The 144,179-nt window shown below is 43.6% G+C and overlaps 1 protein-coding gene and 1 long non-coding RNA gene across 2 annotated transcripts; one reads left to right on the forward strand and one right to left on the reverse strand.

The window, feature by feature from the left end:
• The first annotated feature begins 655 nt into the window (after nucleotides 1-655).
• LOC140257041 (uncharacterized) lies at nucleotides 656-71,204 on the forward strand. The gene is made up of 3 exons (XR_011904930.1): nucleotides 656-758; nucleotides 1,516-1,681; nucleotides 71,110-71,204. It is a non-coding gene; the product is annotated as an uncharacterized lncRNA (long non-coding RNA).
• A 1,994-nt stretch (nucleotides 71,205-73,198) lies between these two features.
• On the reverse strand, nucleotides 73,199-82,215 carry ARRDC4 (arrestin domain containing 4). Its single transcript, XM_072345965.1, is given in 9 exon segments — nucleotides 73,199-75,864; nucleotides 76,034-76,188; nucleotides 76,720-76,882; nucleotides 77,439-77,695; nucleotides 78,275-78,377; nucleotides 80,074-80,221; nucleotides 80,504-80,570; nucleotides 81,746-82,091; nucleotides 82,093-82,215. Coding segments are annotated over 9 exon segments (1,419 nt in total). The 3' UTR covers nucleotides 73,199-75,807.
• Nucleotides 82,216-144,179: the final 61,964 nt, after the last annotated feature.

Genomic DNA, 144,179 nt, shown 5'->3' on the forward strand with positions numbered 1-144,179 from the left:
TGTTAAGGAGCTATTGATAGTATTTATTGTCCGGGAAGAGAAAGACTCCTTTAGGTTTGTCTTTGGATCCTAGTGGTGTTGCAGACTGAAGGCTCCCATGACCTATGGCTGACCCCTGAGTCTTTCATATCTTGTCTATTCTCGTTAGGCTTCACTGCAACACATGCAGGGCAGCACCCTCACACTGCAGAGGCCGCTACCCCTCCACCCTCAGGCAGTGGGTTTTACATACAAAGTCACCTTAAGGACTGCATTCAGATAATGACCCTGGCTGTGGATAGATCCAAGCAGAAAGGGCAGCCTCAGATTTGGCTTCTCAAAAGCACCTTGCAAATCAAGCTCAGTCATTTTTGTTGTTTCTACTGCTAATGGCAACTAATAGAGATTGTAGTTAAACTAGAGAAGCCTCGGGGTTAAGGATTCTTCAGCAAGGCTTGGCCATTCGTTATTAGGGTTCAATTTGCTGCTTCACTGATCACATCCCCATGCTTTCCCTCCCAAATACCTCTGGGACAAACAAGTTTTCCCTCAACCTGCCAGGAGAGCAGTGGGGAGTCATAGCACCGACAGCTGTGGCTGAAAGCAGAGATGCCAGCAGCTGTGGGCCATCAGGGAGGTCCTGCCCTGCTTTTCAGTGTAAGTGATCCCACCTGTGCTCAGCAAGTTTGAGGGCTCAGATCGTTGTAGTGAGTTCTGGTAGAAAGAGCTAAGGAAGTTAAGGTGTAAAAGCTTCTACAAGAAGAGGACAAGAGCCTAAGGTACTTTTCTCATTAAGGGGAATCTTTGGGAAGCTGAAGGCAAGTTAGTTCTGCTGAAAAGGTTTTGTGTTTTATCTGAAGTAATGCTTCCTTTATAAATGGTGTGGTTTGGAAACCTTTTGGCCTTCAAGAGAAAATGGTCTGTTTAGGAGCTGTAGCTTTTTGTGTAATTCAAAAACGTCTCATTTAATCACTGCTGAGGGCCTCGTTGGGCTGTGTCACAAATTCCTTTCTTTTTCTTTTTTTTTTAAAGTGCAGCACATATATAATTCATGTAGCTCTTCTCTCTGTAGATAAGGACTCATCTCAAATGTCAGGGTGGGAGAGGGGGAAAGGATACCTGACCTAGAGGGCAGGAATATTGAATGCACTGGTGTTGGACTTGACGTTTCCCTAGGATTCACTGAGATAACATCCATCTCAGGGAACCCTACTTATATAGCTACAGAGCTGTTGCATTTAATATATATTTCCAAAGGAATTTCGTAGTAATTGAGCATTAAATGATGTCGGCTTATCATAAAGCATTGCCATTTTCATTAAAAATTATACATGTGCTTCAACAGAACAGATATACCAGAATCATAGCACCATCTCTATTAGCCTTTATGCTGTACTTGTCATTGACTGCCTTTACTGTATTATTTCTAGACAGCGTTCATAATTTTCTCAGCTGAACAAATGAAGATTTGTGAGCAAAGGAAAGCACTGACTGGATTATGTAGTGCCATTGATTTTTATTCTCCTTGTTTCACAGGACATGCTTAAGAATCATGCTGTCCCTGTGATGGGCCTTTGTAGAGGCTGGAGGAGCTGGTGTGACTTGGATGGCAGCAGCATGTGTGTTCTGCAGTACAAGAAATCTGGTCTTGAGAGAAGGGGACATCAGAGCTGCATTTGACATGAAGCTGCTGGGTGTCCAGGTAGGAGCCGTGCTGTGTGTGTTTGGGGGTCTTTGTCCTGTTCAGGTTGGAGTAACCATACGAGTCAATTTCTGCAACAGTGAAAATCTGCATCTTTTCCCATAAAGCTTCCTTCTCAGAAAGATGATGGCAAATATTGATGTTTCCCTTCTATAGGTAAAGGCTATTGAAGCACCTTCCCACATAGCCTCTCTTTGCTGGGGCTTTCAGAGTTTTTTGAGCTTGAAGAGCAAAAACTTAGGTGAACAGTGGCTTTTCTTTCTCCTAGTTTGTGAGCAATGTTATATATTGAACTTTCCTGTAAGAGATTTGCTGTAAAATACTTCATAAAGGTGTATCTGATGATGCAAGTGAGTTCAGGCACCAAAGGAGCCATACTTTATTATTTGTGAATGCAGGCAATGCTCACACAACTCCTGCTTGTTCTGAAAGCAGTAACTGGCCTGTGTGTTCAGGTTTGTCTATGGAGGGACAGAAGTTACACACTTTCACTTCACGGACAAAACTTTTAACATAGCTGTGATGGAAGTGAGCTCCTGAGGACTTGCAGGATGCTACCTTTGCTCTGTGAGACTGCGTGATGGCAAAGCCAGCTATCAGCTGCTAATCCCAATGCATCGTACAAGACACTTTCTATCTCCTCCTGCAATGTTAATGCAGCTGGAATTCCATAAATCAAATCTCAGCAGTAAAAAGGTTAATAAGTTTACACTATCTAATTGAAAGCCATATTGGTGATTAAAAGGATTTTATATATCAGTTTTCTGGGTCACCAGCTAATTATTTTTGGTGGCCTGTAATAAAACATAGCACCATAGGCAGATAGAGGCTGTAATCACATAATATATGGTAAAATGCATTTACATTTATTTCAGATGAAGTTGCCTATGCCAGCTTGTTGAATAGTCTTTGTGGTCTTCCTTCCCTGGTTCAGGGGCAGTGGAAAAGCTGTGTGCTCCACATGCTTGGTTAAGTTTGTAAAGAGTTACTGGGTTGAGTTTTGGGGTCTGGTGCTTTTTCTCCAAAGCAACAAGGGAACCAGCTCTTACCTGTGATGACAAGTGAAGCAGTGGTTGAGATGTGATAAGCTAAAATGGTACTAGAGTGCAAGTCACCGTTGGACAATGCAGAGCCACCTGGGGAAGAGGACCTACTGTAGCAAATATATTTCTGTAATATATCTTACATAGATTGGCTGCATTTTTTTTTCATTGGCTAATTATTAATTCTTAGATGCCCTTTGCATGGAAATAGTGCCATGAAATTATATTGTAGCGAGTGAAGGTTTAAGGCATTTGTCACTAAGATTATTTACTTGTCATGTCTCTTGTATCTAAATAAGAGCTCGTCCATACCGAAAATAACATTTTTATTTAAGTACTTAAGTACTTCCTAGCAAGATAGCTAAGGGGATATTCAGTTTTAAACACAGGCTGGAGAGGTTAAAAGGAGAATGGCAGTTGTGTGAGTAATGGCGTGTGAGTCAGCTGCTGAACTTGACATTGCAACCTCGGTGTCACCGCCGAGTCAGGAGGCATTTGTGTGACAGTTTGAGGGTAAAGAAAGAAAAAAATAAACTGGCAGTGGAAGGGCGTATCTTACATTTCTGAACAAAGGCTGAGAAGGTGAAAAGTTAAGCAGTAATAGTGTAAATGAGGAAAGAGTGGGGCTGTGTGTTTCCTAGGTGGATGTGATGCATCAGGTGTGTTTGCCTGAAGCTCAAAGGAAGAGCAATGTGGCTGAGAGCCTGGCTGCTGGCAGGGCTGCAGGGCCCTTGCTGAGTGAGCCCCTCACCCAATGCTCCTTGTGGCTTCCCTTGGGTAGATTTATTTGAACAATTTGGGGCTAAGACAGAGCCAAATATCATCTGCTGTTGTTGCATTGTTCAGTCTCTCTGGAGAACTTTTTGTCACCTGATTGGTAATAAGGCAGTAGTTATTTTTTTTTGCACGTAGTCAGCAGCAGAAAGTGTGCAGTCTCATTACAACATCTAGATGCTTGAAGACAACTTTGTTAATGGATTGTTAACCGAGGGAAAAGGATCGTGAGGTGCTTCAGACAAGGCGTAGTGGTGAGAGAGTGCTTGGGAAGAAAGGGGTTGCACAGTGGGAAAGAATTTCTGCCCATCGTGCTGCTAACCAAGTTCTGCTGAACAATAGCATTATAGTGATATTTAAACAGAGGGAAATAATGTGTTCTCCATAAGGATCACTGTTCTATAGCACTGTTAGATATATCAGCAAAAAGAAACTCAAGCAGCTGCTGGGTACGGTTCATTCCTTGGAACATGTATTTAATGGTAGACTCTGGATAGAGCTCCTATCTTATGTGGTAGCATAGGCAAGACAGGGAAGGGTCCTGAGCACTGCTCTGATGTGCCCTAGAACCAGAGGTCAGGTCCATAGTGCAGCCTCCAGTGCTCCTTGTCCCTAAAATCCTTTCACTTCACGCCTTATTGCATAAGTTCAATACTCTTTCCAGCTGAAGCTCTCCTGAGCACTTAGCTCTTTAAACTCCCTACTCAGCAGGTGGCTTATTTAAATGTGGCTGTTGTGCTGGCTAGTGGCCAGGAGCGAGAGGCTGGGTGTGTGAACTGCAGTGTTTGGGTCTGGTTCTGCTCGTGTCTATGCCAGCAAAATCCTCCTGGCTCCAGCGGGGTTGTGCAGGGTACAAGTGAGTGCAGTGTAGGGCTGTCTGCTCAACTGTTTGTCAAATAAATCTATGGCCAATCATTTGCATTATGTCAGCTAGACACTTGCCTAGCACTCTAGCATGTGTTAGGCAACGAGGAATTCTGGATTGTTTGAAATGAAAACCATCGTTGTCAGCTCTCACTTAACCAAGAAGCGTTTCTTCCGTAGCTTGTAAATAACTTATTTTGAAACCCGAGGCCTTGAAGAGGAAATGTAAAGTTTCTCTAAACATTCAGTACAAATAAGGGAATTAGCTGCCTAACTGATTGCTCAAAATTCAGATCGTATGGCTGAGCAATGAGAAGGGGGGAAGGAAAGCACATGGATTAAATTAAATATATGGAAAATAACTGCTAATGAAAGAAATGTATTTTAAAAGTAAGCAAACCTGTTTTATCTGCCTCTCCATTAAGTGTGTCAGGAAAGGGCCTTTACAGCTAGGTGGTAATTAGAGAGGAAAAAGCAGTGCTGGCAGAACAGTCAATCTATCACATCCTGCAAAGCCTAAATGTTACTGCAATTAAACAAGTTAGTAGGGGAAAAACTTGACAAGCAAGTTTTATCACTGAATCATCTTGGTGGCAAAGCACACGGGGTGCTCTTGTTAGATTCCCTCGTGCAACACCGAAGATTTAAATTACAAACCCATGAAAGCACATTCAGACTGAACTGACTATTTTCTTTCCCAGACTACCCAGGCGAGTGGAAGATTAGAATGCTAAAAATAAAACAACCTTTCCCACCTCCCCCTTCCTCACCCCTCCAAAGTCAAATCTGTCCAGGTTGACTGCTCCATTAAATTCAAGAACAAAAAGTTATAAATTGAGCATACGGAGAGCAGTGCCTTTTCTTAAAGTGATGTTTCCTCGCCTTAATGGATTTAGCTATGGCAGGGAGTCAGAGAGAAGCTGTCTTAACTAAATCTTTGACTGATTATGCATTTTTTTTTTCTATTCATACAAGATAGATTCATCATTCCAATTTGTCAAGTTGGCGAAGTTCCAATTAATTACACCAGGAAAAGCTCAAGCTGCATTAGGCCTCTGTCAGGCCTAATCTAGTGCCTCATTTACTGGAGCCCCAAATGAAGAGATATCAGAGGTGTTGTTCCTCTTGGTACTTAATTTGATGAATGCCCTAGCAGCACGATTGGTGGCAGAGGTGTATATGTGTGTGTCTCTTCATCAGCCACCTCTGCTGAAGTCGTCATGCTTTCTCTACTAATTTGAGGGCTCATCTGTATACTGGATGTTTTTTTGGAAGGCCTATTCTTCATAGATATGCCAAAAGACTTTTTCTGTGTGTGCGTGTGTCTGGGTGGGTTTCCAGATATGCTGGGTCTGATTCTGAACTCTGTTAAGTGATGAGACTGGATTTGAGGCCCTAAATGGAAACGTAAAGGAGTACAAGTTAGGTTGGGTGTTATAAAGGAGCATACACATACATGCCGTACCAGCACACTATGCAGATACAGGTAGACTTCCTGACAACACACCAGTGGGTTACTATTTGAATATATACATCCAGGACTAATTCTTAAATATTTCATAGTAAAATCGCTGTGGACCAAGAACATATGTTTCTTTTCTGCAGCACTTTACGTAAGAATTATTCAGCATAAGGTGCCAGAATGCCAATATGTTTAGCTTACTTTTGGCTTTTAACCACTGCTGTGATTAAAGATGTAACTGCAGCAATTCTGTCACTTTGCACGTAGGTTTAGGTGTCTCAGAAAGGATGCAGCATCAGCCAAGAGTAAAGTAGCTGTGTACTTTGGCTGAGTGTAACGCTGAAAGCCTTCATTTGCCAGCAGTTACCATGCTGAGATTCTGAGTTTATTTTCTACTGACTGTATTTGAGGCACTGGTGTGTGCAATGATGATTTTTAATGGCAGCTATCAGACATGCATATGGTGCTCAGTAAGGGGCAGTACTCCAAACAGTGCAGGAAAAAATTGATGCTCTGATGGCTGGAGTATGACAAGTCCTCTGCAGACAGTTTGGACCATAACTGGTGCCCGTTTCGGGAAAGGAGGCTTCAGTCCTGAAAGTTTTTGTCTACTAATGCATCAAATTTTCATCCACAATTAGTGTGTCAAAATGCAATAAGACCACGTGGATATAGTTGTGTTGGAGCAGAGAAAGCAACCTAACTTCTTTCGTAGGTGCGATTTTGGAAGTGTGCCTCATTTGTTTCACAGAAAAATCAAGTGAAATTGAAATCACCATAGGACATTGGTGAAGATGGGGATAAACTACAGTTGTAATGCTGTCTTGTGACTCTTCACGAGAAGGCTAATGCTGGACATATACATTTGAGGTTGGTTCTTATATGTTCTGCTTAACCATATGTTTCTTTTCTGCAGTACCTTACATATGAATTATTTAGCATAAGGTGCCAGAATGCCAATATGTTTAGCTTATTTCTGTTTTTTAGCCTTATGTTTTATGTTAAACAGGTTGTTTGAGCTCACCTGTTGGACTTTAAGTAACTAAGAGCCTTCATATGGCCAGGAAAGGCAATTCTCAGAGGATTATGTAAGCTCTTATGGTTTTCAAGTCTCCAGTCTGGACATTTGGTTATTGCATTTGTACTGTTTCCATGGCTGTTTTTTCACCCAACAGTTCTTTTACATATGTTGGTATTTGTCTTTGGTTTGCAAGTTTGTTGGGGTGTTTTGTGAGTGTTTTCAGTGTATATTAATGCCAGTAGGCATCTGAGGCTGTCCTGAGCTTTGAATTGCATCACATCTCATGTAGGCAGAAACTATCTCAGCTGGTTATTTTTCACATGGACAGCCAATATGGTACTGGAGTGGTGCTCTATCCATTAGAGAAAAGAGAAGTGTGTATTTCTACTGAGGGAAGTGAGGTTGGAGGCCCAATGGACGTGTTCGTGGGCTCTCTTCTCATTGTGTATTGATTTACCTAGTGGCTTAGCAGGGATGTGTCCCTGGAGCTCTGGTCTGACCCACATCATTTCAAATGAAAACTAACTGGCCACAAAAAGGAATTTACACAACGTGCTACCAAGTGCACAAAGGTCTATGTTCATCTCTGTTCTGGGCACCAAAACAGGATCTATTCACTGCGTAAGTCCCACTTAACCTTTCAAAATAGAGCTTACACAGTGCAATGATCACACTCAGCAGCTTAAAGACTGACTCCTGCCTGAGTCTTTTAGACAAGACAGAAGTGATCTCTTATGGATGCAGAATCCAGCAGAAGCTTGTTTTTGTAAGGACGTGATCCTGACACTGGAAAAGTTCTTCCTTGTGTTCTTGGTGAGTTTTCATCTGCATCCAATTCAAACTCTGCAGTAGTTTAGGTCATCACACTAGCATCTATCTCTGGGGAATGGTTATAGATGATGAGTTATTACCTTTAAACAAAGGGTAATTAATGCTTCTCGCTCTGACTTTAATTAATGAAAGGTTTTCCTGATGGGGGGGGACAAGGAAGATATTGTATCAGTAATATCCCTTTGGGAATTATTGGCAGCAAGTCTACAGTTAATAATTTGGAGTAACAAATAAATGTGGGCATCTTGTAATGTAAGTGTAGAAAAAGAGGTGTCAGGTTATTCATTATGAATTATTCTGCCAGTTCTAATAATAACCCAGCTGTTGAGGACAGAAAGAAAGCTAGATCTGGCTGTACAGACAGACCCGTTTGCAATAATTCTGTCCCTTTCAAGTGAAAAAAATATAAACTTCCTCTGGGAACTGAAAATTGGATAAAACAAGAAGAATGGGATTTCTGCTCCAAGTCTTTTTTTTTTTTAAACATAATGTACACTAATGGATAATAAAACATGGTTGATTAACGAATGACTGGTGCACCAACTGGCCGAAAAAAACACATTTTTGGCAGTCAGCTCTTGCAGAATCCATAGGTTAAAGACATTCAACCTCTTTCACTGCTCCCAACGTAGTCAGATGCCCTCATCTGTGTAAAAGCCTTCTTATGAAGAAAGGAAGACTTTGGTGCATGTGTGGGGATATATTTACACAGACAGTGCAAGTGACATCTTTATGCAGATCTGGGGAGCTCTATCTAGGTGTAATACCTGAAGGAAATTGATTAAATGACAAAAACCATTTTGGGCAATGGGAGTGCAGGTATGGGACTTGAGAGAGGTCAGGCCTATTCCTGGAGCAACCACAAGTTGCCATCAGACTGCAGATGGGTTCTGGCTCTTCCCTTTAAGCTTTTTGTTCCCCCTTCCTCAAAGATGGGAGTGAAGCATTGTCCATTCATAGTTACAGGCTGCTTTCTTACCTTGTTGTTAATGACAAGCGTAGCTGCTGCTGTTTTCAAAAAGGGTGCTGTAATTAATCCCTATATATCAACCTCAGTGTCATTCGTGAAGAATGCCCTCCTGAGCTACCAAAGTAATGTGAAAACGGGATGCCTGTTAACTCTTCTGGATATGGGTCCTAAACTGTCTCAAGGCACCAAAGGGGATGTCACTCGGTGTTGCTGACTTTTAAGATACAGTTAACGCAGCTTGAGCCAAAGCAGTACCCTGTGAGTTGAGAGCAAATAATTAGAACGTTTCTGTAGGGCTTTGTCATGTTTCAGTGTATTGTCTTTAAATACACAGGAAAAAAAATCTGTCATGTGATGCTTGGTGGTTATGTTCAGCATTCTCACGTCAAAGGGTCTGACAATGCTAATGCTCCTTTACTGATGAACCCTCTTCTAAAATAATAATAAACTCACCTGGCAGCCCCTGATATCATCCCCATTCTCTGTCTTGCACACTGTGTTCTCACATTCTAATCAGATGTGCTGTCCAGGGCAGGACCCGTGCATTCAGTGCTGGTTTGCTTGCTGGTACTATTATAAATAATTAAGATAATTATCCAGTCTATTTATGACAACTGACTGCTTTGGGTTGGCTTCTCTGAGGACTCCTGTCATCAGTGAAAATTCTACAGATGGAGGGGTTTGCAGGCTCTGGTGCCGGAGATGGATTACCTAGAAGCTTTCAGAGCTATACAGTGCAGTTCCATTTGCCTCTTTGTATTGTATGGACTTAATAAGAAACTGTAATTTTATGGTGTGAGTAAATGGGTGAGAGACATCAGCAGCAGGAGTGAGAGAGAGGCATTGTCTTTTGTGATGCCAAATCCCAGAATATTAAGAGTTTGCCAAAGGCATTTCAGAGATAAGTTTCCTATCTTCATCAATAATTCAATACATTCCCAACTCTCCGAGTAGCTCAGAATAAGAGCTGAAGGCATGGATGTCAGAAGGCAGAGTGACTCCCAATTAGTCAGGTAGAGTGCTTTCTTGTTGACTCAGCCAGGGCAAGGGTATCTGTAAAACCTGGGCTTATGTCCTTATAGACTCCTTAATAATTCCCTCCCCCCCCCCCCCTTTTTTTTTTTTCCTTCTTTTTTCTTTAAATCTATGGTAATTTGTAAGAATGAGTGGGCAGTCCAGTGGGCAATCCACCGGGGTACTCATTAGTGCCACTGAAAAAACACATGGACGCAAGTGTAAGTTGGTGGATACAGATGCTAACAGGAAAAGGGTTGGAGAGTCAGGACCACACTATGTGTGAGTGAGACCCAGAAAAAGGTATCAGCTTTTAAAAGCTATTGGGAACAGTGACATGGCTTTGAGATGTTATCAGCCAAGGAGTGTTTGCGGTGATGCCTCCTAAATTGGTGCTGCTTTTTTGAGAGCATTGCCATGTATATGTGGCGATATGAGGAAGTGATGATATTTTGTTCCTTGATTAGAACATTTTGTTGTCGTGTAGAAAATTGCATGTAGGGCCCTAAAAGTGGGTCGCATGAATGAGCTACCCTGAGTCAGCCAATTTGCAGGAACTTGGACTTGCGCCTATCTAGATGTGTCATGGAGCTCTTCAGAGTGGTATCTATTTTTGAGCATAGTAAACATGTTTACTTACTGCACGGCTTATTGTGCATTAAACTCATCCTCGTGGCAGGCAGTTTTCTAGTGCTTAGGCCACTGTTTGACCCAGCTGCCATGGAGAAGGCTGTATTAAGACCAGCTGATCAGGACCGTCTCCACAGTGAAACAGGAAATTAGTCTTTATAGCTATATGACTCCGTCAGCTTTTCTAAACGTTTCTCACAGCTTTTTTCCTACCTATTTATTTATTTAATTAATTTATTTTTGTGGATAAGATTTTATTTTGCATTCCCTCGTGTGATATTCAGATCTTAAGCCCGACGCTAATTACGTAATACTTTTGTCCCTTTCTCCTGACACTCCTTACTGCACCTGTTTATGCATAGTGCTTTTAACTGCATGTGATTCCATCTCAAACATGCTGGTTCCTTCCACTAGGATTGTATTTTGGTGCACACTTCCACATTTTAATCACAGCTTTGCAGTGCTTGTCTGGCCCAGTGGTAGTGCTCAACTGTGAAGCGTTCTTCCTTTGAAAAAACCACCTGTTTCTCAGAGCTGATTTCTGTGTTGTTGAGAATAGATTGAAATCTGTGGTTGCTTAGAAAAAGCTGCAAGTCCTGTGAAGGTAGAAGAAGCTGTTGAGTTCAGAGGAACTCTGGAAGAACTGAGGATGGAGTGGATGGAATTGCAACGAAGTGGGATTTTCTTTCCCCCGTGTAGGCTTGTATTCCAGCGCTGACTTGTACCATCACATCTATGGAGCATCAGGAATCTCATTCGAAGATGAATGAATGGGTCTTCGGCTCTGCAACACAGATGTTCAAGGGACTTGACGTTCCTATTGGTGATGCAGGCTGTGATACAGTGTCTACACATGCCAAAGCCCTTCCATGCATGCCCCTAGCTCATGACAAATGAAAGGTGATTAATGAATCTCAGATTAAAGTTCCAGATCCTTGATGTTCCAGCACTTATCACTGTTTTGTTAATGTGACAGAATTTAGTCGTATCCAAAATAGGTTTTGACATTCAGTCCCTGTGTCCTGTGCCCTTAAACTCCTGTGAAACTGTGATTCCTGGCAGGACCAAATTCTCATCTGAACTGCACCAGTAAATCTAAAGCAACTCCGCTGTACTGTGAGGGCTTTGTCCTTTCCCTCCCCTGCTGTAAAGTGGCAGTTTGCCTGTGCTATGTGCCTTGGGTTTTACTGATCAGGTGGCTAGAGAGCTGGTAATGTGCCACTGGGCCAGTGGCTTAATGCAGGAATTACTGGAAGCAGCAATCTTGGAGTGCTTTTTATGAGGATAACAAGGCTTTTGCAGACATGAAAAAGCAGGAGAAATGCTTATTAGTTATGGGGAAGGTGAAAGGCTTAGAAAACTGATTAGTGTAGCAGTGTGGTCAGATTGAAATGAAAGCTCAGTGGCATAATCGTTAATTGGGTGCTTACTTACCTACTAATTTGAGCTTGGATGTCAGCAGTACTGCACTTCATCTCAAACCAGGGGTCAGGCTTTAATGCTACATCATAAATTACGTAAAGGCACAACACTAACAATTAGATAATTATGGAGACCCATGCTGTTGCAATTTAACTGGGCAAGTTCAGGGCAATCATGACAGGAATAGTGCTTAACCCTGAATCTGCTGCCTTTCTTTCAACCTGACAGCCAAATATATGTGGCCAAGGAGGTACCCAGCTGTCTGGCAGCCCACAGGTTAAAAGCATCTTCTCTTGCTAGTCAGATTCATCTGATGGCCTGGGCAAACTCTGAGGTAATATTATAAAAGCGTTAATTATGGTTCAGAAAGAAGAGCCTGTATTTCAGTCTACAGGAAATTCTGGCCAGAGCGCAACAGAACAATTTTGTGTTGTGGGTTTTTTTTATCTGTTTCTAAGCCAAGCCTGTGTATATGCTTATTTATTTTGCTTGAATAAACCACCAAGTCAAAATAGAGTTATCTGTAGAATCTCTTTGCGTGTGCCTGCAGTACACGTGACAGACTCACAATGCCTCATATTTCAAGTGCTGGAGTCATTCAGTTGCCCACAGCCTTGTTGTTGCACCTTCCAGCCAGCTGTGCTGCCTTCTGGGGCCAGCAGCAGCCCTGCAGACCAGAGACGAGTCCACCACAGTCCTGAGAGCTTTCAGTGCGGCTCCCTTTGATGCCCAGGATGGCTATAATGGAGAGTTTAGTCAGTGCTGGACACCTGAAAATTCAGTCCTCAGAAGAGAGATTGAAGATCAGGGTGGAAAATATCAGTCGGATGGATTGGAAAGTGATTGACAGTGGGATGAAATTAATAATGTGTGGATCTTGGGTTGTTTCAGACATAACCAACATCCTCTCACCTGGGAGTGTGTAATGAAGAGTGATTTCTGTGGGGTCTTAGAAGTCTGTAGGCCTTATTGGATTTGGGTCCAGGACTTTTTTTAGTGCTGTCCTCTTGTTTCTGGTTCTTTCAACAACCAGGTAAATTGCATGCACCATAATCATTTATTATTGCTGTTAGCATTGAGATTTTGCTTGTGGGTAGGGCTGAGTCCAGAAAAACCCAAGAATATTCCACCGGTGTTTTGGCACCATTTTCATTATGGAATATATTATACAAATCAAGAAGGAAAATGATCTTTAAAAGGAGGATCTCTAATCAATATAAATTGTCTTACAGTGTACTGTGCAGCATTGTTGTATGCTGAAGTTTTCATTCCTGGATTGAGGAAGGGTGTATGTGCATTGAGTTTAGCAATTGCTTGCTCTAGTTTTGGTAGATTAAGTTCCTTCAGGTACTAAGTTTGCTGTAATAGTGCAAGGAAGCTCTTTGCTTTGGCACACTGCTTTGAAAAATAATGTTATAACCTTTATATATATATGCTGTTATATAGTATAGTCAAGAAACGACACATCTGGTTACCTATTATTACAGGTTGAGCTATGATATACTTTTTTGTTTTAATTAGTCTGCAATAAACAAAAACTCGGGCTGTTCTGCTCTGGTAGTTCTCATTTTTCCTGCAGCCTTTCCTGCCCTTACAGGTTTATTAGTGTAGAAAAAGTAGCATGCTGTACTTGCATTGTGTAGACCAAATGGGAGGCTGTAGGCTTAGTCTGAACTGAATGTCTGCAATACATTGCTGGGGTGCTCTGATTTACACTGCATCTTATCTGGTAGCTACAGGCTATGGGGAATGGCCTAATGCTGTAGTAGTCTCACAGGCATGTTGGCAGCATCTGTGGGTATTTATTGCTACATATCATAGCATGAATCCTTTTCCAGGGGTACTGGTGTCTTCTGCAGTTTTGACTGTGACATAAAGAGACCAGCAGTTCCACTTGGCAGTCCCTGCTTGCAAAAAAGCATTTTATAAACAAACTGTACTCTTAGAGAGATTGGATGCAAAATGGTCCTTAAGGCAATGCAGACGTAAATGCCTTCTGCTGCAAGCCAGAAGGAGCTGTTGGTTCTGTCTGTGCAGGTCCTGCACAGATCCCATGTAGGCAGCTGCTCACAGCTTCAGTTCTGAGAAAAACACTGTCAGCCGTAGGAATTTTGCTGCAGTTTTTGGTCATTCTATTAATGATGCAGATACTGGAAGGAAGAGAAGGAACTAGAGTTGTGGCTTTTGTTTCAAAAAAGTACCAGTTTTTAGAGTTGAGAAAGATAGCTGAAAGACATAAAGCATCCTTGACTGTGGCACGTGCATTCAGTGGGCGAAGAGCAGAAGTTAGTACAGCAATTTACTCATCTGGGCACTAGCCCGGGCAATACTACAGTGAAACACTGTGCCTAGAGCCCATTGAATGTTTGCATTGTAGTATAGAGGCTGGTGGAGCACTCAAGAAGCTGATGTGCCACAGCACTGGTACCTGCTCATGATGTTGATTCTGTAGCAGTCATTAGAAATCCTGTCCAGGTTTTAACTACATCCCTTTGCACTCTCAGATTACCATGGGGGTTTATCACCTGGGGACTGAGTTGTGCTGAGGAGCAGCTGAACTATGCAACTAGTAAAGTAAGTTATGTAAATTCTGCAAGTTGGGAGCAAAGCTACAGGTCCAATTTTAGTAAATATCTGCAGAGACCTGAAAGCAGTGTCATCATGTTCCTTTCTAAGCCCTTCTGTCTCTGGGTTACACTTTGGCATCGGTAGCACAGGGGTCCACCAGTTCTCTGGAAGTCCAGAAGCCTCTGTGGGCAAAGAGAAGAGACAGATTGACTATTGTGCTGAGAAGATTTTAGATTGCATCAGTATTTCATTATTCACAGATACGGTGAGGTTCTGCTTCAAAATAAAGACCATTTAGGATCATTTTTCTAGTGAGAGGGCATATCCCACAGGCAGTGCAGCATTTCATGCCCTGTGCTTTGGCTCCTCTCTGCTCCTTATCAAATCCCATCTGTGTCCAGTCCTGAAGCTGAGAAATATACCCCAGGTGTGACCTGCATGGATCCTGATAGAAGGTACAGCACTCCTCACTGCAGCTGTGTGTTATGCTCCCTCCTGTGTTACAGGACTAATTCCTGGGACTCTGTAAAGCCCTGTGTGATATCTCAGAAGTGTGTTTAAAGTCAGTGTGCCAATCTAGCTTACTTATATGAAGTCTTGATACTTCAGAATGATTGCATCTTTGATGTAAAGTTCTGTTTGATCTGGATATTTTCTCTCTCTTTGGACATTTATTTACAATCAAATGTGAAACTTCAACTGCATTTGTCTTTGAAAAACTTTAAGTAATGTTTTCCTCAAGATGGGAGCAGCCAATTTAAACCAACTTTGGTGGCAGTCAGTGGTGCCCAGCTGCAGTGGTCTCCTGAAAGTTCAAGGTGTGTGTACTGGTGCTGCAGCTGCCTTGAATCAAGTAATCAAAAGCTCCTGACTCATCTGTCCAGGCTGGGGTTGAAAGTCCAGAAGTAGCACATGGGGCTTGATTTTACTTGTTGGTGAAAGAGACCCTAGGAATTCCTGTTGCATTCACTTTTTTTTTCTTCTTTCTTTTTTTTTTTTTTTTTTCCTTTTAAATCCAAATAGCAAAACAATTCAGCAATTGGAATCTTTACAGCTGAGAGATTGAGTAACAAGGGAAAGAAAATGTCAATGCAAGTTAAAGCAAATTTAATAAAGCAAATAAAAGCAATATACTGACACTGAAATATAATCTTAACGCTCTGACTGCAACTAACTGAAGCCAGGAAATTCTCAGCTAAGTGTTCCCTCAGCCCTCTTAAATCAACCCATTTTGCTTAGGCATTGTTGCACATAAGCGCCTTTATGAGATGGCCCCAAAACGCAGGATGGTAATATGAACACTAAGAAGATATTTATTTCGTCAGCTGTGTGTTTGGATATATCTGTGATGGATGTATTGGCCCTGATTCTGTGAGCCATTTAAAAATAAGCTAAACTTTAAGTATATGTTTACACAGTTTGCAGAATCAAGGTCACTGCGCTCCAGGAAAAATGCAATCCATAAGGTGGGACTGAAGACACAAACAGTATTACTGAAGTCCCTTTGTAGATCTCTAGCACAGCTTTTCACAGATACTAAAGAATCGATCGTCACAAAATCTATAAGTTAGGGAACCCTCATTTTCCAGATGAGAGACTGAAGTATTGAGAGATTAAGCAGTTTACCAACAGTCTCAGAAGGTGGTTGTGGCCGTGCAAAGACTTGAATTTGCACTTTCAGTTTATTCAGCATTTGATCTGTGAAATGTCCCCTTTGTGCACTGAAAAATATTAAAAGATTCAAAACTTGGGGAATTTGATCTGCCCTGCAGGTGTATTGTAATTTGATGAATTTTTAATAGATCTGCAAGTTGGTCCGCCATGCTGTGCTGTGGTTAGGAATTGGTTTGGGGAAATGAGGGCCTCCAGAGCTAGAATTGCTTGGAGTCCTGCTTGAAGTGGAGTTGGAGGGCTAGGTCAGCACGGAGCTGCTGCACAAAGCTGCTCTGAGGGGCTTTTGTGATGGATGATGGGCACTCCATGTAGCATGGTTTCCTCGGTAGCAATTTTTTCCCCTTAAAATGAAAGCTGAAGAAAATGTTGGCCTTGAAAAAGGATGCAAAGAGTGCATCTTGCATAGTTTTTTGTTTTTTCTTCTTCTCTTGGAAATCTAGTCCTTAAAACACACTTGGAGATCTGATTCTTTACCCACATGGGAAAAAGAAAGCACAACTTTCTCATGTAGTAACCCTGTGAAAGCCTGCAGAGTCTGCTTGAAGCTGTTGGATCTGGTTGTGTCAGTGAAATTCTATAAGCAATGTTTGTGCTTCTGCTTTTGTGTCACTTCTGAGCAGTTAGACCAACTGTATGGGGTCTGCTGAGACACAGCCTGAGCCTCTGATTGAACACCTGGGGAAAGGACTTGGTCAGCTCTGGTTGCACAGGTGAAGGCAATTCAGCTGTGTGATTGGAAGGGGTGGAGCCTGGCTGCACCTGTCTTAGACCTCATTGAAGGGCTGGCTGCTAGTGGGGAAGGATCTCTGGTTGCAGATCCCTTCCGTGTGGAGTCTTTCCTGCGAGCCAAGATCTTCAGAGATGGGTGAGCACCTTTCATTTTTCTTTGTAATACCGTTTCATTTGTGCTGGTCTCTTTGCTGTTATACTCCTGTACTGCCCTTCTACTGTGTTAATCTTTCTGATTGCAACACCAATCAAATCGAGCCTCTGGATACCATTTGTTGTTGAGTAAGGAAATGCTGATACCAGCCAAATCCATGCCTCAGTTGTTCTAACTGCTTATGTTCAGGAAAGGCACCTGCTAGTTTTCTTCCAGAGACACAGATAAAAAAAAAAAAAGTCTTGCCTAGTTTTGCTGTTCTGCTGGATTCCACCTCCCCTGACCCACTTCTGCCTCTCAAGTCCTCATTGCTAGTCCTGACTGTCTCTGTATTGAAGAGCCTTCACAGCCCATATCCATCCTGCTTATCACTCTTGCTCAGTATTGACAAATCTATGCCCACTTCTGACAGGCCACAGCTAATTGATTCTGTACCAGTGAAGTTTTCCAGCAATCACTTTTGCGGTCTCTGGCCTCTTGAGATCCCCATGGACTTGGGGAAAGGTAGTGAGTTTCTTCATAAACATCTATTTTTGTAATATTTAAACCATGCTTTCTCTCCTGCTTTCCCACTAAAAGCCTGCTGAAGACAGGGGAGCAGTGACTCAGTCCTGTCCAAGCTTTCCAATGCTTTTACTTTTTATTCTGTTTTTTGTGCTGCCATGTGCAGGTTGCTTCTGCATGGTGTTTCTCATTACTATGCTCAGGCCAACATCTTTGGGACTGGGGCTGTCATGCTTTACAGTCTCCAGAATACTGATCTTAATGTATGCGTAAGACTCCCAGAATTTGGAGTATTAAAGTCTCCTCTGCTTTTGTTCATGTGCAGGAAAATCCAGTGAACTCATTACAATATAGCTTATCCCTGTTTTAGTTTCTTGGTGGTGGCCTGCACTGTCTGTTGTTGTCTGCTTTGGAAAGGTTCTCAATGCTCCTTCTGCTGATCATTAACACCTGGTGCTGTAACAGGGATCTGGTCACCATGCTGAAAGAGTTTGATACAAAGGTAGATATCAGCACCTTTCCAGGTTAAAAGGCAGTCTTAGCTTCTTGTTGTAGTTTGAGGGTGGGAAGGCGTTTTCTTTCCTAAAATCCCATTTATTCGCTACAAAAAAAGCAGGGCTTGACTTCTCTTTGCTTTTACCTTTCTATGACTACAGGGCTGGGCCAAATCTCAGCAGAACCCAAACTGCCAGTCATTTTAATAACTATTATTAACCCCCCACTGATGCTTTTCCACATGAAAGCAAGAATCTCTTTGGCACTCTTCTTACTTTTCTTTAAAAGATGGAAGGTGGAATAATAAAGTTATTAATTAGCTGAGCTGGTGTTGGAAAGCTCAGTGTCAGATTTCCAGGTCAGTGTTTGATGAAGGAATGATAGGGAGAGGTGATGCATCGACATTGATTAAAGAGCAGTGATGAAGCAAGAAAGAATTGACATTTAATTCTTCCCAGCTAAGGTAGTGTGACTGACAATAGTTAAAGGTGAATGGTCTTCTTTCTTGAATCAACAATGCAACCTGTAAAAACATCCATCAGAGCAATCTTGTCTTAATTACTAACATCTAATTAGCCCCAAATCACTGTAGCACACTGATTAAAAGAAAAGATGCCTGCCACTCTTTCTATTTTGGGTGTATCTGAGAAGGGCAGAGGACACTAAATTAACTGGCACTTAAAATTGTTTCATCCAGGGACCTTGCAATGTGTCCTCGGCTTCTCTCTTTATTCTCTGCTGTTTATTCAGGCAGAATTGTAATTCCAGATGAGTGTTTTTTTTTCTTGGCTGCTGACCACGGACAGTTCTGGAAGTGCTGCGAACCCCCTAGAGGAGTGTGGGGACACTGCACAAAGCTAAGCTACTGCCTTTCCTGCTGCTGCTGATGGGCAACAATTAACATCTAGAGGGACTAAATTTGCTATTTCTTTGTTTTTAAACACAATGCATCCTTAAGCTTATTAAAAGTAGCAGTGCAGTGTTTCCTTGCTTTAGTCAAAGACCATCCCTGCCTCCTCACTTCTGGTTGGCAAAAGGCTTTTGATGATTGTTTCCCATCCCTTATCATTTTTTTTTCCCTTGGAAGAAACAAAGGAAATAACAAATAGAAATCCCCCAATAATTTATTTTCCACAAGGGTTCTGGAGTGCAGTTGATTACTCTGTGAATATGTTCGTATTGCAGGAAAGAGCATTCAGGTGATAACGCTTGAAGTAGCAGTTAATGCTCGCTTTTGAGCTCTGATTGAGTTGAAATATTGCTTATTGCACCAAGGTGACTAAGACGGCAGATTAGATTCCAGAGAAGTAGCATCCTTTTATCAGTAGATGGTAGTATAACAACATGGAAGGAGTGTGGCTGCAATAAAGTTGTCCCAAGATCCGGGCTGTTAGACTTGAATCCTAAGTGAAAAACAAGACAAAAAGAGGCAAAGAATAAGTTTAGACTCCTGCTATGTTTTACTTTTCACTGTGGTGGTTTATGGCGTAGTGAATTAATCTGTGTTTTTATCCATGATTTATTCATGGTTTATCTACAGCAGAATGAATAATTGATTGTTTTTGTTCTTTGGCAGTGCAAAAAAATTAAAATAAATATGGGTTTTTTGGAAGGAAAATAAAATAAAAGTTAGGAAATCAAACTGAAAAAGGAAGGAGCAGACTCCTTTGTGTCAAAATAAATGTTTTATTTCTCTCCAAAACAACTGTTTTGTTCCATCTATGCTTTGCTTTTAAAGATGGTTTGAATCGTTTAACATAAAAATTAAAGGAAATTGCCAAACAAAACAGTTGTAGTTCAGGTCTGGCTTGTGCATATCCAAATAATGAGTTTAAAACACTATTTCCTTTCCTGTCACAAAAACGAAGAGCTTGGTGAAACTGGGACAAGTTCCCCAAGAGATGGATGCTGCCAAAGCTGAAATCATCATGAGAATGTTTCATCTGAGGTCGTGCCCATCCCAGCTCTTGGTTTGGCCATGCTGTGTTTTTCTGGTGGAATGGATGTGTTCTGTGGGCTGTGCATGGATTTCCAGCTTTGGAAATACACATAAAGCAGAATGAAGATGCAGGGAGGCCTTATCCAGTTTAGTAAGGCTGTATTTGCAAAGCCCTTTATTTTATTTTTAATTAAAAGCAGACTTTTCCTGCATGTGAGCTTAAAGATCCCAGGGGCCGGATTCACAACACAAATGCACTCAGGCTAAAGAGATCTGTATTGATTTATATTAGTAAAGGATCTGGCCCAGCAGGAACAAATGCCACTTTTTGGTGTAGTACTGAGTTTGTGTGTTGAATTCTGTGCTTTTGAGTTAAAATCAAGGAATTGATAGCCAAAGAAATAAAAGGAAAGGAAGCATCTGTGGAGATGCTGACAGACAGTGTTTTCACTATGTCCTTAGCAGTGAAAGCAGTGTCGTAGGGATGATGATGATAAAGAGAAAGGGCTTTTTGGTTACAAGTAGATTCTGATCCAAACCTTACTTTATGTATTTGGTAAGGGTTGATAAGTGACAGCTTTCCTTTATGAAATTGGGATGTGAAGAAAAGAATTAATGGAAAAATTCAGGTTTCAAGCATTTTCTGACCAGGCCTGTGGCTCATTGAGGGGCAATGCTATTTTTCTTTACCAGCATGTTTTCTTCCTCTTTCTGTCCTTCAAATTCTTCACTGCTCAAAATATATTAGAAACACTGTTTTAAGGCCCACGCTAATAAATGCAGCTGTGAATTAAAATCAGTGATGGAATGTGAATGTATGAATGAGTAATAGAAAAGAACTGCTGACAGTGTATCCACAGTAAGGAAGGGTCCATCATCAGAAGGATGAGGTGTGAGCTCTTGTGTTGCTTTATTGCACGATTGTGCGCCTTTACAATTTAATACTAGGTTAAGATATTTTTGCCTGAAGTGTCATCTGAGTTCAGAGGTGACAAAAAAGGAGAGCAAAAAAATTCCATGTCTTGTACTGGTGAACTCATCCCTGCAACACAGCCAGTTTATGTATTTGCATGTCTCAGAAAGGAGCTCTACGAGGAAAGCTTTGTACAAGTTCTTGTTGCATTTATTCTGCTAAGTTGTGCCTTGTGCTCTCCTCTCACTCATTATGCCTTTCCAGGAGCTGTGCTGAGGGTTTGCTGCCAGGCACGTGATGAAATTGCAGAGCTGTGGAGAGCTGGAGGGAGGGAGGCAGGGGAGGTCCTTCCTCAGCAGCATACAGCCTGCATACCTGATGTCATACGCAATTACCATTTAGAAACAAGTCTACTCAACTCTGTGACTGAGCTAGCTCAGTAATTTAGGCTGTCTATGAGAAATTCTTTTTTAAGTGAAGATGCAGTTGGAGCATGTGGAAAGGGAGAAGGGCACATGAAGGTATTTCAGATGACAGAGCCATTGCGGTACTTTTGCAGAGATGCTCAGGCTGCTGTGCTAACATAGTAATTATGCAACTCATACTGCAAATTTGTTGTCTGTGAAAGCCTGTTACAGGAAACTCTGTGTTTCCATCGAAAGGCAAAGACATAGGCGAGAAGTTTGGCTGCCACATCTGAGCAAGTGTTCTGGTGTCAGTCAGGTTAATCATTTTCTAAATCAGTTGTCTTATGTTTCACATTTAAAACAAAATAATCTGGTAAAAGCTATGCTAATGGAAAAGAAAAAGCATGAAAAGCTTGCCCAGCTTGTTCTGGCTGGGTGTAAATTGATATCACTGTGTGTGCTTGGAGAAAAGAGAGATTACCCCCAGCCAAAGCCTCGTCTGGAAGATGTGCGTCGTACTTTGAGAACCCCAAGAGAAGGATGAGGTTTCTGTCTGTGGACTTTGTTGTATGGGTAGAGATGGAGCTTGTGGAGAAAGAAGGGTATATTTGGAGAAAAAGCCTCTCTAATTTTAGGTGGTGGTAATTCAGTTGAATCTGGTTCTACCATTACTGAGAGCTCATTGATATCAAGCCATAGAAGGCCCAACTAAAGGAAAACAGAGCATCTTGTGCAGATGGTTTAAATGCAGCGTGGAAGGAAACTGGCCATTCTTTTCTGAATGGAGGTACATGTGTGCACTACTGGGACTGGCACAGCCTGGTGAACCTGTCTGCAGCTGGGGCTTTGAAACCACAGCGCGGCACAGAGCTTGGTGGTTTATCTGCAGGAGCTCAGAGGAAGGAGTGCAATAGATTTTTCTTCTAATTCGGGTAGGGGAGCGTTTAGAAGATGAAATGGCTAAAACAACTCAGCTTCCCCTGTCTTTATGAAATTGAGGTGAACGTACAGTTCCTCAGGGAACTGCATGTGGGCTCTAGGTGTGCTGGCAGGTGAAGATGCTTTATGGTAATACAGGAGGGCTTGCAGTCCTTCAGGAAAGCCAGGCTTTGTGGAGGAGGAACGAGAGCATGAGCAGGGCAGAGCTCTGCTCTAAGTATATAAAATCCCATTGCCAATAGGGGGATGGGTGGGTTAAGAAGAGCCTTCTGAAACTCAGTGCACCTGTAGGCTTGTCTGCACAAGAGCAGGTTGAGAGCAGTGAGACCTCCTCAGCAGGTGTAAGGTTAGGTATGTAACTTGTTAATCCATCTTGTTGGTAAATGCAGCAGTGCAGGCTTCTACAGCAGAAAGGTGAGGGGGAAGAAAACCAATGAAAAAGGACAGTGTAGAGAAGGGAAAGGAAGAAATATAGACCCTCTGTAATATGTATGAAAGGAGAGGAGATTGCCCTGTTAACGGCAGTCTCACCTCAGGTCAAATTTTATTCAGTGATAGAAGAAAACACCCTAGGAAGAAAGAAGTCCAGAGACTGATGGTCTTTGTTGAGCATACTTTTTGTCCTTAACTGTGTAAGGAGGTGATATCTGTTTTGAGAGGCTCAGTTCTGAAGCCTGATGAGGTGGAACCCAGTTCTGGCAGCTTATTTGCTGAGGAAGGGAGGGTTTCTGGTTTTCATTTTGCTCAGCTGTGGACCAGAGCTCTTCCAGCAATACGGCTCTTCTTGAAAGGAGAGAGAGTGTTGAAACTCAATAGGAGATTCCATTTCTGTGGAAGGCTTTGCCACTGAGGGTTTGGCACGGCTCCTCTGTTGTACTGCTGCCTGCAGTAATAAATACAGATTGCCCAGGTGTATCCAAAGCCAAACTTCGATATCTTTGATACTAGGATCATTATTCACTTATACAGAGCTTAGACAAAGATGAGGATCAGTTCAAATCCAGGGCAAAATTCCTGTCATGCAGGTGGCTGCTGAAAAACAGGACTGACTTGTATGTATGCTGTGTTCAATAACAGAAAGGCTGAGATGAAAGCATTTCGCGGACTTCTATGCCTCACTGAAGGCTTGACTGAGGACATAAAATTCTGTGTGGACAGAAGTTATTCAGCATCACTTTTAGATACAGTCAAGTGAGTCATTTGCTTTGTAATTTTCCCAGCTGTTTACGTGCAAGTAACTTGTAGAGAACACTTTCCATGCTCTTGAAATCAGGATTTAAGTTACATTGCTGAACCAGTGAAATTAAGCTGTTTGCTTTTGCATCGTAGATTCTACCCAGTTATTGACTAGAACAGAAGAATATGGCATGCTTATGCAGTCTCTGATATTGGGTCAAGTTATTTACTATTCTTGAATCTTTAATGTTTTGGGTGGTATTCTAGATAGACTCTGCTCAGAAACCTGAATAATTATTGAGTTCTGTTAGTCAGTAAGCTGTAACTGATTCCATTAATAAGATCAGGTATCAGAAGACTTTCCTATTTTCTCCTTCTCCCTGTAGTCATAGCTTTTGCTTTAATGTGGGAACTCAGTCTGCTGTGATACTTAAGACCAGGGACAATATCTTGTCCTTTGGGGCAGGCTGCTGCTTCTTGTGGTCTTCTACAGCTTGGACGAGCAGTTATGGTCTTCAGAAAGGAAAAGACGTTTCTGAGATGTGATTAATCATATCTCAGAATACAGGTTTAAAGGAATGAGATGAATAACGTTATAGAAGTGCTTATTTTGGTTGCGCAGACTACCTTAGATGTAACATTCACAATCCCTGAATATAGATGTGATGGATTTGATCCTTGGCGCCGTTCTTTTAGATCTGATGTAAAGACTGTTGCAGTCAATGGGAGTACTCTCAAGTAGGTGTGGTTACATACTGCATTGATCTTACTCATGATATATTACTGTGCATTTTAATTTGAGCCAATATTGTCTTTTTTTTCAAGAGGTGGAGTGAAAACACACTCAATTACACCATGAAAGCCATGAAGCTCTTTTAGTGATCCAAACAGACTGGGAAGTTACATTTAAAACCATTCACCCATTCCATTAAAAAAAAAAACTAGGGAGCATGCATCCCTGTAAAATAATGATGGGCAGAATAAACTGCCTGAAAGTATCTCGCCTACTCCATACCATTTAATCAAGAAGCAGTGAGTGGAACTGGCCTAACATTTACAAAGGAAGAACTGACACAATGCATATTTGAACACCATGAGAAATAGCATCACCGGGGACAGAGAGTGAGTTTAGTTAATAATGAATGGCACATCCTATAAAATACCATTACACAGTGTTCAAGGCCCAAGAATGATGACATAATTATTAGGAGACTGGGAGATTAAGATATAATTTAAAAAAACATGACAGGGGAGGGTGTAATTGGGGAGACAAAATACACAGGAAGTTTGTAATTTACATGTCAAAATACCTTTTTCATGTTTTGATTGGATTGGACGCCGCCTTTCCACTTCATTTATCTTGGCTTCAATTAGAGGCAGGAGAAATGACATCTCATGTTCATATTCTTGACACACACTGCTCATAGACACTTTCTAATTCTAACAGACAGTGAGGGGAAAAGGGAAACTCGATTCTGCCTCCGTCATGGACTTCTTAGTTAACCCCTAATTTGTTTCTAAATGAGGCTGTCACTGTGGTTCAAATGAATATGCGCTTAGGAATCAGGGTGTGCGTTTGGGTATTAGCCTGTGTGCAAGGCTGGTTGTACCCAAAAGCTGCTTAGCTGGAGGGAAAAGTGGAAGGAAAAAGATAGGTAAGAGCATTTTACCCTCGAACAGAAGAACTTTCTCATATGAATGGTGTGGACTTTTTTTTTACTATTATCAGAACAGCCATATTCACAGTGCGCCTGTAATCAAACAGAGCCATCTCCAAAGCAGAAGATTTGAGTTGTGATTTTTCCCCTTTGGCAGAATTTTTGCTCTTTTTATTTTCTGCCTGTCTCTTTTATCTGGTGTCACCATGTGTTTCCCATCGAGCTCTGAAGTCTGCTTCCATTTTTACAGGAACTGTGCTGTTCTACACCATCCCCACCCAAACACATACACTAGAAACGTCAAAGGTGTGTTTGAGATAATGCTATGTGTTTCATCAGCACTGAAATATCTGCTCACCTGGAGGCATGTGTTGATGCCTTTCCCCCCTCTTGGCAACTATAATTACTATTCTACTTCCTCTTACGCTGCATCTAAAAAATCTGAGTTTTAGATTCATCTTAGAGGCTGTTCTTTTATTTGCAGAGAGAGGGGCTGCGCAGTTTGAGCTGCCTAAAAGAGGACAAAAGTTTGCCCTTCTATAGGACCTCTGACCTTTAAAGCTGTGCACTTTAAAGCACCCCAAACTGGCCAGATGCAAACAGAGATACTCAAAATCATCAGTCACTTTTGAAAACATAGGAGGCAAGTTTCAGGCTTATCAGTGACTCCATTCATTGGGCTTTTTTATAAAGCAAAATTGCTCCTGGAAATGCTAAGCAGGAAATAGAGAAATAACAGACCTTGAGTGATCTCCTCTGAGAGAAACTTTGACTCACCAGACAGAGAGAGAAATCAGGGCAGCTGTATGAGTTCTTTGCATACACTGTGTGCCCTGAACTCTATCAATACCCCAAAGGTGACATGAAGCTGGATGGAGTGGACAGTGCTGCTGTTAGTAATGCCATCGCATTTTCAATTTTTAAGCCATCTGCAGCCATGCTGGCATTGTTCACCATAAGGCTCCCTGTAATGCTAGTAGGTAGTCAGATGTGAATGTCTTACTTGAAAGTTACTTCAGCTGTAAGGTGGGGAGGAGGGATGAAAAAAGCTAAGAGATAAAATGACTTATATAAGAAATATAGTTTGAGTCAGACCACCCATCCAGGCTGGATGTCTTTGGCTGCCCCCAAAAGATGTTGTCTAGGAGGAGTATGTGACTCTTGCCACCTTCTGCAGCCCTTTCCACTCATGCTCCTCCAGCATCCATAATCATTGGATTAAAAATGTTAGAGGGTACATTCCTTTGGTAGACCTGTTGACCATGAATTTTTCTAATCCCTTAAAATCTGCTCACTCTGTCTGCCTCAACAGCTGCCTGTGGCAGCAAATTCCAGAAGTTAACTAACAGTGTTGCAAACAGCTTTTCAGCAAAGCAACCTAAAATGCATTGTAAAGTTTTCTATGAACAAATATAAGAAGTGATGCACAAGCAATTTCTCACCACCCCCTGATGTCTGGGTAGTCCTCCCAGCGAGTGGAAGAGCTGCAAATTAATCCTGGTCCCATCAGATCTCTTCTTCCTCATGATGTCGTATGATATGGAGTATCCCTTTGGCCAGTTTAAGTCAGCTCTCTGAATTCTGTTCCCTTCCAGGTCTGGGTCCTTTGCTGAGAATGACCTTGACTCTGTATAACACCACTTAGCAAAAACTATAAACATTGGAGTGTTGTCATCATTGTTTTTCTCCATGAATCAAAAATGTAGAATCATACCAGACACTTCTAAGAAAGCAGTTCCCTCCCAGCTGAAACTAAGACACTGACCGACACTTTGGTAGGTTGTGTATTTCCATAAGCATTCAGATAATTCAGTACTGGATGGACGCGTGCCTAGGTGAAAACTGAGGAAAAGAATACAGATCAAAGAAATGATTCATTGAGTTAGCCAAGGCACCAAATCCATTCTTAATTCTTGTTAGCTAAGTTGGGTGAAGTGTGAACAATGAAATCCAGTTACTTGGTTTGTACTTGAATGGAGAGACTCTGGATTTATGAAATTGAACATGTTAATTTTTAGCTGAAGGGTACTAGAAAGACTTTCTGTATGTATGGTGTTTCACAAGTGCTAACGTGCAATACTGAGAAGCACCAAAGTTAAAAACTGCTAGTCCACGATTCATTCCAATCCTGGTTCAGTCTGACACAACAAACCCTTTCAATGTATTCCCTCTGGCTGGTTTTTTTCTTTTTCTTTTCTTACATACTGTTTGATAATGCTTGAGAGACTCCCACAAACTTGTGTGGACTCTTCTAATAAGGATTACACTAAAGATAAATGTACACTGGCAATAGACCATCCTGAGGGACCCATCGTTTATTATGAAGATATACTTGTGGTAGCAGAAACTGTCTGCCTATGTATTGCATAGCCCACTTTGAGCAGGGATGGAAAACAACGCTTTTGAACATCTGAAAAAAAGCCTTAACTGGGGAACAAAGTGAAATGAAAATCTGTATGTCTTTATTTTGGTAGTCATCAGGAACAAGGACAAAATGGAGAATACAGACCAAGGGCCTTAACTGAAGGCTGCAGAGCTCCAAAGACTCGGCCTATTGCATACATTGCATACATCATTAAGCCACTGGCAACAACATACTGAAGCCCTGCCCAAATTTCAATTCTTACACTTCAGATAGTCTCAGCTCTCACCAGACAAATTAATATTTAATGCTCAAGTGCACGCTGTAATATTCCCAACTGTGCAATCTAATATTAACAGCTATTTCATAAACCAACAAGGCCCATTCAATTGGTGACCATTTAAACTATAACATGCCATTAAACTGCAAAAGTAGCTGTGAAAACATGATTAAGATACATGTTTGTCAGTCCACTGCTAAAAGAGGGAATGTAGCAAGGTCAGTACAAAAAGTCAGCTTCTAGTTCTAGAAAGGCTGTTGAGAGTTAAGGGGAGTTGAGAAGTAAGTTCCTTCTTGGTGTTGCAGTCTTAAGGCACAGCACATCCCATCTTCAAGGATGTATACTTTTTACTAACTTCAAATGAAGCCTTGAAAATATATGATACCATCTAGCTTTGTTTAGCTTGTGCTTCTCTACGTGTGCGTCTACATGCACCCCCATTTTTGTGCTAACTCTACAAGGGCTATGTGGTTCATGGAGATAGGAACAATCTACTGATGAATGGTTTGCAAGCGATGGGTTGTAGTCAGATGTAACCCAGGGCAGAAGTGACCACAAGCTGATGAGGTTTGATGTCTATTTGAGAAGAACTGTTTGTCTCACTGAAGGTGTGAAAAGTTGTTCAAATTGGAAAAAAAACAGTACTGCAGATGGTGCCAACTGTCACTCCTTGTTGGCAATCACATTAGGGAGGGCAAGAACTTGAGCAGAGCTTTCCAGACAGAGGACTGCAGCTGTCTGCTTGTCTGGTCTAAAAGGTAGATTTGTTTTGTGAGGAAAAAATAATAATCAAAAAGCTCAAAAGATACTGATTGCTTGCTAAAGAAAAAAGTTTGGAACACAAAGCATACATAGCATGCATCTTTCTGACCCATTTTCCATTCCAGTTTCTTCTCCCTCTATATTGGCCCATTTCGTTCTCTTTTTTTTTTTTTTTTTTTTTTTTCTTTTTTTTTTCTTTTTTTTTCCTTCTCTGATTTTTATTCTGAACTAAGGATTCAGAGACTAAAAGGAGGAAAAAGCCTTCCAGCTCACATGAAGTGAAACCAGGTGTCCTCTTATGGGCTTTATTGCTGGGCTAAAAGAGATCTTCTTTGCGTCATTAGAAATGATCTAAAAAGCCTTTTTATAGATGAAAGTTCTGTCCTTACTGGTCTGTTTCTCTACCCATGATCCTTCTGTAGGAAACCACCCAGGCAGGGGAGCGACCCTGGGGAGGTCTGCAGTTTTGTGCTGATTTCTGCAGAACGGGCCTGTGCTGTGTTGTAGTGTTTCTTGATGCTCTGAATTAATCTGTTATCTTCTGGATACTCCTTCTCAGAGGAATCCCATTGCCAGCTTTTTCACTCTTCAGTGAGTGCATACAATTGCCTTGGTGCATCTTGACATAAGCCAGTGAGAGAACTGAGGATCAGCTCATTGAAATCCAGCTGTTTTACCTGAAATCTGAAATGGTCTAGGAAGCACTGGATGGACAGCAATGGCATCCATTTCATTGAAAACACTGTGATTGTACTGCTTTTCATTCAGCTGCACACACAGTAAATAACAGTGATGCAGCTGAGAAAAATTTGTGTAGCTTGCTGTGTGTCCTTGCTAGGATGAAGAAACAGTATTTCTTTGCATGATCAGAGCTGTAATGCTGATACTGATAACCCTGGCTGGAAACGGAGCCTACATTTTCATTTTGCTATGACAAGTAGGAGAAGAGATGCCTCATGTAAAGCAAACAGTAAGTCAGAGGCCTCTTCAGATCACATGAGGCAGTTCAAGGGCTATTGTGTGAGCAACGTGGGGGGAGAAGAAGCCAAGAGCCAAGCTGTGGGGACCTGGATGTACTGCTGGGCACAGGGATGCTTTTGGCCTTCATGTGGGGTAAAACTGAGCTGTATGTTGGTGCCCCAGTCTTCCATCTCTACCTGCACTTTGCTTTTTACTGAATGAAAGAAATGTGGGTGCATGAATTGGAAGCTGTAAGACACTCTGGTCAGGTGCCCTATCTAGATGAGTGGGGACCAGTGCCCTACAGCTCTGTAGTATTGCTCACTGCTCAGTTCAGAGTTAATGGGAGACTCTGATCTGTTCTCCTTTTGCAGGTAGGTGATCACTGGCAATTCATGTCTCCTTGCTTTGATTTCCACGCCTCTAAAGAGCAGATTTTTTTCTTCTTCTAAACAAGCAAACCCCTAAAAACCTTCTTCCCAAAAGTGCGAAGTAAGAAGCAGGAATTGTTACTCAAAAGTATTTTCTGCTTCTGATTGGTTTTGCCTGGGTTAAATCTGAGCAATCGGTCCTTTTGCCTGGGAGATGATCTTTTGCAGACGTCATGATATTGCTGCAGGGAAAGTGCTATATTTTTGTACACTGTTATTATTTGCTTAGAAATAATCAACACAAAATGATTCCTCTAGGCTTTCTAGCAGGAATCCTAGATATTCTCTTCTGTTGCACTACACAAATACACAACATGCGATGCTACCTGGTGAGAGCGGACAGGAGATATATAAATAAGCACAAATGATGAACACAGGACACATTCTGTAGTGGTAAAGGATATGCTTGTAAAAGGATTAGTGTTGGTAGAAACGGATGGCTTTATTTTCAACTGCGTATGAGAGTGATTGGAATTTCTAAAATATCTAAGAAAAATAGGGACAGTCTGTAGGGAGTTGGTTAGCTTTAGAGGTCACGTGTGAAAACTTGGCTTTGAGTTTTAAAGCCTGCAGTTCTGGGGGACCGTTTCATGTGGGCTAAGGAAAATATTTCTTCCTCTTGGCAGCTGAAGTTTTTCACTGTTCTTTGGTTACATGGCCATGCTGAGATACAGACCCCCGTGTGCAGTCAATTATACGCTCATGCTGCTTTCAGATTCACTTCCCCAGCGATGATGACTGTCTGTGAGCAAAATCCATCAGAGAGTTATTATCTCCGAAGCAAAAGCCTCAAATGTTCAGGCATCTAATCTGCCCCTGAAAATCAGTACCTGTTCTTGAAAACACAAGACCTCAAATGACTTATTACTTTGTATGCTTGAAGGCTGGAAACACTTTTGAAATCCTGTCTGTAGCTGAACAATGCAGAGTTGTCTCAAGCCCACTGGCCAGTATTAGTGTAAGAGGCACGATGTATTTATTACCTGTGGTAAGAAAGGCCATCTGGGTCATGTTATAATTACGTGAGACTCTTCATTGTGTGCTGTGATACCCACAGTAGTGCCAGATAATGGTTTAGGTAGCATGCTAATTGGCTGTGTAAAATGAGTGGTTTAGGCAGTGAATCTCTTGCTATCCCACTATTTATGACATGCATGCAATTAGCAAATGTGCTTCTTTAGTTCATCTGTACTCACAATTCTAGCCACAATTTTAATTCTGGTATTGTATTTCCTTTTTCACTTTCAGGGCTTGGGGTATCCATGCTTAGGTTACTGCTCTGTGGTTCTTTCCCTCTTTGCCTTCAGCATGCTCTTGAATCACATCCTAGTTGAAAAGCAATTAAACCTAGTCATGACGATCCCTATTGCAGGAGTGTCCCATCTAAATATGTGGTATGGCTGCCATTGTGCATTGAGGGAAAAACTGGTACTTCAATGTTAACTCCTGTCTCAGTACACAGACTGAGGAAGTGTAACAGACTAAAAGCTCACAATGAAGTAATCAGTCCTAAGGCAGCATTTTTAACCATAAGAAGAGTTGATGAGAACAGGTATTCACTTGCTACCATTCCTGAGTCCCATGGTACTTGGAAAATTGTTGTCTTGCTGAGTTCAAGAGACTTGCCTGGATATCAACTTTGATCTAATTGTAATACTGCTGAGAGAGAGTGACCACAATCTGGAGGAGGAGTGTTTAGTTGTTTAGGATGGATCCTAATGGCTGAGGCCATTAAACTGATCTTAAGTAAGAAAGATGAATCCCATCCATCACAGAGAAAGGTTAACAGAACATCAGCATTTGTGTCCACACTCTTCAGGTTAGAATATACTTCCCAGTACTTAATACCAAGCAGCAAGGAGTTTCTCTCCTATGTGGCAAGTTCACTGGAAGGACTGAACTTTGTGTGTTTTGTGTTCCTGCAAAGTTGGGGAATTTTTCCAGGTACGTTGTCAGGTGATTCAAGAAGTGGATTGTGCCCATTTTTCATAAGTCAATAAACCCTCCACAGTACTTGCCAGCCTAAGCTGAGGGGAACATCTCTCATCTGCTTCACAAATACCCTTCTCTCGACAGAATTGCCAACAACCATACTCACCAATTTGATGACTGCTCTTTCATCGGTGATCTGCCAGAATAATTGCTGTTTTGTTTCTCTTTATGAAAAGACTGGAAAAAGGATTGTCATGGAATGTTCTATAGTTTCTCTGTCTGATTCTATTATGGTTTAAGCTTTTGGGTTCTGAAGTGAGAACGTTAGAGAAGATCCTACAGATCAGCGAGACTTACTGCATGGATAAGTTCAAGCAACAACAACAAAAAATATCTTAATGAAATGACTATTTATCTTCATCCTTAAAATGTTACTGACCTTTTGGTGCACCTTCCCGTGGTCATTTTAGCAAAGGGGTGTTTCATACCTACTCCATCATCATTGAACTGGTGCAAATGTGCATGCAAGCCCAGGGAAATGGAAATAGTGTTGTGAGAATGCCAAAGAAAGTCAAACTAAATCTGTAGCACTTTCCATCAGCTCTGGATTTCTTGCTGCTGGGCTGCTCCTGCTGACTGGTTGCATGTCCCCTTCCACACAGTAATGTTCTTTGAAGCACTCTTTGAAGTGTGACAGTCGGTACAGTGAGGAAGGCTCTGGTAGTCCTTCCATGCAGGACTCCAAAACACCTGCTGGGACTCTGCGACAGTCCTTTTAGAAATCAGGATGGGATGGCACAGAACAGGGACATCTGGCAGGTTCAACGGAATGGATCAACTGCAGATTCCCCTGTTGGCGAAGTTGGCCAGCAAGCTATTTCAGCAGATGTTTGTCCTTAGGCATTGAATGCTTTCTGGATGCATCTTTTCTCTGCCTCTCAGGAGCAAATGCCAGCACAATGGAAATTCGCATAAGCTCACTGACCAATGTTAGGAAGTGTTGACCTGACTGTGGGCTCCAGCACATAAACTGGGCTCCTTCAAAGAGCAGAAGCTGACATCTCCTCCAGAGAGTTACAGTGAAGAAATTGAGAGTGTAGGGAGCATTCATGTAGTATTTGTCAGTGGTTATTAGGTGCAGTCTTTTTTATTTTTGGAACAATTTCATCTTTCCCGACACCTTTGATTTGAATGCTGTATTGACTGTGCTGTGTATACTCTCAAGCAGGTATATTAAATATGCAAGAGGAACTGCATTTTCAATGGGGGTGGGGGAACGAAAGAAAATAATTATTGTTACACATTGGAGCATATTAATGAATACATTAATAATTGATCCACTGTTATGTTTTCCCCTAATAGTCATCAAAATCTGTATAAACCTGCACTACAATACATAACATCTCATTACAACGTTTGCTCAAAAAATCAATGCATATCTAAGTTATTTGTGTCAAAACTCATTTATTTCCACAATAACATGGACTGTCAAACCTTGACATCCTGTTAATAACATCCAGTACATTTGCATATTATTCAAATATTTCCTTTTATGAAATGGGGGACTTTTACTTACACCGTCCTACTTGCAGAGCTTCATATATTTGCACATTAGCTCAATTCACACAGTTATAGAAGGGTTACCTGTGGCAACTAATTATACTGCACTTGGTGCATATTAATGAGCCTTGTGAGCAGCCGTCCTCTGTTCTATGGTGAGATGAGGGGGGAAAAAATAACAGTGTAAGTGGGAGACCTATTACAGGCAAAATGTAAGCAAGTGGAAGATGGATATTTTATAATGTTTTCTCTTTGATGCCCGTAGCCTTTTAGAACAGACTAACCTGGGTGGGAAAAATGCCTCACAGCAGTCCCAGCAGCTTTGAGGTCAGATATGAAAAATATTACCTTTTTTATTTTTATTTTTTCTTCTTTATTTTGTGGTTTCTTTTCCTCCCTTTTCTTCTTTTCTTTTGCTCTCCTCTCTCTCTCTCCGCTGTTCCCTTTATTTTCTGGATCCTGTCTTTGCGAGGTTCTGGGTGCTGCCCTTGGCTCCTGTTGAGATCAGCACAGCACAAGATCAGGCTTTCAACGTGGAGCCTAAAGCCACCATTTGCCCTCTGATGAAGTCATCTTGCAAAAGGCCTTTTCACCTGCATAGATGAGAGTGACTTATTTTGTTCTGAAAGAGCATTTCAGCAGCACATGCTAGCAGGAGCAGAGAGCCAGCTGTAGGCTGTTCAAGCTATTCCTGTGACCAGGTGTCACAAGGACAATGAGAGAAAAGTCAAGCCATGAGAACGGGAAGGCTTGGCAGCCCCGCTGCAGTACAGAGAAGGGCCACATCCTGTGCATGCAAATGAATGCTCAGCAACAAAGCCTTCTTCCCCACTGCACTTTGGACAATCTGTCAGTCTGGAGGTCTTGCAAAGGGCAAAAACCATCTGAGAGGTTTGCCAGAGTGTTCTTGGAGGGCACACAGTGCCAAAGACTGAGCCGTGCTCCCTTGCTGGGATGCTGCTTGAGATTGTCTGCACCTGTTTTAAAAAAAGAGAAAAGCTCCTGCATTGACACGATGGAAGACAGAAAAGGAAGATTTGATTTTATGCAACAGCAGATGTCTCCTAAGCAATAATCACAGTGTCAGATAGAAAAACTAATCATATTTCAGTAGCTTGTTCAGATCTCTGATTAAAATTCAGTGATACCATTCCTGGATCCTAAAATGCAACAGTCATCAGAAACAAAAGAGAATGTATCATAATTAATGCAATTAAAAGAGCTCTTTCCTTTCTGTCTCTCTTTCTGGGTAAGCTGTGCTGACCTTAACAAAGATTAAAGCCACTCTCCTCAGAACCGAAATCCAACTCAGTATGGGAGTAAGAAACCCCAGCTCCTTACAGCCATCTCCAGGGTAAGAGTACATGGGGTCTTGTGCGCATAGGAAAATAAATAGGCTTGGTTGCTTACTCCCTTCCGAAGAGCAGAGAAGGCAGATGGAGCTGTGGATCCTGCCTCCCTTATTTTTTGCTACATACAGCAGTTCTATCAGTGATGTGATTATTTTTCTCTTAAAGCTTTAATCAACACCAGCAGTTAGCACCCAATCTACCCTTTTGAGGACAGGCCAAATCTCTATGTTCTGATTTTCTTTTTTCCCCCACCATCACTCCCTGGAACACCTGCAATACAAATCAGTCAGGAATTGCTGAATAAATCCTGACTAAAGCCAGAATGGGGTCCATAGTTGGAGTGTCATTGGGGTGCTCAGTCTGTGCAGTGCTGGAGAGATTAATACAGACATGGTGCTAGGGGACCACAGGACAATTCTCTTGCCATCAGCTGGCCTAGGCAGGGATGTGAATCAAGGCACAGACTGACGAGTGAAATCAGGCCGTGCTATTTCATGCTGATTGCAATTTCAGATCTCATAATCAGTAAGTTTTCACAGGGAAAATACACTTTGAGGGTTTATTTGGCTTTGGATACGGACTATTTTAAATCAGAACCAGAATGCAAATGATTTAAATGATGCACATTAAAAAGAAATACAAAATAGACACATACGTAATAGCTTATGCTAACTGAATATGGGAGAATATTTTTATTAGTAGATGAACCATCTCTGAGTTGTTTGGGTTTTTTGTTGTTTTTTTTTGGTGGAAGATTGTCAGAGAGGGTCCTGCAATAAAGTGTGTTTTATTCTCCTCTCCCAATTTATACGAGCTGGGATGGCAATGCCATCATTTAAAATGACTGTTATCAATTCCTTTTAGTTTACTGTGGCACTTGAAGGCTGTTGTGGACTCTGTGGGGTTTAATTCAGCATCCTGGATAGGCAGAAAGAAACTTTTGTTTGCTGTTTGAGAGCTTTACGCTAGGGAAGGTCTTCAGGGAGATCTCCCAAGTAATTATTTTGTGTTGTGTCCCATATGAACTCTGAGAAAAGGAGCGAAAGGCTACATAGGAGATATAAACACTTGTTTTACTCCAGAGCTTCTAAACTCTGAGTTGCTACTATTAGGTGTTAAAAAAGAAAAAAAAGCTCTGATGCTTCACAGGAGAGCTGACAACCTGCTGTCTTATTAACATAACTCTAACGTGTCTGAGAGATCCAACGCAGCAGATTGATTATGTTCATGTCTCAGCCACAGCACTGATGATGATACGCTAGTAAATATATCAATGCATCACAGGCTCTGAGCGCAGAAGTCTTTCTGTGACATTTTCTGAATGAGATATGAACATGAGAACGGTTTGTGCATCTACTGTGCTCAAGTAGCTCAGTCAAGAAGGCTGCGCCGTTAGGCAGGAGTGCGCCTGGCAGCGATGATTAACTGCGTGATCTTGGTAGTCTCTGCGTTGTAGAGATGTCACTCAATGCAATGGCTTCATCTGCAGATATAAGAATAAGAAAAAGTCAATTTACAAGGACTGTTTTCTTCCTTGAGGAACAATATGTGAATTGTGCATAAGCCATTCACCATTTCAAGTTCTCATCATACAAGATTGGCCTCACTGGTTCTGTTCTGTTTCTGGTTGAAGGGAGCATGATAGACCAGGAAAGGAACTGGATAATTATTGCCTTGGGGATGATTAATTAGCACAGGTAAGGAGCACGGCTACAGCCAGAAATATCTGTCTTCACTTCCTTTCTCTTGAAGATTTTCTATGGGACTAGACAAGCCATGTAGGTTGTTTGGGTTTTTGGTTTTTTGTTTGTTTGTTTGTTTTTAACCTAGATGTAAATTGGCAATAATAGAGCTTGCTTCTTCTGTCGTTTATCTGGCTATCCACGTTAGATGTAGCAAAACGTAAGTCTGAGCTCAGATGGTCTCTCAACGTGTTAAAACAATAAACTGAGATGTGCAGTCGTATGAGCAGTTTGGAAGCTCATGCACGGGTTATTGCTAAAAGATAATCTAAGAGTAAACCTTTTACTTGGCCAAGATTTGTGTCTGAATTGTGAGGTTTGAAGGGATTTTCTAACCAGGCTTTGGGTTTCATACAAGGAGATGCAGTCCTGGATTAGAGATCCCATTTCTTTTTGTTTGTGACAACAGCACTTTTCCACTAACACCATCTACTCTTTGGATTCCTGTGCTCAGCAAATTAATTGTGTGCATTCTTACAGGTCAACTTGAGGCACCTAATCATACACCCAGTTTGTAAGGCCAGGTTTTCTAGGGTTGTGATGTGATCAAAGTACAGAGCTCCCTCACAGCACCTAAAGATTCCTCTGGTTTGCCTTCAGGAATGGGTTTCCTGTCCAGTGGGAAGGGAGTGCAAAAGTATTATGGGGGAAACTGTTCTTACTTCACGTAAGTGGTATCAGATGTGAACTTCTACAGCTGTTGGGATGATGGGCATTTGGCCCCATAGCAAATTCTTGATGCAGATTCACCCAGGAAAGCAGGCAATGCAGTAACTGGGAAACTGGATCAGTGTAGGAGGGCAGAGCGCTGGCAAGGCCAAAGAATCATTTTAGCTTCTTTTGGCACAGAAGCTGGTGTATCTCTGTTAATGGAAGAGGAAATGATCTGTCTTCTTGCTGAGAAACATGGCAGCCAAGTCAGGAAATCAGACAGATTAGAAGCTTGTATAATTTAAGGAGTCCACGTGTGGTCTGGTCTGGCAACAGCTCACATGTATCAGAGGTTCCCTCCTGAGCTTCTCTGTTCAGCCCTGTATTGCCAGTGCCACATTGGTGCTGCAAACCTTATTGCAGCCTTGGCTTTAGAAGAACCAGAGCGCCTGCAAACAGCACCACTGAAATACTGACACTTAAGGGATTTTATTACCACCCTTGGCAGCAATTCTTTCTTAACCTAAAACTGAGCTACTGTATCTTACAGGAAAGGACCTAAACAATGATGTATTCAGGCTGATGGGACTGGATTAACCCATTAATAAATAGGAGGTGAAGAGAGCAATCTTGTTGAACGTAATGTATGCTAATGATGTGACCTGGCTAATGGAGCCCTTTTCTATATTCTGTCATTGTGCGCATCAATTATGCAGCCTCAATTATCATCCTGTTTTTGTATCGTGTGGTTGAGAAATGAGAGACTTAATAGAGATGTTTTACCCAGTAAAATGCCTGATTAGGTTATGAAAGCAGAAACTCAAGGAAGAGAAAAAAAAAACCCACAACTTTGTTACATTATATCCTGATTTAATTAGCCAAAAGATATTATTCTCAGTAAGGGCCTTTGAAGTTCTAGCAATATTGCTGTAGGCTCAGCAGCAAGGATGACTAACTGTCTTAATACCTACAGCAAATACACTGACATAGCACTCACAGACAGACAGATCTTAACTAAGCATTGCAAATCAGGCCAAGATCAGTGTTTGCTCCATGTGGATAAGGTTCTTGATTAAGGGGAGAGGAGTAGAGGGGCTCCTGTGAGTCAGAGCTGCATTTTCTTCTAGGAGAAAACCAACTGCAAACACGTTACTAGCGACACCTTTGGTATTTGCAGTCTTCTACACTCTTCCCGTTTTAATTTTGTTTCCTATTTTTCGTGTGTTACCTTGAATTTTACTGGCATTGAGATCCATTGTCTACTCCGTGACCTTGGTGATGGAGGCAGATCAGCATCATTGAAACATGTCAGTTTCACCCCTCGGTGTCTCAGGAAAGCTGCAGGCATTTCTTGTGTTTCTGACTTGGGTGGAAGTGGTAGTCAGCCCTGCAGGACCTCAGAGAAAATATGATGTGTGATGAGAGAGAAGCTACCAGAGGGAAAAAAAGCCACCTCTTCTGTTTTGCAGTAGCAGAACTATTCCTATAATGAGAGCTGTGACCCTGGATCCTCCTTGTGCTGGCTAGACAAAAACTTGGAGAAAGTTGGGAAGAAGCAGAATGGAGAAGGAATTAAATAGTGGGATGAAGATGGACTGAGCTGAGTCAGCTCTGCAGTCCTTAGGGCAGATCCAGACTCCGCTGTGCTCAGTGGTAGCTTTGCACCAGGGACAGATCTGTCCATTTCAAACCTGGTTTTATTCTACAGCAGCAGCATCACAGCTGTAAACTCTGTTTTGTTTTATTTCGGAAATAACCAGCCGGCTAAATCCTGGATAAAAATCATGGGGCTGATGCACAGTCTTTTAAACTGAGTTGCAGTGGCACAGAAAGCTGGTGTAAAGGAAGGGTGAATCAGGTCCCTGGCACGTTTCAAAGCTGCTGCTTCCTTCCTTCCCTTAGGGTCTTGCATGCCATGGTAAAGGAATGATGTCATCCTTTTGCAAGCATGATCAGAATGGCAAAACCCTCGGAGTGCTATATTTACTCACCCTAAACCATTCTTGGCCAGTCTATCTTCTGGTCTCAGTAAACAAAATGGAGAGAGTCAGGGAGAAATAAACAGCAGGGCCAAATAGTGCAGCTGCAGCTGTTGGGTTGGAGTGCCTCTGCTTTTGGGTGCCTGTCTGGAGAAGCGTGTTCATGGCCTGCTCTGAAGAGCTGAGTCTGCAGCTGAGGCCCCTCTTAACTGCAGATGTCTGTCGCTTCTAAAAATGCTTGGTATTGACCTGAGCTTTTAAATGCCTCCCTTTGCAACAGACAAATAGCAATAATGCTGTGGTTTGCTTACTCAGAGCGGCATGCTGTCACAAGCTGTATTTTTCATCAGTGCTGGCAGGCTACCTAACTCGGCTTTAAGTCTCCTTATTAACACGTACTTTGTGGACAGTTAACCCATCTGTGGATGCCTAGTGCATGCCATCTTAGTGCTATGCTTGTCATCTAATGTGCACGATCAGTAACTCCTAAGTGCAGGAGACCTGAAATTGGTTAGGTTGCTTGTGTCTTTCTAAGGGATGGTATTTAAATACAAAGAGCTACAGTGAAATTAATTTCACTGATTTTGTAACGAGCTGATATTGTGCAGAACAGAGCTGGCTGAAACTTAAGATGCTATAAGAATGTTCAGCTTGAAAACTAAAATAATAATTCAAAGGTGTTTGCACTGAGAAAGCTCCTGTTATTAGCAGTGAAGTGGATTAATTCTTCTACTAGTTTTTGAAGGGTGACATTTTAATGTTTGAGGATGATTTTGGATTTCTGCATCCCCCTTTTCTCACACATCCACACACCTCACAAGCTTTACTGCAAACTTCAGTTTTAATTCTTATGCCATTCTGGACAGTGTGCTTTTGAAGTATACTCTTCATTTCTGCCTTGCGTACTATCCTGTTAACTTCAGCTCAGTATCAAGCTTATCATTGCTTGATCCTTTGTGCATCTCAAATGCAATGCTGACTGTTAGGCTGCATGTGTTTCCTGACCTTCTTTTCATTTCTATACAGCATCCATATGATCTATCATAGCTTTGAAAATTGAACTGCAGGCTAGTGACTTCTTTGCCAGAATTGATCCTTCTCTTTTCCTTAGAAGCCATCAGATAAAGGAATACTTGTGACAAATAACCATGAGAAAGATCACCACAGTAAGAAATCTTTTGCTTTATGCTGTGCTAGCTGTGTGCAATTTGGATGGCTCCTCAGTTACTTGTCTTTCACCTTCAGGGTAATTATTTGCTTGCTAGTGATGAACATTCTTGATCCTTTTTTGACCTGCAGAACTTACGATAAGGAAAGATTTGCCTTCAGGCTTTGGCCAAAATAGCCTGATATTCATTTTTTTCCCACCACCATATTATATTAGTTGGAGAAACTGTAGGAGATGAGAAGCTCATTATAGCTTTAGGGTCATCACCGAATGACTTTGTCCAATTGCCTTCAAGCATTTTCACAGGGGTTTTCATATCATCCCTATTATAATAATCTTGTATACGTTGTTTTAAATTCTATATCCTTTTATTCTAGCAACCGAAGGGCGAATGTTTAACAGTTATTAATATATTTAGCCTTGGAAGTTTGTGAGTTAGAGGAAACTTCATTATACCCAGAGCAGGAGAGGGTGAATTGAAGAGCAGAGGAAGGAAAGGGGTTTGCTGATGATCCGGGATCCTAACTCACACCTCACTCTCTCCCTGTGTGACTCAGTGATGAACAAAATCACGGCTAATATGACTCTGAGCAGTTCTTTTGTAGGGTGTTTTGCTGCATTAGAATATAATTACTGTTTGTTCAAGTCAGACAGCGCCATGCCTCTTGGTTAGAAGAGGTTGTTTTTTTCAACCTGGACAATTCAAGAGTTTTCTGGTTGTTTTCTGTGTGGTTTGCACAAGAACAGTAATCGAGAGTTCAAACATCTTTGGACAGACTGTCTCACACATCACTCGTGGTACAGCATACAAGGCTGCTTTGTGTCACTGTAGGTTGGATGTTACCAGGGCGACTCTTCTGCCCTTGCTTAAAACGATCCGTAAAGCAAACTGGGATATCTAAATGCACCAGGCTGTTCTCAGATCCCACAGCAATTATTTCAGTGTTGGATGTGGAGATGTTTGCCTGAAGTGGAAAACAAGTTGCAAAAAAAAAACCAATCCATATAAAACCTGCTCTGTGCAAGAAGTGGCCAGTCCCAGGCCTCTCTCAATTGCTCAGGGGGAAGGGTGGGTGAAGCAAACCATCTCACTGCTAACCAGACTGAATAGTTAGAGCCAGAACATTAAGCACAGCCCATCAGGATTGTCCAGGCTGGAAATTAGACTGAAGGACAAAGCGGTTCTTTTTTCAGTCTCGCCATTTACTTATTCAGCCCTGGTCATCTGACATGACATGTTGTCATCCGACAGTGGAGATATGCCGAACCCTTCCTTCAGTGTGAAGACAGACTTACCTCTTTCTTCTTCATGAAAAACTGATCACATTTTCCCCAGTCTTTCTTCTTTAGCCCTCAAGCTGAAGTCAATGAAGAGTTTAGGGAGAGAAGGAAGCTGTGGCTCATGTCCGAGTCACGGGTTTCACATGATGGAGGGATGGTAACATGCTGAATATATGAAGGGCAATTCTGTCTGATAAAAGGACACAGGAAAGTGCCTGCGTGTGTCGGTGTGTGCTCTGATGGCACAGGAGTGCACTGGAGAAGTGTCCAGGGAGCTGAACTGTGAGTGGTGTGACCAAAAATGTCTCACCTAGTGTGCAGCAGAAGGGAATGGTGGCCTTTGGTGGAGCATTGGTGACTGTTTCTATGTTTTGGGCAGTGCTTCATGAGGAACTGCAAGGAACAGGGTGTATTTCTTGTATTTCAACCATTATTTAATTCACTGAGGATTTCTGGAATGCACAGCGGATTTTCTTTGTCTTCTGCCTTTCTTGCTCTTTTCTGGCATATGTCTTTTTTATTATTATTATTATTTTTCCCTAAGACTTCACTGTCACTACCTTATGATTCTTGGCTTAGACTGCTATCCAGCATCTTCTTTTTATATGAAGAAATCAACCCAATGACCAGCCTGCTTTCTGCAGGCTATGGTCAAAGAATTATTATTACACATGAGATGGGGGATTGGGGCCCTGTGAATGCTGAGACAGATGGATATGGCTGCCTAGAAATTGTGATCAGATGTATATTTATAGTACCTGTCTCTGCGTGAATGCATGTTTTTGTGCATATGTTGCACATGGAGATGGTTACTTGATGACTGCCCTGCTGTTGGGCACTGTGAGCAGTGTCTCTTCTATACCTGTTTCTGTACCCAATGCATCTGTACAAGTGTGTAGAGTGGATGCTCTGTGTGTCTGCGTATGGTGGCTGGGGTAGCTGGCTGAAATTGGGACCTGTGCTTTCCTGGGAAGCATTATCAGATCATTCTTTTGCTGAACTGGTTGATCTGATTAGAGGTGGCTTAAAAAAAAAAGAACAGGTGGCAGATATAAATACCCAGCTGTGCATCATTTCTGATTTTACTGCTATTTAATAGTGTTGTCCGTGGTTATTTTATGACAGTCTTCTCCATTGTGACATTGCTGTAAATCTCATTGTGAAACTGCCTTAATGTGCAGTGAATACTGTGAAGCAAAATGGAGACACTTTGAGAACTACGGTGAGGATGGAGAGAGAGAAACAGAGAGAGCTGCAGGCAGAGGAACAGAGGAAGGCTGTGGGGAAAGGACGAGGGGACTGATGGGCTCGTTATGTAACACGGGTAATTCTCTGCCTGTGATGCCAGAAAAGCATCTCAGGAGGAAGCAGTAGTTGGTTTCACCCACTAGATGGAGATGGAAAGAAACATTTTCCTGAGAGCTTCCTTCCTGAATGGCTTTTACTTACAGTATCTTAAGCCTGTCCTTAAAGCAATTACCAGATTTCTCCAGAGGGACATTTGGCATGTGTGGGCTATATCTCAGCTTCTAGCACTGGCTAATTTGCCTGGCCTGATTATTGTCATAAGTTCCCATTTATATTCATGGTCAGTAGCTATTGTAGTTACAGGCTTTTCCATACAAAAGGCACCTCATACTTTCCTTAATTTTATTGCAAATTTATACAGTTTCTAGTGTGTCAGCAGGTTGAGGCTACAAAATTGGAAATTCTCTCCCTCTGAAAATCATCATCTCTTGGTTCTTTCCATCATGATCTTTGCTTGTTCTTTAGTGTCCATAAAAGCTTATGGGGTTCAGGTCCTCTGGCTGGGACTGAGCGACAGAATTCCCACTGCTGAGAAGTTCATTGCTGGTGTGTACTCCAGCTCCAAAGCTTGGAAATGCAGTTTGTGAAAGATGTTAAAAAGTTTGAATTTCCACCCAGCACCCTCTTGGAATCCATGCCTGCAGTAGGGAACGTACTACTCCACAGGGCAATGTTCCAGCTCAGCTCTTCATGGTGTGTATTTCCGTGTACTGTTTGCACCTGGAAATGTTTACTCCGGTTTCTTGCAATCCCCAAAGGACTGGCAGCTCCAGAACAGCTCTTATTCTTTCACTGGTTGCTGCAGGTCTAGGGCTTTGCAGAGCAGTCCCTTGTACACTTATTAAGCTGTTTATTCAGTGTTGCTGTCACATTTCATTCGTTGAAGGAGTGAGATCAGAAACCACTTCAGCAGACTCTTCTCTTTGTATAACCAACTTCATGAATTACTTTTGAGCCTGCCAAATGTCAGCAGTGTAAATAAAACTTATAATACTTGGGGCTGCTTTTGCAGAAAAGCTTTGCCACACACAGGCTTTGGCTTCCACACAAGATTATGGGTGATTTTTAGCAGGTGGTGAGATACAGGATATTAGAGTAAATGCTGTAGCGGTCTGCTATAGGCTTCAGCTATATAAACTCCCAAAAGGAGAGAACTAGTGCAGGCATCGGACCTCTAACAGCAGCCACAGCTTATCAAGGGTGGAGAATTCATAGAATTGTAGAATTTCTTGAGTTGGACGGGACCTGTAAGGACCACAGAATTGTAGGAAGGGGTCTTTGGAAGTCACTTAGTCCAACTCCTCCTTCAGGTTCCCTAGACATCATCCAGGTGGTCCTGGTGCTGTCACCAGCACCCTCAGATCCCTTTCCGCAGGGCTGCTCGCTTGTCTCCCCAGTCTGTACTGATTCATCCTGCCCGTGATCAGGAAACCTCCATTAAAAGAAAACAAGGAGTAGTACTTAATTAGGTGGACTTGTCTGCAGGCTTGAGATGCTGCTGAGCAGTAGTTTGTGGCAGATACCATTCCTGTGTGACTGACACTTAGTGTGGTTTAGCAGCATTGTCATGTAAGCTACAGCTCTGGGTAGCTGCACTGGTTGCTTGTCCCTACAACTGCCTCGGGAGCCTTTCTGCCATTAGCAATCTGTTATAGTCCCTACGGAGATGATTTATCCTCATACCTGAGCTCTTGCAGCTGAGGTTGTGCTGGCCTTCATTTCAGAGCTGCCTGAGTGCTTGCTGTAACAGCTGCCTTGTTGGAGGTGAATTTTCAGCTCTGCCAGAAGAGGCTTGCAAGGAAGTTTATGTTGTACTTAGTCATGCTTCTTGGTTCCAGCCAGTGTTATTTGTCCCACAAGACCACAAATGCAAAAATCACTTACAAATGTATAAAAGCCCCCAAACCACCGAGCACCAGACAGGAACACTCTTTTACAAGCCACTGATTGCTCCAAGGGTCTCTCTGGCATTGAAAGCCCTCAATTTGTTGGCCTTTTGTAACCAAATACACAAACTGTGTCTCTCAGGTGGCTGGGGGAATTTGTTTCCAAATCAAAGTGCTGTTGCCAAGAGTATGTTAGAGCAATAGAAAATAAGTATTTGTTTAAAGAAGGATTACACTTTCCAACTCAGAAATGTGTAAGATTTTTCAAACTGATTGCAGTGCTCTTTCTCTGGAGAGGACGTGCTGTGTAGCTCTAAGCTGAACTGGAAGGAAATTGTAGCACCATTTATTTGATGATATTTGAACAGTATCTTTAGAAAGCCCTCAGCCAGATAGCAAACAGGTCATGGCAAAGGATGATTAGGGCTCTCAGGCTCTGCAGTATCTTTCTTCCTCTCTGGGAACCCAGCACTGCAGGGTGTGGGGGACAGGCCTTGCCAGGAGTATTTCAGAGCATCTCAGAGGCAGCTCAGCTGCATGGATGCTATAGGTGGAAAAGGATCAGTGCTCTTAGTGGTGCCTGTGGCTCACCTGGCATGTCATCTCTGACTTCTGTGGATGGTGTGCATTCTTAGAACAGTAGAAATTAAATTTATATGGAAAGAGCTTGAGCTAGCTGGTATTGCATGCACAAACAACTGAAATATGAGGAAGTAGGGTGGGAGCAATGCTTGGTACCAAAGGTGTGTCAGGCTGGCCTGGAGTAGATCTGGAGCAGATCTGGAGTAGTGAAGCTTGTATCCACTCTATCAAAGTGAAAGCATTTAAGACAGCAATCTGCAGGCCAGAATGTCTGACCTCCAGAAGCAGCACAAAGACATGGCAGTTTGGTACAGCTCATGTGACAGCTGGGGGCACATGGCAGTGTACACCTTTAGCATCCCAAGCTGTGAAAGGGACAGAGGTAATGTGTTTATCGAAGGATCTGCCTTTTGCATGCTTTATATTCATGTATCTATTTCAGGGTAGAGCAGCTTCATTTAAACTGCTTGGAAAGATTAAATTATATGATTCTTTTAACATGACAAGAGGGTGACAGCCTGGTTTCTCTGCACAATGGTACACAGCGAAGCGGAACTCGGAACATGTACTTGTTCCCTCCCAGGGAGGAGCATATTGATTGAAGAGCTGTGTAATGCATTAGAAGGACAAGAAAGCGTGGATTAATTTCAGCAATCTGATGTAAAACAAGAACATCCCATTCTTGAGCTCAGTTGCAGGGGGGGGTTCAAGGCCCGTCAGGTATCACAGTGCAGGCATAGCATGGGACTCTGCAGTGCTGAGGGGGATGGAGGATCAGCAGAGGAACAGCTTTAGGCTTTTGCAGCTTCGTTTTGTCATCAGCTTCTGACCTCACAGAAAATCAGTGCAACTTTGCATAGACAGATTCAAACAATCCATTCTGATTTGCAGGTGGGAGCTAGAACAGTCCCTTCCTGGGGACTAGTTGAGGGATGTAAAAGAAATTGATGTTCCAGGTTTTCTCTCTGCCTTCTGGTAGATATGAATAGGTAGACTTTGATTTTGATGGAAGCTGGGAACTGAAGATCACTTTTTCTTGTTTGCAAAACAGCATTTCTCTGCCTCCGTTGTGGGAATTCATGTCTTCAGGATGGTGGGATGCCCAGATATGGGGGTAAAGAGAATATTAGACTGCTTTGCAGCAAGGCTTAGAAAAGATGAGCCAGACACATTTGACTTTAAAGGCAGATAGGTGGAGGTTCAGTGGCTGATAATGTAAACATCAAAGCTCTGGTAGAAGAATGTATTTGGTTTGCAAATGTGTGTGTTTTGCTTAGTTTTGGCAGGACCCGTAGGAGCCAGAAATCCTTCATGTTTTTCTCTAATAACATGTTTAAGCGTCAGCAGTCCAGATTCTCACACGTGCCGTAGAAATCTTTATTGGACAAGGAAGAAACTGTGAAGTTGTGCTGATGGCTTAAGGTCCTGAAGGCATCCATGCAGGAGAAAGATCAGGCACTAAGTTAGCTCTGACAGTAAATTCTGTGTGTTCTCACGGCTCATATCAGAGATCCCATAGGCCTTCTTAGATCCTGCGATGATTAGGCTTGCAATTCTGCACATTACAGGGATGCTGATGGCTGGCTCGTACACAGTGACTTTGATGCTGGAATAGACTCTTGCTCAGTTCTGAGAGGAGCCGACTGCTCTGGGATGCTCTCTCACTAGTTGTGTGTTTGATTTGCTCTCAGGAGGAGGGAGGGGAGATTTGTCAGGAGGGAAGATGACATTGCTTATTCTTTCACACCCAGCTTTAAACACATTCTTGGGAATGCCAGACCTTTGTAAGCCTTCTCCCAGGTGAAAACATCAAGGTCTGGCTGTTCCGCACAGTAATCATAAACCTTCAGAGTCTGGAGCATGAAGCATTTAGGAATAATGAGACCTCTTTTTGTATTTCCTTGCATGGGCCACATCATGACATCAGGGGAATTCTGTTTAAAACCTGGCATCACAAGACCGCAGAGTGACTACTGACTTGACTAAGTAACTACCATCAGTACACGTGAAAGCAAGTTTGTTTCAGAAGGTTGACTTCCTAAATACTCAAATCATACACACAACTGCTTACACAAGGCATTAGTTATGCTTAGTTCACTAACGAGATTTGTGTGCGCCGTGCTAGAGGCAGGGACACCATACTGTGCAACAAATGCTCGTCTCTGACAATGGTGACTCGTGCTTTAGGTTAGATGCTGGTAATTTATCACAGAGGCTGACAAGTTTAACAGTGCATCAGGTAGATTTACTCTCACTTTGAGCTTAATGTTCCTCATTCTCTTACATTCTAGAAATGATCGTTCAGTGAGGTCCGGAGGCTGGGAAGCTGGCTTAGAGGTGTAATGGGACTCGCTCATGGCTATCATCAAATTTAAAACTGTTCCTTTGAATATTGTCTGCAGCCTTTAAGATGCAGACTGTGAGACTTTAATGCCACCAAAGGGTTTTTCGTGGTACAGGAAAATCTCCCTCTTGATATTCAGCAGTTTCTTTATGGGATTGTTTGGTCTCGAGACGTGAGAAAATCCTGGCAATTTTGATCATTTGAAGAGAATGAGTAACGCGTAGTGCTTCGTACAGTGTGTCACTCTTCAAATCCCTGATTATGCTTTATTTTCTATTATGTTGAATGGAGTGATTCTATTATGGACTATCATTTTCTCTTTTTACTGTGGTTTATTTCAAGGATTCCTGCTGGAGCCCTATCTACGGAACATTTCTAGATTACAATTGACTATCTCAGACTGTTTCAGGAATACGTAATGGGCCAACTCAAATTAGCCAATCTAAGAAGAAGTGCATTTTGGCCTTGAGAGCTATCTGAACACATGCTATTCCGCAAGCAAAGGGAAAAGACTGCCTGCTGCCAGGATTTCAGTAGGTGTCAGTGTGGATTTTAAGCTGGATATTCAGCCTGAGTTTTCTAAGTTCTTCCCTCTGTGAACTTAGCATAGTTCTGTACTGAGTTATCAGCCCAAACTTCTGCACTCTGGAGGAAGATTGCTGGTGATAGGTGCTCACTAACTTAGATAAGAGACCCAGGTCAGAAAAAGGATCTTTTGCTTCTGCAGCCAAAAGCCTCTGCAAAGCCGTGACCCAAATATCTTTCCTTGTGTCACTGGGGACTGTAACAGAATCAAACATCTGGCTGAGGCACAGGGTGAGATACTCTACATCCATCCTGGTGCAACCTTCAGTGTCCTTATCTGGAAGGATATGCCAAGCTGGTTTGGAGAGATCAAAAGATCTTGTCCCATTCATCCCATCAACATTTGGGCCTCACTGATTGCTGCTGATAGTACGCCAAAGGTAAACACAAGAACAAATAGGCAAATAATGGCCAAGAAGGGTTGGGCTGTCAGAGAGTGGCTGTTTGATCTTCAGGGGTTGATAATCATCAGTAACAGCCTTCTGATGGAAGACTGTGATGGATGAGAGCATGCACTGAGCAAGACAGCACATGGCCTGTTTATGGCAGGAGAGATATGGCATGGGTGGTGGTGACATCAGGGGAATAGGCACAGTGACCTAGAAGGGCCATGAATTCCTGAGCTGCTCCTAGGGGGGGGGGGAAATGTAGGTGGGAACTTAAAGCAGGACTGGGAGATAATTGCAACTCCTTTGAAACTGAGCAAAACGAAATATGGCTGCTTCTTGTTTCCAGATTCTGGGCAACATTTCAGCACATTTCTCACTTGATTGGTTTATCTGGCTCCAGTTACCACATTTTCAAAACTTATGTGGTACCTACTGTTAGCAAATACATGGCTTATTGATAGGGCTGGACTCTTGAGCATGCTTGTCAGGCTCCAGAATTATCTACATGATTATATTCTTTCTCGTTATCTTAGGGAAATTATAAAAAGGAAAGGAGGAAAATTATAGGCTGGGAGAGGTATCTTTTCCCCCCAAACTCTTCTTTCACTAGTTATTAAATCTCGCAAAGGTTTTAATTTCATCAGCTGTGATGGATACAGAAGCACTGATGCAATAAGTTGTCTTCTGTGAACATTATTAAAATATCAAGGAATAATTTAATTTTCCCTCTACGTGGTTCTCTTTTTTCTTTAGACTGTGAGACATAACCGTGTGTGTAAGTAACAGCTTAAGGGTACTCTGAATATTTGGAGGCTGGGGAGGAAAAATGTCAAGGTGACCCAGCTCTCTTCCAGCCGTGTTCTAGATGGTGCTTGTTTAAGTGGTGTTTATCAAGCACTGAGAGGACCAGGAAGAGTGATGATATCCATTATAACATCATATGGAAGTCCTGAAAAAAAATAGGGCAGCAACTACAGAGGGCAGGGAGCAACCTGGCCAGGGCTCTTTGTAGCAAGTCCCTTACTTGCAGAAGAATGTGGGATAGACAAGGTGGACAGCAGGGTCTGCATAACCTCAGCAGCTCTATGTGTATGCCATGAGAGAAGATCTAAACAGCAATCAGTGTGTTTCCTTCTCACTGCTGCCTTGAGCTGTTATGCATTTGTTGACTGATGCCTTTCCTCCAGAGCTGGTGAATTTAAGGACTGGTCTTGACACCATATTCCCTTTTTGCTGTGGCTTATCCTTACAGTACGTGAAATGGGAGCTTTTTTTGCTTGCTTGTTTCAATGAAGGTGGAGTTAAAGTGCACGCTGAATGGAGTTCCTGGTAGAGGGTGGGAAATAGCCCTTCACAGAAGGGTCTCGATAAGTGTGTCTGTAAAATCCTTCATGTCTGATGCTGGCACTTCTCTGAAGATGTATTTTTCTAACACAAGCCTGAGTCAGTAACAGGCAGTTCAGAGGGAAGGCTGGGCTCCGAGAGCAAACACTGCTTTCGTCTCTTTGAGGACTTTGGATCACAAAAAGACATGTAACCTGGCTGGTTGGTGTGTTCAGAAGTCTGATGCAGAGTAGCCAGAGAGCTGGCAATCAGTGCCGAGTTAATTCCTGCCTCCCTTGTTGCTGCACTGCAAACTTCAAAGAAGAAAAGCTGCTCCCTTTGCACCTACAAACACGATTTCCAGAGCTGAAGCAGGGTAATTTTCACATGCAAATTCAAGAGGCGAGCCTGCCTTATCTGAGCAGGTGGACATGCTGTTTAATGGGACGGCAGCAGCTCCCCTTTACTTCCCAGATGGGGAGCAATTCAGCAGAAATAAAAGGCTTTCTTTTGCTGTTGTTTTAGAGGGAAAGATGTGTACCTTTACAAAAGGGGAAAACGAGACCTTGTGCTTTGTTTTTATGCTTTGTATTGTGTTGAATCCTGGAAAAAAAATAGAACTCAGTTTACCATCTAGAGCTTTAGTTTACATTTTTCATAAGCTGTTGGAAGCATAATGCAGAAATCATAGACTTGGCAAAGGAGCAGGTCAGCTTTACAATTTCCCTCCTTCTCAAGCACTGAAATACACAGATTTGTGGACATGAATCCCAACGTTATTAATGTAGTAGGAAAACAGGGAGCACATTTATGGTATTTACAGTTCTCACTGCTTTGCTTTTTTTATATTCTCTTTGGGACAGTAATTTCTCTCATTTATTATTTCAAAAGCCTCCTTCTTCAGTGTTTTTTTTTCCCCCTTTTGTTTGTCATCAACTGTAACAGCAGGACTATTGGGAAGGAAAGTTATGCAAAGCAGAGAAGAGTGAGTTGCAGCTGACCAACCAAGACAATAACTGCTGGTGTGATTTAAGCAGGTCATTTTGAAGCCTAGGAGCTACTATTAAGTCATCTCAAAATGACCTGAAAGTTTGAGGTGCTCAGCTTCTGGAAACAGCTTTTCTCTGCTGTTTCACGCAGTGATTGTGGGTTTTCTTTGGTACAGAAATGTGGTTTCGATGCTTCCTTTGCTTGTCAGTAATAACTGACTCTGCCTGTTGGTGGCACATTGGTGAAGTGGCATATTTACTCCTTGCATTGCACATCTCCAAGTTTGGCCTCAGGTGTCCCTTGGCCCTGAAGCCTGAGCCTGCATTCAGGATGCCATGTATAAATATATAAATAGAAGCTCATAAATACTTGAAAAGTCGCATTTGCACAGCAGAGCCTCTCTGCACTGGATTTCTGTGTGGGTTGTTGGGTGCCCAGTTGGTGTTTTAATGCACTCAAGAAAAGGCCTCATCCCAGTGCAGCCTGTTTTTAAGCAAGGATGGTGCTTTTCACTGGATCTGCTGTTCCTTGAGCAGCTGGTACCCAGCCTGGGCCCACGGGTTGGCCATCACTGCCCTGCTCCCTGCCACGTCTCTTCCCGCAGCCTGGGTATGAAATGGATCATGACCTCTGCAAGGACTTCACTGTTAATTGCTGTGGACCCCAAGTCTGATTAAAACCAGCCTTTATTAAATTAAATAAGCTCCATCTGCTATCTGTGTGCCCTTATGCTGGAGACAGAGAAAGTGGGTAAAAGGGAGCATCTCCCATGTGATACTCTGGCTTCAGTTGAAGTGTGAATAGGGAATGGACTCAAAACTTGAAGTCCTGGCCAGGTCACTCCAAGCCCCTGTCTCTAATGAATCAAACCCAACTGCCAGCCTCAGCTGCTGTGCACAGTGGGAATGGAAATAGAAACTCAATTCAATTGAATGAACCTCAGTGAGTTTGTGCCTGTGTGCTTGTTCTGCTTAAGAATGAAATGAATGAAATGTGAGATGACTTAATAGGAGTTCCTGGGCTTCAAAACGATCTTGGTGTGAAAACAGCAGCAGTCTGGTTGTGTAATTTTTGCCCCGATTTTGTTCTGATTTTTCACACCCCTCAGATCCAGAATTCAGTGAAGTACGGAGGACTTGCTGTTTGTGTTGACATGTGTGCATCTGCCTTTCCACTCAGTGAAACTCGCCCTCTGATGTGCAAGCAAAATGGCACCTGTGGAGGAACCTTTACTAAAAGAAACCTTAAAGAGAAAAGGTTGTCAGAATTTAAAAGCTGATGAAACGATGTTTCTGTGCTCCAAATCTCACTCCCCTCCCTCAAGCAGCTCTGTAGGGTATTTGGTGTCTGGTGTCTGGGTCTGAAAGGTTTGCTTTGACACCATTTGCTAATCAATCCAGATGACTTGCTGATATGAATGACCCCTAAGGAGCAAATGTTTCTTGTATATTCTGTCTCAGCAAAAAGTACCCAGGTTTTCTTATGGTCTCTTAAAGAGGTGATAACAAAGATCAAAGGGGATAATGGGAGAAGGTTGAACTTAAATTGGACTTTTGTCTCAAAGGACCTGGTGGTTGCGTTGCTGAGTTACAATAATTTGGGGCTGAACTTTTGTTCTCCAAAAAGTGGACATCATTGAAGAGCAATGCTGCTCTTCCTCCAAGGGGCAGAATGTGGAACCTCTGGTCTTTTTGGTGCTTATTTCAGTGATAATGTCTGGCGTGTTTTGCCATTCCCCTTATCAGAAAAGAGCCCTGTCCTGCCCACCAGGTCATCCAAGTCAATGCTGTTAACTGTTGCCTTGTTTTAAATCAAACCTTTCTAGCATCTACGTAGAAAAAAAATCTCCCTTAAATCTGCCTAACGTCAGGCTTCTATAGCCAAGAAAACCTCTTTGGCAGTGAATTTAGGATAAAAACTGATTGCTTTTGACATAAATTAACAATAGTGGAGAAGGCCTGTGGTCATGGAAGATGCGTACCTCATAAATTGAGACAAATATTAATGTTTAAAAGCTTAGACCAGGCACTTGCTGGCTGAGAAGAAACCACAAGTATGCAATTGCAAAACAAACCCCAAGAGTGTGTGTAGTAAACAACGTGTTTGTAGAGAAGAGAAACTGCACACTGGGAAAACAACGGAGGAATGTTTCTGCTTTTCAGTTCAGTAACAGCCAAAACATGGGCTCATATGTTGCAGCTATATAACCAGTGGAGTGGAGGATCTTCCCCATCTCACTGGGCTATGGGGTTGACCATGTTTAACCAGAAAATTAATTAAGAAAGGAAATTAAGGAAAGAAATTCCCTCTTCAAAAACAAAGGAGAGGAACACTGTAAGATATTAATTTCCAGTTCAAGTCTGCCCATGTTCTGTCCAACCAGCAGGATAAATCTCATCAAGTTATATTGGAAGTAGCTGAACTCAGCCCAAAATGATTCTGACAATCCTAATTGAGCCTACAGACTTTTATTGTGGTTATTGTGTACATGGCTTCTAATGATCACCTGTTTTACTTGGTAGCATTATAACTTCATCACTGTCACAGAGCCTTTGAAATTAAGGGATTTTTAACAGTGATTAATGAGTATGATCTTCTAACTCAGCGGGGCGCTCCAGAAATCCCCACCAATGCAGAGACTTCTTTTAATTGCTGTCTTTGTTGCGATGCCGATATTCTTGTTTAAGGCGTTCAGGGCTTCAATTGTGTGTGCAAAATATCATGCCCGAGGTGTCCCCGACTATTTTAATTTGTCCTCAATCTCACTGAGTTTTGCTGAAGGAGATAATTCGTCAATCTCCCCTGCCTGTGAGGGGAGACTCAGGTGTTAGCAGAGCAATGCTGAATGATATCTGGGCAGAAAAAGGGGAGCCGATCCTTAGTTTTCTTTCAGTGAGGAGCCAGGCATCACCAGCAGTTGGCCTTGAATGCACTGGCATGCTATGTTTGTGAGAAGTTCAAGAAAGGTAATTTATCCCAGTGGGGTTTTGGATATTTGCTTGCAATTACACTTGTTTTAGCAAAGCGAACAGAATTTGCTCTTTGGATTTTCATTTCCATGCCCGCAGTTTAGAGTTGCAGGTACCACCTGTTAACACTGTGCAAACAAAATATAATTGACTCCCGCAGGAATCCCTCTGAAAGGCAGCACCTTGGGATTAAAGTTGCAGAGCCATCTATCTAAAATGATGTGGCAGATTTAATTAACGTGTCTAAAAATACACAGGCTGCAATCAAGCCTTTGCTTCTGCCCGTGTCTGTTCCCTGAAGGGGAATGCACATAATTTTCAAAATCTTGGGTTCTGTCAGCCACCTGTGAGTTGAATTTATTGATGCATGAGATTATCATAAAATTAATTTGGACACTGCTGAATTATGAGGTTGAAAACAGGTTGAGAAAGTGGTTCCTTCCCCATCTTAAGCAATATGCTGTCAATAATGTTCTTTCAAGCCCATATGTAGAGCATTACTAGACAGCTACAGTTACAAACTGTAAACGTATGGAGATGAGATGCGTACAGCCCCTTGTGGCAGAGAGAGATCTCTGTGGCGTGGTACTGGGAATGATTTGGAATGACTTGAGTCAGAGTGGCAGATAACTACAGACATCAAATGTATTTCTCTACTCACCACTCAGGGGACAGGGCTTTTGTTGTTGTTAGAAACAGAACATGGCAAACCACTGAAACAGTTGAGGAGCCCTCAGTCAATGTGTCTGTCCTTCGCTTGGGGTTTCAGGCTTTATATCCGCTTTTAATTAGAAAGAACTGTTTTTTGTTAAAGCAGTGGTGGGCAGTGATGAAATGCAATTTTCTCAGTCTGTAGTAAGGATTTTAAGGGAAAATGAGTGAATAACAAATGTTAGTGTTAATATGGTCCGTGCAGGAGTTGGTTCCCCACGATCCTTCTTTACATTGACATACAGAGTTTGATGTTGCTCTTTATCAGCTGTTCACCGGGAGGTTGCTGAGCATGGAAGAGGCCCCCCAGGCCAGCAATCACAGCTCAAAGCTGCAGAAGTTCAACGAACTTCTGGACAGTGCTGTCAAACATAGAGTTGGATTCTGGGTTGTCCCGTATGAAGCCAGAAGCTGGACTCAGTGATCCCTGTTGGGATCCTTCCAACTTGGGATATTCTGTTTTTCTAGATGTGATTCCAGACACTGACATCCTTGTCCAGATATTAAGAGTCACTGCTGACTTGCTGGACACAGAGCCCAGTATAACAGGATGCAGCTCTGCTGAGAAGGGCATGAGGAATTCAGGACTCAGAGATTGTAACTGAGGCTCTTGGCAAGCAGCAGTAGATATTGCTGTCTCTATTGTGCTTTGTTCATGTTTCAAGGTAATCATATAGTCTAGAGATCTATAAAAACACTTTTGATAAGCTTGAAGTTGGGGATCTGCTGGATTTCAGAGCCAAGGACTCACGGAAGAAGGGCTGTAGTGCATACACCTCATTTCTGCCTCGGTTGCAATGGCTGCCTCAACTGCCCACTGATTAAATGCCTTCGTTAGCACAGCAGATGGCTGTTGGTGCCCTGCTAACTCAAGTGGCCTCCCCAGACATTTTTATAACTACAGTGCAGGGAATAGATGTAGGTGCCAAGGTGACTGTTCCAATTTTAAAGCCCAGCAAGATAAGATGATTGAGAAAGCTTTAAATAAAGGCTAACCTGTGGAAATCCCTTCACAAATCATCCGTTTGTGAACTTTTACTTCCCCTTGCATTGCCTTAATCTCCTCCATCAGACAGGCTAAAGGAAGTCAAAGGGTACGAGGAACTATTTTCATTTGTACCACCAACCTCATCCCCATTAGCAGCTCGGGCTGTTTGCAAAGTCCGTCTGCATGTATGAATTGCAGGAGTTGTTGCACGGCTAAATATTGGGCTTCCTTCAAAAGGGATTCAGAATACAAAATAAAAATGAGAAACTATAGAATATTTCCTTCTGATAAATAAAGGGGGGGGGGAGGAGAGCTGTTGTTCAGTGCAAAATGTAAACTCATGCCTCTACCATCAGACTTCTTTGCAAAGGACTGTGTTGGATGTGGAGAGTAGCATTTCTAAACTATTTTTTTTCTCTGTGCCATTGTCAACAACTGTTTTGTTTTGTATCCCTGCCTGCAGTAGGATTGCAGGGGTATTTCAGTGCGGCTGTATGTGAACTAATCTACACGATGTCTGGTGGGTTGCTCATGTGCTCTGTTACCCGATCAGGGCTGTGCAGTCAGTTTTGTGAGGCTTAATGACTTTGCACAATGTTAAATTGTGCATTATCTGGGAGTTCTGGCTCTTTGTCAAGACCTATAAATAGTCTGGAAGCTGGCCTGATTACTTGCTCAGGACTGTGGACACGGCGTGTATGCACGTATGCTTTATGGGGAGCCCCTCGCTTGTCCAAGGTGTGCCTTCAGTCAGTCTCTTTTTCTAAAGCAGTGGTGAATAATACTGCAAATACTGCTTCCTTCCTCGCACAATGGTTTTACTTTTCCACCTTTCAGATACCTCACAGAAATGCCAGGGGGTCATTACATATCTCACCATTTTCCATTGGGCATCCTTCCCACAGGCGATGAGTGTCCAGACCCAAGTCAGTGTAAGCAAGCTGAGTCTTTTGAAGGAGGACTGGGGATGTAAAGATAAGGAAAATATCCAGGAGAGTGAGTACAAGTTAGGAACTGCTGTGAGATGACACCAAACCTGACTCTCTGTGGGAGTGCACAGAGAAAAACACGTGGGTGGCCATGAAGCTCTGCGGAGCGATGTGATACGACAGAAGTAGCCCTTGTATGTGGGATTTGCCTCCTGCAGTAGTGACAGAAAGGAATGATTGCTGCAGCCTCCAGGAAGTGCATTTAATTAATTTGTTATTGCTTTGTACCCTGAAGTAGGGGACAGAGCAAGTGCAGAGCCGGTGGCTGGTTGCTGGCTGGGCATTGCTGCAGTGGCTGCATGTCCATCTCCACCAACTGAGGCACCAGGCTGTGCACTTGGGTTACCACTGGCCCAGTAAATAAGTTCTCAGAATTGTTTTTCTGATAGAAACTGAATGAGTCTTTTGGTCTCCAAAGTAAAATGCTGCTTCTGAAAATTCTCAGTGGATTTCGATTACAGCTGGCTGAGGCTGGAGGAAACAGTCCCTGTGACGTCGGAGGCTCAGGCTGTTTCCATTTTTATACTGTGCTCCTCTGGGCACCGAAGGCATTTCCGCTACAGAGCAGATCAGCCTGGAACTGTTTCATTCCTTTCTGCTCTGATTTAAAGCAGATAAGAGTTACTGCCTGCTGCCAATTAGTAGGACATGGTTGTTTGTTTTTTTTTTTTTCTCCTGTTCTGGTCTAATTTCAGGTATTGTTTGGAGTTTGTTTTGCTGAATATTTAGTTTGTTGGAGCTTGAACCTTGGGCTTCCCATAAATAAGAGCTAAGATGCTGGCCCAGGTCCGTTGCTGGAGATGTACAATCACCCTCTCCCACGTGCTGTAAAACGTACAGCGTTGCATCTGCTGGCTCGCAGCCAGCTGTTTGAGGCCATTTAGCCATGGCTAGACTTGTTGCATGTGTTTTTCATTCATCATGAGCCATGGCTGAACTTGGCAACTGCTGCCTAGGCCACGGGCAGCAGCTCTGCCAGGTGAGCCATTAGCGGCTGGACTCAGCTGGAATTCTTCCTCCTGCAGATCTTGAATGCAGTTCAACCGTGCTACACGGCAAACCACAGCTACACTCACGTGCATGCAGTAGTGGAAACAGTTTGACATGCAAATCAGAAATGTCATTCCGTTTAGCCAACAACTGTTGGCTGGAAAAGAGCTGGGCTTGTGCTCGGACCCGCAAGAGTCCAGATGGCTAATGTGGTCATCAGCCATCGCACCATAATCCCACATCAGAACTTGGCTTTTCACAGAGGTCTGTGAACGGGAGTGAAATGCAGAATGTTAAATACAAAGCAAAGCAGAACCACTCCATTATAACCTGCAGTGATGGGAATTCAGTGCTGCTTTTAAGCAGCAGGATTCTAAACTCCAGGCTTTTTCTATTTGGTTTTATTTCCCAAACCCTGAATTATCTTGTTAGGAGAGACATTATTTCCCTTTGGCAATTTCTCTTTCCTTCCTCTGCCCTCACGCGTTTTTTAAGCTCACAGTGGGTAGATTAAAATTTATGGTTGTTGGAGCTCTGTCTTTCTTTATTTTTCCTCTTTACTTCAGCTCATCACATTCAAATAGCACTAATTAAATCTGTTCTCGCTTAAAATGTAGCCCTGCCTTCGGTCGGCAAAATTACATCTGAACTCTCTGAATCAGTGTGACCTTGGCAGTATTTCAGCAGAAATCAGTGGCGCTATGCTGGAGTAAACTTGGTGTCGATAGATCAGAGTCAGGCCTCTGGTTATTCGCGTTATGTGCAGGCAGCACTCTGTCAGAGTCTGTTAGCTCACACACGAGGTTATGTGAGCACAAGTACATTGCTCATCTGGGTCACCTCGGGCTCAGCACCAGATCAGCCAGCTGGGATGGGGAACTGCAAGGAGATGCTGGGATCCTCTGTGCAGCTCAGTGGTTTTGGGGAGGGTTTAATAGCCTCGTGTCCATCCAGCCTGTGGGGGCTGCACGCTGCACCCAATGGAGAAAGACCATGGAAGGAATAGAGCAAACACAGTGTCAGAGCCAGCAGCCAGGATCCCCATGTTACTGCTTATTGCTGGCAGGCTTGTCCAAACCTTTCAGTACCCAGATAATGAAAAATTGCAGGCAGATGTCTCCTGTGCAAGCCTTTGGCTGATGTTTAATAGGTGAGCAGGGAGCACGTCTTGGAGCACATCTCTTACAGACATCCCCTTGGAGGTGATGTCCCACATACCTGCGCTCAACTGGCTGTGTCACTTTCTCATTATCTGCCCCAGACCTCATGTCCCCAGCTGTCTTTCAGAAGTTGCTGGATTTTACAGCATGAGATTTTTTTCCTCGTGCTGGAGGGTTTGGTACCAAACTTTGCATTCCTTTCAAAAAGAAGTACCAGAGTCTCTGCAAAGTCTGCAGGAGACTTTGCTGTTTGCAGCTGCAACAGCAGCAATATCACATCCTGAGGTAGATATGTGATTAGTAAATTGCTTTGAGAGTTCTTTGGAATAAGAAGATTCATATGCTGTATAAATGTAAGAGATGTAATTACTTTTATTGCTAGGTCTGTGCTGACCAGCACTGCTGGGAGAAGATCACACATTGCCATTCTGCTTCTCTTGAGATATACAACAGGAGACTTGCTGAGACCCAAGGAAAACTGCTTCTGTCCCTGCGCCTGATTCATGCTGCATAGTTAAATGCCATGGGAAAGCACTTGTAATACAAACGTTTTTGTTTATAGGCAGACATTTCGTTATCACGTTACAGAATTCTCAGGACCAGCTGCCACATGAGATTTCTGGCTAGAACATTTAACATAAGATTAAAACACAGAGTGACATGCCCATTTAGCTGAAAATCAGAGCATGGTATTTGCACTTTCCCATTCTCTGGAAAGAGAATATCCTGGATGATATTTCTGTGCACATTAGTCATGAGAAGCCGGCATGCTGTATGCTTGGTGACGTCCTTGAGGCTGTATCAGAGAACAAATATTGTGATCTGTTCAGCATGGGCTCCTTGTGCGAGATTGCATTTCCTCTCCAGCGAATGCAGGCTGTTTGCTTCTGGCTTTGTAGATACCTTGCAGTGACAGAGTTGGTCCCTTCTTTCTCCACTGCACACGATGCAGCCCATTCCCAGGCCCTGTGGCCGTTCTGAGCAGTGGTCTCCACATCTGCTGGGAGCTGGGTTATCATTCAGGCTGCAGTTTTACCTCATCTTTCTTAACGCTTTCCTTCCCCCTTACCTTGAGATTGCGAGGTGTTCTTTTCAAGCAGTGCCCTGGTATGAAGAAATCCAAAAACACTCCTGCTGCAATGTAATCTGCTGGTAGAAACCATATGAATGTTTTGAAAGAGCAGGAGTTTCTTCACAGAAAAGGCCGATTAGTTTGTCTGGACTGTAACTCCAATTACTGAGTAGCATTGCCACACTGGATATGATGAAAAATGACACATAGTTTGTCAGAAACTCGGTGTATTCTTTAACAGCTTTGGGTTGTTTTCTTCAAGCAAGGAATGGAAATGGAATGAATCTCTAAAATGCCCAGTGAAAAGCTGCACTGCTCGTGACTGGCATCCAGGTAGAAACAAGGAGACCAGGGACAGTATCTCACAGCCACGGTGCTGTGAACTTGGAGCTGCAGTAACCTGGGCATGCATCTTAGCGTGCCTTTGGTGTATTTCATCTGAGGGAGGAAGCAGCTGGTGGTTACTTGTGTTGGTGTTTCTGAGCTCGGATGGCTGCATCTCAAAGGGACCACAGGCAGGGAGAGGTGGGGCTCGCACTGTAGAATCATAGAATGGCCTGGGTTGAAAAGGACCATAATGATAATCTAGTTTCAACCGCCCTGCTATAATCAGAGTCACATGCTGCTTCAGGCTGTGTGTCCCACTTGCCCAAGCTCTTCCCAGGAAATGAAAAGGCAGTTTCCCAGAAGGGAAGCTTCTGGTCACCAAGCAGAGAGATGGTTGTCTGGCTGGGGCTCCCAGGGCATCCTTCAAAGGAACTTCCCTGTGGACTAATGTAACCATCACAAATGTGACTTACAAAAAGGATATCTTTTTCTTGGAAGGCCATCTCCGGTTTCTCTTTTGCTTTGGGCACCCACAGTGCTGAGTCACTACCAGAGCAGCGTGAAACCCACAGAGCTGCTGGGCTGGAGGTGGCCAGGGCTGAGTCAGTGGGTGCCTGCAATGAAAGTGGGGCCGGGATGTGGCCATGCATGTGGGCTGGGGGAGTGAACAGGGCATTTTTATCTTTACTAAGTTCTTTTGTTTTGCAAAGCTTCCTGTTACTGCAGCCTCCCAAGGCAGAGCTTTGGGAAAATCCCTGTGAAACTGATATGAAATGGCACATGGGAGGTTGCAATGTCATTGTTGTCTTCCAGCAGAATTCCATCACATTGCAGAAAATCAGAAGCTCCTTTAGATTTTAAGACCTTATTTAACACAAATGGAGGGAGTTTTAACAGGACGTTTAAAACTGTTAGATAGAACATAAGACATAATCAAGGACTTCTCTAGGGTTATATCTGATAAATCTTATAGTCCCACTGATTTAAATAGTACTATCAAAGAATGAAGGCAAAATTCTGTTTGAATTCCAAACAGCTTTTTCCCTAAGTGGTGTTATTTGTAAATCTCACACCTGTAATTTTTATTTTTGCTTAATAAATCTCAGTAGCATCAGCCAGTTAGGAAACACTTAATGCTTGAACCCTGTCAGTTTTCCTGCAAGACTTGCTGTTCGTTACCCTGCTGTCACATCCTCATGATTTCAGCGGTCTGCATCTAATAATATTTGATATCGATTACCCGAGGTACGTTTGTTGCATTTTAGAAATGTGTTTGTCACTTGCAGGAAGCACCGTTGGCTCTTTAATCTTGTACTGGGGGAATTAGTCCTGCTGGGCTCATATTCTAAGCTCTGTGGGACTGGGAGTGACTGGGCTGCTTTGCAGTGACCACTTCAGCCCATGCAATACGTATGTCTTCTCTGCTGGAGTGTGTGATTCTCAAAGCATTAACACGGTGGAGAGTTAAATGACATTTAAACTACCTTAGGGTTCAGATGACTGCAAAGCCCAAAACCTCTGTGGGTTCTCATAGGCTTCACCGCGTTTGCAGCACACTGTCAGCAATCTGTGCAACAGCCCATCGCCCGTGGAAACACAAACAAGGGCTGGCAGAAAATTTCTGTTCAAAGGTCAGTGGTAAATGATAGACCTTAAATGCTGTTTTGTTTCTGTTCCACAAGCTGGAAAATAATAGGATTGGATTTTGATCAAGAGCGCTGCTTTATTCCCTCCAGTCATTAGCTTTCTGGTCTCTTGTACCCCAGGGCATGTAGTTGGTAGTAAAGGAAGATCTCTGATGAGTCATTTGTGGGTGTTTTTTGTTTGTTTGTTTTGAAATTCAGCTATTTCTGTACAGTGAGCACTGCTGTCTTTGCCTGGTGCTCAGTCTGTTTGTCCCGATGCTTACAGAGCTCCAGTGCTGACATTGCTCCAGGCCCTCTGCTGTCCCATCTCCCTTTGTGCCCTGATACTGTTAGCTGGGGCAGATCAACACCTGACCTGTGAAAATGTGGATTTTCATATGCTTTTAACACAAGAGCATGGCAAAGGCCCTTCTGCAATGAGCCAGTTTCTGAATGGGGACCATGGATGGTCCTCGCACTGCTGAGCAATGGAGAGAAGTCTCCTGGATAGCAATCAAATTCAAAATGGATGTTTTTGGAACTTTATGACAAAGTTTCACATAATTTTCCTAATGGAGCATTTAAACAGGACCTTTTTTTGTTTCTGTAATGAATATCCTATTTTAGACTGGGGAATAGCTGGAGCTTGCATAAGATGAGAAGCCTCATGCTTTGGTAGGTTGTCATGTTCCCCTTGGGATGCCCAGTTATAGGTTGCAGCCGTGTATATGCTTATATAAACTAACAGCTTTTCCAAACCATCTCAGAGAAGTTAGGAAACTATTTCCATCATGAGTAAGGGTTGAATGACTTTTAAAGAGCAGCAGTGGTAGTTGTGCATGTAATCTTACATAGTGCCAAGTGCCCTTCATACCTGTTTCTAGAAGAGTTTCATAGATGTTTACCAGGCTCAGAATAACAGGAGCATTAATTATTTTGGCTGGTGCAGCTGCTCTCCATGGCGACATACACAAAACCAGATCTGGCCTGTTGCTTCATGCTAAAGAGAAGGGCATTGGTTGGATGGATTTCAGGAATCTGTACCCAAAAAAGTCCCCTGCCCTGCTGCAGGAATCTGGGGTGTGATGGTGCTTCCTTCTCCTCTTGTTCACAGGCTGCTTCACACATTAGCTCCTACTTTTGAAGGTTCCCATCCAATGTATGTCTCTGGTTACTGCTTCTAGCACCCAGACAGCTGTCTCAAATGCTTTTCTCTTTCTCTCCAGCTCTCTTTCCCTCACAGCAAACTTTAGCCCTTCATCTGCCTGAAAATAGGGTTGTTTTCAACTGAATGGTAACATCCCAGAACAGTTTCAGCTGGAGAACATTGCCATGTAGGGCCAGATTCTAACACTGTGCTTAGGACCTCAGGATTATTTAGGAATCAGAACCCCCATGTGCAAAGCACTGCACAAAAACAAGCAGTGCACATAGCTCCTGTCTCATGGAAAGCATGATATAAATGTAACAGCACATTTCCATGTTAGCATGGCTTGCTCTGCACTAAGTTCTTGCTCTTCTTACATCTACAAGTGAGCAGCAAATTATCCATGTTCTTCAGAACAGGAGGAAAATGTGAGTTTTGCTTTAATTCAGAAGAGCAATTCTTTTAGTTTTCAAGAAGTTTGTCATTTTCAAGAAAGCCCCTTCTTTCCTGTCCACTTTTCCACTGCTCCATCTTCATGTAGCACAGTGTGCCTGATCCATCAGTGTGTAATAGAAGGGTCATGCTTGGAGATAAATGAAGGTTGCTGCTCTCAGTCCTTGCCCAGCAGCTTACCCTTTTCACAGTGTGCCTTACTGAAGAGTTTGCCCTGGGTTTCAGTGTTGTTTGGTCATTTCACTTCTAATAGTCCTTCCACTTCCATTATATCCCCTGGGTAATGCTTGTTTGGAGGACAGTACAGTAAGTGACTGCTCCCTAATCTGATTGCTGATTTCTTAGTGGCCTGGATATACCAGCATTAGTTTGCTATTTCAATCTGATCCATCGCAGTCCTCTGCTACACAGGGCTGCTCTTTTATATCACTTACATGGCAGAAAAACAGCTTGATTCAGTTCGTCTCCAAAGCCAGGATGGCCAGGTCACATGTGTGCAGAGCAGAGATGATTAACAGCCTCCTGCTGTGCCAAACCAAGTGCCTGAGCTGCTGGCCAGGAGCTGCTGGGGTGAAAAGGGCTTTCTGCAGGCTGTGAGCAGCATGTGTGATGCAACGCGGTGGTTGCTGCTTACGCACTGAATTAAGACTTTGTTTTTTATATGCTGGCAGGGTTCTCTTGATCCCTTTATCACCAGTTCTGCAAATAACGGCCAGTTTCTGAATGAACTTTTAAATAGAAATCTGAAGGATGTCATTCTTATAGCATGTGATGGAAGTTACAGTTAAATCAGTTATCAGAGGTATCTGAGAACAAGGTGAAGAGTGTCAGGGTGGGGATCGGTATGGTTATTGGCATCATTGGTCTTTCATTTATAAAGTGGTATCCTTCTCTCTGCTGTCCAAGTCCTGTAGTCTAGAAAGAGAGCATGCAGTTAGAAGAGAGGTAGTCTCCTAGACTGAAGGAACTGAATCTGGTGGAAGGATGCTGCATTCCATCAGAAGATCCGTCCTGGGAATTAGGTGAGGTTGGTAATGCTCAAGACATATGCCAGGCTTGTGGAAGCCTGGAAGGATATTGCAGACAGATATAGTCATTACCACCCACCTTTGTTTCAGAACAGCTGGCTCAGGAAAGGCACAGTGGTGCAAATCATGGTGCTGACAATATAATGAGGCAAATGTCAGGGTAAGAACAGCTTTGAGGCTGGTGATCTGACTTGTTGGATCCTGGAAAAGACCTGCTCAAGTGTGATGGAGTTTGGGTGTGTTCCTGCATCCCTTTGAGCTTTCTCTTTCTTGGGGCTCCCTGTCAGACATTTGTTGCTCAAACCCGCTGAGATTTCTTTACCCGGTATTGCTAGACTGCGTGTCCAAACCGAGATCTGAAATTCCACCATCCTCCCTCTCTCTGTCCACCAGCCCCAGCCTGCAGGAAGGTACATGATCCTCCTGAACATCAGGCAATTTGACTATCAGGGCAGGAGGATGCAGACAACTAATTGGTTATGTTTCTTACATGTTTGACATGTGCGTGGCTGACAGTGGCGATATTCTTTTTTATTGTTATTAACTAATATTTATTTTGGTCAGCAATAAAGAAACAGACTATGTTTTTGAGCAGTGTTTGGAGGCCTGTAGTCTCAAAGGCCTCCTGCAGCTTTGCAAACTCTTTTGCAAAATCAACGAGCCTTGACACCTGGATATGATTGCACGGAGCGTGGAGTGACACGTGCTGCAGCCATTCTGCTGGTTGTGTCACCTGGTTTGATAAGCCAGAAGCTGTCAGCCTCGCTTCACAAACCTGAGTGTGAAGTAAGGGAGTAGGTGTGTATGGAGAAGTTGCAGAATGGGGAAGGGTGGATCTTCCTACTTACTGCCTCTTCCCCTCTGTCATACGCCAGCATCAAAGATCTCACCTGTGACCTTTGGAGACAGCTGTACTTAACATGAAGACAAAACTACCTGTGTGAAAAATATTCCTATGAACTGTATCTTACAGCTCTGACTTGGTATATGGGAAAGAGAATGGATTCCCTTCCAGCAGTCATGAATGAGCTGGCTTAAGTCAAGAGCGTTCTGAGTTTCTTCACTACTTACAACCTGAGTAGCTCTTGTTCTGTTCCTGTCTATCTCAGGGTCCAATGAGCAGGAGAGGGATTTAGGACTTCACTGACATCATCTTCTGCCAGAATAACTACTCAGCTGATCCACTGATACTGTAGACAGACTGGAGGACTGATGGGTATTTCTGATGAAGATTACTCTAGTGCTTTTCAAGTGTTTGGAGATCTTTGATATAAAGGCTTGTAGCTTTGCTTTTATTAAGGGACTAAACTTGGGCATCCAAGGCAGTCTTTCCTGTCTGATTATAAACAACTATGAGAAAGCTAAAAGTTGGAGCTGTAGCAGGAGTGTACCCAGTGAGTCTGACACACAGAGCAAGATAAATTAAGGAAGATTGATTAGCAGTCTGTATTTGGAGAGAGACTGCCTGGTGGATGTGTTTTCTCATGCGGGTTGTGGGAACAGAGCTAGGCGGCCTTCTTTCTTTTCCAGATCTTGTTGAATGCAGCCTCAGAGATGCAGGGTCTGGTTCGGAACTCAAGAGACTGAAGTGCATTCAGATGTTAAAATCTCCTTTCCCTTTTTGTGTCTGTCCCTGACACCAAGATCTTTAGGGTAGGTGGAAACGTGCATGAATCTTGTGGTGCTTACTAGGTCTGGAAGCAAGATCTGAACAAGGGGGGTTTTCACCCATCGTTCCTCCTGAAAACTCATTGGCGTTCCCTAATGTCACAGTAATGGCAAACGTATTCAGTATCCTACAAAGCAGTGCAGCCTTACGTCTGTTCTCTGTTTCCAAATCTTTGTCTCTGTTGTTCTACTTATGGGTGGATCACAGCAGTAATTACCTGAATGAACCAAGCACCAAAACACCGTAAGTGATCATCTCCTCCAAAGAATAACAACGATTAGGTCACCGTCTTTGCTTATCTCAGATCCACATCCTTAAAATAAGGGCAACAATATTTTTCCTTTTAAAAGAGCAGGACAAACTTGTTAATGTTTGAAGTATTAATTGGTGTTATTATTGCTACTCGTAAGGGTGGCAGGGAAGCACCTAATGAATTCTGGTTATGTTACAATAGGCTGTGGCTGCTGTTGTCATGACTAACGCTGCATAAATTGGCTGGGCTGCCTGTTGACAATGATGTGGTCTGCTTCCACCAGCTCTCTGTGGTGAGGAAGTTCTGAGGGTGCTGAGCACTTTGTGTCACACCTCTGTGCTTTCAGAGTGCAGTTCTGTCTATAGAATATCTCTGCATGCGCTCGGATCCAGAGCTGCCCAGCATTTTTTGTACTGCCTAGCAATGGCAGCAGCGTCTCCTTTTCTGCTTTAAAAGACATAAAGAGGGAAGTAGCTTAGACCGTCATCTCTTGATTTCAGGTGCTTTCTTGAATGATTCCATATGGCTATTGCAGAATTGGTGCGGAAAACTCACTCCAGTGTGTCCTTGCTCATGACCAAACATTGTTCACTTTGCCTCGTCATTCTTAGATGATATTTCTAATTATCTTCCTTAATAATTTGCTAGGAATGAGCTAACAGGTCAATGGGTTGATACAGTGGGATGTCACATGTGTATTTGGGTAAGCCAGAGTGGCATCTTCCTAGCTGTCAGATGGAAGTGACTCTGATTCCCCCAGTCAGTCATCGCATCAAACAACATTCAAAAGGAGCTCTGCCCAACCCTCAGTGGGCTGAGGTGTACAGCCTCTTCCCATTAGGGCCATCTCTTCCCGGCACTTGCAAGCCAAAGGCCACCTCTGAAGGCTGACTATGCACTGTGTTGCGTCAGTGCCCACACAGCTCGTGAGTCAGCAGCTGTATGAGTTTCGTACCTGTTAGGGATATGCCAGAAACCACAAGTGTTCTGAGGTAGGAACTGGGAGTTGCCACTCAGCTGAAGACAACAATGTCTGCAGCAGTTTTTATTGTAAATTAGTTTTATTTATTACGTTGCCAAGTGATTGGATGGGAAAAGGAAAATCAGCATCCAGATTTCTAAAGCCCAGAAAGCTTGAAATCTTCTAACAAAAGTCACTGCATTACTGTACTGAAGTCTATTAAAATGATGGCTAAAGCCTTAGTGGAAGAAAGGCTACAAAACCATCAAGGATTTTGGGAAAACCCCAGTGTGTGAGATCAATTACAGCACTCCTGAGGTGCACAGGAGCAAAATGCAAACATTTCTGTGGGTGTCAGCTTGAAAATATAATTATTCAAACAAGTGTTGGCACAAGCAGCAGTCACTGTGGAGTGCAAGCCACGTGTCCTGATGCCAGGCTCCGGGTAAGGGTAACCCAAGAAAAGGGGCATCTCCGGCCCCCCATGCTGTCTCCTGCCAGCTCTGGCTGCCAGCAAGCCAGGGCCACATGCCAGCAATGGCAAGATTGCTTCTCACTTAGCTGGGATACAGCCTTATTAATTTCATTCAACTGTTGGCTCAAGTGCCTTGAGCTGGCACAGATAGCTGTGACAGGGAAAGCTCGTGTTGTGAGCACAGGAAACCTTGTTCCCTGCCTTCCTCCTCCCCTGCTATCTGTGGGGATTCTGAGATTGGTGTCATTTAGGTGCAAGGAGGAAGGGAAAGACTGGCAAGGGAGTAGCTGCTCTCCATTTGGGATCTGTAGCTGCAGCTGAGATAGCAATGATGGGTGTGCAGCTGTTTGGGAAGGGAGTTGGTCATTCCTGAATCACTGTCCTGCGTTCAGTGAACACTTCAAGGCCAAGGCTGACCTGCTGAGCTTCTCAGGCTGTTCTCACTTCTGCCTTCTCCTTTCCAAAGCAAGGTTTCCTAACAACGTGCATTGCTGGCAGGGATGGGCATCTCCTTGAACTGTGAACTGTAACAGGCATGGGAATCCTCCCTAAATAGCCTTGAAGTTGTTTTCCCAGCATACTTGGATTGTAAATACATGCCAGCTCCACAGAAGGACTGCTTGGCTGTGATCAGACAGAAGGCTTAATGATGGGAGATGTAAATTATTGCTGTGGTTGCCAGTCAAAGAAGACCTGCACAGGAGTGGGAGGCTGGCTTTGCAGGGAGCTGCTCTGCGTTGGGCTGGGGCACAGCTTGTGATGGAGGCATTTGGGGGGGACAGTTTGGCAAGTGCAGGTGACTTCAGCAGGACTGTGAGCTCTGGCAGTGCCTGGTGTCACTTTGGAGAAGTCGTATTTGGTAAATAATTGGAAGTCGAAACTGTGTGATAGAGTGAAGGGTGGTGTTCTTGTCACTGATGGGGCTTTCCTACCTGCTCCCATGGGCTGTAATGGAAAGATTACATCCCCTTCCCTCTGTACCAACACGCTGTTAGGTGACGTGTTTGATAGTGGTGTCTGGATAAGTACATATCTGGCACCCGCCCGAGAGCTGCTTTTAGTACAGGTTCCTAGAAGTGATAGCTTCAGAAAACAAGGAGACGCCAAACAGTCCAGCACGGAGCAGCACTTTAACCCTTCCAACACCGATTGCCCCAAACAGCAAGCGAGAATCAGTACCAGAGGCTCTGTGAAGGAAACAGCACCACGGCTCAGCAGGGACTGTGTGTAACTGCAGCATAATAGTGCTGCGTTACAGGCAGCAGCCCTGGGAAAAGCTGATGCAAGCCTTTGTCCTGACAAACCCTGCTGAAACAAGGCCTGAGGACAGACTGCATTCTCCAGTAGCACCGTCACTGACCGTGCATCCAAAGGCACCTCCACTGTGTAAATAGGTATCTGTCCTTCGGCCTTCACGATCCTCAAACGTTGTCTGGTTTTGTTACACATCTTAAATAAGCCTTCTGCTGAAGAACGCAGTACCTCTCCAGTAGTGCCCTCTGACAAGGCACCCATGGAGCTGCCTGGCTGGTGGCTCCAATCAGGTGGCTGCAGTTTTTTATTGCATTGAGTGTATTTCCCCTTTCATTAATCACAGATCCAGCCATGTCAGGAGCTGCTGGAAGGGCCTGAGCTGAGAATCAGACTTTCTTTTTCAGGCCGTATTGCTACTGCAGCAGGGTGGGCTTCACTTTTCCCGGGTTAAGGAATGTCAGTGTATAACTGAGCACTGAACCCGAGCACGTGAAAAACCAAAACCAACAACAACAAATCCCCAACCTAAAGCCCCAAAGCAGACGTTACCTAACACATGCTTGGAACAGAAAGTCCTGTCCTGTGCACCATCCGTCCTCCTTCCCCGTACATCTCTGTAAACACCACTGACGTTGTGTGTTTATACAGTGTGCACTCCTCGCAGTTCTGCAATACCTTCACTCGTCCCACCCGATGGACTAGTTGTAACAGGCACCAAGTGATCCCTTTTTTTTGTTGCTCACTTACTTCAAACACCTGCAATTTCCTGCTTTGTATGTCCGGAGACGTTATGTAGCCTTTAATTTGATATTGTTCATAGATTTTATTATTACTTCATAAAGCGCCTTAATGAGCAGCATCTTTTTAATTATATATGGTAAAACCTCGTGAAACAAAGGAAAATTGACCCAATTTGTCATAGCTGGCTTGCAGAAAACCCTGCAGGTGACTGAGGATCACTTTCCATCACTACTGTATTTCACACCTTCCCAGCTTCTGTGTGTGCTGTACAACACTACAACCACATAGTGGCTAAATGACTCTGTACCAGCTAACATTTTTTCCTATATGTAGCAAAGGCTTCAGCAGCCATTGAAATCCAGGCCCTTTTCAAGGTGTCCATCAGGTGCTGTCTGGCACATTGGTGAAGTGTGAGATGCAGCCCTGGTTTGTGTAGTTGGAGTATGTTTGAATAGCAGCTGCGCCGTGTCCTGGATGCAGCATTAATTAACAGAATGGCCCCGCTTCAGGCCCCAGTGGACACGCATCCACATGGCAACTGTGAGCCTTGTCGGCAGCAAGAGATTAAGGAATTAATTGGCAGGGTTAATCTTCGTGTCAGGGTTGGAAATGAATTGTTAATTTGTTTGGATGAACATAATGTCCTGTCCCGGTGATGGCAGGTGGGTTCACGTGAGAAAAAAGCCTGTGAGGTTGCCCTTCCTGGGGACTTCTCTGTTTAACACCTCGAGCCGACAGATCTCCTGAATTCTTTGCCCCTGATGCGTGTGACTGCACAGGGCTGCAGGAGGGGGCTGAGCTCCTGTGGGCACAGTACAGCTGGTGGGAACAGGGCTGGCTGCAGCATGGCATGGCCTTGTTGAGATACAGCCTCACTTTCCCATCTCGCTCCTGTGTGCTGAGCAGATCTGATGGCTGAATCACGGATAAAGGGTCGTGCCAACCTGCTCTCTGATCTCAGGGTGATGGAGAGATGGCTGGTACCAAAATGCTGCTGCTGGGATAAGGAGGACCAGCCCTGCAAGCGGCGTGCAAAACTTGGCCTCTTGGTGGTGGTACTAATGGCTGTCAGACACACATCTCCTCCTCCAGGACACTGTGGTTGGAGGATCTGTGTCAGATCAGCAGATGCTTTTCCTTTTCTACTCTCATTTAACACTTGTGACCACAGACTGTTTTCCATTTTAGTATCTTTCTAATCTGTTTAGGCTAATGCATTGGTCACATCACATTAAGAGAGACGATAAAAGCACTTCAGGGCTTAAATTATTTAAATGAAAATTTAACATTTTGTCACTTGTGATCTCTTTTGTGCATTGATTAATCTAATTAGTTCAGCAGTAAGACTCGCTTTCTCCTCGTGCCGTGCTCTGGCCATTGTGACTGACATAACCTGATTCTGGATGTGACATCAATAGGGCTGCCCTATTTACAGCTCTGGGACCTTTCTGGTTTTGCAACAATTCTATTTAATGCTTGTGGTCGTAATATTATCCTCTTTGACGACTCTTCAGTTTCTACTGACAATTCTTACGCCTGTTCTTTCGTTTTCCCCAAACCAGGGTTGAAGAAAGTGTGTGCTCATGTTCCCCAGAAGCTGAGGTCTCACTGTTCACGACGTACCACTGAGTCCTGGCTGGGAGATGCCTCTGACAGGTCAGTTGGTTTGTAAGAACATTCTGTTTCTACATATGCATTTATTCAGAAAGCCTCTGTGTGTAAATATGCATCTCCCACAGCTGGGTGCTGAGATACAGGTACAGTCACCTTCTGTTATCTGTGGAAGTCAGTGTCAAGGATCTCTGTGCCCACTACGTAGCTTTTTGGGTGAATTATGCTGTTCCAAGGCACTGGGAACTAATAGCTTTTCACAGCCAAATATATTTGGCAGCAGGTTTAGCCTACACATCTGCACTGCTTGCACATGTTGTGTGACCCCACCTGATACCGGGCATCGGGGGCGGCTGGCTGCTTTTGGTGTTCAGATGAAACCCTCTTAGGGCACTGTTTGCTGCTTCAGCTTTGTCTTCCTCCCGACACTGACAGCATCTCCTTTCTATTCCTCCCCTACATCCCTGCTCTCCTATTTCCATCCCGCAGGCCCCACAGTGGATGATAGTTCATTGGTTTTAACTCTGTACTCCTATCAACTAAGATTGCCAGTGTCCTTATGCTGCTCTGTGTGTGTGCACAGACTGCCAGCTGAATCTTGTGCTACACGTGAAGTGCCAGTGAGCAGTTTTGCTAGATGGGAGAGTAGGGGAATGGCGTCCATTAGAGGTCAGGGACACTGAAGATGGTGGAAACATATGGGTGATGCTCTTTATTAGGCTGTCATAGCAATAGCTGCTGAGTGGTATTTACATGCAAATCTACCTTACTTGACACTTACTTACATATCCAACCCTTAATCCGACTGCAGTTGTTATTGAAAGCACAACTAACAAGAAGACAACTGCCATCAAGCGACACAGCAAGTCACGTGTGTTAGTATAACATCATTTTGATCTGCTTGCCTCAGTTTATTTGGGGAAATCTAGTTGTAGGTGTCCATCAAGCACTACCACCCGCTCCTTCTTTCACCTTGCATTTCACGTTCTCACCCTCCAGGCAGCCAGATGGTTGAATGTAAGCCCAAACTAAGAGGGATTTCCTCCTTTCTTTTGGAGGGATGGGTGCTCAGAGGTTTATCAGTAATACAGTTGTACTTAATCAGATCGAATCTGCCTGTGTTATAAGAAGCCCTGGAGTAAGCAGCTACTCTAGTCAAGTCCCATTTGAGTTACCATTTTGCATTCCATGTAAAACCACTTTTTCATTTCTTAATATTTGAAACGACTTGTCTTAAAATGCCAATAATGAAATGATAACGTAGAGTGATTTTGTGTTATATCATTTCATATTAATCGTGTTTAATAATGATGATCACAGTGTAATTTGGAGCACAGACCTGCACCCTGTCTATGCTACATCTGTATAAAAATTGGACTGTTAGAAGCAAATGAGCAGGCCCACGAGAAGCCTGTTTAGTTCTTCAGAGAATCTACTTTACATGCTGGCCTGCACTGTCCGTATTGATGTTAAGATATTATATAATCAGCTTTAGAAAAATGCTGCAGTCTGAAAGCCTCTCTTTATGTCCCTGTGCTCATCACCTACCCCAAGGAGGACTCTGGAAAGCAGCAGAATTTGACTGGAAAGCAGGCGTTCCTGCTGTGGCTGTTTTGGCCTGGAAGGTAAGGAGAGCAATTGATCGTCTTCAAGTCAACTTTGCGAACTCTGTTCTCCACACACGCTTAAAGTGAGATCTGTAGTACAGGTTTAACAAAAGGAGTCAGGTGTTCAGATGGGGCAGTGAAATAACAGAACGTGCTATTTTAAGAGCCTGGAATAGGGCCCAGTTCAGGAGTTGATGAAGTGATCTCTTTTGCTCGGTATGGGAATTGTGTTCCAGTTCAAACATCAGAGCTGCAAACACAAACCTGCAGTACCTCCTCTACCCTTGTAGGGAACAGGGCATCATTTATCACCTGTTTAAACACATATTTTTAAGGACAATTTAAAGACAACAGTTTTTCATTGTACAGATATTGAAACCAACAGGAACAGCGTTATGTGAGTTTTATACTTTTATTAACAAAAAAAGGAACCCATGGGGCTCATATTAGTACAAAATACAATCACGTTCCTGGATGTTAAACAGCTTTTTTTTTGTTTTTTTCTTAATTTTTATTTTTTACTTTTGTCTCTCTTCAACTGTTTCACAGTTAAGTTATCAAAACAACCCCCTGCTTATTGAACTTATTGTGCAAACATTGTTTAAGGACCAATTTCTGCACTAAGCCAAGTGTCCGAGAGCAGAACTTGATCTTGTTTTCAACCTCCTTTGAAGGACCGTGTGTGCTTCCTAAGAAACACATTTTAGTAGGTTTTTTTTTTTTTGCAGCAAACAATCTAAGGCCACAGTTTATCTGCAATTAACGAAGAACAACTCGTAGAAGGAAAAAACAACAGAAACAAAGCACATCTTTACTCTTCATCTTTTGTTTGCCTGGCCATGTTGATACCCATCAAATAGCCGGATAACACATCACCTATCAGGAGTTAAAGTTAACAACAACAAAAAAAGCACATAATATTCTTGAAGATAAGACTTTGAATTGTTAACATGCAAATTAATACACAGCCACCGTATTTTTCAAGTAACCATAATGGTATCCACTTAAGGAAATTATGCTTGTTCCCTTTCCAGGTGATATGTAAAAGAAAATCCTGCACTGAGTGTACGGGCAGGCCAACACTGAAATAAAAAGGCATGAGAGCTACACGCTGAGACTTAAGACAAGAAATACTCATTTTGAGAGCATCCATTCTAAAACATGCACTCAAAGTTTGGTTAAAGCTGCATTTGCCATAGATGACGGTACTTCTGTTTGCAAATGAAAAACGTAACTGCAGTTTAGAAATGTGAATCTTCATCTTTTACAGTGATGTAAGAGTGACTTGAGGTGAAGTGCTAGAAATCAGACAATGTAAGGAAGTCGTACTAAAAGAAGACTAAAAATATATATCCGTATATGCGTGTAGAAAAACCCCTGCTTCTTGAATGAAGACAGATTTCATAGAAAACGTTCAAACTTTAAACTGCAGTTACTGATGAAATGAAAGAAACCCAATTGCTATTCGTGTAGTGATCAGAGAGTACAATGTTTTAACCGCATGAAGCACCGGGTTTTATCCCAAAACCCTTCTGTAAGACATATGGAGTAGTTCTAGCAGTTCAAGATTCCCTGTAGTTTAAAGACTTGACTGTAAACATGCATATTGAGAATGCTGTGTTTCTGCTTCGTTAAGTCATCTGTTCATGGTGGATTACTTATTCCAATTGATGCTTGGCAGGAAGCAAACATTCTACTTTAAACGAAGGCAGCAAAGGGCCAAGTAATAAGATGTGCCTTCATTCTTAGCAGCAAAAACTTACTGTTCTACATGACCTGAGGAAGAAAAACATTAAAATATTGCACAAAAACAAAATCAGACAGCAAAAACAAACAAGGAAACGCTAACAAAAAAATAGGATGGATAGCAAATGACTAGTGCAGCCCCTGACAATAGATCTCTAGACAAAAATGCAGGAGTAATGAGAAGCATTGTGCCATTACCAAAGGATTTTGTTCCTCTGGTGACTGCTTCCACTTCAATTATATGCTATATCTATTCGGGGTATATTTAAGCTTCTCTCTATGCTTTCCATCTCATTCACTAACCACAGATACTGTTCAGGGTCCCTTTCAGAACCTTGAAGTATCCTGGAGCTTAGACAGGACTCTTTTTTTGGTCTCAGATCTGACCGTAAGTACATTTGCAGAACAGAGGTAGGCTTATAAAGGCTTCCGAATAAATAAGTATTGTCCATATTGTGAAGTACACCTGCTGTTGGCAAAAGGATCTTCCCTTGCCATGCTTCCCCTTATCATGCTACCCATAGGCCTAAGATGCAGAAAAAGAACAATACAGTAGAAAAGGCTAGAATAATTCCCTTAAGAAATCCCTTGAAAGAAAGCATAGTGCATAAGCTCATATTAAAATTCAGTTTTCTTTTACATACTCTTATCTTTCATTCAGTAAATGGTTGTCTTCATAATATTGCATAATAGCTATTTTGTCATCCATGACATCTTTAGAATCAGAATAAGTTAATAACCAGTACCACTTGGCAGGCTCTCATGAAATGAAAAGATAAGCTAGAGTGAAGTTTTCGCTCCACACCGTAGTAGTGTTCCATTCTTGGATGCACACAGAAGCCCCTTGAACACTGGGGCATCTTTTGGAACAGTTTTCTTACCCCACATTCTGTTCTGCATTCTCATGTTCTACTAAGCAAGTTCCCAACATCATCCTTACTTAAATTCTTCCAGTGTGTTCCATACAAAATATACACTCTTTTCTCTTCAGAATATCTTCATACCTCCACCACTGTGTACTTTATGCAGTACATCCACTTTTTAAAGAAAGCATTCAGTATTTTCCAGTACTTCTCATGTAGCCCAAGCGGAGCTGCTTCCACAACATCTTCTGTGCAGGCTAATCCAGCGGATTCTCTTCTGTCACCGGACATCCTCATACATCCCTCTCCATTTCTTTTGCTCTTTTTGTACGCAAACTGAAGTTGTGAAAAAGAAAACCGTCTCCTTTTTAGCAGCGCAGTCAGCTGAAGCAGAGAAGACATTCAACACCGCGATCCTCATTACAAGCCCTCTTCAAAGCATTAATGAAACAGGCTGGAATTCTTCTACATCAGTTGGATGTGGATCAACCTACAGGGAGAAGGAAGTCAATAATTGCTGCCTGTAATTCTTGCATCCCAATACTTTCCCTCCCCCACGTGACAATAAATACAACTTAAAGATTCAGCAGAGACTTTTCATAAAAGCTGGGATATTTTTTTGAAGCCTCTTTGAAACCTGGGTGTTGTTTTTTTTTTACCTCTGAATAAAGAGGTGGAGGCTGAAACCGGAACTCTTGTATGTAAGCAAACACAGGACAACACAATTGTTCTTCACAGTCGATTGGTGGTGGATAAGCAGTAACATGTCTGGAGAACTCTTCCTCAGACACTACATCAGCGTAATTTGGTGGTGCTGAAACACAAGAGATAATACTGTGAAATTTTAAAGTATTCTCTGGCAAGACAACATATACATTACAGTATCCAAGACCAGGAAGACTGTATATATCATATAGTGTACAATGTCAGATTTCATGAAGTAAATACTGTATTGGAACCATGGCATTAGTGTGCTTCAGTGATTCAGCAGGCATGCTGCAGATGCTCTTAGAGCTACTCCAGCAAGATAATGGTGTTTTATGAAGGAACATTTAAGTGCCTTAGTTCTAATTCTACTGCAGAAGTCGAACTCCTGCCATCGGAGGTTAGTTATTGCAAGATTTAGTTGAAGTCAGCTAAAGGTGAAGAGACTCTTGAGAGGAAAGTTGGAGTTATGGTATGCCCATCACTCCTTTTGGGTTTTCAGTTAGATTGCCATGCTTTACTTCTCATTTTCTGTGGTCTACATCCTTTATTGATTTAGTCCTTGAACTGCCGCTGCGATCTTTTTGTTGTGAACAATGTTATGTGGTATTGTAAAGAGTTTGATATATATATATATTACCTTCAGGGTGTTCTGGCAGGGTTAAGGCCAGCCAACTCATATCCATACTAAACTGGCTGGTAATGCTGGAGTTTCTGCTTGAAAAGCCAATACATGGAATAGTGCCAATCACTAGAGGCATTTCAATCATCAATTTCTTAGCACCGGGAATATGGATATACACCTATGTGACAACCCCCAAATAAAAGAAAAAGACATCATTAGATTCCATTGAATTACTGCTCCCAGAAGCTGCCATCCTGCCTCTGTTGCAGATCATTTAAAAATCAGCTTTCTTCATCCCAGATGTCTAACTAACGTGCTGGCAGCTTTCATTATGTTTCATCCATTTCCCTCCTTCTATGCCCTGTCTGCAGATAGCATTTAAAAAAATAAACCCAAAACAGGTTGATTCCAGTCCTGCCCTCCCATTTCTGAAGAGAACAACCAGAAGAGCCCATTCAGTGAGAAATGCTGCCTCCGGATACCTCTGCAAGTCTAGAACTGAGCTGCTGCTTCCCTCAGAAACATTTTCCTTATTACTCTTATCTGTCAGTTTCAGCATCTCCTCATGGTTTTCAGTCTGTCACCTGCATGTGATATTTACTGGCATTTACTGTTGCTCCCCAGTTCAAAATGTACAAACTGCTGGGTAATGAAAATTCTTCTGTCCCCAAACTAATGTAGCTTGCAGCAGTTGTTAAACAATAGTCGTATCTGTAAAGGAAATCCATACTTACAGCTAATGAATATTCTACACGAATGATACAGCAGTCAAGTATAGAGGGGGATACAGGTGGAATTTTCAGAGTTTTCCCATTCCAGGTATCCGTACTCCCAGAGGCAATATGGTTTCCTCGCACATTGGCAACCATCTGACGGAAAGTTTTTGTCTTCCCACTGGCCAGGTAGGTTTGTGTTTGGAAAATGGCAGCTTTTGGAACAATCAAGCGAGAAGAACAGTTCTCGATTTCTGCATAGATCGGAATGGCTTCCCCTTAAAACCAGAAAGAGTTCAATGAATAATTCGTGTTTACCAGCTTTCTTTTAGAAATATCAAAGCTGTTTTGCAGCATGTACATCACCAACCTTAAAGATGAGAACAACACTTGCTACTTTCCTCAAGCTAGTTTCTTTACGGAGTTGGCATCCAAGCCGAATTAAAGCCACTTACTGCATTTTATGCATAAACAGTGATTCATTTTAAAACATTAAGCAAAATATCAACAAATGCTAAAAGCTTTATTTGCAATTTATGTACCAGTCTTCCTTCTATGAAGTACTAATTGCATTCCAGAACGTTCCATTTCCTCCATGTCTCTAACTTTATCAAGATCTAAAGAAGCTGCTAACGCTCTTTTGTACAGAAGAGTAAACCTACACAAATGGGACATGGAAGAACTCCATATCCCCCATGATGTATTTTATTGCCAGTAAAAGCATGCTCTTTATTTGTGGCTTTTCCATTAAGTTTACTGACAGGGCTTCCTTTCTAATGTTGCCTTTACAGGGATGAAAAAAATCATCTTAGGTGTTTACTACTCGTGTCCTGAAGGGTGAAGACAGTTCCTCTTACCATTACAGTATCCCTTCCTCTCAATTTTGGCACTCAGAGACACTGGCCCAGAGGTGAAAAACCAACAGCCAACCATCTTCTCCTGACTTCTCAGAACAGGTGTCTATAAAACAAAGGGTTTTTTTTCCATTTTATTGCATGAAGTTATCAATCAAGTTCAGTGTAACGCATGAGAATCATTGAAATTAATTCTAAAATCCCCTTGGATTTGAATCTTTGTGCTACTGAATGCAACTGGTGTTTTGCCCACCATGTGAAATGTGTCTTGGCTGTCTGAAGATAGGACTGTTTGAAAGCTTGAGTCTGCATTTCAGAGGCACCAAATGCAGAAGATGGAGACTGAGTGTATTTGAATTGAGGATCTCAAAAAGATTGATTCGACAAGTTTTGGAGGTGTTCCTTTTTAAAAGTCTAAGGAAGCGCTGCTGTAGTTATGCCCTTACGTAACCCTGCTGCAGAAAAATGCAGAATTAATTCCATCTGCAAGCAGTAGTTCAACAGGTAAACTATTTTTATCTGTGTATATCTAACAAAGAAGGTCATATATATACACACTGAGCTAAGGGGATACATCTTTGTAATGTGTAATCCACACAAACCCCCAATATTTAACATTGTGACAAAAAAAAACCCCAACATCCAATTTTTCCAATTGTTCCAAAACTTCCAGGTATTTTGGTTGATTTCTTGTAATCCACTATGAGCAATGGCTGCTCTATGACTCATTGCCCTTCCTGTGCAGTAGCCTATGGTCAGCCCCGTTCTATCCTTGCAGTAACCAGACATGCTGTCTGCACACTCCTGAAATACACTGATGAACAAAAGGACTATACTCTGCTTACAGATGTCACTGCCAAAACAATTCTATAAGTTCTAGCTCTGGAGAGATTAAAATGTAAGCACATAAAAAGAAGGAAGAAAAAAAAGAAGTGCTAAAACCATCTCTTAGCTACGTTCATCATGGTGAAATGTTAAAATTATCCCAGCGTTTCAAATAAAATAGAAATTACTCATTCATATTTAAATGAATAACCATTTAGATCCCGTTGCTATCATGAAAATGCAAGGTATAATTTTATATTATTTTCATAATATGGGCTGAGATAAAAGAATCCAGCTCGTTAGCTTCTATCTTGCCTATTTTCTCATTACTTAATGTCTGATCTTTCTTATTGCTCTACAGTATTTCTGGTGACTATTAGAAGCTCCGCTTTAATGTGTCCAAATCTGTCATAAGGAAATAACTGAAAAGATCTCTGGAGCAGCTGCATGCACACACTTAATGTTAGAAAAGGACATGCAAAATGGAAGGATACGTAACATAATGGACAGACCATAAATGACAGGCTGGGCATGATTAATACTCTTCTCTAATTACTGTTCCTCAACCTACTATTATTGAAGAGTTTAGGACACTGCAGCCGTGTGAATGTATTTGCTCTGGTAAGAGTAACTACTTTACGCTTGTGCATTATTATTATTAAGCATTATTTATGCATTTGAAGCCTGCATAACTTTTTGGCAAGAGCACCTCTGCCAGCAGGGTTGTAATCAATGGTATTAAAGAAACAACCCGCAACACAAAAAACCAACAACCCTCTGTTTGCTATTCACACAGACTAAGATCATCTATTTATAGAGAAAAGCTTAGGGAGCTTATATGCTTTCAGAAGTCAGAAAGTGGCTCTCTAGAATAACATGGAAATGGTTATGGCTGGATGGAACGTGATTATTATTATTTGTTTTCATTTCCTGCAGCTGGCCTTAAGGGAGGAAGGGGCAGTGGAGGACCCTCTTACCAATAAAGCTGGTGAGTTGACATCGATATGGCTGATGACCTGAAGCTCTGTCTGTACGCTTTGATCAGGTGCTGCAGGTCTTTCCAGAACTGCTTTCACATAGTACTGAATACTGCCATACTTCCCAGTGAAAGAGGTCACCAGAGGTCTGAAACAGTCAAAGGTATTACTGTAGGTTTATAATTCAGTTCCAAACACAAACGCTTGCTGTGTATATAAACATTCACTAATGTACATCTTGTGCTTTTAGGGCCTTAGGGAAGCTGCAACAAACAGGGCATGTCTACAGCCTGGTGGTTGATTAAGACAAACATACAAAGCTGAACTATCAGCCCAGTATTAAAAAAGCATGAGTCAAATGACGTGGAGTTAATTGTCCACAACAAGCAGTGTCCAGCACAATCCCTTCAGGTTCTGTTATTTAACTTACTCTTGTGGGAGTTGAAAGCTGAAGGGAAATGCATGTCTTCCATCTAAGAGAACTAAGCCGTCCTCACCTGTAGGATAGAAATGAAGAGTGTATTTTAGTTACTTCATAAATCATAAACACCCAGATGCAAGGGACTGGTAGAAGTTTTTATTGATCCCGATGGGTTCTGGATTGGAGCCCACACTTCATTTATTCTGTAGTGTGACTTCAATGGGAAAAAAAATATCAAGGAAACACAGAGTCCTGGAGTTTCAGTTCAAGATGTTGGTCAGCCAATCCAAAACGGCTTCTGAAAAGCATACAGTAAGTTTCTTCTGCTTTTTAACAGGACAGCGATTAAGGAAGTGATTATCCCTCCGTAATTGGCACCAGTGAGATCACCTCAAGTACAGCGCTCAGTTTTGGGCCCCTCACTTCAGGAAAAATAGACTGCATCCAAAGAAGAGCAGCAAAGCTGGGTGAAGGGATTAGAAGACAAGACATGAGAGGAACGGCTGAAGAAACAGAGGATGTTCAGTCTGCAGGAGGCCGAGGGGGAACCCCAGCACACTGCCTGGAAGGAGGGCACAACAAGGTGGGTGTCGGTCTTTGTCGGTCTCTCGGGTGACAAAGCGATAGGACACGAGGAAACAGATGAAGTGGCACCTGGACAGGTTTAGGTTGGTTATCAGGAAGAATTCCTTCATGGAAAGGCGGTCAGGCACTGAGCAGGGCAGTGGTGAAGTCACCATCCCTGGAGGTATCTGTGAGCTGTGGATGCGGCACCAAAGGATGTGGGTCAGTGGTCGCCTCCAAGTGTTGGCGTTAGTCAGACAGGGTGACCTTAAGGGTCTTTTCCAACCACAATGACTCCACAGTTCTACGGCTGCAGCTGATCTGCTTTTTCAGTTAACCATTAATCTACCTTTTGCACTAAAAAGCTGCAATCTAAAGCCAATATTATGAAACTTATTGCTGTCATCTTCATACAACTACAGAGGGCCTACCATCGTAGCGCTTCCAAAGGCCTGACATGTCTTTCCTGCAGATAAGCGCTTACACAACGCACTGCCGCGTCCTGTAACTGCTCGGCTCTGCCGCGGGTGGCACACTGCGCGCTCCGAGGCTGGAGGAGCTCCATCTCCAGCAGCCTCCGCACGCCGCTGCCCTCGGCATCCCGGCAAAGCTCAGGATGCGGCCGCAGCAGCCCCGGTGTCAGGCGCGGTTCCCTCCCGGCCCTCGGGGCGCTGCCCCCCCCCTCACCTTGTGCCGCGTGCCGTAGCAGGCTCTGCCGGACGTCCAGGTATCGCACCTCAGCCTCCCGCCGCGGCCCCGCCGCCGCCTCCGCCCCGCAGCCCCCGGCCGCGCCGACGGTTCCCGCCGCCTCGCTCCAGGCGACCCGGGCCCGGCCCGCCGCCTCCAGGCGCAGCCCGCGGAGCGGCAGCGGCCCCGCCAGCTCCAGCAGCACCTGGCCCGACACCGTGTCCCCGCTGCAGTAGCCGCCGCGCCGGGCCTCGTCCTGCAGCACCACGGCCAGCGTCTTCACCTTCCCGCCGGCCCCGGGGCCCGGGCCCGGCCCGGCCGCCGCCATCGCTCCCCGGCCGCCCGGGGAAGCCAGCGGCCGCCGTCGACGGTAGCTTTAAAACCCGCCCGTCTCCGCCGGCGCCCTCGGCGGAAAGTCCCGCCCCCGGGCCGCGCCTCATTGGCCGCCGCTCGGCCGCTCGCCGCGCCATTCGTCGAGGGTGACGCTCGTTTCCCGGCGGGCGCACGGCCGGAGTGCGTCACGCTGCGTGATCGCCGCGGCGGAGCCAATCGGCTGGAGGCGGCCGCGCGTGGACAGCCGCCCGATTGGCGAGAAAACCACAGCTGCCCGGACGGGGGACCAATGGGGGCGCGCGGCCACCACGTGTACAGCTCGTGGATAAACAGGGCAGGGAGGGGGCGGGGCAAAGCCGAGAAGGGGCGGGGCGTGGGGACCCAAGGAGTGATGGGGCACGTGGCGGGTGGGTGGTGGTGGCCTCCATCGATGGAGCCGTCCTGGTCCTGGTCCTGGTCCTGGTCCTGGTCCTGGTCCTGGTCCTGGTCCTGGTCCTGGTCCTGGTCACATGGCAGTCGAGGGACTTGGTTCCTGCCTGCAGGCTGAGATGGGGGTACGGTGCTGTAGGCTCAGCCTCTCTCCCTGGGGTAGTGGGACTCACAAAGAATAGAAACCAGGTGAGACTGTGCAGTGCGTTGTGTCCCCCCAGTTTGTTGACCTAAAAGCTTGGGAGAACCCACAGCTCTTTAGTGGTGAACACATGTGTGCCAGGAGGGGAGCAGGCCAGGCCCAGCAGCCAGGCAGTGGTGTTGACCCTGTGCCCCAACTCCGAGCTACAGCCACAGCCCTGCACATCACAAACCCAAGTGCCCTCCTGGGCTGGCTGGTTACTGAGTGTAACGTTTTTGTACGAGGCTTCCTGTTTTGTGGTTGCCCAACGCCTCTTCTTGAAGGAATGAGTTGCCTGCGTCTACAGTGGTGACAAAGAAGTGGCGCTTCTGCCTGAGTCAGCGCTGTGCTCGGAGCTTCCATCATCCTCTGCTTCCTGCGTTATTACATCCATGGTGAGCCCAGTAAAGCACCAGCTCGGCGCTTCCCTGCTGACTCAGGTAATTACTGGAATTATCAAAAAATGTTTTCTGTAGTCAGAGCCTTGGCTTTTAAATAAGTGACACGGCAGCATCAGTGCTCCTCGCCATCCGTGGTGTACCTCTGTGACATCCTGTCCTATGAAACATGGGCTTCTATTTAGGTACTTCTGCGGTGATGTCATTGCTGAAGGCCACTTAGGCCTTTAGAGCACCTTTTATTGTTACAAGTTGACACTGATTGGTAACCGTATGGGGAAGAGGAATGAGCTCACAGATGGAGTGAATCCACTGAGTGTATCTGGAAGCAGGGCCACAAGTTCCCCAGCTCACACTGAAGGTGTAACTAAAGGAACTGACACTGTGACGACTGCATTGAAACAAATTTTAGATACTTTAAAGAAACTACAGCTGTTGTGTTGTGTTTGGGATGCCTTCTTTATGGAATCTTGCCATCTTTGTTATTTTTAGTTCATTTTAGTGCAGTTACAGCACGGATCATGGGATGTGCTATCACTATTTCAGTATCTGATAAGCCAGAAGAAAGGAACAGAAGATGAACGCTCAGACAGTGTGGGTGTATATGTGTGACAAGATGCGTGTGTGTGTGTACATGTGTGAAAGTGCACGATATATACCAAAGTACTTGATTATACTTTGTCACTTATTTTTGCTTCCTTATTCAGGACTGTGTAAGGAACATCTCTTTTGAGCAAGCTAATAGTCAGGTTTGACTCTTAAGAGTAAAGAAAAGCCCTGAAAATGAAGCTGTCATCAGCTCCTACCCTGAGGGTGAAGGGACTAAAAGAACATCTGCAGCTGCTGGTAACATCCTAGCTCTGATGGTTAATTGCCTCTCACAGTCAGATCACTGTATTTAGATGGACCTGGCTGATTAGGTTTCTGGGTATAACAATTATGTTCAGTTTATCTCAGTACATGAATTTGAAAATAGGCTCTTGGGGCTCAAACTTACCAGAAGAGGTTGAAGGTGTCGCATAGATTTTGAGTCTCCACAAGAAGACACAAACCCATGTTCTGTACAATATTCAAGATGAGAAGTGGTCTTAACAGTGACCTCTGCCAAGAAGGTCTCTATTTTGGGGGGGGGTCAAAGCAGTAACTGGGAAGTGAAAAACTTGCTAGTTAGAAGCTGAGATGAGGCTCCTGAATCACGCACCAGCATTAGGAAGTTATCAGTTCAACTTACCTGACCTTAATCAACAGCCTGACAGTTTTAAGAGAGTGAACTCAAAGGAGGAGTTTGAGAAGTGCTTATAAACACTGATGCTAAAACAGCCAGTTTACAAACTGCATGTGAGATCGCTGTACTATAACATCCACTCAAGTGTCTTTCTTATCCAGTACCAAACATGGTAGACAAAACAGTGACTACACAGCTGTGTATTTCAGTGGAAGAGCCGTGAGATATGCACTACTTGAATGAATGTATCACAAATGCAGTCAACAACAGCTGTGTAAACAGTTGTATAATCTACATATACTGGCCCAGAACTCAAAAATAGCACGTAAATTTCATATTGATGTTAATTCTGCATGGCTGGGTGGGTTTGTCCATGTACTCAGACCTTTATCTGCAAATAGTCTCAACTATGCAATGTTTCCTGCTGAGAGAAGGTCTCAAGTTCCACAAACGCTCTCAGAATGTTGGGCCTTTTTACAGATATTCAGAAATCCTCTTTCTGGAATTGTTCATGGAGTCAGGATAGGGACGGATGAGGGATGATTCTTTTCCTATTCCCCATCCTTTTACCAGTGAGTTCCTTTATCAGTGTTCTGCCAAAAATGAAGTCCTGGAATGGAGTGTGAATCCTCTGTGGTGCTCCCAGTCAGCACAGGAAGGTGACAGCTGGGTATCGGTGACACTTGCTGTCACATACAATCTTCTACTGCTTTTATTCTATTACTGGTAATTGAAAGGTCAGCCAAATTTTTCTTAGACAATTAAGTGACATTTACACATAGGAGACTGCAAAGAGCTGGAGATTCTTTTCCAAATGCTGCTGCAAACACAGTCTGATATGTCACTACTGCCAAGGTATGAATACCACTGAGTGTATTTTTTAGAGCCGTACTGTACGTGGTCCATTTAGAAAAGCAACTGCTGCTGCACTGGCCCAGGACTCTTATCAAGGTGCAGATTTTATCTTGACAGGTGTTTCTTCATGCAGCCTTTCAAACAAAGCACAATCCTCTAGAAGGGCAAAAAACCATTCTTAATACGAGATTGTGCCTGGAAATGGAAAATCACAAGTGACAGTAGGACTGCCAAGGGTAGAGTATATTGCACTCCACTCGTGGGTGAGAACCAAACTGTCAAGGCTTCTGCACTGAGTGCTTGGATGTAGGTCCTTGCTATGATTACCTTCAGGAGGAGAGAGTTATGAGAGGATGGATTATAGAGTTGAGGTGCAGATGACTGTTTCATCCTTCAGCAGCAATACAATACCAGCATGTCCCCTCCTTGTTCCAACGTGAACAGTCTGGGAGGTGGCTGGAGCAATACCACCATAGGACAAGGATCTACATGCCAGTTCTGAGCCCAGTGTGCCAGGGTTGCAGTTCAGCACGTGAGAGATGGTGGTGTTTCATGCACTGGTAAAGAATACACTTGAGCAATCTGCTGTTTGCTTAAATACTGTGTAGTGGATCAGATTGCTGGATCTGCTACAACTAGTTCTCTTACATAACAGCAATCTGAATCCAGCACTATTTAGGTGGCACAGGATTGTTTGAGGCTGGCTTTGAATGCTTGCAACTACTACAGGTTCTGCAAGGAGCACAAGTAGATTACAGTGTGGTTAGAATAACCCTCCATCTGCTGATCTCCGAGGACAGAACCTTTTATAAGGTTTACTGGCATCAACACAATTTAAGTGGCCTTCTGGAAGTGCTTTTCTTGAGGAAGAGCTTCCAACAATTGCAAAGTGTAGCCCTCTGAGTTTCAGTGACTCTGACTTCAGAGCAAGGTGGTCACAAATGTTCCCAGTAACATCAAAGGATACAGATTTCTCCTGCCGATCCAACTCTGAAACGGCAGTTGGATTATTCATGTGTGGCTTATGGTTTGGTGTTCAGGCTCAAGAGAATGCATAACCAGAAAGTAGATGGGGAATTAAACTCAATTTGGGTTCTTATTTATGTGCTGGTGCAGTTGTTTCCTGTTCTTGGCTGTAATTTGAGGGTTTTGATGGTATTGGAAAGTGCATGTTTTTACACTTAGGCTGAAAAAAACTGAACTTGAGATGAACCCAAATCTCACACCAAAAAACCTCGTGCTGAAAGGAAGTACAAGTCTGGATCTGAACTCATCTTTTGTTAGAGCATTCTTACAAACAGGAATGCGTGTCTTGTGGTGATGCTTCAACCGTACCAATTCACACCAAGCGCTGTCATGGGTTCACATCACTGCAACAACACAGATGGCATATCCAGCATCGTTTAAAGACAGTTCCTAGTGCACTATTTGCTGGACAGAATCTGCTTGAAGAAGTCTCCCTCGGGGCTATGTGTGGCTCTCAGCATGGCCGAGCAGTGTAGCAATTATCAGATGCAGATATGTTCCTTGTGAAGCAGTTGGGTTTGTTCTGTTTATTATTTTTTTTTTTTTGCAACACCATTTCTGATGGCTGCTGTTGTTGCCCAGGCTTAGGAAAGAGATTGCTATAGCAGAATGTGAAGATAATGGAATACTTTATGCCAAGAGGGAACACAGGGTAAGAGCCACAATGGATGGGGAGTCAGCAGCCTGAGATACCCTGAGTGGATGGCAGGACAGGAAGCAGTTTGGGATCATGGTTGAGATCTGCTAAGGGAAATGTATGCTTTAACATATAACAGCATTACTTGGATTGTTCTGCTTTTTCAGCATGATTTTCAGTACAGACACAGCTTATGTCCTTAAATTGATGCGTGTTCATCAGGTGTTTAAGCTCAATGTCGGATTGTTGGATGTTGTAAGAAAAAGAATGATCTTAGGAAGTTGTGCAAATGCATTCAGATACTCTGCCTTCTAAGCCTGGGGTAGCTGAAGTAGCTCCATGATGTGGAATCTCTTTCCCTGTAGCACCATGGGAGGGTTGGGTGTGAAGCCCACCTAGTTAACCCAGTATCACAACCTACTAAGCTTTCCTTGAATCAAGGATCCAGTTTTGGATCAAGCTTAAAGACCAAGTTAGTGTTTCAGTCATCATGTAATTATAGTGATGGGGACTGAAGGAACATGGCACCACCATTGGCAAGGTGTCTGGGGGTGGGATTTCCCCACATGGTCCTATTTAGAAATCAACCCCTGGCTAGCAGACGGTGGATAAACAAGCTTACTCCAAAACACCTTATCTTCCTTCCCTAAACCTTAGTGCCCAATATAACCTTGCAGCTGTAGGCATATTCTTGTTGTCATAAGAAAGAACGTTGGGTTCCTTCTCCCTCTGCTTTGAGGAAGGCAGAACACCCCATTGGTGGGAGTTAACTGACAGACCCAGGGGAAAGAATCCTCTTAGGTTCACCAGTAACCTGCTGATGCTGCGAGGCATTAAATCTAATTATTGTCTTAGGGCAGAGCTGCACCTTTTATGAGCATGTCCCATTACAGCAGGGAGTCTGAATCTCTCGATTCATTTCATAGGCCCTGGGGAGACCACGATGATGTGAGTCACATTGCCCTCCTCATTCCTGTGCATGCAGGCAAACGCCGTCCTTCTAGCACACAGGCTAGAAGGATCACAGAATCACAGCAGGACTTGGGTTGGAAGAGACCCCAAGGATCATCAAGTTCAAAGAATGCTGTCTTAAAGGTATTGGGAGATGGCAACACCATCTTTCTTTCTTGTGACCTCCGACTTTACTCACTTTGCAGTGAGGAAATCGTGGCTTGATTCCAAGTAGAAAGTACTAATGCTGTTTTCTAAATAGTCAGTCATTGTGTTGCTACTTCGTCATGGGGTGGAACTACTCACACCGCTATGAATTCTTCTAGCTATTTTTTAGCTATTGTTATGTTTTTCTAGCTTCTCTCACAAACCTCTCCATTGATAAGCAGAAATATTTGAATCTGGGCCCACTTCCCCAAACCTCACCTCCAGTGTTACGACTTCACCAGCTGTTTCCTTATTTTTTCTTAAGCTATGAGTAAGCTGACAGCTTTTAAAAATAGTTCAACCATTATTGGGGATATTTCTCATTAACCAGTGAAGGCTGAGATCAGAACAGAAATGAAAAAGCTTGGCTGACAAGAACCGGTTAAGCTTTTAAAATAAAGCATATGAATCCTTAAGTATTAGGGTGCATTATTTCAGTTGCTGCACACGTATTTATTGGCTGTGTGCTACAGGCACATATATATGCAGCTACGCATATATGATTCAATATGAAAGAGAACATGTGTAAAATTCACTTGCTACAGTAACTATTGTGGAAGCCAATAATGGTTGGCTAGCTGTGAAAAGCATGGGAGATAAGAACATGCTTACTATTAATACTGTTCATTTTTAGAAGCGCACACAATGGGGCTCCTATTTTGACATTTCCTTCTGAAATACGAAGTACGAGGCATTGTCAGAGCCAGGATACAGGACGAGATGGACTTTTAACTGCCTGCTGTAGTGATTCTTATCTCACTTTATGGGGTGAATTAGAATTCTTTGGATCAATGGCTGTACACTGTCTTTTCTTGTATCAGAATAACATTACACATCTTCTTGTCATTATAACACACTGCAAAGATTTTTTTCAATGATAATGACAAGAGCACGTCAATCACAGGGATTTCATAGTGGGAATTTGCTTCTTATTACATCTTTCACCTGGCGAAACTCTCCATTTCTTCTTCCTGAGTTGCCATTCAGAGGCTGGTAGCAAAATGTTTGGGATTTCAAAAAGAGAAAACCTCGCACTTCTGCTGCCAGCAATGGTACAGGAGTTATACAGGCATTAACTTCTCTACGTCCACGGTTATAAAAAGGGCATGGGCAAAGCCTACACTTTGTTCTGCTTAAATATCTGCACAGATCAAAGCTCTTCCCCGATACACACTATTGTTGGGAAGCATTAGTATGCACTACCTGCATTTTCCCATGTTCAAAGGAAGCAATCACAGAGCACTTCATTTATTTTACTAAGAGCTCGGTAAATGCTGCACTATTGCCATTCTGCAACAAATGTATTTTCATGTGGAGGTGTCGCCTTTAACAGATTCTTTTTGAACTCCAGGAAGTGTGTGATATTTTTATTTTGCATAATGAAAACTGAATACATAGAAAGTTGGATTGTTTTAAGGCCTTTCATTCCCTTTACGCTTTTTTTTTTCCATTAAGTGTAGATTTATTCTGTGTAGGGAAGTTCTTCTAGACCCACTATCACACCCTGGGCTCAGTGTATTATCAAGGAAGATGCTGACTAATGGTGTCCACAGGATCTGAAATAATATGGATCGCAGAAGAAGCCAATTGCTTAAAAAAGACCCCACTGCACCACCTAGTTACCCCTCATAACGAGCAAAGACGTGGCTCCAGTGTTGATGGGGCAGCTGCATTGAGGTGGCTGAAGTTAGCAAATGGAATCAGCATCTCTGGAGAGAAAGGTGCATTTTCAAGTATCTTGCAGGCACTGCTATACATTCCCAGATCAATCTCTCCCCAACTCAGTGCAATTTAAGTGTCTCAGTTAGGAAGATGTTCTTAGGAAAAGGTGTCTCGCCACCTCAGTTCAGCATGTGGTTTTTATTTGGGGCATTCCACGCATTTCTGCTCAGGCCTGTTTGTCCTTCTAACAAACGACCATTCTGAAAACAATTACAATTGATTAGTCCCAGGTTTCATACTTTGCTAATCTGTAAAACTTCCCAAGTAAAACAGTGTCTTAACTGCAGCATTTTGCACCTTGGTACTAACTGTGCATTAACTGTACTCATGTCCAATTCAAAAATCAACACAGAAACTTTGTAATAATCTGCTTTTACAGTTTGGGTTATGAGAAGCTGAGAATTCCCTTAGGCTGGATTGATAAAACATGGCATTTGTCCTATTCCTAGGATGATGTTCAGCAAACTTTATGACAGAGGGAAACAGCTGGTAAAGTGGGTTCATGGAAAGGTGAAGGTAATATAGACATAAAAAACAAGAGGATAATGATTTTAAAAGGGATAATAGTTGTAATAACACCATTAACCTTTTGCTTCAAATTATTGAATGTGGGGTCTCTTCTGCAGGCTAATCAAAGGTTTTCATTAAGTGCAATGCAGGAGGAAGTGGCAATATACAACCTCAGGTGATTTTTTTCCTTCTTGCAATTATTCACTATCAAACTCATAGAGAAAAAAAAAAAAAGAAAGAAATACCCTTTGGCTGTTGAAGACCCCTTGAAGCTGACTTACTTTCAGAAGAAACAAACTCCAGCTTCCTGCTTGCTAAGAGCTGCATTTTACAAGGGGGAAAAAAAGAAGAAACGAAAAATAATTTGTTTGAGATAGATGGAAAATTAAAGTCAGAGATGTAAACAAGTAGTGAAGTGCTACGGGGCAAGCAGAGTGTCAGTACAGACCAGCTGCAAGCTGGCTGTGTGTGTGGGGGTACCACGTGGAGGAGGAGGATCAGCAGCAGGGACTCACCTGTAGGGCAATGTGTGTGCTGCACAAAGCCATGTGCGTGTGTGTGTGTGCTGCTCTGCTGGGCACCAGGTCAGGCACCTGACTGCAGAGATCTGTGGTGGATGTGGGATGTGTGAAGCTCCACGCTGTGCTGCCCAGTTCACTTCTGGTATCTGAACAGATAATTCTGTCTGAATCAGTAAGAGCCTGCCTTTCCCTCCTTCATTTTACATGTGTGCAGGGTTGGCTAGCAGAGGCAGCCTGTGCTTTGACAGTTTATTCAAACGTTAAAAGGCAAATGCATCGATGGTGGAAAATTGCCATAGATGATAGAAAAGCTCGTGGTGACTTGATGGAATTATTCAGGAATGTGTCTGATCAGGCAAATCTCTGTCCTGTCGTTTCACAGGCTGTGATCTTTACTGTTTATTTAGGGCATCTGCCTAAGGTGTGCATCAGAGCACCTCTGGATGGAAACCTGCATTCTGTATGCAATCAGCAGGGAGAAAATCACCAAGTTAGACACGTACAGCAAGACTGTCTGACTAGCTTGCTATGTGTCGTGTCAATCTAGTATGAAAGGAATAAGTGTAAAAGGAAGTTTGCACCGCTCCTCACTGACAAAACCCCATACTATTAACAGCCCCCTTCTGTGGAATCAGAAGATGGTGAAAGACTTCAGGAGCAGTGTGCCTTGAATTTGAATGAGCCAGACTGAATTTAAAATCAACAAGCTGAAAGGGCTCGAGATAAGAAGTCGCAACATTCAGAGGAAATGAGAACTGTTCCGGGAACTAAAGGTGAAAGAAATACTAAGACACATTAGAAATATTCAGCAAGAAAAGAGGCACCTTTTCTTTTCCTCGGCACCTTTTCTTAGAAGTCATCTATAATCAGTAACCTTTCCCAGACACTTTAGCAGGCTGTTTTTAGTAGCTGAATCCTTTGTTTCAAAACCACCCATTGATTCAGTGCCCTAAGAGAAGTGTAATTAAGGTGGACAGAGATCCTGCCCACTGCCCACTGTATGGACGTATGAGATGTAGAAGAGAGAGGGAGAAAGGGAAGCTAATTAATTTTTCCAAAGATAATTCTCACACCACACATGAATCTGCTCCGTTCATTTTCCCATTGATCCCTTCATTTCCACGTGCACACACATGCTGATACACATACGTATGTGTTCCTGAAGGATAATGAACTGTTTAGGCAGTACTTTGTCAGAATGTCTTTTAAAGAGTTACATCTTTTTAATGCTCAGTAGTTTAAGCAAACTCCAAGGTTCTTACTCGGCAATAAACCCATTAAATCATCTTAAATACCATGTCATAATGACAATTTGATGCCACCAGATGTGACACGAGGGATTTTTTTTTCTGAAATGCTTTCCTGCAGATACAGCTTCCTGAATTTTCAATTCTCTGGCTTGTTTGCACAGCTGTTAGATCACACAGCTCTGCCATCTTTTTGCCTTGCATCAGTTACTCACTAAGTTGTGTGTGGTGTGACTACAAACTCACTACATCTGAAATGTTTAGGCTCAGATTCACTTCACCCTCATAAAGACTCGATAGTTGGGCTTTATGTGAGCGAGCGTATGAGCATTAGAATCCAAGAGCAGTATCCATTCCAGCTGTGGAGCTCCCTCATGGGGAGATTATAGAGATGCAGGCAGAACGCTGCCTCTCACATACCTTGAGCTGGTTACCATCTTGGACTCTCTTAGAGAGCAGACTCTCTAAGGAACAGTCTGTCTCTTCTCCTGACCATCAGTGCTGGACCAACGTCAGGACGGGGGCCTTGGCTGTGATCCAATGTGAGTGACTGTATGGAAGATTGGTAATCACAGCCTGAACCTCTGATTAATCAGCTGTGGCAAGTGTGGGGTCAGCTGTGGGAGCACAGGTGAGAGTGATGTAGCTGTGCTCCCGGAAGGGGTGGAGCTTGACTCCATCCCCTCTGAGACCTCATTTAAGGGCTGACTCCCACTGAGGCAGCATCTCTTGGAGATTGCTCACCAGTGAGGACTGCCCCAGCTTCTTCAGCCAAGGCACCACCACTGGTGAGTTTTCCTTTGCTTATTCTTTTTGTACATTTGCTACCATCTGTATATTAACAACCAATACAGTGACCATGCTTGGTCTTTCTGTCACGCTGTGGGTGGGTGCCATGTGATGTGACAAACGTGGCCACTCTCCGAGACACTGAAGCAGACATCCATTTTCTCCTAGAAAACGTGTTGTGTGTGGGGATGTATGTTGGTAAGGACCTGGAGCGAGGTCATGAGTAAGTGTGCAATAGCAAGTGTGACTGCGTCAGGCAGGAGCACTGATGGTGGGATTGGAGCTGTTCTTTGTTAGGCCCAAATCTCTGTCTGCAACCTGAAGAGACTGCTGAGCAATTTTGTTGAGTCAGGAAGATCAGCACGAGGCTCTGAAGGCCTGGCTGGCTGTGAGTGCCCAACAGCACCCAGAACTCAGCCTGAATGTGATGCAGTGTTTATACTACTGAACTCCTGTCATGCCAAAGCCCAGTGGAAAGCTTAACATTGACTTGCACAGTGTTTTTGTTTGATTCGCTGTTTGGTTTCATGGTTAACGTGAAGGTTTGAGTGGCTCTGCACAAAAGAGGGCATGCAGTGCTGCCCTGATTACCCTCTGCTGAAGTGTAATTTTTGATAACATCAGTAAATACAAAACAGAAACAAAATGACGACAGTATCTGAGCAGCTTGTGATAGCAAATGAGGTGGAAAAGTTAAATGGATGTAGAAAAGGATCCCCAGAGGTTGGAGCACAGCACGGTGCTGGTAGCAACCTACTTGGTTCTATACTGGTATCAACATGTGGAGTTCTAAATCTTTCTGAATCATGGCTGAACAGAGAGATCTGCTCATAGCTACCTTCTCTCCTATCCATATTGTATAAGCTGTCCTTCTCCAGGCAAACAAATAAAACCTCTGTGCCAGCCATAGCAGCACTTTACATGGAAAAGCAATGAAGCAATTTGAGGAAAGTATTAAATGCAATTTTGGTGCTTTTTTTGCTGTCACTTTGCAGCTCAAAAGAGGAACTGCAGTGATGTGCAGAGACTGGCGTGTTCTATACAAACTCATAACACCATCTCATTGACTGCTTGTGGACCCCCATCTCTCTCTTTTTCCATCTGTTGTTTTATGTGTTAGGACTAAGTTGTTTGGAAGGTGTCCAGATTTCTCTCTCTTCCCAACTTGCATACAGTACCTGCCTGCCTTAGGCTCCTTATACGGGTAGCAGAGGGAGAAGCTTCTCTAAAGGATGAATTGCTGGTGTGCCACAGTGCTGCTGTTCTCCCCCTCTCCCTACTTCCACTCTCCTCGCATTACAGAGGGCTTTTATAGGGTGTCTGAATACACTGCCTCAGTTAACAGCCAAAGTTTGATGGGATGAATTTGGGCTATGCCACCTTCTTCTGTTGGTGATTATTCAGAATTAAGATAACACAAACTGTAAGGACTATGAGTGGGGATCCGGCACTTCCTTGTGGCCCATGAGTGGCAACAGCAGAAGCTGCCACATCTTGGTCTAAGAAATAGCTCATGGCTGATAATATTTCAAGAGATAACAAGGGAAAGTCAAGCTTATCCAAGAAGAAAAGAAATGACACAATATAAATAAGCAAAGTGCATAAAACATAAACCCAATCCTATTAAAATTAACTGTGTTTTAATTTCTGGAAAGGATGACATGTTGTTGTTAGGGTGTGCTGAACGGGAAAAGATTACATGCATCATTAAGAGAAACTGTTTTCAAGGGCCCTTTTAAAAATGTCTATCTGTGTTTGCAATTGCCATGTGCAAAATAGAAAAATCAGAGAAGGGGGGTGAAAAAAAAGCAAGCAGTGGAAATAGCTCATTTTGTGAACTATAGGAAAAAATATGCCATCTGTGATTTAGTGCAGTTCCCAAGTTCCCATCTGTGACTGAAGCAGTCCTCGTTGAGGGCTGAATTCCTGAGCTGTTCTGTATGATAAAACATTTCTCTTGGAAGAAGCCTGGGCTAATGGGTTTGTTTGTCTGGAGTATGGCTCCTCTAGGTGAGACAGAAAACCCTACAGGTCTAAGTCTGCCTCTAGTGGCCAACCAAACGTAAACAGAAGAAAGTGAAAGGAGGTCAACAATCTCAGACCCATTTTTATCAGTGTTTCTGTACTGCTTTTTATCAGTGTAGGTTGCTGGGATGTAAGAGGCCTGGATGGTGATTTCACACTCTAGTGTAAGACTGCATGGCTGCATGCTTGCATACTTCTAAAAGCATAGTATCTTTTAAAGACATTCTCCTGTTTCTCCACGTTACCTACTTGGCCATATTTAAGCAAATGGTGCAGGCAGCTGGCTGAGGTGTCTGAAGTAGGAGAAAAGCCCCTTCTCCTTTGGCTTTCCTGTGTAGTTTATATACTTCAGAAGAGTGTGTGCTGTCAGCTGCATTCCCACCCCAGCATTTCTCCATGTGGGCAGATGGAATCACTGGAGTTTCTGCACAAAGAGGCAGCTGTAGAACAGAAGCTCCATCCATTTCCTTTAGTTGTTGCTGTTCATTTCCCAGCAGAGTGCCGGCAGCGGGCCTCTAATGCAGGCTCACTGCTAGAGTCTTCTGAAGCCTCTGGATGCAGTGTCACTGCAACCTGTGTCTGAGTGCAAGGTGGCCTCAGCTGTATCAGGTTCTTCTATAAATGCAACATTTTCCATTCCAATGCTCAATTAAATACACACACGTACACCCCGGTTACCACTGAAATACATATCTGAATAATAAGTGCATTCACCTATTTAATTTATATTTATATTTTCTACTCTATATAATTACATGGTGATTATACGATTATAGAAAATACATGCATATTTTGCACGATTATGCTGTTAATGAAATAATGCCTGCAATAGAGCTTTGCGTGTGTGTGTGTGTATGCGTGTTTATGAAAATACAGCCACAGTTGGTTGTGTCAGAGTTGTCCAGAGCTAGTTGGGCTCCATCTGCACTGAGGTGTGCTGCTCGAGCAGACGGCGGCTCAGTGGAGGAGTGTGTTTGTTGTTACTGTTACCACCTGTGGCTGTATCTAGTTGTATTACAAAATGGTTTCGGCTTTATTATAAAGCACACCTGTGATAAGGATGTTCATCCAACCTGATTTGGTGCTCGACTGACTCAGCTCCTTGCCCCTAGTTCTGAAGTACTCGGTGAGGTGCAGAGCCCCTTACACTGAAGCACAGGTTGGGCTGCTGGACATGCGTCTTCCTGTGCCTCTATTGGTTTTAGGACAGGTGATTCACTGTGTGTATGCAGCCTCAGAGCAGCCAGGTACCCTTCCAAGGCAGCACTACTTGTCCCTGTGTGAGCGTGCAAGGGATGGGGCAAATTCATGTCACGGCATGTGATGCTGTACTGCTCGCCTGCGAACTCAGAGTACAGTTGCAGCTGGCTCCCTTACAGCCCTTTGGTCTGGGTGCTCTCATGCTTGCCGGGGCTTCCTAGCCACTGGTTTAATACAGATGAATAAACAAACAAGTAGCAGCCATTGATACCATCAGCATCTGTGTTTGCACTACGGCAAGCAAAGCAATTCACCCAAGCTAACAGAACAAAACTGCGTCAGAGCTGGGGGCAGGATGCCTCCCTCCCACCTGCCATCGCTGGGCATCAGCTGCTCCCTGCATAGCTCCTCAAGGGAGAAAACAGTTCTGTTCAACTGACTAAACATGCCATGGCTGTACCTCTGCCGTACTGTGCAGGCACTGCAGCCAATGGGTTAAAAAGAAATGAGCGCATCTGGCATGCTCTGTGGAGTTCCCAAAGTCTGAACATGAATGGCCAAATTGCTTTTTACTTTTTAAATTAAGCCCTCTGTCCGTATGCATGCAGCTAACGCTGTTGTTCCATTAAATGAAAGAATTTGTTCCCACTCGTATTCTTAATAGGGTAAGACCCTGCAGTTCCGTCTCACAACTTTACTGACACAAGATCTTATTAAAAGCAATCCTCCCCCTCTCCTCCTTGAAATCTGAGCTTCTGATAGCTTCATCCACACTGTTTATTTTATATACACAGCTCTGCAGCTGCTGCTTCCTTCTCCTCCGATAAATGACAGCGTAACTGTTGCATCCACTAAAAAAAAGTAAATAAAATTAAATGGGGAAGAACAATACATCTCTGGCAGAGAATAGGAAATCTTTTAAGGCACGTATCTAAATTGTACAGCCTGATCTTAATTGTGAGGATAATTCTTTGTTATTTCAAGCAACTTGGAACATGTCAGAAAACGCACTCTTGGCAGTACATCCAGAAAGATTTCTTTGGAAACAATGGAGAGAATTCTCCTGAACTGGAAAGAGACTGAAGCTTCCTTACTAGGTTAATAGTTCTATACTCTGTGATGAAAGGAGAACGGCAGAATATGCTGGAATCTATTGTTTGGTTGGCTTGGAAGGTTTTTGCAGCACAGACAATACTGGCTGAGGCCCAGCTGTGGGTGTTCTATGGCAGGACAGCAGTATGAGGTGTCACCATTAGCAGTGAGGAGCCCCATGAGCAGCCCCCTATGGGCAGCTCTGTGTCTTGCCCTGCAGGAGGACACAGCCTTCCCAGCTGGTGGGTCCAGCTGAGGCCATGCTGGGCTGATGCCACCAATGCTCCTGAGCTCTAGGCCACTGCCCTGCTGTTTGTGCCATCACTGATGAAGCCACCAGGCGCAGTGAAGGCCAGCAGCAGCGCTGTGGTTGTTAGTCCCACGCTTGTGGGACTGAGGTACAATTTCAAGGTCTCTATTCAGTACCGAGACAAAACTCTCGAATTTATCAGCAATTTGTCTATGGAGCTGGAAAACAGTATTAAGCAGAGGCAGAACAAAGCGAGAGTTACATGAAATCAAACATCTGTGTTAGAGCAGGTCAATATTAGGGGTAACCTCCGAAACTGGAATTGTTTGTCTCTTCTAAGGGGAAGCTGTGCAACATGCTGTCAGATTGTCGATAGCCTGATCAGTTTGCAAACAGCAGAGCTGAAACACTGAGCAAAAAAGTGAGTTGCTGGAGGGGGGTTAGAGACAGTCAGGTAGCTGAGGAAAAAAGAGGACCTGGTCCAGTAATCTGTAGGAAGGGTGAAGAAATACTTCCAAGCAATGAAACACTGACCTTGGTGAGGAGGATAAATAAATAATCCTTAAAAATGTAGAAATCTTTTATTTAAAAAGAAGAGAGAAAAAAAAAGCTATAGAAGGTGGAATGTGCTAAGAAAGGCCTTGGGAAAGATCAAACGGGGCCAAGCACTGCAGCTCTGTGTGAAGAGCAGCAGTTGACATTCAGTCGAGGTGTAAGCAGTATCAAAAGGATGAAGGAATAATGGCGATACGAGGAAAGGGAAAGGTTTCCAAAACAAGTGAAGTAGCACTAGTGGGAGATTTCCCCTGGATGCCATCGGGGAGATGTGTGGAGGAAGGGGTGAAGAAGGGCACTGGCTCAGGAAAGCACATGGTGTGACCGTTCTCAAGCTGCTCAGCAGCACTCAGCTTTCCTGCCTTTCCAGATGCGGGCACTCAACAGCTCTGCCTCAGCTTCCTTGTGAGCGATGCCTTACCACAAGTGTGGCCCTGCAGCCCAAGCAGGTCCCCAGGAAGGTGCCATGGGGACACAGCTCTCTGCAGAGCATCGGCTCCAGCCATGCCTGCTGCTGCACTTGGCAGCTCTGTATGGATAACCCGAGCCTTACAGAACCTAAGCCTCCTACATGTCGTGTTTAACGTATAATCTGTGGCAGTTCGCCCTTGCACCTAAATAGATACTGGCAAGTTGTTTACTGTGGCCTCAGCCTGCTCTTGTGCCACACTTGTAGGTCACTTGCTGGGCGCAGTGCTGCCTGGAGGCCTGACCTGGGAGAGGGTGGAGTAAACCTCAGCTTCCCAGAGAGGAGGAGGATGCTCTGGACTGTGCTCACATACCTGCTCTGCAAGGCAGGCTGAGGCTGGCCGTGGGTTACTATTCCAGTGTAGCCTCAGGGGTAAATAAAAGAGGCCACGTTCCCATGAATGCTGGCCCTTGTACCACTACAGGTGTTAACAGGAAAAAGGGCAGCTCCCTGACCTGAGCCAACCCAGAAGAAAACATCTGAGATACCTGTAGGTCTCTCGGCTTCAATACAGCTTCCTGTATGTGCTGCAGCTTTAGGCAGAATATGAAGTAGTTAGATTGATATTAGTATAAGCAAGAGCTCATCATGAAATAGTCATGCCATCTTTGGTGAAATGAGAATTTGTCTGGGAGCTGATCAGGTGTTTCTCTGTGGACTACGTGCTGAATTAGGACCAATGATGTGATGAGGACACAGTAAGCAAAAAGTCCTGCCCTGTGAATGAGGGCAATAAGGGAGATCTTCATGTAGTTGCATAAACTATTAACCTTTCTTGCTGCAAAGTGCCATCTAGTGTTCACAGCCAGTCCTGCTAGCTGTGGAATTGTTTCAAGCAAACAGTTTATAAGACTGTAAGGGAGGCAGACAAACAAACTTTAATAACTAGATATTCCTGGCTGTTAATACACTTGTCCTCAGCTTCTTTATTATATGATGGAATGGGAAATGTTTCAACTGGGTTAAAAATGTAATCTAGCTCTCAGAAAGCAAAACAGAGACCGTGTTGAAGGAGCATGTTATCTTGAAACCAACCACACAATTTCACGCACAAAACATGTGCCCAATGATGTAGCAAATTTGCACGTGCAGTGAGCATTATGTTGTTTGCATTGCTTCTGTGCGCTGATCTGGGAAGTCACATTAGGCCCTGCGCACAAGGAGTGGTGTAGGAAGCTCTCTTCTCTGCAAGCTTGCAAACCAGCTGCAATGAGTAAGTGGATCCAGGAACAGGAGAGCAGGTTAATGATCACTGTGGGTAGGTGCACGCAAGCTAGTTCTGTATGCAGATTAGTAATGCAATAGCAAACATACTTTATAGTCTTAAATCAGACCCAGCAAAGACACAGTTTATCATCTAGTCTAAGAATGAGGAATCTAAGAAGATCCACAAGAATGGTTAGAAATTGGGGGTGGAGAAGAGGTAAAAAAGGGCATGAAAATAATTCCACATTCAGGACTGTATCTGGGGCATCTTTCACACGGGGCTGGGGCAGTCCTCATTGGCTTGGCAATTCTCCTGCCAGATCTGATCAGCCCTGAAACCACCTCGAGCACAGACCTCAGACAGAAAGGTTGTTATTATTATTTGTTGCTATCTGCAAAATGCTGACAGCACTTAGAAGTGCCAGAGGATTCATGCCTTGGGTTTTGCTCTTGCAATGTCCAGGAGCAAAGTCTAATTAGCCCTAAAAATGTCCATGATAGAGAACAGCCCTACTCACAGGGAGCAAATTAGGTCTCTGACCTAGCAAAGCATTTAACCACGTGCCACATATTTTAGTACATGTATCTCTGAATTAAGACCTGGATGATGTAACCTTTTCTGCCTCTAATTTCTTTGACTGCAGTATGAGGCATAGCCCAACTTGCTTGCTGAGCATCCCTTCCTTACAGTATTAATCTGCTTTCTAAACTGACTCCTTTTGTCTGGAAAAAACATAAGGGCTTACACCCAAACCAGAGGATCTTTGCCATTCACTCTCTTAGAATGTCCTTAAGGAAAACTCACCCCCAGGTCCAGCTGTCCACAGCAGCTGACTTCAGTGGTGCTGGCTAAGTAACATCTGTAGAAAAGCTCGAAGTAACTTTAGCACATCTGTGGCACAACCACCTCCCTGTATTCTTGATGGTAACACAGATCTTTCCATGACAGCTGGTCGTCTAAGAGACTCTCATTCCCTCTATCACACAATCCTGTCCTTACACATAGGCAATGCACAATCAGAGTCTTACAGCTATCTCAGTGAGAATGACATCAGGTCCTCCTTTCTTTTTGCTCCTTTGTGATCTGCTGAATTGCTCCAGAATTCCTTGTCTCATTTCGGTAACAAATGACAGAGCAAATACAACAGCAATGAAGAGCCTGGAAGGTTGCACCAACTACAGAAGATAGTGAGAAGTATGCAGATTTATCTTCTAGGAGGCTGGAAAGCAGCAATTGACTCAGAGCTCCAGGGAGTCACCTTGCTGTCTGAGTTAATATTAACTTTATGATGCTCTGAGATGACTCTGTGGTAATACGGACTTCATGAGGTCCTACATGACCCTCAAGGGAATTGTGAGTTTAAAGTTTTACCCTCTATCTGCTCATGTAATGTTAGAGGTATAAGCTCTACAGGACAGACTGGGAGCACGTCTGCTTTCCTTTCCAAGCCATGTGATGACCTTGGTGGGTGGCTTCAAGATGGGTAGAACAGGAATTTGTGCAAAATGATGGGGTTTTTTTCAGAGTCTGCTCTAAAAATCTCAGAGTTTGTGACTGATTTGTGCAGAATAAGAGGTAAACAATACAAACAAGACAAGCTTCATATTTGCTACCCAAGAGCTGGAACCTCCACAGAAGCACTTTCAGGTTATCTGTGAATTAAGGAAAGTTACAGCTGTGCTAGAGAGTTCTCTTCAGACAGGTGCTTGCCCAGATCACCCATTACGTCCTTAGGTAATCTGTGCAAATAGTCCATTGGCTCTTCCTGACATGAAACATCCATACCTGATCTGTACCCTGAGTTCGTACAGCTTCCATTTCCAGCCAATGCTTTCTGCTGCATCTCAATGGCATGCTCTTCTAACTGGAAATATTCTGAAATTGTCTTTTTTCAAAGTATGGATGCTATTTTAATTACCAATTACTGATTAATAAAAGGAATTCAATAATACATCATAAAAATACCTTATAATATGAATTACATGTGGCCCGGCTTTACTGCTTAAGTCATGCCTCAGTCACTGATTGGAACGGTTTATCCAAGTGCTTATCTCTAAGCCCCAAAATAATCCCCCTGAACTCAGCAGTAGAAGGCACCCTTCAGTATTAAAAACCAAATCTCCAGCCGTAGCATTTTACCATTTTAGTACCCGACAACCCAAGTGTTTGCCAACTGCAGTCTTTCTTTTCATTTTGGCTTCTCTTGGGTGTATTATGTGACTCTAGTTGGACTCATTAAAGTCTCAGATTGTGCTTGTTTTGTTAACAGCCATTAGGGCAGGGGTTCTGACTCTTAATTGGCACCATCTGGAAATAAGAAGGAAACTGCTCAGGATGAACGCAAAGACGAGGGAAGTCCTTACACTTCTTCACGTCTGCCAAACTTGTCCCATTTGCAACAGCCACATCTGACCAAGGAACCTGCCTGCAATTCTATTTCTGCTGCGAGCTGCCGGGAGTGTTTTCTTTCAAGGAAAAGATCATTGCCGTGTTGCCAGCAGAACTAGAAAACAATCATTTTGAAGTGGAAAGTCGCACAATTCGGGCTGTTAGTGAACCAGGCCTTTTTATGCAAATTCAATATCTTTGTTCCCAGTTTTTTCCAATCTTGCACCACTTGTTCAGCATTTCCTCATTTTCTGGCGCTGGTTTCCATAGCTGCGTGCAATCACACTCTCACACAGATGCCGTTCTGTGTTCAAAGCACTGAATGCTACAGGGCATATTAGTGTTTTTATGCTTTAGATCTATCTTTATGTAACTTCCGAGCTCATTAATATATACCATTTTGTGTGATTAAAAAAACAACAACCTGGCACATGAAAAGCTTTGAACAGGAGAATGGATTGTAAGGAAAATGGCTTTCTTTTCATTATGCAGATTTTAAGCTAGATGTGCCCAGAGCGAGCGTTGGAGTAGGTATTGGCTATTGCAAGGCAGTGATTCCCTGACTGCAGCCTTGCAGACTGTCAAAAGAAAGAAACGGGAAAAGTCAAAGGCTGTTTAACTGCAAAGATTTTCACATTATGATTTCACAGCAGTGGATACAAAGGGATGGAAAAAGTGCATGGCATTCGTCTTAAGGCTTTTTAGAATCTCACTGAAAGATGCAGCATATAAAGACAGAGACTGGACTGAGATGTGCAGGTATGGGAATGATGGCCTCACTTTGAATACTGAATGAGCGCAGAAGGGTGTAAAAGCTCTGGCTGTTGGTGAAGCACAGTTCTTCTAGTTAAGTCACAGCCTGAAATGCTGACTTCAAAACTGTTGTGCCAAAAAGCGTGCAGATGATGTGTGCCAGAACACAGCGCTCTAGCTGTGGATGCGGGTTTTGAAGCAATGAGTGACGTAGGCGTTTTTCTGACCATCCGTTCTGACTTACAACTGCTTTCTGTCTAATGACACCAGTGTGTCACCTGCTAGCCAGAGCACAGGCTGTGGTAGCACTGAAAGCCATAAGTGAGTGTCTCTTTCAGGTTCCTCTCCTTGACAAGGTTTACTGTCCTTTCAGGGCATCCCAATTACCTCCAAGAACAAGGCTGCCCAGCGCAGGCTTCTGTTCTCCTGAATGACCTGATGCTGTAGGTGCACGTGGTTTAGATGGCATCACTCAGCAAAGCAGAACAATCTCCCCATCCAATTTCAGAGTCTATATTTACAAGGAGCAGCTTTCCAGAAAAAAAAGAGATACGCTGCACTAAGGTGGCTGGAATCTCTTGATGCAGAATGGGCAGTGGCAATAATGTAAAGTCTGGTGTATAACCCACCCAGTGCTCACTAAACCCTTCTGGAAATGGAGAAGCAAACCCATTTTTCCTATCATATCTCTGACTTTATGTTACGGGCGATGTGACTTGAGCAGCAGTGCAGCCCTTTATTCAGCTGGAGAGGTAAGGGAGAGAGCCACACAACCCACATGGTTCTGCTTCCAAACAGCAGCTCCAGGCATTTTCCCAGTGCTGGAAAGTTTCCTCCTTCTCCTTTTCCTCCTGTACGTTAAAAAGAATGTACTGATTATATGGAACTATGGCAGCAAATTGCTACTAATGTATGAAATGAAAATCCACGCCTCATGGCACAGAGATCTTAGACAGATACTCTGCAATTACTGCCTTGCTACAATTTCTGCTGGGTGTTATTCAAACACAATGCTGAGCACAGACAATTTACTGCAGAGGTCATAAAAAAAATCTCATTAAACCCACATCATTTAAGACCAGGTAGTTTCCCAGCTCACGTTTTGGCTTGGCACAAAGCTGTGCGTGGCTGCCCACAGGAAAAATCCCTCTCTGGTGCAAGGAAAAGCAGTGGCAGTGGGAAGGACGAGCTGTGTGCTGTATGGGAGGACGTGGAGGCTGACTAGCTGCACGTTTCTCTCACTGCTTGTGGAAGCATGGGGATGTAACCAGCTGCTGAGAGTGCAGGTGAAATGCGGAGAGGCTTAAGAGCTGAGCAAGTCTTGATTAGCCAACAGCCTGAACTTGATAGCCATTTATTGCCTGGGAATAGCAAACCCCCCCCCCCAGGGATTCGGCATTCTCTCCCATGTGATAATCTGTTGAATACTCTACAAGATACTGGACCCAATTTTCTCCGCAGCGGCATCAGGTACTGCTGCTTGGAGCAGGCAGGGCCAGTTGGCAGCAGTGCAGGCGTCTCATGAATGTGCTGATGTAGCACTGACACGGGAGCTGCTGCCAGGGCCCTGCCTGCAGCAGGGTAGGCAGGAATCAGAACTATCTTTGCGCAGTGTAATTTAGTGACAGGCCCAGCTGTCCTGACTCCTGTTTTTAGGTGATAAATACCCCACACAGAGGTGCCACAACTGTGCTAGTCAGGGTGAATCAAACTCTCCAAACAGCCACCACTGAGACATGTTGCCTTCTCCAGCCAGCGACCCAAGGTGTCAGCTGGTTGATGTAACAGGAGTAAACACATTTCCTATCACCCAGGTCTTTTACAGCCAGATGACACTCGGCATCTGAGTGAGGTGTCAGCCCAAGAAGAAATGCAGGCTCCCAGATCTGCCTCCTTGATGTTGGCCATGGCTGGCTGGAGCCTCTGCAGGGGATGACATCTGTGTTCATCAACTCTGCTTCTTGCTGCCCAGCTCTGGGGCTGGGCCATACTGCCTGACTACAGCGGGAGCTGTGGTGGAAGCAGAAGCTCTGTGGGTGAGCCAGGAGCCTGGCAGGGGATCCTGCAAGTCTGGGAATAAACACACCTGAGTGACTGTAGGAAAGATGGTTCAGCCCAAGAGATTGTAGCTATGGACACTGAAAAAGCTCAACCAAAAAAAGCCCAATATTGGTTTAGTGACTTTTCTTCCAAGACAATGACAGTCCATTTTTAAAATGAGTTAATTCTCTTCCTGCAGCACCCTAGCACATCCTTCCTATTTTCGTTTATAAAGCCTAGCTTTCCATTGGAATATTACAACCGAAAGAAAACACTTGATATTGATGGGGAAACAACACAATGACATCAAATACCCAAGGAGAGATATTTGTATATACAGAGAGAATTTAACCTCAAAGACTCAGTTCACCTATTCATGTGTGATTTATATTGCCCCAGGCTCCCAGGCAGAGTGAACACTGACACCCTTTGATGTTGAAAGAAGCCTAGTGACTGGCCTTTGGAGAGATTTGTGATGTCTCTATCAGCCTGTCAGTGGAAAACCAGGCAGCAAAGCCAGGCCCCCTGAAGATTTCAAGGCCTTGTAGGCAGAGGAATTGTGTAAGCATTTTACTTTCACCAAGTGCTTGAGAGGCCGAGCACAAACAGGCAGTCTAATTGAGTGGCTACAGAGCAGTGTGCTGCAGCCTGTATCTGCATGGCTCTCCATGACCGATGCGCTTTTGGTCAGGAAAAGGGGCCAACAACGGGTGCATTTAGCAATTGCATGTCCCTGGGTGATGGAGTGCTTTTGAAGCACTGTGGAGATACAAGAACCCAAGGCCAAGGTTTTAAAACGAGGAACTAGCCTTGCTTATTTGAAATGGAAAGCATTTTCTTGTATTTGCAGGTGGGCAGATAGGCCCTGCTCCTAATTACTGCTCATCTCTGTGGTATCAGGCGTCAAGGGTGTTCAGTGAGATGAAACAGTTCTGACTAAGTTTGACATCCTACAAAGAAAAGCACAATACCACAAGAAAAAAATAGAAGTGCCAGCAGTGCAATATGTGCTGTACAGCTCTGGCACACGACCAGATCATGCACCAAGGTTAGCGATGGGAAGCAGGTGGCAGGAGGGACCAGGGGCTGACGCTCCTTGTGAGGTGAATTCCCAGACAATGTGTTGAGCAACACTTTGGAAGACAGGATTAAAATTCAATATAATGCTGATAGATTGGGGTAATGACTTGAAAACAGTAACACATGATATAATAAAGACAGCTGTAGAATGGTTTACACGGAATTAAGGACTGCTGGCTAGGCACAGCAGGATCTGAGGATTACTGAGGATTATAAACTGAAGATGCATCTAAAATATGATGCTACTGCAAAAACAAACAAAGGACCAGTGCTCCATGGTTAGATTGAGGATGAGAGCTCATTTCAGTCAGATGTGTCCAAGGTTGCAGCTCATCAGGAAATGTACAGAAACTGTCCAAGCATTTGGAGACTAAGACCAAGTGGGAGCTGGTATGTACCACCTGGCAATGCAGACTAAGGAACTGCCTTTGAGAGAGAGACAGGCATCCAGAGAGTAAATTTGCTATTGGTTTTTGAGAACTAAAAAGCAACGCTGTTGTTAACTCAGAAACAGATGAGGAGAATGGGTAAGGACCCCAATGAACAAATGTCACTGAATGCCATGCCCTGGTGATGCTTTCTGCTTTACCAGAATTGTGCTTAGTCTAACTCGTATCTGGTACACTTCACATGTGATGCAGTTGAATTAATTTATTATTATTATTACTATTATTTTGACAACCCAATTCTGTTGGGCCATAATGAAGAGGGCAGGAATATGGAGATAAATTTCTTTTTCCCTCTGGCTGCGTCGCTGAGAGGCATTGTACCTACAGTATTAGCAATGTCATTTATTGTCCTCTATGTACACCTGTCCCTTTGGAAAGTCAAATACTGGTACTGTCCTTCCTCTCTTTTTCCTTGTGCCCTTCAAGTGAAAGGACTGTAAAGTCATAGGCATAAGGGTTGTGAACAGAACATCAGATGCTGGAGAGCAGGTATCCATACATTTACCTCAGTGGGAAAGTGGAGAGTAATTGTGGGTTCTGATTTTCCATGGAGCCTCTGTGGGGAACTAATAGTCTGGACTTGTCCTTTCTGAGGCCTAATTATGTCTCTCTGTCAAACTATAAAAACAAGAGTCTGCAGCATCACAAGGGAAAATGAAAGCTATTGGCCTGTGTTCTGCATTTAATAGGATGTCAGAATCTAAAGCACAGTCTGACTGGTTTTTGACTGGGGTTAGAAAAGAAAATGCAACTAATTAGGCTGTTCTGAATACCCCTCTCTGTCTCATAGCTGTAGACTTGCAAACTGTAACGTACTGGGAGTCCCAAACTCTCTGATCAGTGCTGCCGTCTGGATGGGAGGGGTCTTTCCTGCTGATGGGATTCAGGCTCCACTTGAGCACTGTCACCATTAGTGAGGACAGTTCCCTGGGAAATGCTTTGTGCCATCCAACTTCTACGTGTCAAGGAGATGGAAAAACAGAGCTAAAATTTTAGGTGCAAGGACCTGGAGATGAGCGCTCCATTGGAAGCATCACAGGCAACTGATGAACCTGCATCCTTTCAGCTTTCTTGGAAGATTATTTTCCGAAGTCTCTGACAATGAGGAAAAGTTTAGAAAGCTTGTGTGTGAATTGCAGGTTTTACTCTTCAAATATCACAGCCCCTGAATCAAAGTAACACAGAGTGGTATTCAGTATATATATAACAAATACTGGAGCTAGAACTCACCCTCAAAATAGACCAGATGCCTTAAGTGTGAATGAAAGCAGTTGCCCCCAGCCTTCAGTCAACCTGCTCTTCCATGCTTCTCTCTTCCACCTGCATCCGTGTCTTAACCATTAACTCTGATCCCAGACTCGTAGAGCTGCTTCCTTCTTGTCTGCAATCCTTCATAAGGAGATAAAAGAAGGCAACATGATCATCTATGTGTAGAAAGCCTGAGACAACAGGAGGTGATGCCCTATATATAAAGAATCGATGCATTAATTACACTTTGGAGTCTGTTGTATTAGATGGTAGATGATGTCCTACTGCCTCCCTCTATTCTTTAGAAGTTAAGTTGAGGGTTTTTTTGCCTTTTTTTTTTTTTTTTCCAGTGAAGACATTTATTGGAGAGAACTGCAGAAGTTGCTGGTTCCTTTTTACCTTTCCCTTGTCAGCTGCCCTCATTCTGAACCAATGCTACGCTCAGCTGGCTCCTCATGTTTTACAGATGAACTGAAATAAAAGTGGAATTTGTCCCACTGTGAAATAAAGGAAGAGGAAAAAATAACTGTCTGCAAGATTTTTCATGCAAGTCCCACATCCTTGGTTTTGCCCTCTTCTTGACACAGAAATTTGATTGTCTTCTGCTTAGACATTCCGAGGCACCTTTCTGGTTTTCATTCTTTTTTCTGATCTAACATTGGGTTAGTCAGGAAACTGCCAACTTTGCCTCACAGTCAAAATTAAACACTGCAATTCAAACTGAGAGGACATCAATGGGCAGGGGAAAAAAAAACGAGGTCTCAAAATTGTGGGTTTTTTTGTAAATGTCACTTCTACAAAGTCTTGCACAAGGATCTGAGTTAGGAAAGCAGTCAATGAGTCTGCAAGAAAAGAGAAGGTCTTTCCAGGAGTCAGCCTAAAAAGAAAGAAAAAGAGTGGGAGAGAGAGTAAAAAGAGAATGAACTGCATAACCATCAGGAACTTAGGAAGCTGAGAGAAATGAGCACCTGGATCATTTTGGAGACTGGGAAAATACTGTGTGATGAGGCCTCAGCACTTACATAGAGATTTATAGCTGTTGTTTCCAATAACTGCACGGTGATTTCACCCACAAATAACAGTTTCTGCGGAGACAGCTAAACCATGCTGCTAAGTGTGCCTTTTCCCAGGTTGCAGCAGCAAAACAGATTCAAAGCAGCTTGAGCTCAGTGCAAGAAGCAGAAAACAACTGCTCACTTGGAAACCCTGTCTAGGCAGACCCTTCTTCTCTGGCATTGAACAACATCCCCTTGGCAGCAGCAAGGAAAGCAATGGCACTTGACCATCACTTGGAAAGCTCTTTCACCCTGGGTCTGTCCTGTGTTTCCAGCTGCAGAACTGATCTCCTTGGAGATGAGGGCAGCAAAACTGTGACCTTTCTATGGCTTACTCTCGGCGGCCCCAGTTTTATTAGATGAAAGTCTTAGCAAGAACCAGTAGCTTCATTTTGGTCTAATCCCAAGATACACCCATGAAGGGGCTCATCTGGTGCCAAGACTTTAGTCTGGGCAGGGTTCATTCATACACTGCTCTCCTTAGCCCCTGAGAACAAACTTCCCAAAGCCTACTGAGGAGCTACTTAGGTTAGACCTGCATCTGTATTCTTAGGAAAGTCTTTGAGAATGGTCTTAACCTAAATGCCCATTTAAGCCTTACTGAACTGTGGTGGAGGCAGATTTACACACGAGCTTAAATAATTTCCTGACTGCAAGCTGCAGCTCTAAGTTTCGTGTATTGTTTCCAGTTGAGCGATGATAGCCCTCTCTCAGCGTAAGTAATGTGTGAGTTACGCAGCACAGGGAGAATGAAATGACAAATTATCACTTCTGAGAGAATAGCTGGTTTGTTTGACGTCTCCCCACCAGCCCCTTCCTGCTGTAGATGCTCACTGTGGTTTCTCCAACCAGCAAAAAAGCCTTCCTGATCTCCCTGTGCATAGCAAAGCCTGTCAGGAGCCACCGAAATCCCACATCTGTGCACAAAGGTGTGGGGCATTTTGAAAGTCTGACAGTGACTGCAATGAGAAACTGCAGTTAAAATACAGGCCGCTTACAAACGAAGGGCAGAATAATAACCACACAGCTTAAATTTAGCATAAGAAGTTATAAAATAGGTATTATGGTGGTGGGAGTTTGCATTTTTCTCCTCTGTTTTCATCGGTACAGCTTAAAGGGTTGGAGGGGATGTGCTGTGCAAATGAAGGATTACTTTTACCTGTTAATCTGTGGCATAAAGACGACATAAAATCTACCCCTGTGAGTTGCCATGTAAATGAATCCAAGTCAAATAATACACAGGGAGCAACAAAGCAACCCAACCCAGCCTGCTCTGCAATACGGGTGTTTAATTTGTGCATAGAAATCCCAGGAACTGAAAAAAAAAGGGGCTATTTCAAATGTGCAGACCCACACCACTCTCCTTTCCACAAAAGCTCATCTTTTAGAATATTTTATATATATATGTATATATTAGAAAAGTGGACAGGGAGGGAAGAAAGGTCAGCAAATCCATGTTAGATGATAGCACAGATTCCTCGGCTACAAAACGCAAGGGCCGAGCAGAACAAAGAGATTTGCATTCTAAGTGATGCAAAGCAGCCAGCAGCGTTTTAATGTTGTGTTTGCTCTGTGATGTCTTCATCAGGCGCTCAAAGGCAGCGGCTCTGGCAGCCGTGGGTCCCTGTGAGCCTGTCAAACTCCGTTTCCATGGTTTTCCTTCAGGCAGCACCATCGGCAGACAGCACGGAAACGGACCCCTGCAACCTGTTTTGAACAGTGTCTCTGATGTAAGGCCCCAGAGCGGGCATCAAACTAGCAACAAGCAGCAAGAAAATAACAATTTTGCTTTTCGCAGGTGTCAGAACGGCAAACAAAAGGCTGTTTATAAAAGATGCAACATCCCCTTTTTGTCGGTGTTGGCAGTTTAAAGTCAGCCGGGCAGCCGTTAAGGAGGAGATTTTGGATGGGGTGTGCTGTGAGAGGGAGCTCGTCTTGAGGAATTCCAATTGCTTCCTTCAGCCTCTCTAAACAAGGCCTTCTCATCACTGAGCTAGCAATACTCAATATACAACAATAGCTGTTAATGCTGTTTCAGTTATTCCATTTGTGTGAATGACCAGGGCTATTTTTTCCAAACCATTATATACATACATATATTTCCAGACAAAGAAAGCATAAGGGTCTCATTCTTCCTTACCTTGAAAAACACTCTTTCATTTAAACAAACAGTTCAGAACATGTTAAGCATGCGAAGCAGTATTTCAGCGCTGATAGAGAACGTTTGTTACCTGTACTGCCAAGAATGGACATTCAGTGCCACAGGGCTCGCAGCCTGTGCTCGTGTCGTGAGCTGTGGATGGTTGGTTACCTGGCAGCTTGCAGCATGTGACCCACACACTCATCTGGGCCTTCCACGGCACAGCTCCTTCCTTCACACATCCAGCTGCTGGAGGTCAGCGGGTTCTATGGATGGCAGCCCAGGATTCCTGGTTCCTCTGAGCCTCGACGTCTGCTTATGTGGCTGGTTAATATTGTACTGTATCTGCATGTGGAGCAGACTGGAAGTCGCCAGGTGTGCTGTGGAACAGACAGAGGTGATGTAACACTGCAACTGGAATCCTACCCTCATCATCTGATTCAAGGGATACTCACAGTATGTAAAGAGAAAATGGGCTTGTCATTCACAAAGCTTTCAAAGTGATTAAGATACATTGATGATGATGATTATTTCAGAGCTCTGATCTGTTAAATACACATTTTTAAAACAAACGCTGTTTGCATCTACAACACCAATAACACAAGAACAAGTCCAGGTACATCCATACTGACACTATAGGCAGGGTACTCACAGATACTGGTGTTGTTCACCTCAGCATATACGGTTCCCATGTCCCCAAAAATAGCTAGATTGTTTTCCAGCGATAGAAACAACACATTCGTTCCCAATGTATTACTGTACGGTGCAGAATTTGCTCTGACTTACTCAAGAGCCAGCTGTACAGCAGAACAAACAGTCAACGAAATGAGCAGTGGCTGCCATGAAGGGAAGGGGTGAACAAGCCACAGACTCTAGCAGAGATTTCTTTTGATCAAAGCAACCGTTTATGACTTTTGTTCAGTCTTAGGATGAAAAAAAATAGGTCTGTGTCACAGTGGAGACAGAAGCTGGCAGCTGCAGTGTGCCTGCACTAGTTTTTAATGAATACTGTTGTTTGCAGGGTACTACGTGGTCACACAGAACGTGGCTTTGTATTGTTTCTCAGTTAGCTGTAAGTGGTGTGGGTTAAAGCAAACCAACAGGAAAAGCAGAACCGACTTCGCTGAAGAATGGTTTGGAGCCATACATTTGTGTAGCAGGGCAAAGGGGGCATGTCTAGGGAATCGCTGGAAGGGTCTGGGAGCAGCTGCTTTAAAACTCTGGGCTTTAAATATATATATACATCTTTATGTTATTTATGGATGGGTACTAGGCTGAAGAGGATGCTTAAGAGGCGCTCACCTTGTATTCTCTCCATTGTTTAGTGAATGCCATTGTAAAATCAGGAGATCTACAGATGTATTTATTTTGGAATAGGAGTACTTTGTTCTGTTTTGGATTAAACCTTTCCAGAGCTGTGCTTGCCACCACTACGGGCAAGACTTGCAGGCTGCACTGAGCAGTGTGGTGAAGCAGGCTGCAGGCATAAAAGGGGGAGCATTTCTCCACAGCCTTCACCTGTTAGGAGGGGATGGTGACCAGAAGCCACCACTGACACCAGTAGGACAATAATGCAGGGAAGGGAAAAAGCATCACTGTTCTGTAATAAGATAATGCAGAGTTAACCCAACAGCTGGGCAGGGAGAACTGTGGGCTGGGAACTGGGTAACACCCTTAAGCCCCATCACAGAATTACTAACGATTCTGTAGGGTGCATTCCCATTCCCACACTTTGATTTAGCAACACAGCTCTCATCATTACCATCACTCATTTTATGCCACTCTTACTTTTCAGGTAACCAGAGGAAAGTTTTTTATAGGAGAAAAACAGCCTGAAGTCTTACTCTGCCAGTAAGCAGGGATTTATCATGTAAGAAGTCTTTCTAGGCTGTCACATTTATATTGTTCTTTGGAGGCCTCGTTGGGAAAGGTGACAAATAAAATCAAAAAGGACAAAGAAGTTAGCACAGCACAGTGTGCAAGTGATACCCTAAGCAGAGCAAGCAGACTGGATGACACACTTGGGGTGAAACAGAAGTGGTAACAAGTAATTTTATCTCAGCATTTGCTTTGGCTGACTTCTGAGTCGCCAACATATTAATGGCTCATCCCCTAGCAACTACAGAGCTTCCAACATGCAACTATTCTTTGGTCATAAAAGACAAAAAAAGGATTTTGCCAGAACAGAGCTACCCCATTCTGGGTTGCTGACAACAGTCCCAGACTGTCCATATGCTCTGCTGCACTCAGAAGTGGTAAAGCAACATTTTTGCTCCCGCTGGGGCTGGTGATATCCCTGTGGTTGTTGTTGTTTCCATCCAGACCTTCTACTCTTCCCCAGAGCTCGCACCCGTTCTGTTTCAGGCTGTACTGATAGCAATGTCACAGATCCTGAGAGCAGAGAAGAGCAAACAGATGTAGCTGCTGTTGCTTCCCTGCATGCCAGTGGCAGGGCCTGACTCATTTCATTCCTAGAACGGCTCCAGTGGGACGGCTGTGGAGTGGTTTAAGGTAGAGGAAGCAGGGCTGCTCCTGTGGGACAGGCCTGGGCAGAGGTGGGCATCTGTCCCACATCCTGCAGGGAGGTAACAGACCTGACACATTTGGGGCTGTGGCATTTAAGAGTAATGATTTAGCTTCCCTGTTTCTGCTCAGTTTCACAGTACCGTTCTTGATTAGCTTAAGCTTACGATGCCCTTTGAAAGGGTGATCCCATTTTACCCCCCATCTCTCAGACTGACACTCCCATCATGTTTAAGCCCCAACCAAGTGTAGTCATGGAGTGGACTGCATGGCTGAATACACGTGGATACATAGGTTTAATGGGGAAGTAATGCTGTTGGCAACCTGGCCTCAAGTCAGCTTAAGCTGACTGTAAAACCACACCCTTAGCTGGCATAATCTAATTTCCAAGTGTAACTCTGTATTAAACATCCTGATGTGCTAAGGCTTCCAGCTGAAGTCTTTGATATTACGCTGTCCTGGGGGATCCTGATGCACTGGACAAGCTCAGTTTTGTCAGCAGAAAGCTGAAGATAAACTACTATTTTCTAATTTTACCCATAAGCAGCAGAGGGAGAAATTCACTGTTCTGACTCCTTTCCTAGAAAGACAATCATGGACAAAATACCAGTTTCTTTCTACTGTTAAATCTTCCAGAGCTAACTCCTGTCACAACTCATAGTGCTTTCAGGGGAGGAGACTCAGTGCTGCATGCCTTCTTTGGGTAAGGATTTGTGTGTTAATCTGCACGTTCTCTGCCAAGGCACTTAAGAGATTTCATTATCTACGTTATCACTGTGATTCTCCTCCCTAGAAGCCAATCTGACTTTAGAAAGAGAGGTAAATATTTTAGCTTCTTTTGCAGACCTGAAGCTCTGCTTGTTTTTGAACTTATTCCCACTAAAATAACCAGCCTGAAGAGGCTTTCAGCTTCTTGGGGTAAAAACGTCCCTTTTACGAATAGTCACTGGCTCTGTTCATTATTTCATGAGGCTCTTCCCTCCCCTGCTTGCATGTGAGCATCTCCAATGGAACAGCTGTGTCATTGCTAAAGGGTGTTACTCTTGCCCTAACACCTTACTGACAGCTACAGTCAGGGAGGCCCCCATCTTTTCTGACTTGGGAAACTTCTCCCAAGTTTCCTTTTCATCTCCTATCAAAATGCTTCTCACCACAGTCTGACCTGCAGATTTAGCCACAGCCCAGCACCACAGCACAATAGCAGCCTGAACTGCAGCAGCAAGGTTTGAAATGTTCTGCCTCTATCAGTCCTAACGATTATAACCTAGGGAATATTCCCTAACAATGTCGAGGGACAATAAGCCACAGCTAATCAATGAGCACAATACCTACAGCACACCGGAGCCCAGAATAGAAACTGCTCCGGCAGGTGGGACAGCTGGCTTGAATTTTTATTTAGTGGTTGTGAAAGGCACCGTGGCTTTCAGTGAGACAAGAGCAGCACTGACAGTGACAGATCCCCCATTACATTGTGCCACTGAACAGAATGAGCCACTTCAGCAGATACAGTTCATTTTTCTTAAGAGTTCTGTAATGGGCTGGAATTAGTCTAGCACTTATATTTTTTTCTTTACAAATTCCCATTACCTACCAATGCTCTGGACTTCCCCTTCGAAGGTCACCTTGACTTTTTAGAGGCCTGGGAAGTTGCTGTGACTCTAGAAAAATCCAGGGCAAATTTGCATGCTGAGCTGACTGCCTGTACAATCTGTCTTACAGAAGCGAGTGCCCTGTTCAGGATTTCTATCATCCCTCTCCAAATGCTGGGTGCAAGGAAATACTTCCCAGACACAACCTGTTGTGCAATGGAAGGTCTGTACGAACACCCTTTCTTTTATGCCTCATTCTTTTACTCTCCACTGCTAAACACGATGCTTAAATGCTTATCCTGCCTCTGTTCAAACACAGCCCTGAAGTTCAGAACAAACTGCCTTTTCCTTCTATGCCAGTGGAAAGAGGCTACAATCACTGAACCCACCGAAGGCTTGTGCTGCTTCGCAGGGGCTGTGGGTGACATGAGAAATCTCCATCAATGGTTCCTAACAGGAGACAGGAAGCTATCACACCATGGAGTGATCTGCTGGTTCTCCAGTACTTAAGAAGGTGGGTGTAACAGGGTCTGGGCACAGATCTGAGAACCAACGTGTAGGAGCTGCTGCAGGACTTGAACTGACCGTGACATTTTAATTCCAGTTTAAGTGGATTTACCCAAATGACTATGATTATTAAATTTGTTAGATCAGTCAAAACTGGGGCAAGACTAATAGGCAATCTGTGCTCAGAAATCTTTACCTAACAGTCAGTATACAAGATTCAGCTGTAAGTTATATCCTAATTTGAAGACAGATGTGCAGACTATGGGTGTCAGTTAATTTAAACTTGACTCTCCAAAATCCTGCATTATTCCCCTTCAGATCCACCTTCTGTGGGGCTGCAATTCCAAATATCCTGCTGCTTCTCCAAAGCCATCAGCAGATTTCTCCTGGGCCTGAACTGGGCCAATGACATTTTCAGATAGGCTTGGCCAGATGTAGTCGTTAAAAAAACTAGGCCAATGCAGTGTGCTGTTAATGAAAGAAACACGGACCCCAGGGGAAAATATGAACATCAGGTTATTTGGCCACCAGCTGACTCCTTATCAATAAGTGCTGTAGCAGAAGGCAGAGTTGTATTATGTGTGCTGAGAGGCCACTGTCACAAGCGCAGGCACCGCACTTGGGATAATAACCTCATCTCAAAACTACGGCCCACACCAAAGCCATACATGCCTGGCACACAGGGTTCTTTTTCGTTGTTTTTTTCCCCCTTAGTTCTGCTTTTCTCCTTACACACAGATCAGCAGCCTAGATGACTGGCACCGTGCTGAGCCCTGGGAGCTGGAGCTGCTCGGCCAGAACGGCTGCAGGACCAGGACTTGTGCAAAGGCAGAACTTGCTGGCTGGGTGTGCTTGCCCTGACTCACTTTGATATGATCACAAGCTACAAATGATTTTTTCCCCTCTCATAAGAAGGAAGAGTATAAAAATCTGGCTGAATATTTGATCTAAACTAAAATGAAAGGGTGTCCAGAACTCAGAGCCAGACAGCTACGAGAAGCCCGACTATTATTTAAAGGATTGGTAAGGTCACAGCAGCCTGAGCCTCTCGGGTCTGAATTAATCTCCTTGGCGAAGCAGCCTGCTCACACTCAGCTGCATGTGCTCACAGGTACATTTGTGTAGAGCAATGCCATCCAGTGGTTGCTCAGCTTCATCACAAAGCCATTGGATCCTTCCTCAGGGACAAGCTGAAATGTTTCTGCTCTGTTCCCAGCCAAGTCAGTCCTCAGATACTGAAAGACTGTGAAAGTGACCAGCTTGACTGTTTTCAGCCTCTTTGTCCTTTTTCATATAAATCTGAGGTGTTTTTTTAAATAGGAGCCTCTTGAAAATGCTAAAAGATGTTTTGGGGAAATAATATTTTATGTATGTGATCCAAATATACAAACTTAGGGTCAGACCTGGATTTTGGTGTGTGGAGTAGCCACATGGAGTCATGTGGAAAGTTATGCTGATTTCTAACTGAAAAATGCAGTCTTCAAAAGAAACTTTCTTGCTGGCCTAATCGCAGGAGATACTGAGTTTGCTCACTGGGATATTTCTGCTTGAGGATGATGACAGAACAGACCATGGCTGAGCAGAGCCTTTCCTTAACATTTTGAAGAGCTCCAGTATTGCTGCTTACCCAAGAAGGTAGCACCTGGAGAGGCATTAAACATACCTGGTTGCATCCTCTCACTTGCCTTTTGCCAAGGAGAGAAATGTTAAAACTCCACAGGGGATAAATTAAGATGTCAGCAGTTTTTGCCTGTTGCACTCCCCAAGTCAGACATAATCGCATAGCTCTTGACAAGGAGGATTTATCATATTAAATACCACGGCTGGAGCCAGAGCAACTGTTCAGCTTGCAGAGCATCACCTGGCCTGCTGGACACAGCCTGTCCCCAAGGCACTCAGTAACAACTTTCCACAGGCTGCAAAGCTGCACTGCAGAGCCCACCCTCACTGAGGGGCTGCCCTTCTCAGCCAGGCACTGTACCCCACAGGTCTGACCCTCCTTCAGGCCTCAGCCCCCTCGTGCTCCGCCAGGTGCCCATGTACTGCTGTGTTTCAGAGTTGCATCACTCCTGCTCTGTAGTACAAATTCCAATCAGGCGTGACAAAGCCCACTGGGTGCTGCTGACAACAGGTGTCTCATTAAACATCTCTCAACCTTACAGGCATTCGCATTGACAAGAACCAAACTCACACTCAATCACAGCTTAATCACAGCCAAACTCTATTAACAAGTCATACTAATTACCAACTTCTAACAATTTCTCAGGTTCAGAGGCAAAATATCCTTTCTTTATAGATGAAAACAGACTCGTGGTACTCCAGCTCTGGCCATAATTAGGTCCTTTTAAACAAAACAAACCAAAACTAAAAATCCAGACAGATCCCTTTGTGATAACGGTCCTGAAAGTACAGTTGTACAATGACATGTTTTGTTTGTTTTAATTTTCTATCTGCTGTGTTGCCCACAAGGGTCCAATTAGGCTGTTACAGATGCTTGTACCAGTTTCATCCACTTGTCTTTTTTTATTTTGTTTTAAGAGGGGTAACTTGTAGCACAGATTGCTGGCCTGCAGGCATCCAGAGATCAACAACCAGCTTTCTGTGATACCAAGCCCCCTGTGAAACAGGCAGTCCTTACTCACAGCATTCATAATGCAAAGGGGAAAAATGAACGGGGGAGGGAGGGGCTTGCACTGGATTTTGGATTATTGTGAAATATTCTGGTGTGTTTGAAAGTGGCCTAAAGATGGCAATTCTGCCACAGCTTGGAAATTAAAATGCAGGCTGTGTTTTTAATAGCATAAAGCAGTGCCTTGCAGTAAAATACACAGCTCGTAAGTTGTGGCTTTGAATTGCATGTCAGTATTTATTCTCGTCCCCTGCTATGTTTAGCACACGTGTAATTCTGCGTTAACTGGGATGCTTTTCTCCACTGTGTGACTGTATTTAGTGCCCAAGAACTCAAGAACTCACTTGTGTAATCGATATGCTTACAAAAGGGTACAGAAGTAACAGGAAGAATCTGACTTGAACTGACAGTAGGGGTATCACAGTGAGGACTAATGTCTCATCCTTGTGCTGCTGTTGGAGAGGAAAAAAGCCCAACAGATTGAGTTAAATAAGATTTCCTAGCATTTTCTGAGCAGTGCTGTTCAAGGCAGAAATCCTCCTCCCTGTATCTGCCATGCAAAACCCAAGAGGCAGTTGTTCAGGGGTTCAGTTTGCTTTTCTTCTCCTTTATTTTAAAAGGAAATCTTATTTCTCATGGAAGATTACAGTGACGGCCGAGCAGAGAATCACCATCAGGAGCCTTAGTATTGTTAATTATTTTTACCTCAGCAGCAGGTAGTTTTATGTCTTCAACGAGGCGATGCAGGATGAACACAGGACGCCTGAGACTCCTGGGACAGGTTTGCATTTCCCAAAGGAGGGCTGGTGTGACGTGTGTGGAATCCCAGTTTGGTTCACCTTGAGGTTCGTTACTTGATGTGATGGTTCCGTGGAGCCACAGGCAACCACAAGGAGCTGTAGGGAGAAGCAGAGTGGGACTAAGATTTTCACCCCCGTCAGTACAGCACCATGAGCTCTGTCCTTCATTTGCCTGTGGTGCTGGAGCCCATCTGTGTGACCCCAGTGTGATGAAGAGTAACACAACAGGTAACAGTGGTGGAAGGGGAGAATTACTTCACAAATCATTACCTGGGAGGAGCTGGATGGCTTTGTTTTAAGGTTCAATGTCAAAGGGTTCATCTTGAAAGGACTCAATGTTCTCATCACCACACTGCCATCCTCCTTCATCCCAGGGCTGACTAGATACGATGGAGTGAGCGGGCCCTGCATAGGATGAAACATAGGAGACTTTGGAGCAAACCACTGCTTTTCCAGATGCCATGCATAACACAAAGCAGAACTTTTTCTGTAGTTTCCAGGCTGAAGGTGGATTGGTACAGCACTTCCTTGCTCATCAGCCTCTGGCATGAGCTGTCAGAGCTATTCCAAATGCAGTTCAGCAAGGAAACATACCACAGTGGGGTGGGATACAGCTGAGTAAAGCTGCTGCTGAGTAACAGGGAAATCCTGGTGAGGGTACACGTGGGTGCATCTTGTACCTGATGGCTCAGAGTCTTATCATTACAGGTGCAGCAGCACCGGTACTGGGAAAGTGTCACCTGTAATGAGGGCCATTAAAAACAGACCTGGTTGCAGTGGCCAGACTAGCAGTGGCAAGAGGCACTTGTCATCTCAGGTGAGTTTCTGAGGCTCTCACACAAAGAGAAAGAGAAGCGTATGGCACAATTCTGTTTGAATAGCAGGAGGGAAAAAGAAAGGTCTCTGTTCAAAGCCATACACAGGTTAGGAGACCAGGGGAACCACGACACCATTCATGCAGTGTTCCATCAGGGGACGATGGAGTTCTCTTGCTTCATCATAGTCCTGATCCTCCTCATAACAGGCTGCTTCAGGTCAGAGCAAAATAGGCTTTTTTTTTTTTTCCTAGGATTTGCCAGATTCAATCTGGAAGAGGTGTTCCTAAAGTTTAAAAAGAATAAAGCAGAACTGGAGCTTTACTATTCAGTAGAGTGGTTGCTTCTGATCAGAAACTGGAATCCCACTCTGCACTCCTCCAGTGTGGAAATCTGTCAGGTAAACAGAAATCACCTCATAAAAGCCCCTAAACAGCTCTGTTTTATATTTTAATTGAGGAACAGAACATTTTAAGTACTTTTATTGGGTGGCTCCTGCTGAATGACAGATGTCCACGGCGGAGTAATGCTGAGCACACTTTCATAAAACAGGGCAATTCCTTGCTTAAAACATTTACAATTAAAGGCTTGATTGAATAACAACGTGTTCTGCGCATGGAGCTCATTTCTGCACTTGTTTGTGCACCTGAATCAGGCTGGGATCGTTCGGGAGGTTGGATATGAGGTGCCAGTTGCTTTGTTCAGTGACCAAATAGTGCTCACGGGCACAGCTGGAAATGAGCCTTTGATTTTTCACCGATAGAGATAAGGTATGCTGTGCTGCACTGCGAGACTTGCTGACACACTCATTTTAGCTGGGAGGCTGAAGTTACATGTTAGAAACAATCCCAGTTTGTAAAGAGGCAGAAGTTCTAAAATGAGCAGTAATCCTTAGTAGCTGACACAGTCTTAAGTAATTTCTGCTTTATTTTTGTACCTAACTCCCGTGATCGTATTACTTTGATACCCAAGAACTCTCTTTGATACCCCTCTCTTTGTGCACTGATTCTCACAATACCTAAGGGGAGTCAGGCTAGCAATAGGCTCAGTCTTATTCCATGTGCCCCACTTCAGCTATAGGAGAAAGGAGCCATTTCCAGCTAGTTATAAACCCAGCATAGAGGGGAAAATAAATCATGTTTCGGCGCTGTTATTCTCTAAAGAAAACAAGTGGCCTAATCCTGCACCTGCAGTTGTGACTGAACTCAGCACAAGCAAAGGCTGGAAGCATGTACTGAGGGAGGTGATGAGGATCTGGCTTGCACAGCTGCCTTTGCAAGGGGTCAAGACAATCTCACACAGGGCACAACTCTGTTAGTTTTGTTCTGGTCTTTTATATATATATTTTTAAGAGCATTAGCTCGTTTCTGAAAATGATATTCTGTTGTGTGTGAGAAAGGAGAACAGGCCAGTCCAAAGGGAAAGAGTGCAGAGCATCGGCTACGAGCCTAAATAAATACCACGGTCTGAAGATGCCTGGCTCAATTTTGTTTTACAGAGTTTTATTTCATGAATCTTTCCCTTTCATTATTAACCATTCACAGCTGCTATGTGCTGAATAATAATAAGAATGTATCCATTGTTCATAATCAAAGTTCATATTTCTTGTAGAAATGGTATAATTGGTGATCAGGATGTATACTTCTCCTAAAAGTTACTAGGGCTTTCTAAGTATAAGCACAGTCCTCACATGCCCTGTGTTCAGGGGAACGTGTTTGTTCAGCCTGAGGTGGTGTAGCAGAAATGCTAAGGCACAGCCTGAAGCAATGATTGGGCACCTGGTGTGAAGGCAGGGCCAACCCAGGAGAGCTCAGGTGCATGCAATGCAATCCTGGCAATAAAGCCAGGATCCACCCCTTCCCAGACCTATTTAAAGGTTGGCAGTGAAGACAAGGGTATCTCACTGGAGAACTGTACCTATCAGAGGCTCTCTGGGGGGGGTAAGTGCCTTCATTATTTCTGTATCGATGGCTGCTGTATTTGTCCTTCTTTTCTACAGCCAGAGACTACAACCCTGCTATTATTGCTGTACTTTCCATCATATTATAGCATTACAGGTGTCCTCTGCCATCCTGCAGCAGCAGCCTTGGCTGGGGTACTAGCATTCCTTGATTGTCCCCCACTGAGGGTGATGTGGGTTTTCATGAAGATGCAGCCAGGGCTTGAGTCAAGGCACAGCAAAGTTGAAGTACATCTTTCCAGGGAAGCAAGGATATGAAATGTCTCTGGGTTTCTTTGACAGTTAGCCCCTTGCATCCTGCCTGCAATTAGCACTTACATTGTCGCAAAGGGAGATGAGATTTGCTCTCTGCCATCCTCCTTCAGAAACCTCTCACACCTTTCTTACTTGGTGGGAATATGAGCTGTGGGTTAGGGAAGATTCTAGTAGTGCAATTATATTTGCAAGCAATCCTACTCCCCACCTCCCTTCTTCTATTAGAGGTTGGTCATTATCCTGGTGTATGACCATGAAAGCCCACAAACTACATTTGGTTCAGCAATGCCCCAAATTTCCATGACTTTGTTCACCCCTTGGAACTACAGAGGCACAAATTGGTCCCCATGTGTTTCATACAAGGTAACTGCAGCAGGATGTGTGCCTCCTACTTTGGTGGAGGAGCAGGGTGAGTAGAAAGCTGGGAGTATGTGACTGTTGGCCTTAATTAGAGGAGATAATAATGTTGAAATATGATTCCTATGAAATCCAAGGAAGGCCTTCATCATCTAGTGTTTCCACATGGTTGCCACTGAGAAGAGGTCAAGTGTTTTCTATATACTTTAAGTAAACAGTGGATTGTGAGTTCATAGCCTGGACTGGATTTGAGCAGCCTCTGTATTCTGCGACATCATAGTTGAGTTTTATGTACTTAAGATATGATTGATATCTACCAACATTATTACCTGAGACATGCCAGGAAACATAGGGGTGATTATGAGCTTGCTAGTGAAGCTATGCCTAGTGTCATACATGGCTAATGCCAGGCTGGGACTGGGCCTCGGGCTCCCACCTTAACAGAGAAAGAAGGATGGTTTCCCTTAGGATTGCTTTTGTTGGTGGTTTTTCTCTGATAAGATGCATCTTCACAACTTCCTTGTCATGTAAGAAATGCACGTGATCTGCAAAATTAAATTTGCTAAATGAGTTCTATGTCAGGAACAGAGTGCTCCAAATAAGGCAGTTTATTTACATGCTACTAATGAAGCATATCAGGATGGGTTAAGATATAAGGCCACAAAGCCTTGTGTTCTTCCTTGCAGTTATTCAGGCTGAAGGTCAAGTAGACTGAATGTTGATTTGGTACCAGAAGCAGCCCATCCCGAGTCCCCAGTTAGACTCAGCAGATCTATATAAGCTATTAGAAGTAGGAAGAAAGGGCAGGAGTGTGCTTAGGGCCTAACTGGAAACAGATGAGACACTGGAAGTATTCCTATGCTTCATGTGAGGACTGAAGTGTTGGTGCCCAAATTGTTTAGGTGTATTGCTGGGAGGAGGGAATGAGGCAACAAACATGGGAACTTCATTCTCTCAACTTGCAAGCAGAGCAATAAAGCTTTAGAGGCAGCCAAAGCAGGAATCCCACTGTCCTGGTCTGCATCTGCCTGTGAAAAGGAGAAAGCTGATTTGGGAGTGCTTTCCAGCTAGAACTGTAGATGTGAAAGCTGTGTCCTTGATTAAAGCTGGGAATGCAATTGCACGTGCCATAAATTATTACTGATAAACCAAAGTAGTGATAAGTCAAATAAAAATCTCCTGCCGCTGTGATCAGGTTCTGGGGAAAAGAAAAACCCAGGAGCCTGCAGCCTATTAGCATTTCTTTCTTTCTTTTTTTGGTGTAATGTGTCTGAATTGCTCCGTCTCCAAACCTGACGTATACTCCAAGTACGTGATATCTATAGGTGCAGATCAAGAGAGCTGAAGTTTATCCACGCAGACAGCAAAAAGCAGCTTACAGTCCCTTAAACACGTGACCAGTCCCAATTATGGCTCCTTCCCCATGACATCAGTATGCAATGGAGGATCTCACTTTTTTTCTCTTGCCAGAGGCAAACGAATACATTATCCAGCAGTGAGGTGTGGGGCAGGAGGATGTGCAACTCTGGGGTGATTTGGATTCCGTGCTCGCGTGGGGGTGTGAGCCAACCTCAGAAGTCATTTTCACTGATGCTGACACATACGGCATCCCTCAGAGATCTGTCTATCAAACTGCAACACGCTATGCAGAAAAATTAGATTACTCATGCTACAATAAAGAAGGGAAGATGACAATGATGGGGGGGGGGAAAAGAACTTCAAAACGTAACAGCTATTTATGAAATGAGCATAAATCCTAACAATGGAGAAGTATCCGAGACTTCTTATTTATTTATTTTAGCTCTTGCAAACCATTTCAAGGAGAGTGAGTTGGAAAGATCCCATTAATTCAGACACTGCCTCTGGAAAAAAAACAAACCTACTTCATCATGATTGTCACATTACAGTTATTGTGAAATACCGTCTCTAAGTACTCATTATGATTTTTGCTGCTGGTCTTGCTGCTCTCAGCAGCACGGTTTCCTTTGGCTTTGCTAAGTGCAGGATCAGGCCCTCTCTCTTTCTCTCTATGAATTGCAAATAGGCTGCTCACGTGCCAGCTGAGTAACTAGGCAAAGTTCACTGTGCTCAGTTCAAAGCATGCAAGAAGCAGCACAGGGCATTTCACTCACAGTATTTGCAGAGTTCCTCAGGTCTACGGAAGTGTTAAAGTGGTTTAATACAAAAATCCATAAGACAAACGTTATGCAGCTATGTGTGAAGCCCTGTCCAATAAAATCTATTTCTTTGGGAACAAAATACAAAGTAGTAAAACACATTTTGTATGGAAAAGGAAAGGCTATGTGAAGCTTAGGAAAATCCTATAAATCAGAATGCTGAACAGCTTCAGGAAAGGAGATTTGAAATAAATCTGTGGAAGAACATACACACACACACACACATAGTTGGAAATGGATCCGGATGAGTGCTGAGGTTAGAACATCTCAGACAGCACTGCAGGACTAGTTTTGCAATAGCAGAGAATGGGAAGGTTTGGCTGAATGCTGATGTTTCTTCTGTAGTAAAAACAAACCTATGGTGGGGTTGCTGTGGTATTTGCTCCTCAGAAACACTATCTGGGAAAGAGAATGGCAACTTTTAACTCCTGCCTGCCCTGGATCGTCTATTAGCCATGCTACTGTCAGCTGCAAATTGCGTTATGATTATTTCTGAAGGAGCCAGTTGTTGTAGGTTGGTTTGATTTGTCAAGCAGTTCCAGCCGTTTCCCATGGGATTTACTTCCCTGTCTTGGTTGTCTCTTCCCAGAGATAAGTTCTGGTTGCTGTCCAAGCCAGAGGAGCTATGTACCCTCTGTGGAGCTGGTGGCCTGTGTAAAGGACTGCCACGTGGTGCATTTAGCTTTCCTTGCTCATTCTTTGAGCATGTGACACTATTAAGCCCAGTGGTGAAGGAGGAAGGCTTTTTCTGGCTTTGGCTGCTTAAATACAGACATACAATTTCAATGTGACCACACATGGTTGAAGTACATAGAAATTATAGGTCTTCTTAAAATTGTCAGGAGCAAATATGATCAGATCTGGTTCTTGATCTCATTACTGTCTGAAAGACTTGACTGGCATTTTTAAATGCCATGATTTATGTTCTTCACCTTAACACAGCCCTCAGTAGTGTAAACCCAGTAACTCTATTATTCTCCAGGGCAACTTCCAGGAATCTGATTGGAGAATTTGCACAACACTGTGTCTATAAGAAAATATTAACGTGGATTAAGACAAGTTGATAGATATTAAACCAGGCTATAGAATGAAAACCACTGAGAATAAATCAAATAACTTTGCCTAACTACAGAAAGTATTTGTAAAGCCCTGTAAGGTTTCCATTTCCTAAAGCCACCTGCCATCTCCAATGCCCCTAATGAGTCACAGATGTTGGGATACCAACCTGCTAACCTTACGGCTTTGAGAGAAAATATTGCACTTCTGTAAACTCATTCCTGGGTATTTCCTTTATTATTCTTCTTATTATTTTTAAACTACACTTTCATCCCTTATTTTCCACTTAAATGTAATGAGTTATATCAACTCTGACACTTCGTTCTGCTTAGCCTTACAGTTCTCGTTAGCTGCTCCCCTGCCCTGTTCTTTAAATATCTGAAGAGCTCAGGTGGTGCTGGTTGTTCTTTTAATTGTTAGGGTACTTTCTGCCTTTACAGCTCAGGATCCCCGTTCTGGCAGCACAGAACCAACAAGGTACAAAATGCAATGCACACCTTTTCTGTACTCATTTGCTAATGGAAAAGTGCATATTTTCCTGTTCTCAACTAGTGTTTGTCTCCACAGTGAAGATGCAGCAAGCACTTATCTTTTATGAGCTACTCTTAAAACGGGGGGGAAAAAAAGTAGCAAAAAATAATGGAAATTAAAAGGCTACTATGAAATGAGACCTTTCAGTGCCTATTGGAATCCAAACAAAAGAATTTCATAATTAGGAAAGGTACGAAAGTGGCCAAGCTGCCGAAGACATGAGATGCTGTTAGGATATATTGATACTCGAGCACAATGGTGGGTTTGGCTTGGCTGAGGAAGGAGGAATTATTCCACTTTAGCTTGTGAAGACAGACTGGGAGTGGGAGATGTAATGGAGGTAGGAAGCAGACTGGATTTCATTAGAGTTCCATCATCTTTAAGGGATCCCTAACCAGATCAGGTTTCAGCCTCTCCCTCCACTCCTGTGTCAACCTTTGGTTCTGTTTTTGCTGGAGGATAAGTTTCATTATATTAATAAGCAGCACAAGTGGTTCCAATTGTGGAAGAACCACTTCGAGCTGTCAGAAATGATCAGAGGAGAAGTTTCAACCTTCTCATGATCGCAGCCTCTTCTTCTGGTGCCTCAACTCAGCACTTCCCCAGTGCACTTCACATTGTTTAGCAACCATGACGATAATAAAAGGCAAGTTTACATTTTGGTGAGAATGGATTCTCTTCAGGAATTTTATTCTCTGATCATGTAGTACATCAGTGTTCACGAACCAGATGTTAGTGGGAATAGCTAGGCTAACATCCAATCTGCTGTCTGGAAGACCAGATCTGGGGATATACTTCTATGAAACTATACAGCTTCCATTTTCTACTGCAGTCAGATTTCAAACACAAGCATCTTTAATTATGTCACTATACCAGTGAGCCTGTATTTCTTATTGCTAATATGGAAGTAAGGAGGAAAAACTTGCAAAAAAGTACCCCAAAATCTGAGACTTCTTGATCTGTATCTTAAAGCGATCCCATGCTGCTTACCAGCCATAATGCTCAACATTTGTGTTCTTCAAAGCATCTACATAAAGAAAAGCATTTTAGGTGGACAAAGAAGGTAAGCAATCCCTATGAGGGTGGAAATACTACCAGATTCATTTTGCAGATAGGAAAGAGGAACATGAAGTATTAAATTCCTCTGAAGTCAAGAAAGCAGCCAGTAGAGAGGAGCTGGTCTGACTCACAGCCCTGTACCCCAACCATTAAGGCCATGCAGTCCTCAGGTGTCCTCGCTGTGTGCCACTGAAGCTGCTCAGGCTTTGTGCAGGAGCATGTGTGTGCCCAGCAGCCTCCCCCAGGCTGCAGGGCTGGGTTCATAGATCTGCCATGAAATAACTGAGAATTACACTCCCTTCTCAACAGGTTTCCCCACTGCTAGGGGAGGAACTGAGTGAAGTTTAGTTTTCCAATTAAACTCACCTGGGACTAGTCACTGAAATGTCAGCCATAAGATAGAACAAAAAAAAAAAAAAATAGAAGAGGGGAAAGAAGAGAAATGTAAAAGGAAATCTTTGTAGCCAGGACTACCTGACTCTCCCACAGTAGGAGACACGAGAATACCGTTTCATGTCATGGAGATGTAGTTAAAATGCAGACTGCATATCCTTGTTCTCAGAATTCGAGAGGTGTGGTTTATGCATGCGGACAAGCCATCGTTCCTCCCTTTGATCTATCACTTGATGTAGAGAAAGGCTTTTATGTGTTAGTCTCATATAATGGATAATTTAGTCTGAAACCATTATAAAAAGTATTACACTTTGGGTACATATGCTTCAATTATTCTTGAAAGTACATGGAAATATTTTATGACATTCACATATATTTCAAGTTTGGGTTTTTTTCTCCTTTTTAAATCAACCTGAAACCAGAACTTTTGTTTATCATCCAAACAAATTTGTTCTCCTGAGGCAAGTCTGCATGTATTTTAAAAGGCTTCTGCCCTTTTATGAAATACATTTTAAGGTAAAATGTAACCACTGTCTTTGAATGTTAAATAAGAAAAACATTAGAGTCATCATTCACTAAGATTACTACTGGTATATATTGCTTTCTAGCTGCCTATATTTAATCTGTTTATGAACAAAATTACTTGCAATAAATAGTAATAAATACAGATTTAAATTCTCCTTGTCCAAGTGCACTTATTTCTGAACACTCAGATTAATCCCATCACCCCTTCACAAACAGAACTGGCCAAAGAGAGACATGAAAGTTACCTGTAAAACCATGAACTGCTGCTATGACATGACATGCTGCCAAAGAGCAGAACTCCCCTTCTCCCACAGTAATAATCCCTGCTGGGAAAGCATTTTAATTGTGTTTTTTTTTGTCTCAGTGTTTGTTTTCCTTCTCCAGGTGTGCTCCCAATGGCAGATTGTGTGGCAGCTGAACAACGCTCTGAGGCCATTGCCTGCATGAGGACCAGTGACACTCCTGTCAGCCATTGCACCTTACTGCCTCGGTTTCCCTATTGTCAAAGCCTATTTATATATTACTGTTTTTCTCAACTAAGAAAATTATCTCAATAGTTCCAGTAGTTCATCTGGAGGAAAAAGATGTTTAACTTGGATATATGGGGCTTCCCAGACAGCAGAGCACACTCTAAGGAGATGCAGATCATGACCTGCTTTCCTCACTACGCAGTGCACACTGGCCCACTGAGGAGGTGGGCTCTGCTACTTCACCACTGTGACCAGTAACCCCCGGAGATTGGTGGCTCTTCAGCTGCACATCCCACCTGATCTCTGAACCATGGGAGGGGACTGGAACTGCTGAATGGGCCCATCTGCACTAGCTACCCCTACCTACCTGAAAGCCCCAAACCATGAGGGGCAGCTGGTTACACAGCATGGTATGGCACAAGCTATTAGCTCCAAGTGTTTCCTGAGGCCTCTCTTCATTTGGTGCACGGCACAAGCCCTTTCCCATGCAGTGTCTGAACTGAACCTCGTCAGCAGTGCCCAGGCTCTGATCCTGACCCAGCCTGCACTGCAGCCCCTCTGCTGAACTAACCCGAGATGAAAGGCGTCAAATGACAGGATACAGAGTGCTGAGAGCTGGCAGCAGAGGTTTCTTCTGCAGACATCTTGCTGGTTGTTTTAAGGTCTTCTGCCTCTAAGTGGCACCATGCTGAGTGACTGAACACTTGCTAGAATCTGTTCTACCTTTTATTGCAATGATTTATTACAGAGCTCCCAGTTTCTAAACTCTGAACTTTCACAAGCACTGCCTGGATGTCAGAGCCCTTTGGTCAGAAACACCAGAGCCTTCTGGAGTGATGGTCCCGGTACTACAAAATCCCTTTGGAAAGCCATGGCTCTTGAAACAGCTCTGGGAAAGACTGAACTTTCATTTTAAGAGCAGGCTCTCACATCCCCAGCATCTGTAATGAGAGGTGCTCAAAGTACAGCCAGGCAAAGCTATCTCTGCTGTAGGTTTCCAGAGGATTACCATGAATCTACTCTTGCATAGTCTGGTTTATGGATTTGTATGTGCTTAGTATAATTAGGCTGTTTGTCTTTCTGTAGCTTCTGCTCTGAGAGCAGGAAATAGTTTGGAAGGGGGACAGAGGATGTCCCAGAATGTTGTTTCTTAGAACAGAAGGAAGTGATCTCCTCACAGTGCCACAATGGGCTCACAATAACATTCAGACATCCAAGCTTCTACTATGAAATCTGACTTTGCTTTAGTCCTTAGAAGTCCTCACACATTATGCAGCATTGAGGGCTGTCCTTCTTTCTTACTCTTCCTTAAAATATAGTACGGTTTTCCTGTCCCTACGTAATGAAACAAAATCCACACCCCAAACTCCTACAGCTCAAAACAACAAACCAGTGCAGCTCAGGAAGACTACGGATATTCTTTACTTTAAGAAAGCTAAAGAAATGTACACCATGAGAAAAGTTTTCCTATATCTGAGAGGAGGCTGTCAGGATGGTAATATAGTACAGTGTGTAGTGAAGACTGGGAGATTTATGTGCCAATTCTGCGTATGATTTATTTAGACGAATTGTTTTTTATCAATATGTAAAAATCCTATAAATATAACTCCCTATACAAAGAGTTGCTCCAGTCCCAATGTTTCAGTGGACAGTTTTGGCAGAAAGTCAGGATGTGCATTAAAAACACACTTTTTGAGAAGTCTAATAAATAAAAGCTCTGAAATATGGCTTCCTACTGAGAAAGGCATTTTAAATCATTTTGATAAAGAACCTAAATTAGGCCTTAAAAGGAGGGGGAAGCGAGGTCCCTGCAACTAATTATTTATAGGTATTTTGAATATAAAAGTCCAGGAAAGCCTGCCTCCATCCCCCATTCTCTGCCATAATGAAGGGGAACAAAAAAAAGCCATTTCTCTTCCGCCTCCCACCCAAATTAAAAGGCAAAAGTGTTAGAAAGGGGTCGAAGAAAACAAAATTAAAAGGGGGAACAGGCACCTGGCAAGAACAAGGAACTTCAGGAAGGCCCAGAAAATAAACCTGCACACTTTCTCCCCAAAGCAGGGATAGCAGGAGGGGAAAGGTCTTCACTTCTCAAGAGAAGCGGGATGCTACTCACCCCAGTCCCCTGAAGAGGGAATATAGCGGTGTTTGCTAAGCACCACAGGGAGTGTTTTTAGAAGTGATAAACATTTGAATAGCTGTAGTGTCTCTGAAAGTCAAAGCAATTTGGAGACGGCATAGAAATCAAAACTGCTGGGGACTTACTTAGGCTTCTGAATCACTTCAGTGCTTCTGGACATGTTAGCCCAAAAATGTAGCTGACATTTGGCCTGTGTACAGCCACACACAGGCCTTACCTTTAGAGGACTTACAGCGTGGGGACCTGCTACCCCCTGCAGCAGAACCACTGGGGCTGGAGAAGGGCTCGTGTGTTTAAGTGGGAGAGTCTGTGGCTCCACAGCAGTAACTGACAGCGCCCCGTTTTGGATCTCCAGCCAAGCCCAGCATCTCAGGTACAGTTCACAAGGCTCAAAGCTCTGAATGGGAAGGCTGAGAAACGAGAGATTAATGCATGGGAGCACAGTGTGTGTGCTGGAGAAATTTCTGCTATGGTGGTTGTGCCTATCAGGCTTCCTACTGAACTTACTGCTATTCATCTTACAGACATCTAGAATTTCCCTCCCTGTTTCTCAGCTTCACCTTGTACTCCCTTCTGCCTCCAGGCACACACCTCTCTTGTCCCTGCGCAAGGGCCATTCATTCTCCTCTGCTCCATCAGGAGTGCTTCCCTCTGAGTTCCAGCTCATCCCTCTCCTTATATCTGACCTTCAGATCTTCCTTCTCACTGCAGGGCCTCAGTAAGGTGTACTACAGCAAGGGCCACTGCGGGCTGCTAGCAGATAGCACTAGGGAAGAAAAATGCAGACCTCAGAAAATTAAGAGCTGGAATTTAACAGTGTGGGTCTGCATCTACCTTTGGCCTGGCTCTGTGCTGTCATTTCATTGGACACAAGAGCAAAAAACCTGCCAAAAAAACACCACGTTCATTTGTGTCATAAGAACTCAACTACAGGCTTCTGCCATCTTAAACGTAACCAAAAAGCAGCAGCCCTAATGATTCCTCCACCCAATTCACCATTAATATTCAGACAAACGTCGGGGGCTGTCATTTCCCAAATGAAGGCAATCCACATTCATCTACATCTGAAACACCTCAGAATGTTGTGCTTCGGACCAACTGGTGGTAAATTTTAAGCTGAAATGAAAGGAAGAGGTAGAAGGCGACGCCTGAGTGTCTCTTGAAAAACATCAAAATGTATTTTCTTTTCAGTCCCTAAAAAAAGGATCTGATTATTTAGGGATCCTTTCCTCTTCACTTCATTATCATTAGCTTAGCAGCGCTGGGTTATCTAATTACTCAGCTAGAGCTGGAAACTGCATTTTCATGTAATAAGGTGTAAGAGGACTAGGCTGTCTAGCTTAGTAGTCAGTACTTAAAGAACAGCTGTAAAGAGCAGAGTCAGGAAGGCTGCAGCACAAGAGGAAATCCTCAGTAGAATTCAAGTGCTTTACATCTGTCATAAACATACTTCCAGATCAAATTAAAGGAATTTCTTTTAACTGTATTCACAGGCTCCAAACACTCCACACAACAAGCAGCCTGAGATCTTAGTCATTCTGAGACATGAATCATTCCCCTTGTCATCTGGCTGTTCTCTGCTGACTGCTAATTCGCTGTATATTGATTTTAAGACTCTGTTAACACACTATATTTTTGTGTTAAGCCAGGAAAGCTTTTCTTGCTGAAAAAAATCACATCCCATCCTCGTTCCTCACCATATTCAGTTTTGTTCCTTCTCATTTATTTAGAACGACTGATCAACGCCATTTAATCAGCTTTAAGTGGCTCTGTGAATTGTTCCACGCTATTCTAACCACCTACATTTTTTTCCTACCAGCACTTAACATCACAACATGAATTCTTCATTCTGGACTCATGCATCCACCTACTCATCCAAAAACTTAGCAGACCAAGTGAATGCTGGGGTAACACCCTGAGATCCTACAATTCAACTGCTCAGAGAAACAACTTTTTAACCTAAAGAAAGAACCAGCATTTTTTCCACACTGATTTGAAACAGGTCAAGGCTTTAAAGAACTCCTGTAAGAAACTGTGCTGTTGCAGCTGGCGATTAAAATTTACGATGAATTAGATAATAAATATTTTGTTTGCTTCTTCTGAAACGTCATTAGCAGTGATGTCGCCCCTCGGACTATTACAAAAGTGCTGTTGGCAAAAACTGAAGCGTAACACACCAAAGCTTCATGTTTCAGATGCTTATAAAACTTAATTCCCTGCATAACGCTACTAATTTGGGCCTACTTGTATGCCTAAAGATTGTACATAAATATTTTTAGTATGCAGTTAGACCACAACTTTCCTTTTATTGAACTGCTTCTAGCGGGCCTAAGATCTTGCTGAAACTCTGTTGATCAGTATTTTTCTTTCACAAGAGCCTACAGGCTGGATGCAAAACACATACTTGTATGTACGCGTGGTGTACATGAAGCACAGAAAAGAAGAAAACAGCCTTCATAATTGACTGCTGATAGAAGAACCATCCAACATAAAAATGGAGGAAGCCGCACAACCTACCCAATCTGTTTTTATGTAGTAACGTAAATGGAAACACAAACCTACTATTAAAAGCAGTCTACTCAATAATTCAGACTGAGTAATACGCTGATGGGTACGTAACCCTTACCGTTAAACTGCAGTTATTAAACATCTCCTATCTGATACACCTGAGTAGAGCGGAGGATTAAATGAGGGGATCACTTTGCTGCTAATCCCAACACTTCAGTCACTGTAAGCTTGGGTCCATTCAACACACCTTACAAATAACAGACACAACTCTGCTTTCAATTACTGGGGTGCAACTCTGACTGAAGTCAGCAGATGTTGCACCTCAGGAACTGTTAGTGGGACTGGATGCTGAATAAAAGGCTGGGAGAGAAACTCTCTGATGAAAACGCTTCTGATGGAAAACTGATCTTTCAAATGAAGGGAAGTTCAGCAACAAGCGTGTTTCACTGGCAAGAAAATGAATTCTTAGGAATCAGTTTTCTGTTGAAACCTCGAAACATTTAATTGTCATTATCTGAAGTTTTTTTGGAGGAAATCAGCATAATCATTTGACACGTTGCTGGGAGATAGGGAAGGGAAATGAGAAGAAGGAAAACCACCATCTGCTCTGAGCAGGGCAGTCTGGAAGTGGTTCGTACGTAGCACAAGTGTTCTCAGCCCACTTTGCAGAGCCAGTCCAGGAGGAGCAGCACTGCGATGGGAAAAGGCAAGAGCTTCAGACACCACAGCACAGAATGGCCCTGAAGGTCAGCTTGGTGCTCTGGGCCATAAAGGAGGAATGTGAGTCTGACTGTAAACTTCTGCAAAACCATGACAACTTCACTTTCTTGGGAAGCCCGGAGAGTCCCCTGAAGTCAATAGGACTATTTTTGAGGACCAAGAATCACTTGCATCAAAGAAGAATTTCAGGGTTAGGCCATAAAGCACGCAAAATATATTGTATCATGAAATATGAGTCAACACCACAATGATACAGACATTACTCATGTGTATGTTAGACATCTCTGTTACATGAACAAACCCTATCTTCTATTCTTGGGAAAGATTATTGAAAACAGAGCTGCTTCAGAGGACAGTTGGGGCTTGGCTTTGACAGCTCAGCTCCTTTCCACCTCAGAGATCTGCAAAGTTATTCGGGGCAGCTGCTGTTCTGTGCCTGGGCTCCCACGTGGTCTCACTGTGTGCTGGTGCGATACACCTCGTCTGCTGCAGATGCTGTGTGAGGAGGCCAAGCACTCAAACTGCTCTGGTAGACAGGAGAAAGACTTGACAGAGCCCCAGGCCAGCAAGAAGTCCTTGTGTGTGGTGAAATGGTACATGTACAGCTCTACTGGCTGAAGTTGGATGGGGAATTAAGAACGTTCTGTGGACAACTCCTCCTTGTTGGCAGCATGTGGAGATTTCTGGGACAAAAGAAGATTTCTGCTAACTTCTTTTCCTCTCATAACCAGGAGCCTCCAAGAACACAGCTCGGATTTTTTAGGCATTGTGCAGCATGTGTAAAATCCGAGTCACCACTGCACAAAGCTCGCCTGCTATTTTAAGGCTGGCTACTGAAGCAAGTGTGGGTTAGACAGACTGTGAAAGAGAGGGAGGAAGGGAAGGAAAAAGGCTAAACAGCAGTAGGAAACATGGCTAGAAAGGACTATTTGCAGAACTGATGGTTCTGAGCCGTTAGATTATGCTGACAGTACATTAATCATATGTTACAGCCATATGCACCCATACTGATAAATTCATATTTATGTCTGCCTGTAAATGAACATTAGATGCAAATTATGTAAAATATTGACAATGTTGCATCACGTTAATAGGATAAATATTTTTAATATTGTACATGTAAAAATATTTTTGCATTACACCATCAGAAGGAAGTACAAAAATATGTATGTGGGAGATGAGCTTATGGCCTACAGCAGCTCCAGAGATTGGGCACGAAATCCCAGATTGAGGAGTAAAATCCCAGAGGAGTAAAAGCTCCTCAATGCATTCAAAGGACAGCTGCTAAGACCTGGACTGTGAAAGTCACTCGGGTCACTGTGCAGTGTACTTGCACTTGAAAGACCTTCCTTTCACCACCCCGACTTGGCCCAAAAAACCTGCAGCCCAGCTCTCTCTATACTGAGTTGAAGAGCTTTGCTTTTGCCTCACTTGCTTTAGATGCTGGCTGCCCACCAGCAGGAGCACATTTCCCACTAACCCAGTCTGCGGCCATACATGAAAACACAGAGTGCATTTTGCTGCAGGAAGATCTTCCTTACGAAGCTTGGGGAAAAGGAGTGGTTAAAAAGTAATTCTAAACCCCGGATTTTTTTTGAGCGTGTGCTGTGATTGCTTTGCTCTGGGACTATCTTCTAGTTTCTTTCCACTTTTGCCATATGCTGCCCTGATGACACTGCCTCCGGGAGGGAGTGTTTGGGCGATTTCCCTGACAGTGCTGAAAAGTCCCTCTGCACCCACCTCTCCTGTTCTGCTGCCTCGACTCCTGCACTGCTCTCCACGGGTGAATTCCTGCAGTGTTTCGTCTAACCACCTCACATATCCCTCGTTGGAGGCTTGTGTGCTCAGCTTACATCCAGTCTCATCAGGATGTCTTTTTGATTTAAGCTCTTGTCTTCTCCCTGCTAGGCCTAATACCTCATCTGTTAGCCACCGCTGCTTTCTGCATTGTTTCCTTATCCCAGTCATATTGTGTGCCGTGTCTAGGCTGACATCTTCTCCCTCACACCGAGACTCATTTGGTCCCTTTTTAGTGCCGGCATGCCAACTGCACCTCCAACTGGCTGTTAACTTCTGCTCTGAAGCTGTCACTGATACACCCTGGGAGAAATCTCTTGCATGGAAATAGTGTTTGCTTTCCTCCCCCCCCCCCACACCTGTATTTTTCCGGTACATAAAATGTCCATATCAGAAGATCAGAAGCCAGAAGATAGATAAAAGGCAAGTGGTGATGTTTTACTAGGAATTCAATGGCATAGGGTCAGAAGTAAGTCAACTTCGCTGAGAGAAGGGAGTTTTTGTGCAACTGTCCCATCACTGAGTTAAAGGTAAATGGATTTAGCCTCACCTTAAGATGTAATGTGTCCTTTATCCTATTTTCTCCTCTATCTCCTTCTCCCATTTTAAATCCTATTCTTTATGAACAGTGTTCCTCTGCTTCCCCTTCAATTAAAAAGAATCCCTACAACAGAAGCACCACTGGGTGTGCAGAGCAGAGCAGCAGAGAAAGTCAAGTATCCTCGTGAATACTAGCCCTGATCCCACAGACACTCCTGCATCAAAGTCAATGAAACATTCAAGTCCATCGTGTTAAGTCTATGTGACAGCATCTGCCAGACCGAAACCTCAGAGCCTACTCGGACATCATGACTGGGTACAGACATGAACTTAACCTTGCCAATATTCGCTTAGCTCTGGTGATGTGCTATTCAAGGAGTTGCTTTAAAAATGATTATTCACAAATTCTCTTAGTTTCTTTTCTCATTCAACAAGCTTGGAATATGGCTCCCCTGTTACACAGCTTTCTTGTTGGTGATAGTTTCCTAGCAAATTAAAAAAGAAGAAGTTTAAATGAGAAGGTTCTAAAGAAACATGGGCAGCTGTTACTGTCACATTAATGCCTTTTGGACCAACAGGAGACAGACAGGTATCGAATGAAAGAAAGATCTAAATAAAGGTCAAACCCAAGAAAGAAAACGTTCCAAGAGCAGTTCTCGGAGATTTTCAAGGGCGTTTGAGTAGCATTTCCCCTACTCAAAAATGCATCAAAAAGGAGAAGTGGATCTTTACAACAGTAGCATGTCCTTACATTTCATAGGCCAATGTTACTACTGGCTGGCTTAGGAAGAAAACGCTTCACCACTGAACAGCCTTCATCTTTTTATAGGTCACTATTAACACGGTTTGGAAACAGAGTATCAGATCCCATTAGGCGCTGGCTGTGCTCTGGTCTCTGTATGTTCTCCCTTACCCTATATCCAAACAGTGCATTTTTTTTCTACGTAGACACAGGTGTTGTGTTATTTGTAAAGAGCAAACACTGGCTGCACACAGTTTCACCCACAAACTTAAGTAAGTCACATTGCCTCTCTCATTGCATCAAGGAAGAAAAAATACGTAGCAAGAGAAAGCAAAGAAGCCAGTCTTGGTGTACTGCAAGTCTAAAAGATCAAGCACACAGATGCATACAGACCCACTAAATCTAAGCACGCCGCAGTTTTGGTTTAAGATGTAACCTTCTCTGTTATCGTACTCACACCATATAGCCATGGTAGGATTCTCTCTGCAAGTATTCAAAACCGTTGCTACTGATAGCAGTCTTCATATAAAATAAGCCTGAGGAACAGCGTACACTCATAGCTGATCAGGAAACCACATGGTACCACATCCATACATGGTGAAGGAAGGAGTCAGAGAAGGGGAGGATTTGTGGATCGCTGCTCTTTGTGACCCAGGGTATCCAGACAGGATAACCCAGCTCTGCATCTGTGCCACTGGCTCAAGGAGTTAAACACATTGTGACACATGCTTGTCCATTTTCATTTACCTGCACACTCCGCTCAAATAATGCACACTGCTTTTTGGCTTCTCTTCTTACATCAGAGGCAAAACCAACCTAACAGTGCCCGCAGCACAACTAAAAGCACATTTATGCTTGCTGCTGACCCAAAAGTAAATCTGCCTATCCTTCAGGATAAGGCCCCTCTTTTCCTGCTGCCGAGATCCATTCCCAGGTGAAGATCAAGTCTTAAAGCGCGGAGTGTCTTCAAGACGGGAGCAAATTAGAAGACACGTCAAAAGAACAACTACAACAGGAACTCTTAAATGCCAGGTCTTAAATCATTCTGGCAAATTGTCAGTGTGCTTATATTTCTGCCTTACTCCCCCAAGTTTGGTGATGGATGACTACTGATGGGAATAAGTTGGAACTTGTGGCTGATCCCAGCACTCCCCTGCTGCCACAAGGAAAGGCACCGGTTCTGATTCAGTTTAAGAACTTAATGTAACCACATCAGAAAGACAAACCAGCCCCTGATTTCTAGCTCAAAGGAATATATTGTCAGGATGTAGTATAAAATATTGAGAGACTACTTCTACAATTGCAGAGAGACAGTAGTTCTTTCCATCTCACTAAGGTTCTGATCGTGGTTGGCATTAAAAAGCTTCCTCAAACAGCTATTCCTGGGGGTTCCTTTCTGGCAAGTTCTGCATATTAAGGTGTCCAAATCAGCTGAATGCATCGACTTCTCAAGGAGATATTTAACAGGAAGAAGCATGCGCTCCTCTTTAAGGCTCCATTTATACTGCATTTTATAGTTCAGGAAACTGACAGAGATTAGGTAACTTGCTGAAGACCACATGGCAAGCAGGTGGCAGAACAGAACTACAGCTTGGAAATGCCTCTTGCTCTTCTGTCTGCTGAAGAGTCAGACGAGGCTGACCTGTGTGAATGTAATGAGGAAGGGAGCGAGGCAGAGAGTGCACAAGAACTTCTCTCCTTTTATCACACCTTTGCATGCCCGCGAGGGCCCTGACCTCTCCTACCCCCAGCCCTCTGCAAGGGGGCAGGTTCAGGAAGGATCAGGGTGAAATGTGAACTCACTATTTATCACTCTGAGAGGTCAGACCGAGAGTCTGGACGTGAGGCAGAAGCATCTTGGATTTCTTCCAAGGCTGGAGTAGCTGCTGTGCTATGTGCTGCCCGGGATTTTCCAGGGCAAATTCTGATTCAGCTTTAAGCCTATTCAGAGGCACTGCCTGAAATGTCTTTCATTCTTATCCATTCAGCTGAGGGCACTCAGGGCATCCTGACCACTAGACAGCATCCCTTCGTACTGCAGAGCCCTCCTACCAGTGCCTGCAGCACGGCGGCTCTGCAGCCAGTGGAAATAGCTCTGCTCTGCTGACACAGGTTTATAGCTGTGAAGGATCCGGCCTCATATTTTGACTGTCACAAGCAGGACCGCTCTGTCCTATTTTCATCATCACCGAGAAGATTTTGTTTAGGACTGTGGTTTACAAAGATCTTATTATAGAGAAAATGAAAAGAAAACTCATCTAAAATCTGGCTACATTGAAAAATTCCAGCTGTCTTGCAATTCAATGCAGCTGTGCTATCTAGTATCTTTTTCTCCCCCTTTTGCATCTCTTTATAGAACATTAGCTTCTATAGAAAAACGCCTTTTTTTTCCCTCTCTTTACACATGGCAATTTTTTTTTGCCCCTCCCCTCCTCATTATTTGCTGGCTGTTATTTCCACCAATCAGACCTACAGACTCTAACAAGGAAAATGCAAAGATATTTTGAGACAGAGGAGCAGCAAGGAGGGGGAAAAAAAACAGCATTTGTGGCAAGGAGTTTTTACTGGCAGCCGCTTGTCCATGATTTTTTCCTTACAAAAACCGTAATACGATGATATTATGCAACCGCCTTCCCATATCAGAGTCATTATGAGCAGTGATATCATACAGCAGGTGCTAGGAATGGTCTTTGCTTTTTCCCCAAAGCAACTACAAACTGACTTACGATTTCATTATAGAACAACCAACACTTTGCGGGGAGAAGTTTGTATTACTTTGTGACTGTGATAGCAAGACAAGAACACCTATCTTTCTGGGGAGTTTGCAGCACTCTACGGGTGAAAACTAAGCTGAATTCATTTGTAGCCAAATGCCGATGTCCAGTCAGGCAAAACCCGGATGGAACTGGAAGGGCTCTGATGGAACTGGGGCTTAGAAAGCCTCACCTCCGGCCAGCTCAGGTTACCCCAGGAGTAACTCCAGGTGATGCCACGCAGCCACAACCTGAGCTCTGCAGCTCTCAGCGTGAGCAGGACCAGCAGGTTCATACAGACACATCTCCATCCCAGCACTCCCTGCTCCTAAAACATCCCCACAGCCTACCTTCACCTGTTAGCCCTAAGATATATTTACAACATTAAGAAGTCATTTTCCACTCAACAAAACATGCTGCCTCTTATCTTCTATTATCAGAAAATGCTTTTGCTCCCATTTTACGAATGGGATCCTACTAAATGTCACCTTTAAAAGCTGGAAAAAGTAATAATTAACTCACTCTTACTTATATTAAAGGACAGGCAGAAGGAACACGGGAAAAACCACACAAGGAGAAATGGTGTGTGTACATTTCTCATTAGCAAGAGAACCGTCAGGCACAGTAACGCAGTGGTGACCAAATGACTGAAACACTTTGCCTAAATGTGAACACCTAAAGAGCAAATCACACCATTCAAAGCTACAGCAACACAGCGCAGCATTTGCTACATCTGAAAGCAGAGATACGGATCAATTATACTCAGGAGAAAATAACATCATTCCTTGCGAGGTACAGCTTTGGGTAAGACACACCAGGCTTTCAGGAATGGTATTTTAAACACCGATCACAGCTGATTGTGGTCGCACTGCTAGAGGAAAACACAGGAATAATATTGTTTCCAAGCCTCGGTGTCACATTGAATCAGCAGCAAGGCCGTGGATAGCTGCTTCAGCCTCTGCTTTCCAGACACATCCGCTTTAGAGCTGGCTGCTTCAGCTACAGATACAGAGCACGAAGACAGCGAGCGTGGCGATTCCTGCACACAGGGTGAAAGACTGACAGCGGTTTTAGCAACGCTGCTCTGTAACGAAGGGCTGTGAGGACCGGGCTGTTTTAGAGGGACTCCTTGGGGATCTCTGGCTGCTGCCACTGAGCATAGCTGGGGGCAATAGGGCAGCTGCAGTGCCTGCTGGCTGCGGGACTTGGGCCCTTGGATAATCGAATGCCCTGAACAGCTCTAAGTGAAAGCAGCACCCAGTGACTTGCCAGCCTAAACGTACACAACGCATACAATGGCTTGTCTTTGTAGCTGCTCCGCCAGCCCAGCCTCCTGCAGAACTGAGCTCAAACCGCTGCCGGATTGGTCCAAACCAGCAGGCATAAATAAATGCTTCTTTGTCACCATTCCTGCAAAGCCAGTACCTGACCCTTCACTACGCTTCTTCTCATGCTCAAATTCAGCTGCTCACCCCCGGGTACCTCCATGTGCATCTGGCTTCCCCCAACAGCTGTGCGCAACAACTACACACCCTTGCACCTCCCAATTTGTTACAGAATAAATACACGGGTTCTGAAAGCATTCGACCCCCAGATTCTAGGACCGTAAATGCATACAGAAATAAGGAAATAGAGCCGTCAAAACGCACTCCTTCACGGGAAAACAAACAAGTTCCGTGGCCAGATAAACCCACATCTCACACGCGTGGTTCAGGCTCCCCAGACGGCCGAGGTCGGGCAGCTGACCCAGCCAGCACTTGGGGACGCTCGGGGTGCTCCCCAACCCCCGGCCTCGGGGAGGGGGGAGCGGGGCGGCGCGTCGGGCCCGAGGCGCCGCTTTGTGCTGGGCACCCGCTCTGCGCCGCGGCCAGTAGGTGGCGCTGTCGCACCGCGCAGGCGGCCACCGCCCCGCTCCGCACCGCTGTGCTCGGAGCGCTCCAGCCGCCGAAGGGGCCCGGCAGCAGCAGGGGGAGGCTTCGGCGGCCGGCGCTGAGAAGCGGGCACGTTCTTGCAATTAAAACTGTTTCTATCGCTTTGTTTTTTTCGTTTTATTTTTTTTTAAATCCCCCCACAGGGTCTGTATAACATTTCTTATTTTTTTCCTAATTTACTTATTTTATATATTTTTTTTCCCCCCGCATGTTCAGAACCAGCTCGCTGCAAAGGCCCAGAAACTCCCGGGAATTCCTGTGCAGAGATGAATATGGATGACAATCTATATTACCCCAGGCACCAACTTAGCGCGGGATGTTGATGAAATATTCCTCAAATGCAGTTTATTTACAAATCAAGTTATCCACTTACACGAGACACTCGGAACACTCAGGCGCTCAGCGGGCAGTTGTTATTATTGCTATTAGCAGCGCTTGGGCTGCAGGTGCTCAGTGCTGGGCACAACGTGGACATGGATCTGTAGCAAACCCATGAGCCCGAACAAGTTGTAAAAGGAGAAAAATTCCTTAGCAGGCTCTGAGCTGCATTCCAGCACACAGAGCTGCACCTCTGCGCTGGCACTGCAAAATACACCAACGTTTTGCTGTCTCTGTTTCTGTCGGCACGCACAGCACTGTCCCTTTCTCCTACAGAAAGCGATAACTATGGTAACAGGATGTCGGATTTTGTTCTCAGATGGTGACTCTACATCCACTTTCCCACACATACGTTAGGATTTGGCATCTGTAGCCAAGCTGTGCTCGCTGCGCTCATAGAGCACAGAAAGCTCCACGGCCGGCGCTGCACGCAGCGTGTCCACGCCGAGCAGAGAGCTGTGAGACACCGCAACCACAGGGCAGAGGGGAGCAGCTCTTTTCATGAAGGATCTCTCTAACTTCATCAAAAGACAGACAGGCTTTGCTTAGACAGAGTTCAAAATCACAGCAAGAACTTGCTACCCCTTTGCTACGCCACCGGACGGAGTCCTTCTCCGTTTGGTGAGGATAGAAGTGCTCGAGGTGCACACCAGCCCCTTCCTTTTAACCGCCTCGCCATCCCCGAGGAAGGGATGGAATTCCGTGCTTCAGAGCAGGGCTCTTTGTTTGTTGATTTGCCTCCCCGCTCTGTTTTAAGCAAGCATTTCAAATGGAAACCCTCTGATACAAACCATCCGCCTCACGGTAAAACTATCAAACAAAATCCAAAGTGCCTCTGCTATACTTATCTCACACACAACGCCATTTATTTCCCTGTGCCGTTTCCTTCTACAAAACCATCCCCAAAAAACCTCTTCCTGCCTATTAAAATTACAATCTTTTTTTGTGTGTGTGTAAAAAAAAAAAAAAAAAAAAAAAGGTGAAAAATAAATGCAAAAAATAAATGCACGGTGGTCGAGTCTTTGTTGCTTCTGGCTGTTTCTCATCAAAGGTTCCAATTCCTCTCTCAGGTAATCTGGAGTTTCTTAAGAGTGCGGCTGGATCAGAGCAGCACAGGGCAAGGAATCGACTGCACCCTGCATTGGCAATGAGCTCCTTCCTTCCTCACTGTCCTGCATCAGCTTCCTGCCTAGCAAGTCAGAGGGTTTTCTCACACACCACTTTTGCTTACGCATACCGATTAAGAACGTAATCTGATGATGAACAACAGCAACCACAAAATGCAATCTAAAAAGATACTTCATAGCAGGGAACTCGGATAAAGCTGACCAGCACGCATCAGAAAAACAAACACCCCAAAACTCAAAGGCAGCTGTTCTGTCCTCAGCTCACCCCTGGACAGCAGGGCACTGCAGCCCGTTTCACACTGTTTAGAGAGCCATGCTCTCTGCACGCAGTCCTGTGTAAATACAGATGCAGAACAGCAGAGCTGTCGTCCTTCTCACTAAGTTCCCCAAACTTCAGGGAATTCAGACAGACCTTTAGCAGCATTATAGGCCCTCTGAATAGAAAATTTGTCCTTTCTCTCTCGAATAAAAACCGAAAGGAAAAACCCCACAAAACCCTCCCAGGATGTTTGAAAGAAGCTTATCGATCAGATAAACATCAATATTGATAAGATGCGCGTGTTTCCTGAGATGTAATTTCTAAACAAACATGCTTTTCTTTCCCTAAGAGCAGGGCAGAAATGGGCGGTGGGAGCTGAGACCTCTGTTCTGCATGAGGGCAGATGATACAGCCTCTCTGCATTGCTGAACGTAGGAACTGCTCCCGTTATTTGCTAAATCCTTGTCCCTTCGAGTTCTAAGGGGCGAAAATGAAGCTAAATTAAAAGCTTTCAGAAAATACCTTTTATTCGGTACTTATCTGAGAGGTAAGCACCACAGTTTTTGTGCCCCCACAAACATACGTATGCAATACTGCCTTAACTTAATACCACAGATCCATCTCCTGTGAAGTTATGCTATGACATAAACGACCTCGAGAGCTGATTTCACATGTGAAACTGACACAGCACCGAACGCAGCCAGGAGCTGCATGCTAACCCTGTGTACATGTCTGAATATCTTTAAGGCTCCTTAGCAAAAAACAGCTACTATTTACAGTGAAATAAATTGCCTGCCTTTAATGTTCGTTTTCCCAAAGCATCTGCTGAAAAGCTTTCGTCCACGTGCTGCACCTGCTAAAATCAGATTAAAGCCAAACCAAAGCTGTTTTCTAAAGGGTCCGTGTCTGGG

This window comes from Excalfactoria chinensis, chromosome 10 (genome assembly GCF_039878825.1).
Source record: "Excalfactoria chinensis isolate bCotChi1 chromosome 10, bCotChi1.hap2, whole genome shotgun sequence".
Taxonomy (NCBI): domain Eukaryota; kingdom Metazoa; phylum Chordata; class Aves; order Galliformes; family Phasianidae; genus Excalfactoria; species Excalfactoria chinensis.